The sequence below is a fragment of the Passer domesticus genome, chromosome 9, assembly GCF_036417665.1.
Source record: "Passer domesticus isolate bPasDom1 chromosome 9, bPasDom1.hap1, whole genome shotgun sequence".
NCBI lineage: Eukaryota > Metazoa > Chordata > Aves > Passeriformes > Passeridae > Passer > Passer domesticus.
The window spans coordinates 27,172,035-27,309,775 of record NC_087482.1 but is presented as its reverse complement, the minus strand read 5'-3'; the positions used below and the strand labels follow the sequence as shown (position 1 = coordinate 27,309,775).

Here is a 137,741-nt window from a genome sequence, read left to right as displayed (position 1 = left end):
TCCACTGTTCTGTTGAAGTGTTGCCTTCCATCCCTATTTGGGAGAATTCCCAGAGCTGCCCCCTCCTGTGGAGGGTGGGTCAGAGATGAGCTGGGATGGACCCCAGCTCCAGCACTGAATTCCTGTCACAGCAGCACCCAGCAAGAACCATCAATCTGAGCCTGCATGTCTTAAACAATCCCCTTTCCCACTGGCTTCCCTCGAAATGGAAGTCCAGAAGTGGCTTCAAAAAAAGGAATTTTAGGGCATGTCCTTACAGAAGTAATATTCAAAATTATTTGAAAATAAGTGGCAGAGATGCTCTGACAGGGAAACTGAGTTCAGTACTTTGTTAAAGCACTGAAAAAAATCCGTGTAACCCAGCAGCATATTAACCAAAGAGCTTCATCCACTCCTGCCAGGGGTAATAATTCTGAAACTGTCCATTCAGCAGTGACAGTGCCTAAGCCACTCAGTCCAAAATCCCTACGTTTCCAGAGTGGTAATGGAATCATAACCCGAAGAGTTTTGCAGGAATGGGTGTTATCCTTTATGAGGATGAAGGCACTGAGTGCCCAAAAGCCTCTACTTTTCTTTCAACTGTATCAGCTGCTCCAATAAAATGTTGTTCTCCCCACACCCTGTCTGCTCTCACATATTGATATTATTCACCATGTTTTCCTCAAGCCATGCGAAGTGTTAATTTTTTATGTGAGTTACTAATCACTGACATGTTCTGATTCTGAGTGGTTACATCATGGTTAAGAAGTTTTGCCTGAAATACTTTTCTACAAGAATAGGTCTTAAGGGAAAAATGTTCATTTAATGGACAATTGCTATGTACTAATTTAGAACAAATGACTGTTATGAGGATATGAAAACATCTTCTCAAAAAATAGCATTTTCTCTTGTGAATTATATTCAGAATTTTGATCTAATTGTAAATACTTTCTGTTTCTATGGGACTTTATTTATTAAAAACACAAACTTGCTAATGGGAGTTCATCAGTAGGTTGTAATACTTTCAGACTCTCGAGAGTTTTGGGTAGAATGGGCTATGCCATAAATGAACAACTTGGGTTTTGATCTTCGGTGCTACTAAAAACATTTAACAGCTCAAAAATAGAAGCAGTCAGCTGGTACATGCCTGCCTTTGAAGAACTTGATTTTGCTGGTGTTGTGCTGCCCCTCAGTCATCTGTGCACTACATCATGATATCCTCAGGGATGGTGTGGGATCCTGGACATTCCCACAGGCTTTGGAGCTTCTGGGCTGTCATTCTGCCTTGTATTTCACACTGATCTGCTTTTTCTGTGGAAAACCTGCAGGAAAATTGAGGCAGGGAAAGTCATTTGGTGTCCCTGCACACGTCCAGCCCGTTCCCCTCGCCCTGTCAGGGACAGAACATTCCTTGCAGGAGCTCAAAGGTCCCTGATCAGCAGGGAAAGTTTCCTTCTTCAGGCTACATTGCTGACCATTCTTCCAGCAAATGTTGCTGTGAGGGCCTGGAATGGAAACTGAGAGGAGAAGAAGCACGTCCAACATCCCCATTGCTGCAGCCCAGACCATTTTAGCCACAGTTCCCATAAAAGCATGGAAAACCCTTGTGTACCCCTGGTGCAGGTGTTTCACCTCCCTTCGGCCCTCCCTAGCAGAACCTTCCCCCAGCACAGCCAGCCCTCAGCACCCCAAAGCATGGGAAATGGGAAATGGGCTTGCCAAGAGCTGCTGAGCCCCTTCCCTCAGCTAACACACCACAGGTCCAGCCTCTGTGGGCACTCACAAGCCCTGAGGGATCAGCGTTTAATATTTGATTTGTGGCTGCAGACTCTGTCTTGAGGCTGAGTACGTTTCAATAGGACTATTCCCCCTTTAAAAAAGATCTAATATCCCTTAAATGGATGTAACCCCAACTTTGCAAACACAAGAAATACAAAGCTGCAGCTAGAAATTTACAGAAGAAGGAAAACAAATCTGAAGGGGAGCAACCCCAGCAAACCCCTCCTGGATCAGCAGCTCTGTCACACACCTGTCAAACAGCTCAGGTTCTCATTCCAGCACTGGAAAAAATTATGGGTCTCATAATAAATCCCATTCCAAGTGCCTGGTCTGAGAACCAGTGGTTAAAAATCAGCTGCACAGGGCTGCATCCAACCCCATGGATACAAGGAATGTACCTCCACTCTTCCCAGCCCTGGCAATGATGGGTGTAGGAAAAACAATTCCTGAACTTCTGGATTTTCGTTTGGACACGCAGGGGATGCAGAGGAAATTAGGCAGCACATCTTCACTGGCCTGAAGTAAACACTCAGAAGGCAAAGTCTGACCCAGCAAAGGAAGAAAGGAGGAAATTATTCCATAGCTTTGGATGCAGTGTAGCAGGGTTTGATGTGTGCGTGTGCAGGGCCTCACAGGATTTTACCTTTCTTTTTTCCCAAGAGCCACTGCCACATGCACTTGGTGTTTGCAAGAACTTTCAGTGCACCAAAGCCAGTAAACAGCACCTCTCAATTGATATGCTCCCAAAATGGGAAAGGTTTGTTCAATGCACAGTCTCTTTCACTGCATCTCTTTATTGCTTCATGTGGTGAACAGTGAAGCATTGCAAGTCTGTAGCTTGGCTGGATCCTGCAGCAGGAATTCTCTGGGCAAGTCTTGCTCTGGGCAAGCATTAGTCAAGGCAGCAGCTCTCAGATTTTTGGGGTTAAATGCTTCAGGACTCCTTTGAAATGTGAAATTAATTTGCTTTGAGAGATTGTTGTGAGTGGCTGAGATCAGCTCCCAGCTCTCAAACGGGACGAGTTTCCAGTTGGGATTTTGCAAACTGGGCTCTCAGCCCTGCTTCAGAAAAGGGTAAAGCCAAAAAAGAGCTTTAGCTGCTAGTGAAAATAGCCCTTTTATTGGGACACAAACTGGTTAAAGGCTTTCTTTTTAATTATTAAGCTTCCTCGTTGTGCTGGAAATGGGGAGCATTTTCATAACAGCGTTGGCCAAGAGGAATATCCATTGCTCATTATGTTATATGCTGTTACCCAAGGAGGCTTTTTTAGCTCAGTGGAGACAGCAAGGGAGAGCTGGAGTCTCCAGAGGCAGGGGAGGGAAGGAGGAGCACGCAGCACCATTGGTTCTCACACTGGGAAGAGCTGGCAGTGCAGGAGAGGATCTCGTCCTGCTGCTGCAATGGTGATTAAAGCATTCTGTTGTGTCAGCATATCCTCGGTCTGTTAGTGCTAACTCTCAGCTGGCCATATCCTGCCAGATTTGCAAGCAAAGCCTGCCAAGCCATCTCAACAAAAATGTAGCTTTAAATATTATAAATGATGCTGCATTTTGCTGTGGAAATGTTTCCTGAAAAGGCTGTTCCAAAACATCCTTTATTGTTGGGGGAGGGGAGTAAAAGGGGCCTGGGAGAGGGAGGAGGGAGGAAAAAGAGCTACTTTTAATAGACTTTTTTTTCCTTTTGAGGCCACAGACTCATTTCACATCATTCTGTAAGACCAAATGGATATTTTTTTTTTCCCAATGACTATAAAACATTACAGTAATAATTTTGTATGTAAGTTTTGGCAACTAAGCTGGAGTGGGAGGAAGGACAGAGGGCATCTGATTTTCTAAAGGATTGCAGTGAGGGATTTTGCAATTGATCAGTTAGTAAAACCTTTTTGGTGAACATCTGCTTGCTGGCAAGGGAGACCTGTCTTCTGCTTGCTGCAATAAATGAAAAATGTCAGCAGGGTGGAGGAGGTGGCTCCTGTAACAAGGGCAAGCTCTGGGTTCTAGACCTTAAAAAATGGATTTGGGTCTCCATTGGTAACAGGATGACATCAGGGACTGATCAATGAGATCCCTTTGAATCAGCTGCTCCTGGTGGACTTTGGTTGCTGGGTTTCCTTCCATGGCACAGAACCCAAACACGAGCACTGAGCCACCAGCAGAACCCCGAATGCTTGTGCAGAGACACAAACCCAAAGCTGCTCACGTTCACAGCTCCAGCTGGGCTCCTTGTACACAGGGAGGTCCTTTTGGGAAGAACGCAGACTCCCAAAATTCCTTCCCAGCTCAGCCTCAAAGCAGAGTAAATGAAAGGAGAGGAATGATCAGAGTCCTGCAGTCAGAAGTAAATTAAGATGCACAGTCCAAAGGAATGGGTTTCTGCTTTGTGTTGGAATCCAGATTATGTTAAACTTGCTGTCTCTTAGCTGAACTTTAATCAAAAGATCCAGGAGCTCTTTAGCTGAATATTTCCCCAGCTGAACATTTCTTCTTTTATACTCCTTTTCTCTTCAGTTTTCACGTTTGAATGTGGATTAATATGATTAATTCTAGACTGGAAGGAAAGGCACAGGGATGTGCAGGTTCCTCTGCATCTGGACTCTGCCTGAGCAGCTTGAGTAAAATATTTGATATTTTTAGTCTGTGCATTTTTACAGTAAAATATAAACAGGGGTAATGAAGCCAGATCCAAAGAAGATGGGACTTCCACGGTGCTTTGACTTTTCAAGATCAATTTATGGCATAAAATTCCCTGAGTTCTCCTATTAAGCTTGCACTTGCACTTCTGTGGAAAAGGACAATGAAAAATTACTGTCAGAGACAGGTTTGTTCTAAATATTAAAAGTAAAACTTATTAAATTCTTAGTAAATTAATAGGCTTTTTTATTTTTCAGTTGTTATTGACAAAGAATAAAAATAAATGAAGGTGGTGGAAATTTAACTGGGAGCTCTTCACCTTCTTTTCTGGGTGGACTCTACACTAAGGACTCTGCATTTGCCACTGCAATTCCAAGGTGCAGAGTCTGCTTGCAAGTGTAATTCCAATGCTAAAATGGCCTTGGAGGCAATGGCATCACACCCACATGAAGTCACAGGGGATGAAGCCCTGCTAAGAAATGGATTTTGAAAGCATGACAGGGTTGCAAAGGTGGCTCGTAGGAGTTACCTGGAGAGCCTGGGTGCTGAGGAGGGCACTTGTGGCACCCAGCAGTGCAAGTTCTGTGTCACAGAGAGGGGATTTTCAGATGTCAGCTATTTTTGGTTCCCAAAGGCATCACTTTTCATTTGCTCCTTGGATTGTGAGGTGTTCATCTGCCAGGCCCAACAAGAAATTGTCAGTAGTGGAAATGATACAACTCAACCCAAATATTGTCACAGAAAGGGCTGGGTTGGAAGGGACCTTCAGGAACATCTAATTGCAGTTGGGATATATTGGGAGGGAGGAACCAGTGGGCTGTAAATAACCCAGTTATGAATTTTATACATAATGTCTCCTCCCTGTTTGCTCTGCACTTCCTTTGGTACACAATAAAGCTGTGCTTACCCAGCACCAAGCCTGGCACACAATTAACCCAGAGTTTCACTGGAAACTGCCCAGTGCAAGGGCAGAGCCTCAAATCTGGGATCAAGCCTAGAGTGGGGAAGCTGCTCACGTTTGGAGAAAAATCCCATTTGTGTTCCAAGTGGCATCATCAGGGGCTCATGGCCTGGGTTCTGTCCACTCTCCATCAGACAAGGTTTCCAGGAGAAGTCCTTGAGCCAGGATTTGTAGGGTTGGCCTCCATGGAACGATGTACAAATGAGGGATTGCCATGAGCATGGTGTGAATCCTGCACTGATCCTGGGCTGGGCTCACGCCTCACTGAATTCCAGTGGCTGAGAAATTCCTTTCTGTACAGCCAGAATCCTCAAAGTTCCACTTGCAGGAACACTATTCATTCAGCTGTGGGCATTACTAAAACCAGAGGGAGAGAGGAGCTGTGGTGGTCCCAAGGTGTCTGCCTGCTTTGCTGGCTCAGATCCCTCCACAAGCACCAGGAGCAGTGCCAGGGCAAGGCAGGGGCCAGCCTGTGGCTCCTGCTGCACCCCAGGTTCTTCCCATTGTCCCCAGTTCCTGTCCCCTGCATCCTGTGTCCCTTGCTGGCCGTGAGTGCCTGTCCTGCTCGGAGCTCTGGCCCTTTGGTGTGCAGCCAAGGGGCTGGGGACACAAATGAGAGCAGCATTTCCTTCCCCAGCCCATTGTGCCAGGGCAGCCCCAGCTGCCTCTGCCCTCCCCGGCCATCCTGGGGTCAGGGCAGCCCTGAGGCTCCTCGGGAGGAGCATCCTGGCAGCTCCAGGAGGAGCAGAACCTTCTCCCAGCAGCTCTGGGTGGGAGGGAGCTGAGAGCTCACAGACTCTGTCCCTGCTGAGTGGGGAACAGGAGAACCCTCCTGCAAAGGCTGGAACAGGAGAACCCTCCTGCAAAGGCAGATCCCAACACAACCCACAACGTGAGGCTTCAGCCTGCGCTGGGGCAGAAAGGAGGCAGCTCCAAACTTCCATGACTGCAGCAAGAAAAGCCCTTGTGAAGCTCAGCCAGGCTCCTATTTGGAGCCCCAATACTGGAATTTAACCTGTTTCAGTCATTGCAGGCACTTTCCCTGCCCCTGTCTCTCCTGATGGAGCTCTGGCTCTTGGCACAGACCCAGAGGTGCCAGGGCTCACCAGGAGGGCAGGGCAGGGATGGAGCCCTGTCCCTGGCACTGCAGCCCTCACTCACTGGCCTCTCCGTGTCATTCCCGAGCTCTGGGCTCCAGAAGGGCTCAGCAGCTGGGCCGTGCAGGCTGAAATCCACATTTCAGAGCCTGATGTTGGGTTGGTGTTGAAACCCTTGTGCAATGCACAGAGCCGGGCAGCGAGGGACAGCGGCGTGTCCAGGAGACACAACAAACATTCTCCTTCTTCACATCCAAATCAGCCTTCCAGGAGGAGGAGATGGGGCTCTTACCCAATCTGTCATGCTGTTTGTTGCTTGGTTTTGGTTTTTTTTAAATTTTTTTAAAGACATTCCAAAGTGCCCTCCAGAATTTTGGAGAAACATCTTGTGCGCATTTTATTTTTTTCATCCTTTTCAGTAAAAAATGACAACAACAAAACGAACGAGTCCCATGCTGCAGATCAGACAATGTTTCTTAACAGGGATTTAAAGCTTGTTGTTACACAAACGCAATTCCTGCTGCCAGGAGCAAGCTGACACATCCTTGGCATGCCTGGTGAGTCCTAAATCACAGGCAGTGGGTACATCCTGCCCGACAGCACAGGAGCAAAGTCTGCCTTGGACAGGGCAGGGGAAGAGCTTCTTGTTGAAAATCTCCCTTGGACAGGGCAGGGGAAGAGCTTCTTGTTGAAAATCTCCCTTGGACAGGGCAGGGGAAGAGCTTCTTGTTGAAAATCCAGCCTGTCCCACCTGTCAGACACACGAGCTCCTCAGGAGCTCCTTCTGCACGTCAGGACTGCAGGGCACAGGGATGTTGTCACACGATTCCACCTCCTGATTTTCTTAGAAATTGCCCCGGCTGTGCTTTAATGCTGCTGCACCGTTTGAGAGGAGGAATTGCTCAATGGATTAAGGTTTTATTGGGAGCTTTAATCTGGCTCTGGGCTGTGGTTTGCAAAGGTGCCATCTCAGCCTGCCAGCTGCACCTTCACGGCAGGAACCCTTGCTGTGCCCGGTGCTCCTGGGCTTGCAGCAGCTCCGTGCCCCGGCCAGAGCAGAAGGGCAGCCCAGGACTGGGCTCCCAGCACCTTTCTCCAAGGGGTCTGCAGCAATCTGTGCCAGTTTTCTTTGTTTCTCTGGGGCAGTGGGGCTGCAGGTGAGGGATCAGCCTCGGGTCATGCAAAGACTGCACACCAAACCTCATCCTCACTCCCCTCTTACAGGATCTTCTCCAGGACACCAGAAAATGTCCTTTTTACCAAGGAAAAATCCACTATAAAGCACCACTAGAAATAATTTTATTTACAAACAAGAAAGCTAAACTGGGATTTTTCCTTCAAAATTCTACTTCCCCAGCTGTGTGTTCACTTGGAGGTGAGCAACTCTTTGGGGTTTGAGCTTTTTTTTCCCTCCTGGTGGTTTTGAGTGTTAATTTCTCAGGTCCTGAGTGTTATTAAGGGTGCCTAAATACAGATATCTTAAGTCACCTCAAGTCCGCGTAGCTGTTAATAATTAAAATTAATCTCTCTGTAAATTAAATTTAAGTAAATTAAAATTAATCTCTCTGGTGATATGTCCTGTAAGCAATGTCATGCCCCAGTTTCTGGGCTGGGGCATATCACTGAGGCTTTGTTGGGCAGCTTTTTCCACCCTGGCTCTCAAACCAAACATTTCCCTCCTGTTTGTGCAAGCCCAGGGTGGGAAATGTCCAGTGGTGTTCCAAATTAAAGCAGAAAATGACAGCTTGGAGGAGGCCCTAAAGGAGACGAGAAAAGATTCTGTGCTTTAAAACAAAGAAAAAGATAAAAATCCCAGCACTGCCAAGGCAAGAATAGAGATTAATTGTTCAATAATTTCTTTGCTTAAGTCTTCACAGCAAGAGGTTAACTCCCACCAGATGCATAAAATAATTAAAATTAGCAATAAGCTGGAGCGCAGAGAGGAGGAAGAGAATAGGTTAAATGTGTTCAGCTGGGTTAGATACACTCAAGTGAGTGAGCTGCAAGGAAATTTACCCCGGAGTATTTAAGGAAATGGCTAAAACAATCTGAGCCATTAAATGATTATCTTTAAGAGCTCACGGATCACGGAAAAGTGAGGCCTCAGAGGACCCAGGAAGGAAAATTTCTTCTATTTATTTCTTTCTTAAGAAAGGACCACGACAATTACAGGTTATTCCAGCTTCAAATTGCTAATTAATCACTGATTTGTTTAACTGTCCATCTTAGGCTATCCAGCCAATAGCAACATAACAAGTATATCTTGTCAAGACTGAAACTGTGCCAAGTCAATTTAATTTAATTTCCTTTTTTGACAGAATAATTGACCTTGTGAGTGTAGGGGAAGCAGTACATGTGCTGTGCAATGTAACATTCCTATGAACAAGCTGGGGAAGCACTGAAAGCTGAAACTATTGCAGGTGTAAAAATGGATTTAAAATTATTTTGGAATAGGTTTTTCGGAATAGTTTGCTGCCAAACTGAGAGACCATCCCAGCAGGGGTGCACGAGGAGTTTTTTGGGATAACAAAATTCACAGTGCACCTAGAAATTCCAAAAATCCCATCAGAGACCTGAGCACTCTGGAGCCCAGTTTTTCATCCAAGCTGACCCTGAGCTGCTGGGATAAATAAATACCAGGGACCCCCAGAGCAAGGCCCAGCAGCCAGAAATGTGGATTTTTACTGCACGAGGCAGCACTGCCCCGTGCCATCCCAGCCATGGACAGAGGGGTGCAGGGAGCAGATCCCAGGGCTGCTGGGGCTAAAAGGGGGGTGGCTTGGTGGCCAAAAGCTCTGCTTGGTGGCCAAAAGCTCTGCTTGGTGGCCAAAAGCTCTGCTTGGTGGCCAAAACTTCTGCTTGGTGGCCAAAAGCTCTACTTGATGGCCAAAACTTCTGCTTGGTGGCCAAAGCCTCTGCTTAGTGGCCAGCAGCTCTGCTGGCTGCAGCTGGCTGGCAGCAGCTCTCCCAGCCCTGCTTTGTGCTGGGTTTTTCAGGGCTCTGGCAGCCCCAGGTGCTGAGGAGGGGAACTGGGAATTCCCAAAGCCAAGCCCTGCTGTCTCCCACGGGATGGGATTTCCTGAGGGAAGCCACCCACCCTCCAATCCTGCATGAACCAGCACACCCAGCCCGGCTTTCCTGCTGCCCTTTCCCATCCCTGGCTGCCAGGGCCCCCCCAAAATGCAGGCTGTGCCCTGCAGGACCCTTCTGGAGCCCAGGCATGGCACGGATCTGCTGTGCCTCCCTGGACTCAGCCAGGCTCTGCACAGCCCAGTTCCCACGAATTGCTGCAGAGGGAGGACTTGATGTTCCCCAGTTCAAGAAAAAGCCTCAGGAAATTGCAAAAAGTCCTAAAAAGCCACAGTTTGTTTTCGTTACATTCTTTTCCTTTTAGAGAAGTCTTTTTTTTTTTTTTCCTTAATATTGTCTCTGATATTTCAGGAGTTAATGGACATCAGTGATTCAAACACTGCAGAAAAAAGGATGGCACAAGGGACTGGAAAGGTGTCCTGGCTAATTAGCAGGGCTCCATTTATGTAGGGAAAAAGCATGTTTAAGTTACACCAAAGAGTCTCAGATTTTTTTTTTCTGCCATCATCTGGTTCTGAATTAATTTCTAGGTTCCCTCTAGATCCTCTCCTCTAACTCTCTGACTATTTACGAAGCAAAAGCGTGCATTTGTGTCATGGCTTGAGTTCCTAATCCTTAATTTAAGTCTGTCCAAAAGCCAAGCATGCAGTTAGGCTCATTCTGGGGTGGGGGGAGCTCAGCCTGGCATTAATCTCCTGCAGGGATTGATGGCTCAGGCTGGGCTTTGCCTCGTTCTCTGGAGGTGCTGCTCCTTCTGCAGGCTCTGGATGGAAATTTTACATGACTGAACAAAAATGAGACAAACCCCAGTCCCCACAGCCATGTGCCACCCCAAATCTGCTTTCCAGTCATGTGCAGAAGCTTTTCTCTCATTTAATGGATGACATTTTAAAGAAACCTGCTACTATAACTAAATAATATAATTTATGCATGGAACCTAGCAGAGCTCATGTCATTGTTTCATTCTTCTCTCTTTCTTTTCCTTCTCACCTTCACATCAATGAGATTTGCAAAATAACCTTGTGTTGGGAAAAAAAAGATAAAACCCAAGGCACGAGAAATTTGGGGTCTGGCTGAAAAAAAATCTTGAATTTTACTCTATTATACAAAACCTCCACTAAACATGGCTGTGTTTGCTTCTCCCCTACTGGAATGGGGTTTCCAAGGCTGCTCCTGAGCCTTCAGGGTGCCTGGGTGCTGCAAAGATTTGGGGGCACTGCAGACAGCTGTCACTGGCTTTTCCCCTGAGCTGGACAAAGCCTTGCTGGAAGAGCTGGGATTTGCTCAGCCCCACCCAGCAGCAGATCCTTGGAAGGGAATCTTTGCCATCCCCCGGCTCTTTACTCACAAGAAGGAGGCAAAAGCGCTTCCAGAATTTTCAGAAAACAAAATTATCTGGATTTAGAGCTCTCGGTATGGAACCCTCCCATAAAAGAGGATCACAGGGAGTTTGTGGCACAGGTGGGATCTGATGGCAACATTTACCATAATAATCAAGAACAACTGCTCAAATGTGCCATCCCAAAAGCCTGAGCCAGCCTTCCCTGGAGGCCCTGTGCACGTTCCTGGGCCCTCTCCCAAAACCTTGGGTGCTTGGAACTGCCTGTTCCAGGTGACAGTTCCCCTCTCTGTCTGCAGCTGTTGCATTTGTTATCAGAGGACAAGCAACAATACATTAAATTCTTTCTTAATGTTTGTTTCTCTTAGGCAATTGCTCTGCCATGGGGATACCATGCAATCAGGGCTGGAAGGAACAGCAGTGTTTGCAAATCATGGGTGGCTGAGCTGGAAATCTTCACTGGGTGCATCCAAGAGCAGAAGGGGAAGGGTCCACAAGGCGGAATTTTCACCCAAGTGTGGCAGAGTATTCAAATATTCTAAAAAAATTGCTCCTTCTGCAGGAAATACAGGAAGCCATTAACAGGTGGAACTGGGCAACAGATGCCCCACCTTCAGCTGCTGCTGGTCCCTGTGAATAAGCAGGAATTTTATTGCTTTCAAAGAGAGAAATGTTTGTTTTTATATGTTTATGTTATATTATATTATATTATATTATATTATATTATATTATATTATATTATATATTCATTACATATTTTATTACATATTTTATTATGTCTTTTATTACATATTTCATTATTTATTTTATTACATATTTTATTATATCTTTTATTATATATTTTATTATGTCTTTTATTATATATTTTATTATGTCTTTCATTATATATTTATTACATGTTTATATCTATTTATATATCTAAATATTTATATATTATCTTTATATTTATGTAATATATCTTATATTTATTTACATATTTTTGTATATATTTGTATTTCTATATTTTATTCAATATAATGTTTATATATTTATATGTTTGTATTTTATGTGTTTATATATGTATTTCTGTCCATACTGGTCTCACTAGAAAAGGTTCAAGCACAGAAACAAAGTTATTGCATAAATGAGCTCCTTTGATAGCAGGGGCTGCAAGCCAAGGGATTTAACCCATTGTGCCCCTAATTTACCTTAAATGTCTTGGGTTTTTTCCATCTCCTGGTACCCACATTTTCAGCCCCGCAGCTGCAGAGAAAGCCCCACCTTGGAGAGAACAAACAGGCTGGATTCCTGCTGAGCTGTGGGAAGGGGCAGCTCCCAGCTCTGCTCGTGAAAAGCAGGAGATGGTGCAGCAGGACAGGCTCCACCTGCCATGGCCAGGGGTGGCACACAGCCTCGTGCCTCTGCCCTGCAGCCAACCTCCAGGAAAGGAACCTGCTCAGAAAGCTCTGCTCCTGCCTCTGCCCTGCAGCCAACCTCCAGGAAAGGAACCTGCTCAGAAAGCTCTGCTCCTGCCTCTGCCCTCCAACCAACCTCCAGGAAAGGAACCTGCTCAGAAAGCTCTGCTCCTGCCTCTGCCCTGCAGCCAACCTCCAGGAAAGGAACCTGCTCAGAAAGCTCTGCTCCTGCTGCCCCTCCTCAGATCCTCCACCCAACCTCTGCTCGTCCCTCCCAGTCTGCCAGGAGCAGCTCAAGACTCTCAGCTCTTGGAACAGGAGAATGGATCACATCTCTGATCCCCTTCTAAAACTTTTCTCCTAATTCTAAATGTGTTGTTCAGGTCCTAAATGTGGCTTTCATTTCTAAATGTCATACTCAGTTCTAAATGTTAAAATCAGGTCCTTCACCAGCCCCCCACCCTGCTTTTCCTAAATCCATCCCTGGCACCCCAAGTGTTCTCTAACACTTCTGTGAGCTCCTGTCCCTCAGAGCTGAGGACACCTGGATTGTCCATTTGACCTGGAGTAACCGTGGGCACCATGTTAAATTCAGCCTTCAAATCCTGTATTTTACTGAGTTTTCCAAATAATTTGTGTCTTCAAGTAACAGAAAATAAAAACACACACTGGACTAGTTCAGCAGAGGCTGAGGGCTGCAGCCTAATAATCACCACAGATTTAATTTGATTTAGTAATTGATTTCAACAGAAAGAGAGTAGAACCATAAGAAAGAAATCATTCTCCTGACTCAGTGCTCCTGGAAATCTGTTCCTGAAGTGAACCAAGGAAATCAGTGTTTATCTCTTTTTCAGCACAGCTCTTTTCCCTGTAATCAGCTGTCTGAAAAATGTGTGCACGAGCCTATAGCTGAAGGGAGCCTCCAAGCCTCCCCCTCGGGTTCTGCAGAAAATAAAATGTCATTTCATTATTGCTCCCACCCTGCCTGGGCTCTGTTCTGGAGTGCACTGAGCCTAACACAGCGTTGGCCACAGTGTAATAGAGGCCAGCAGGTGGAAAAATAAAATATTATTTTAGTTTCCCTGCCATCCACTGCCTCTTACTACACCCAAAGCAAAGAGGGATTATAGATAAAATAATCTTGCTTTTTGCTTGTCAGTTGATTGATGAAGTGCTTGAGTAATTCTCACTGAATGTATTTAAAGCATATTTTTCCCTGCCATGGCATGTTCTCGGGTTTCTTCTCTTGGAGTTTGTGTTTACAGAGCTCTGCAGGGCCTGAAGTGCTGGAGCTGAGTGAGCAGAATTCCTTGGCTGGGTCGTGTAGGACAGGGCAGATAGACAAAACAGAGGAGAGACAATCTGTGAGCAGAGTGCCACTGCCAGACTGATAGCAGCTCTTCCCTGGCAGTGATAAAGGAGTGGCAGAGCTGCCAGACAGGGAACTTTGAGACTTCAGCTGTGCTGGTGCTGCCAAGCCCAGGGTGGGGAATGTGTGACCACAGCCCAGCAAAGCCCAGCCCCAGAGGGGTGACAGGTTAACTGAGCAGGCAGAGAGGCACAGGCTCTCCCAGGCTGCTCCAGAGCAGCTCTGTGCTTGCTCAGCCCCGGTCCAGCTCGGAGAGAGGCAATGCAGAAAATGGGCACGACCAAAAAAACGAAAGCAAATCAACAGAAAACTCCAACAGAACCCCAAAACACCCTTCGGTCTGGTGGTTGTTGGGTTGTCACACTCCTGTGGCCTGCATGGCAGCCACCCCCTGATCCATCAGAGTTCCTGGGGAGAGCGGGGTGGGCACCCATGTCCCCGCCTGGCTGGCAATCAACCCCGAGGAGATAATCCCCCCCCAAATCCCCCGTGGCACTGCCCAGGCTTTAATTCAGACAGCAAACGTGTAAACTTTCCTCCTTGTTCTGGCCCTGTTTGGCAGCAGGATCTCTGTCCCACCTGCACAGAAAATCTCAATTCCTTTTTCGCTCTGCTCAGAAGTGCAAGGTGCAGGCAGCTTCTCACAGGCACGATATTCCCTCTTCCCAGGCTGGGAAAAAACATAAATTGCGTTGCTTCACTAAGCCAAACCCACGAGGGAGAATTGCTCTTAGGGTCAGAAAAAATGGAGTGAAACAGAAGCACTTTTAATAAAAATAAATGCTGTTTTTATTCCCCGCTAGAAAATTTCCCTCTCCTTGAAGGACAGAGTATTCTGTGACAAATGTTCTCATTCCTCTTTTATTTTTAATCCAAATTCCCAGCTGTGATTGGCCTGGGGTCACATGCCATTTGCTCTGCCTGGACATCCTCAGAGGATGGCAGGGGTGCTGTGAGCCCTGTTCTGCTCTGGAGAGGCTCTGCCCAGCCCAGGCAGCAGCCCCGGAGCTCCTGAGAGGGAATTTGTGCCCATTGTCCCCCCACACCCACCCCCCAGCCAGGACAGCAGCCCTGGCCTTGCCTGGCTGCTCACAGGGCAGCAAAGCTCTCCTGGCACAGAGGGGACAGCAGAGGTGATGTGCCAGCCATCAGGGACGGCCACAGGGAAACCTCTCCTCCTGAGGTGCTGCTCTGTAAACACAGTCACCCTGGGAAGAATTACTGCCATCCTGCCGGGTGAAAGCTCAGCAGGATTTGGACAAACAGCCCGAGAAGTGCTGAGCAGAGGAGAGCTGGGACTGCAGCTCCCGCAGCTCCTCTCCTGACTGTGCATTCCCAGCTGCTGCAGCAGCCAGCTCTGACATCTAAACATCCTAAGTGGCCTAAGCGGCTCTGATCCCTGGATTTCTCCTCTGCTTCCTCGGCCTGAAGGAAGCCTGGGAGTTTTTGGTGGCCGATCACTCAGTGCCACTTTGTTTTATGGACAGGAAAAGCCTCTCCAGACACTGAGAGAAGTGAGCACCGCCGAATTTATGGCTGCATGCCACTGCTCTGCTCGTGAAGATGAGAACTGCACTTACTCCATGAAATATTTACTATTTTTCCTAATTCAGCAAAAAGACAACTCATTTAAACTTCTGGTGCCATCCACATGGCCTCTGAGGCATTTTCCTGCCTTCAGTGCTCTGATGTAGGAGAGCACAGGGTGCCTCATAATAAAGGATTTATTGGGACCATGGGGTGTCCAGCAGGTTTCCGAAAGTGACACAGGAGTTATGGGGAATCTTTTCAGCCTGGTCCTGGCTGTGGTCCACATTGCCACCCCAGCAGGCACACAGAGCTCTCCTGGGGTTTTTGGGACATCTTTGGCAGAAGCATTCTAGATATCCAGTCCTTCAGATTTAATACCTTGACTCTACCCCACAGCCACCCAGGAGCTGGGCAGACTTGGTAGGAAGAATTTTTATTGTATTTTCCCAAGGAGTAGCTCTAAGAAATGCAATCAGTGGGGTCAGCAGATTATTTCAGCTTCTTCTATATCATATATTCTATATTCTATATTTATTCTATATTCTATAGTCTATATATTATATATATTCTATATCCTATATTCTATATTCTATACTATACATTATATATTATATATTAATTATATATCATATAGACTATATCATATTATATTATATTTTATAATTTATAATTCATAATTTAATTTATATACTATATATTATATATTGTATATTGTATATTGTATATTATATATTATATTTGTATATTATATATTATATACTATATATTTTATATATTATATATTATATATTTTATATATATTATATTATATATTTTATATTATATATTATATATTATATGTTATATATTCCTCCAAGGATTTGAGGAGAATGGCTGGATTTATGGAATCCTACTCAGGTTATGCTTAACCCATCTGTTTCCTCCTCTTTTTCTACAGCTGAGATGGATCAAATCCCTGGAGAATGAAGTCTGGTTACCTGCAGAACAGTGGGATTCAGCAGCAAGGCTGGTTGAAAAGTCCCTCTCTGCAGAAACCAGCCTGGAAAGCCACTTTTAGGGTCCAGGTTAATCCAGAATTTGTAACCTTTCCCTCCTAGTCCTGCTGAGCCTACTGACAGCAGTGCTCACTAAATTTCTGGTCCTTTGCTGTAAGAACAGGGCCACAACCAGGCTGTGTTCTGTGAATGTGGCTGTGCCCATATTTCACCCCCTGGGCAATAATCAATAGTTTTGCTGCTGTGGAAGATCTCTTGGTTCATGCCCAATACATGGGGTTTTTTTCATGGAACACTTGCATGAAATTTTTTAATGCAATTTTTCCTTTTTTATTTTTATTTTTGTAGCATTTTTATGAAGCAAGGCCAGCATCAGCCTATTTTCCAGGTTCTGGAATCATTATATTTTAACTCAGTGCAGTTTCTGAAATCTTCTTGCACTGAGCCCCTGCTGCATTTCCCAGCTCCCGTGGCAGCCACAGACTCTTGCACTGAATTTGGACCCTGGAGTTTTCTGTACCAGAAGCTGCAGATGACAGCAGAGCTGAGCTGCTGCTGATTAGAGATAATTATAGATTGGCCTGCTGATTCCAGAGCCGTTTTTAAGCTTTCACAGAAGAAGGAATGGAATACTCTCTTGTCTCAGCAAATGACAGCTGTTTGTATGCAACGGTGTTAAGGACAGCTTGGCATCCAAATTGGTGACTGGAGCAGGGCCAGAACTCAGAGGCAATCAGTGGGGATGGCAGGAGGGGACAGGTGACAAATCTCTCCTCTTTCCATTTCACCCAGCAGTTTAAATACAGAGAATTCAAGATGCCTTGCTCTTCCAACCAACACAGGCACAGAAATTGCTGTGCCCTGACTCAGCAGAGGAGGGAAATTGCCTTTTGCAACTGCCCCGCGCCAAGCACTGAGCCTGGATGGCAAAATTAATCTTTTACAGGCACTTCTGGAAGTGAAACCTGTTGACCAAGAGGGTGCAGGGCCCTGTCAGCACAGGGGTGACTCAGCACAGGGGCAAGGAAGTGATGGAGCAGCAGTGACAGCACTGTCAGGTGACCACTTGTGCTGGTCACACGACGCTGATGGCAAAAGGGAACTCCTGGGGTGCTAATTTTAGTGGCCTGGTTTATTCTGGAGCCCCTGTTAATGAAGAATCATCATGGAAGAAGCTGAAGGGCTCACACATGAAAAATGTTAAATTACCCAATATTGCTTTAAAGGATGTCAAAGTTCTAGAAGAGGCTGTGCATGAAATAATAACCAGGTTATACTGTGTCTGCCTATGCCAAAGTGGAAAATAAGTTGTGGCAGGATGGTTCATTCCTTGCTTTTTGTGCTTCTTTGGGAAAAGGGGGCAAACCCTTCCTGTGGGGAGGAGCAGAGGTGAGCAGGGCATCCTCTGCCTCTGCTCCACCCGTTGTAAGACCTGAGAGCCTCAGTTTAGCAAGCTCAGACTTCTGCTTCAGCCTTGAATTGAAATTCTTGGTGAATCCTGAACTCCATAGCCCAGAAAAACCCTCTGGGGATGCTCCTGAAACAATCCTCAGGCTGCAGAAATCTAAGGGATAATTCTTGGCAGGACTGTACTTAATGAGAGCCCTTCCAATACTGCTGCTTTATTAAACAGAGAAATTGCTCTGGATTCTCCTTCCTCCAAATCCCAGCCCTCTCCATCTCCGTGGAGCAGCTCCTTCATTCCCCCAGCGCCCAGGCTGCCCCATAAATCACACTTGTACAGCAAATAGGATTAATTATAGGCCCAGAAATATTCCTGCCCACATTCCCACCCCTGCACAGCCCACAAAGCCCTGTGGCAATTAAAATATGTGGATTATGGGTTGCTTCCCCAGGGTCACTGGAAAGCTAAGGACAGATGCTTGGAATCCTCTGGCTGTCAGGAATGCTGCTGCTCTTTCAAACATTAGTCCCAAATAAATAAATAATCTAAAGCCAAGTTCGTTTTCTATTTTGAAACCTCACATTGATGCAACAGGGCCTTGCAATAGAGCTGCTTGAAAAAGACAGTGAAAGTTCCACCTCAGGAGCAGACAAAGCCCCATCACCTCTGTTAGCAGCAGGGGTTTGGTGCAGCTCCACCCTGGGAAGAGCTGCTCATGGTGCACTGCCCTTGGTGGCCTTCCCAGGTCTTCAGAGTGATGGGAATCATGGAATCCCAGACTGGTTTGGGTTGGAGGGACCTTAAACCTCATCCAGCTCCACCCCTGCCATGGCAGGGACACTTCCACTGTCCCAGGGGCTCCAAGCCCTGTCCAGCCTGGCCTTGGGCACTGCCAGGGATCCAGGGGCAGCCACAGCTGCTCTGGCAATTCCAGCCCAGGCAGGAATTCCTAATTCCCCAAACTCCCCTCCTAGCCTACCTACTGGGAGCCATTCCCTGTGTCCTGTCCCTCCATCCCTTGTCCCCAGTCCCTCTCCAGCTCTCCTGGAGCCCCTTCAGGCCCTGGCAGGGCTCTGAGCTCTCCCTGGAGCTTCTCCTCTCAGGTGAGCACCCCCAGCTCTCCCAGCCTGTGGGTGAAGCTCAGTGACCAAATGTTCCCTGTTGAGAGGTCAGGGGACATTCCCATGGGGAGAGACACGAGGGACTGGGTTTGCAAATACAACTGGAAATAACGGAACACAATTAAGAAAAAAATAACTTGGATCAGAAAATCAGGGAACGCTGCAAGACCATAAATCAGAGAATATTTTTTCCATGAAGTTCTGTTTCTTGGGATCTTAAAAGCAAATGTACCCTGGTTTTTAGGGTGAACCTTAAAGTCACTTCATCTTCCTGAGGTGCCTCTTTTTTACACAGGAGTTTCTCACAACTGGAGAAGGCCCTGAAGAGGAGTCAGGGGTTTGTCCTGCACTCCTGCAGTGGATTGCATGGAATTCCTGACATTTCTCTCCCTCTTTATCCTCCAGGCATTTCTCTTCCCTCAGAATATTCCCTCCTTCCTGGCAGCCATGTGAGGAGCAAATCAAAGTTTCAGAGCCAGGAGGGGTGAAGGGCCCAAGGGCTGGGACTGGGGCTGGCTCTGCCTGTGTCACACTGCTGCAGGGGACAAGGGCACAAACTCCAGAAGCTTCAGAAACAATGAATTTTTCCTTATGGCAAGCAGCTCTTCTAGAATTCATCATTCTATTTATGTTCAGCAATTCAGATTGAAGAAATACACAGTGGCAGATTTTTGAGCCTTGAAAGATCAAAAACATTTCATAAAGACAGAGCAGGAGATGATCCAGATCAGGTTTGCTTTCAAAACCTGCTGTTATTTTCTTAATTTTAGCAGAAGGGAGGAATTCTCTTCAGCAGCATCAGAAAATTTATTTTGAGGATATTGATATTAGCGATCATATTGATATTAATATATTATTGAATTATTATATTATTTATATTATTAGTGATTGTATTGATATTATATTGATATTAATGATCAGTACAGACTTAAAGAGACCCAGAAGTTTTACTGTAGAAAACTGCTCTGCATTGACTAAAAATCCTTTTTATCCCTTTCACCTCTTTTCTGCTTGTAAACATTGCAGCAGTAGTTCTGTAAAATGAACACTCTGGACCCTTGTCTGGAAAAACATCTCCTAGAATTAATGCTATTAACGTTGTTCCTGTGTTTTAAAGCATTCATTGGCCGTGTCTGCTTGGATTTTTCAGAGCAGCTGATGCACCAACGCTTCCCTGAGGACTGGGTTTATTCCAGCTTCCAGAGCTGACTGGAAATTGTGCCAGCAGGTAGGAAATCCCAGCCCCTCAGAGCTCCAGTCCTGTAATGCCCCCAGGAGATGTTGGTGCCCCTGGCAGTGCCCAGCTCAGCACTGGCTGTCTCTGAGGGGAGCTCCTGCTCTGGCACCCCCTCTTTGTTTTGGCTGTGCAGGGATAAGATCCAGCAGACTCCTGGGTCTCTTGTGGCATGACTGGGCACCCACTGCCTGCTTTCTTCGCTGATAATCAGAATTTAACTGTGAAAAAATGGCACCTCACAGAACAGCCTGCACAGCCCACCCCTGAACTCTAGTTCAGCAGCCTGGACCTGGCCATGCTGGGTGCCAACAGAGGTTGTTGCTGTATTTTAAGCAGGAAAGCCCATATATTTCAGTTATTTCTGTGCATTGGCATGGTTTAGCATTGCAGCAACGTGACAGAGACTAAACAGTGGGGTTTGCCTTGAGCTGCTGATATGGGGCAGAACCAGGGCTGAGATTAAGCCGAGCAGTCCCAATTCCAGTGAGGGGCTGCAGGTCTTCCCTGACCCCAAACCTCTTGGCTGAAAAACCAGAGGCAGAGCTGGGTGCCAGGCAGCCTTTCAGTGCTGGGAGGTTCTCCTGCAGCCCTGAGCAGCTCACGGGGGGGAGCAGCAGGGCTGGCACTGCAGAGAGCCCAGGGCACAGCTCCACAATCCAGCTGGGCTTGTGGGGCACAGCTGGAAGGGGAGAGCTTCTCCTGCTGCAGCCATTCAGAGCTGGGGGATTCTCCCCTCTGAAATGCAGTGTAACCTGGCTGCTGTTTGGTGAGAACGAGCTCAAAGCCAGGCAGTTCAGGTCTCTTTGTGAAATTTCACTTTCCTCCCACAGCCACAGTTCCCATTCTAGCAGACAGACATTTCAGCAGAAATGCAACATTTGACATCCATTTTTCACATCTTCCTTTGAAGCAGGTGGAAAGCTCACACTGCAGGTTAGAACTATCTGGGGTCTGGTACAGTTAACAATTCCTAACTTTCCTTTTTCTTTTTTTTTTCTTTTCTTTTTTTTTTTTTTTTTGGCACATTTGGATACTTCAATTTGCCATCCATAAAAATCTGGATTTCCAAGGGAAGGCTTTGATTAAGAGTGTTTTAGAGAGCCTTTTCAAATTCCTGCTGCTCACCTAGGAGAGCAGAGCATTCCTTATGGAGCAGGGAGGTTTATGGGGATTTTAAATGTGCATTATAGATACTTAATAGGCTGAAGGAGTAAATTTGCATTTAGATAGATGCTACTATTGCTGTGAGTACATAATCACTTGGAAATAAATGTTTGTCAACGAGTTGCTTTTAAAGGATTCTTAAAGGGAATTATAACAAGTAATAGGTCTTAAATTTCTACTGTAATTTAGTAATACCTTAAATTTCTACTGAAATTTCTTAAATTTTCTACTGTTCTCTGTCAATATCAAAGTTAGTGGCATGGGAGTGACTTCATTCCTTTGTGCAAATAGAGCAGTGAGTAACTGAGGTGTTCCTCATCCAGTGCCTGTCAGAACGGGCAGCAGGACCCACAATTCAGATTTTCCATCTGCCTAGACCCTGGTGCCTCTAAAAGCCTGCTGGAAAGGTGTCAGAAATGTGGCATTTTTGTGAAAGTCTGTGAGGAAAGTGTATAGACCTTGCACAAGAGCCAGTGGCTGGTTTATTCATTCCAAGAACTGGAGTGCAGCCACGAGCCCTGTTTTAATCAGACCCTGCTCTCCCGGGGGGCTCGGGCACCCATTGCAGGAATTGATGCAATCCTGCTCCACTCTTGCAATGGGCTGTGGTCAGAGTTTGCAAGAGTTTTCCTAAATTCCCATTTCTGCCATCAGGCTGTCACTGGGTAACCCTGCTGGTAACAGAGGTGGGAATCCAGCACTCACATCCCAAGACTTTTGCCTGAATCCAAGGATATTTACTTTGTATGGTTCCTGTAGTGATTGACACACCACTGTGATGGGTGTTGGAGGACAACAATCACATATTTATGTGTACAAGAAATTACACTGACCCAGCACTCACATCCCAAGATTTTTGCCTGAATCCAAGGATATTTACTTTGTATGGTTCCTGTAGTGATTGACACATCACTGTGATGGGTGCTGGAGGACAATAATCACATATTTATGTGTACAAGAAATTACACTGACTACAGACATGGCAGAAACTTTCTGGTAGCCAAAGGCTGGCAAGTTTAGCTTGGGCTCTGGAGCACAGGACCAGAGTTTGCCATGCTCCCTGCATGTGCCCAGAATTAAAAGGTTCCAGAGGGCAGCCTAGGCCCTCAGGTTCCTCCGTGCTGTGCCCCATGTCAGCAGAGCCCCAGTGACCCACCTGAACAGGGACCTTGTGCAGGTGGGGCTGCCTGAAACTCAGCCAGCAGCTCTGCCTGCAGGTTCAGGGGATGAGCTGAAACCAGCAGTTCACTCTCCTGCACTCGTGTTAACTCTACACTGTGAGAAAGAATGGACAAAAATCCACTTTTCGAGCTGAGATGAGCAGAGGACAGAGCTCTCCTGAGGCAGCAGCACTGAGAGCTGTCTCACTTCTGAGGGAGTGTGTTTCATCTGTGTTTCATCTGAACCAAACAGCTCCAGAGTGGCTCTCAGGGGGGCTGGGGAGCCCACTGCGTGTTCCAGCCCTGCTGAGAGCCAGGTGACAGCAGAGAGGACGTTCTGTCCCCTGATGGTGTGACAAACACTCCAGGCTGACCACCCCAGCACTGCCGGCACCATTGGAGTGTTGATTCAACAGGATGGAGCAGGAGGGGAAAGCAGTGGCTCAGCAAACAGCACTGCTGGGCACAAATACCCTCCCCAGCAGAGGAAAACCAGCCACTTCAAAGCTGGATCCCCTGGATTCTCCATTTAAAATATGGCAAAAACATCCTGCTCAGGAAAACTGCACCAACTGCACCTAAAAATCTGCATTTCCCAGCTGGCTCCCAGGCTGTCACCTGGTGGAGGTAAACTTCTGCACACACCCTGTGATATTTCAGCTCTGGAAGGGCAGAGGGGGGGCTGTGCCCACCATCCCCACTTCCACAGGGAATGAGCAGCACCCCGTGGCAGGCAGCTCTGCTGTCAGACCACTGCCAGGCAAGAACATGAAATTCCTGCTCGCTCTGGGTCTCACACCACGAAATTCAAATCCTGGAGCTGCAGGGCTGGGAGATGTTTTCAGCACTCCTGGGATTGAGAAGCTCCAGAGCCTGGGCAGATGGGACTGCAAAGCCCTTTCTGACAGAAAGGAGCTGAGCCACAGGGAGATGGATGAGCTGACACCAGAGTTCAAGTGTGGGGAAGTTTATTTGGCCTGCAAACGTCCTGATTTCCAGCCTGCTGTCTATACCCTTCTTGGGACTAAAAATAAACCTCCAGACACTGTAAAGAAAGCCATTTGCTGGCACTTGGGCCTGATTTAAGAATTATAAAAGAAGGAAACATTAGTTGCATTTCTGGAAAAAGCACTTAATCAGCAAACGAGAGTTCCTTTAGAACCTCACCATGGCTAATTCTCCTTCCTTTTACCAAGCAGTCTTCCCCTTCAAGCTTCAATAATTATTTCTTTTCCCAACAAAAGGCAGAAATAGTTTCAGAACAACTTTTACTAATGTTTACCGTGGCATATCCTGCTTATAAAATCTTTTTAATCTGTAACCATTTAACTTTTCTTGGCAAGATAAATCCAGGGCGATACAGATATTTTGTAAATACCACTCCAACTCAGCACCTGAGTCAGAGCAGATTATAAAAGAAAGTGGCATTTCAAACAGCCTGGGGCTTGCAGGGCAGCGGGACACATTGAGAAAGAATTTTGGGATGGAGCAGAGTTGAGAGTTCAGGATGTTCTGGTGGCACAGATGGCAGCTCTGTGCCCTGCGCTTCCGTGGGGGCATTTCTGAGGTCAGCAGCCCTCCCTGGGGGAAGTGAGTCAGCAGCAGCCTCAGTGATTTCAACACCTTTGGTATAAATTCCATGGATCAGTAATAGGAACTTTACAAAACTGCTGCTCGTCCGGGGCCTGCGAGAGTTTCCACTGAGTCACTTTGGCAAATGGCAAGCCCTGCCACAATGTCTGCGTGGCAGCAGCACTGGGGCTCCAGCAGCACCCAGGTTTTACTCTGCTGAGCTTGAAAACAGCCCCTGCCCCACAGAAGGGGAAGGCAAGGACAAGGCCTGGCCCCCTGAGCCTGATGCTCACCTCTGAAATTGTGCTGCCTGTGCCAGAAATTTGCTGCGTGGCTCAGGGAAATTGCAGAAGCATCACCTGGGCCTGCACCTCAAAAGGCACAAAACACTCAAAAACCACCTTTAAACTGCACATCTCACACACTCACACCAGCCCTATAAAGGCTGGCAGACTTTTCACATATTGATTATTGCCTCTCTTGCTTTTTCTGGTGTTTTTCAAATTATTACGTGCTTTGTACTGACTTGTAGGAACAAATAGGAAAACCTTTCCAGACTTTTAGTGGGTTTTTTAATCTTTAAAAATCCTCCCCAGCTGACATCTAGGGATGTGAGATGGTCCCAAAACCCACAAGAAGCCCCACAGCAGTGCCCATTCTTTCCTGCCTGCCTGTCCTTTACACAGCTTGATAGATGGAAACAAGATTTCCCTGCTGTTTGCACTTCCTTTTATGAGTTATTTACTTTTTCCTTTTTTTTTTTTTAACCTGGAGCCTGGCTTTGAGACACTCCTGTGCCCACAGTTGTGCTCCTGGGGAATCCAGTCAGTGGCTGTTTGTGGTTTAGTCATTGTTTAAACAGACCCACAGCACACAGAGCTGTGTGAAGAGAACTGGCCTGCTTTATTCCGTTTATAGGTCTGCCCTACAGAAATAAAACTGCCTCTTTTTTTGGCATGATTAGGCCCAATTTTGCCATAGTTACTGCATTTGCCACAATAAAACAGGCAAGGCCAAAATAAGTTCAAACACTTCTGTGGGAAACTTTAAAGTGATTTGAAAGTTTTTGTCATTATTTCTTCCAGAGTCCACTCCCAGAGTCATGTAATTAAAAGTCACCCCTTCAGTTCCAGGTTTGTGACAATATTCAGAATATTGTCAGAATATTCTGAGCTGGAAAGGGCCCACAGGGATCACCAATTGTGGATCCAGCAGCAGATGGGTGATAAACTCCAACCCAACATTCCCACACCAAAAGCAGCAGAGCCCAGCAGGAGATGGGAAAATGGAAAGAGGGATTTAAGGGAAAAGGGGATTTAACCTGCCCTGAAATTCAGAAGGTGCAGGGGGAGGTGAGGAGCAGAGCACAGGAAGGGCAGAGACACAGGAGCCAAAGGAACTGCACAAAGAAGTGCAAATGAGACAAGCAAGGCATCAGGAGCTGCTCCCTGGTTTATGGCAGCAATTGTTTGCCTTCGTGTGCTCATAAAGGCATTTCAAATAAACAGAACATTTCCTAGTATAGGCCATGGCACTGTTTTCTTCCTGGTAAAAGTTTCAAGAATACCAGAGGAATATTAAGATGCTGACACGTGAAACTCAACAAAAGAAGCAAGGAGGCTTTTCCTGTTATTAAACAAACGGAAAGTAAATATTGCAGATTGGGATATATTCCATAAGAGGATGTTCTGGGGGGGGGGGGTTTGTATTTAAAAACATATATACCTTTGGCAACAAGTTGGTTTATTTATTTCAGTTCTTAGAATGTGATGATTTAGGGGTTTTCCTTGATTTCTTTGTTATTTTGTCCTTCTGTCAGTCATGATGCATGAACCTCGAGAGCATTTGGGATGAGCTCTGAGACACATTTCAGGTAAAATCTGAGTTCCTGTGCAGAGAAATCTTAAAGCACGTTCCTGGATAAGGCACAGTCCAAATTAGATGGAGTGACACCAGATTTTGGTTTTGTTCTGCAATAAAAGAACCTATTCTGCTTCCTTAGCATTATAAATGAGGTAAAAGTTTTGGAGTCAAACTCAGTTTTAGATGTTACACTCACAACTGTGGGAATTATAAATCACCAGAGCCTTGTTCGCATGTGGTCCTGGAAGCTGCCTTAAAATGCTCTGGCACACAGCATTCCCTAAAATTCTAAAATATTAAATATTCTATCTCTTGCATTTAACAAACTGAAAATGCCTGGGAAACCAGGAGAAAAACAGAAAAGGAGAAGGAGAAGGAGAAGGAGAAGGAGAAGGAGAAGGAGAAGGAGAAGGAGAAGGAGAAGGAGAAGGAGAAGGAGAAGGAGAAGGAGAAGAAAAAGAAAAAGAAAAAGAAGAAGAAGAAGAAAAAGAAAAAGAAAAAGAAAAAGAAAAAGAAAAAGAAAAAGAAAAAGAAAAAGAAAAAGAAAAAGAAAAAGAAAAAGAAAAAGAAAAAGAAAAAGAAAAAGAAAAAGAAAAAGAAAAAGAAAAAGAAAAAGAAAAAGAAAAAGAAAAAGAAAAAGAAAAAGAAAAGACAATCTGCTGGGTTATTCCTGGAAGGGAATCCAGTAATCTTAAATAAGGCTTTCTTTTCAGCTCCTTGGAATTCCCTCATATCTGAATGAAATCACTGCTCTCTGGCCTCTTATTAATGAATGGGGTTGCAAATGGCAAAAACAAGCAGTGAATAACACCTTCCATAAATGAGCACCAAAGGCTGCTACCCACAGTTTGTTTAAAATTGGGAGCAGGAAAAAGTCCCTGTGCTCACTCAGTGCACAAAACTCTGCCTTGCAGCATCCATTAGACAGCCAGGAAAAGTAGGTAAATATTAGGCATCAATATTTGAGGAGAAATGTAATGAGCAAAGCAGTTATTTGACAATTAAGCAGGTGTTTCTAAAATTCTGGGCCACTGCTTTAGGGCTCTGTGCTCACCTGAATGCAAAAAAAGGCTGTGCATAGGAAAAGTGGAAGTCAAATAAAAAAAGGCTTTAAAAAACCACTAAAAAATCTGGGAAGTTTTTTCTGTTTGTTCCTACAAGCCAATACAAAGCATGTAAAAATTTGAAAAACACCAGAAAAAGCAAGAGAGGCAATAATCAATATCTGAAAAGTCTGCCAGCCCTTATAGGGCTGGTTTGAGTGTGTGAGATGTGCAGTCTAAAGGTGGTTTTTGAGTGTTTTGTGCCTTTTGAGGGGCAGGCCCAGGTGCACTCTTGACCAATATGAAAATCTATCTCCCACGTACGTCTGGCAGTGGAGCAGAACAATTGCTCTGCATTTCGCAGAGCGGAGCCCTAAGTGAAAATTGCTGAAACATGGACACCTAGTGGAGACACCCAGCTCTTACTGTGCTCTTTCCAACTGGAATGAACACCAAAAAAATGAACTTTTACTGCTCATCCTGCTGGAATGTGGAGCTCAGTGCCCAGCCCAGTGCTGAGCCACACGAGGTGAAGGTGAGGGAGTCAGGATTTGGCCAGGCAGAAGCTTTGCCTCATTGAGCAGCTCACCCAGGGGACTGATGGAGCAGAAAAACTAATGAGCCATGCAGAAACAAATGGTTCTTCAGCAAAAGGTAAATAAATCTGGCTCTGGAGCCCAGGGCTGGGTGAAAATCAGGGGGTTTAAGTGCCCTCAATTCCCCCTGGAGTGGCCAGCTCAGAGCTTTTGCATTTGTTTCCAGGGGGAGAAGGGAAGCAGTGGCTTTGGGGAGGCTGGATGCAGAGAAAATTGATGCTCACACCATTTTCAGTTAATGTTCTCATCATTTTCAATTAATGTTCACATCATTTTCAATTAATGTTCACGTGTTTTCTAATGCATCTGGAACAAGAACTGAGGGCAGGGAGTGAGAGGGATGCCCTCAGAGAGCCCGGATGGGATGGGATAATGGAATAATGGGATAATGGGATGGGATGGGATGGGATGGGATGGGAAAATGGGATGCGATATGATGGGATATGATGGATCCTGCAAGAATTCCACGTCCAAGTGTGTTTAATCTCCAAGAACACACAATCACTGTCCATGTCTGAAGCAAATACACCCATGCCATACTCATCTCTAAAATCCTCTTTTCTCATGCTGTTCCCTTCACTGCCATCCACCTTGGGATTGCTGCTATTATGGGATTCCTCACTGGGTTGATGCTTGACCAGTATTTGACTTCTCTTTTTTTGTCTCCTGTGAAAGCCATCTGAAACTAAGCAGAAACTAACCTTGATTTATTTCTTTAATAAACAAAATTAAGATGGTGCATGTTAATAAAAATGAAAAGTATTCCCTAGTTGTTTTTTAAGTTTCCAAAAACAGTCCCATATCTCTGTCAAAGTTAATGTAACCAGAATTTCCATGGGAATTTCTGTCAGTCTGGGGAAACTGGAACTGGCTAATGTAAATAACTACAGCCCATCCTCCCACTGCTGTCCGCATCACCTTGTGAGAAAGAAAATCCAGAAAGGAGAGTGTCATCGTGGAGGTTTCGTGGATTACAACTCGGATGGGATAACAAAATTTTACAGGAACGTTCTGTCAAAGCCAGGCAGAAATTATTACAATGACAAATCACGACTTGAATTTCATGGGGCTCCATGCAAAACCCTTTTCTTCTTTGGCACAGATTCCAAAATTACCTAAAAAGACACTGTAAGAACAGATCATTCTTTTATGATTTTATGAGTAGCTTTCTACATGGGCAAATAGTTTTACAGGCTGACATTTCTGTTTCTTTTAATAAGCCTAAGCATGTAAAATATGTATTTAAGGAGTACCTGGCCTGTATGTTTTGGCTGAGGTAGGACTGAGAATTAACTCCCAACTGCCTCTAAAACCCCCAAACACTCAAAAAACCACCTTGGATAACAAAACTCCCCTGTACCTTCCTGCACATGGCAACTCCCTTCCACTGGGGTAGAAACTTCACAGCACAGCAACTCGTTAATATTAGCTGTTAAATTTTAGTTCGTTTAATATAAAACAAGCTCCTATTTTGTAAATGGAATATTTCTTCCAAATGATTCCAGATGGGCTTCACAGTGAAGCAGTGCCTGCGGAAGGACACAAACCACAGGCAGGCTGAGAGCACAGCCTTGCAGATATTGTGCAGATTTTAGGGGAAATCACCACGTGTGTGGTCACAGGAGGAGTCCAGTGAGCCTGGCAGGGAGACCACGTCCTGCCACTGGAACTGGTTCTCAGCTCTGTTCCTCCACCAGGACATGAGAAATCCTGGGACAGCGCAGAGCAGGAGCATCCTCCCCCTGGAAAGACCCTGGGAGCTCAGAGGGGCTCCTGTGGGCACACTGATGCCATGACATTCCCATGTTTATATCCATGTTTCTGGGATTTACATCTGAGTTTCTGGGGCTGGCAGTGCAGACAACGGGGCACTGAGAGCCAGGCAGCAAAGGCTGTCTGTGCCAGGGTGGAAGGGTGACGGGCACGGTGATTTAGGGAAGAGTCTATCAGCCTTGCCAGGAAGCTGGCATTGCCTTGGAGCTCGATTTAATAACGCAATAAATCAGCCGAGTATCAGAACTGGTGAGCGATGGAGTGCTGTGCGTTGGGGCGCTGAATTGAATGGAGGCAGCCGGGAATTCTCTGTTCCCGGGGCCATTCCCAGCGTAGGGAGCGGGCACGGGGGCAGAGCCGGGCTGGGCTCGCAGGAGCCGCGGGGCACAGGGAACTCCTTCTCTGCAGGAGCGCTCCGGGAAGGGAAAACCAGCCCTGAAAGCTCCCAGCTGAGGGATCTCCAGGGCTTTTAGCGCAGCCCTGCGTCTGCAGGCAGGATTAGCTTTATTGTACTGCTCCCGAGGGATGCTCCTGCTCTGAGCATTCCCGGCGATGGACACGGTACAATCCCCAGTGCTTATTTTGCTCCTCCCGCATTCCAGCGGTCCTGCAGGACAGTGCAGGTCTGTTCTGTGCATTTTACCATTTCCAGGCTGGCGGATTTCAGCCTCGTCCCTCTCCCCGTGGCTCCTGACAGCAGTGTGGCATTCCTGACTCCCTGGGATGCACCGTGACCCCTGTCACTGGGGTGCTGCCTCGCCACAAACAGGGACACGCAGACACGCTGGAGAGAGCGTCTGGGCAATTATTGACAGAAGAAATCGATAGATAAAAGAAACGTGGTGTGACTCATCCGGAGCTTGTCCCTCAGACAGCGAGCCCCGGCTGCAGCCTGATCCGGGCTTATCAGGAACGGGAGCAGATAATGGGCTGAGCAAACAGCAGTGGAGTGAGCTAATTGAGGGTCTGGCCGTGGGCTCTCCCCAAGGCTGCACGCTGATAAGGAAACGAGAGTGGCCCGCAGCTCCTCGTGTTTTGTCTGCTTCCCCTGCAGGGAACGTCTCATAGTAAATGTGTCTGCACAAAGAGCAAACCCAGACAGAGCTGGCAGAGATAAACCCACTTTCATTCAAGTGGGACTTGCTTTGAGCAATTTATAAGGAATTTTGATTCAGAGTGACATCTTTGATGCTGGGTCACTTTCATTTTTTTTTTTTTGCCTGGAATATTTTAATTTGGGTATTTTAATGGCAGAGCTCTGAGAATGAACCTGAAGTTACCAGAGCCTCTCTGGTGACAGGAACACTTCAGGCCCCTTTGAGGTTTTCCTTCCACGCTTTTTATGCAAATCAGCATCAAAACAAATTAAAAGTCCTGAGCTGGTGTATCAAGTGAACCTCTGTGGGCAATAACTGCAAGAACACAAGCTGAGTGTTCCCATGTTTTGTGCAATAATTCCTGTCTGGCCCTGTAATCACTACTGCCTGCCCTTTGGCTCACCATAAAAAACAAGGAATGTGAGATAAAATACCTCCTAAGGAGGACATATTACAGCTTTTCATCAGGGAATTCCCTGATCTCTGCTGGGAACCAGAGTTCTCTGTGTCTGTGTCCCTGGACCCTTTGTGTGACAGTGGCACTCCCAGGGAAAGCCTCAAACAGGAGCAGGAGTGTCGTGGGTGAGGCTGTGACCGTGGGTGTGACAGGCAGGGCTCAAGCTGCAGAAACAGAGACGTCAGGTGCTAAACAGTGAAAATGCTTTGTATTTTATTTTATAGCCGCACCAGCCCGTCCTGCCGAGCTGGCTCTGAGCGGCGGGACAGCAGCGCCCTGTCCCGGTGGCCACCGAGCCTGGGGGCTTGTCCCGGAGCCGAAGGAGCGGAGCATTGTCCCTGCGTCCTCTCACCGCTGATTGATCACCCCGAGTGCGCCCTGCCCTGCTCCAGGAGCTCAGCGCTCACTGCAAGAGCTTGGCCAGAGCCGCGGGATTTGTCCCCGGCAGGATCAGCCCCGCATCCCGGCAGGGCCAGCCCCGCATCCCGGCAGGATCAGCCCCGCATCCCGGCAGGGACAGCCCCGCATCCCGGCGGGGACAGCCCCGCATCCCGGCAGGATCAGCCCCGCATCCCGGCAGGGACAGCCCCGCATCCCGGCAGGATCAGCCCCGCATCCCGGCGGGATCAGCCCCGCATCCCGACAGGGACAGCCCCGCATCCCGGCGGGGACAGCCCCGCAGCAGAGCCGGGAGCACATTCCCTGTCCCCCCCCGCCGGGAGCATCCCTCGCTCGGCGCCGGGACCCCACCTCTGCCGGGGCGGGACACCCGAGCGAGACCGGGCCCGCACGGCGGGAATGGAGCGGGACCGGGAATGGAGCGGGACCGGGATCGGTACCCGGAGCGGGGCGGGGCTCGGGGCGGGGCCGTTCCCGCGCGAGCTCAGCGCGCAGGCGCGGTGGCGGCGCGGCGGTGACGGTGGCAGTGACGGTGCGTGGCGCGCGCGGGCGGCGGGAACGGCCCGGCTCGGTGTGCCCGGACCCACCGGGAGCGGACACTGCCCCTCAGAGCACCGGGACACCCCGGGACCGCACACTGCCCCTCAAACCCACCGGGACACCCCGGGAGCGGACACTGCCCCTCAGACCCACCGGGACCCACCGGGAGCGGACACTGCCCCTCAGACCCACCGGGAGCGGACACTGCCCCTCAGAGCCACCGGGACACCCCGGGAGCGGACACTGCCCCTCAGACCCACCGGGAGCGGACACTGTCCCCGAACCCACCGGGATCGCCCCGGTTCAGATGCGGGTCTTGCAGCACCCGGCCGTCCCGGCGGGGCTCCCGCGGCAGCCCTGAGGGGATCCCGGGACAGCCCTGAGGGGATCCCGGGACAGCCCTGAGGGGATCCAGGGTCAGCCCTGAGGGGATCCCGGGCAGTCCTGAGAGGATCCCGGCCAGCCCTGAGGGGATCCCGGGCAGTCCTGAGGGGATCCCGTGACAGCCCTGAGGGGATCCCGGGCAGTCCTGAGGGATCCGGGGCAGCCCTGAGGGGATCCTGGCTCAGTTCTGAGGGGATCCCGGCTCAGTCCTGAGGGATCCCGGGACAGCCCTGAGGGATCCGGGGCAGCCCTGAGGGGATCCCGGGACAGCCCTGAGGGGATCCGGGGCAGCCCTGAGGGGATCCCGGGACAGCCCTGAGGGATCCGGGGCAGCCCTGAGGGTATCCTGGGCCAGCCCTGAGGGATCCCGGGCAGCCTGTGTGCTGTGCAGGGGATGCCCCAGAGGCAGATCGGAGATCTCCAGCACATCCCTGCCTGTGTTTGTTTGGGGGCAGAGTTGCAGAATTAAACCTGTGCTGCCCTGCAGGATCCGCGGAGAATTTGCTGCTGTGGGAGGGGTCCTGCTGAAATACAAAAAAAAACGGGTGAACCTTAATTCCTAAGTGTTAAATCTTTTCTTTCCACTTCTTAGGAGGACAAATTAAGACATGGCAGAAGCAGTTTTTCACCCCCCAAGAAGGAAAAGAAGAGTTTTGGAGTCCTACGAAGCTCCCTTTCCTGTGGACGTGGGCGGGAAGGATTTCAGACTCTGCCAGGCTGAGATCATTAACAACAATGTGATCGTGAGGGACCCCAAGGACATTGAACAGCTCTACAACAAGGTGCTGCACCCTGTTTGCACAACATTTGTAGTGTTTTAGATGCAGCTGAAACATAATACTGGTTCAAACCTGCTGCCTTTATCTTTCCTGCCCCTTCAGCCTCCTGTGATTCTCCGTATTTCCCTTCTCTCCTGAAATCAGTACAAAAAAACATATTCTGCATCACATGGGAAAAGTCTTTCTTATCCAAGCAAATGGATTTTGGAATGAAGTGACATCTTGAGCTAAGAAACAGCTGCAAAAGCCTTCATGTTTGTGTCTCCTTTCAACATTTCATGCAACTTTTCAAAGCATTTTCTTGTTTTTAAAGCTCAGGGGGTTGAAATATTAATGTTTTATAAGTGCTTGTATAATTCTTTTAGCTTCAGAGTGATTTATTGCTGTGTGAAAGAAGCTGTGTTCAGTTTTTTGTGTCTGAGTGCCATTCTAATGCAGTGGCATCTCTTTGGTTTCAGGTGTTGTTTTCAAACTTGTGCTGGGAGGTTTTGGCTGGCAAATATTTAGAATTCAGGGGAAAGACCCAACAGTCTCCAGGTTAAATGGGATTTAAACACTCGGTTAGATCAGGTGTTTGATACTGAACCAGCAGCTGAACAAGCTTTAGGCAGGGCTGAAATGCTGCAGGAGCTCAGCTGTTTGTCCCAGCTGGTCCCACCATTCCACATTTTAGAGCTGAGAGAGAAGTTAATTGTTATGCCACGAGATAATTTGGAGTTTTGCTGTCCTTTGCAGGGCTATTTTGGAAAAGGGATCCTGTCCAGGAGCCGGCCAGTGTTCAGCATTTCAGATCCTCTGCTGGCAGTCAAGTGGAGAGGTAAATGGGGCACTGCTCTGGTAGCTCTTCTCACCTTTCCTCACCTACTGAAGGTATATTTTTATAAAGTGCATGCAGAAGAATAATCTGCTGGATTGGATCAGGTGAAGGATATCTCTCTCCCCATCTCTCCTGCCTAGGAAAAATCCAGGAATGTGAAATCCATGTGGATGATTCCTTAGTGCCTTCTCCCAAACCTTCACTGAATTCTTGCTTGGGAAGACTGAATTAAAGGGGTTGTCCTGGGGCTTCTTTTTCCCTAATTTTCCTTGGGTTTAACCTGCAGATTCTGATGTCCCTGAAATTATTGGGGAAGGATTGGTGAAGTTTTCAGTTTGCTCTTGGCTGTTTATGTAAAAACTCGTTTTTTACTCACCTCTCCCATGACAGTGAAGTCCCAGAGGCCATCACTGGATTTATCCTGTCCCTCCATAATTGTCTGGAGAAAACAAAAGTGTATTTAGTTCTTTGTGCAGGCTGTTGCATTTGTACCTTTCCTGGTTCTGCTGTGTCCCTGCTTGAAAAGTGGGGCCAAAATGGCTTTGGGGACTGAAAATGGGGACAATTCCCAGGCTGCAGATCACCCCAGTGACCAAAATCACACAAAACCATCTTTACATTGATGAAACAGTGTACAATTTTTCTTTGCACAGGTGTTGAGACAAACATGCCCATAATTACATCTCAAAAGTAAGTGAATTTGCTTTTCTTTCTTGGTATTTTTAGGAAACAGATTGCTCTGTTTATGTTTGTCACACTGGGTTTCACGTTGTTGGCTGTATAGATAATGAGGGTGACTTGCTTCTATTTCCTTTTTCATTATTTCATTTATAAATCACTTTAGAAGAAGTAGAAATAGGGCAGTGGTGATACTCAGGGTGGTTTTTCATGTAGACTTGTAGGTGTTGATTGCTGAATAGAAGCCAAGGCTGAGTGCATGCATAGAACAGGTAATCAATAACAATTACAACATAATAAACATTCTTCAGGTGAGGAGCAGGAAAATTAAGTTTCTGGGGCAGGCTGTTTAAAATATCTCTTCCATTTCAATATTGAGTTTTTATGGTGTAGCTGAAGCAGCTCTTCTACAATACTTTGATATTTTACCTTTTTTAAGTCTAAATTAACATTGGTGGTTTGTACACTTAGCAGAACTTGGTGTTGGACCACATTTTCTTATTTTCTGCTTAAATAGTGTATGAACTATTAAGCATGTGCAGGTGAGTTACTCAGTTGGTTTTAATCTTATGATAACTAAAAAATTCACTTGAATTTGAAAATTATGCTCTTGCAGCTCTCAATTTGAGGTAAGAAAAACAGTGCCCATATTATTACTAATGCTGCTGCATTTGCTGCTGCTTGCAGACACTGAGCATCAATAAAAGTGTGATTTTATTGGTGCACAAAATGCTCTGCCTCAGTAGAGACCTGCAAGTGCCAATTAAATGGTAATTAAATAACAGGACAGAGAGGAGTGTCTTTTACATAACAAAGAGCACAGGCCTGAATTATCCAGCTTTATCAGGAGCCTGCAGGGGGACTTGTATTTGTGTTGACACATGGAATTTGCATTTAATGTCCTTGTTACCTGGGCTGAAATTGCTGCCTGAGGATTTTGTTCAGGGAAGTAAAAAATGCTCTACACGATTTTCACCTTCACAGAGTGAACAGTCATGTTTCAACTGATTTATTAATGTTATTAATAATTAATTGGTGTCCTTTTCCAAGAGAAGGAACTGAAAAGGCACTAAAAACTCTGTCTTGATTGAAAACTATTAGAAATAGTAGCTGAAAGTTGTAAATATCTCAGTGATGGGATTGTGGTCATTCCTCAGGGATGTAACTGAGGGGTTGGTCCCAAAAAGTGGTTTCTGCTGGGGAGTTTTCCCCTGGTGTTTCTGCTGTGCCATTGCTGTTTCCAGGGCAGTTAAAGCAGAGTTTTGCAGCTCCTGCTCTCGGTCCTTGGCTGTGCAGAAGCTGAAGTGGGAGGTCTCTTGCTCCATGTTTCAATCCTGCAATTCCAAAATTATGGGGAATTCAGGCTGAAGGCTTTCCTGGGAGAAGGGTTTTTCTGCCTGGTGAAGCTGCTGCTCCTTGAACCTGCCCAGCAGCTGGCAGGGCTCAGCAATGCTGTTTGCTGCCAGGGGAAGGGAAAGGCCAAACAAAGGCCCAGGACAGGAGGCAGCAGAATCCTGGTGTTCATGAGGCTCCCTAAACAGCTGGAGCCCCAGGGCATCGATCACATTTGTGCCCAGCAGCTGCTGGGGGTGTTTGTGAAGTGTGCTGAACCCTGTGGGGATTAAAGTGTTAATGAAAGGATGCAGTCCCTGGAATTCCTCCTTTCTGTGTCCCCAGGTACCAGCGCCGTGTGCAGTGGGCTCAAAGTGTCCTGCAGGAGCAGGGCCTCGACAGCTGCTCCGTCACCAAAATCCTGGAGAGTTACACCAAACCCCTGGGGCTGCCCTTCCGCGGAGGGGATGGGGCTGCACAGACTGGCGCCAGCTGCAGCAGAGGGGGCCCAGGAAATGCAGAACTGTGCGGGAAATCTGCCGGCAGGGAAGGAGCCCAAAGCCCTGAGGGTCAGAAGGGACGCTCCAAGGAGGGAGGAGATGCAGCCCTGGATCGTGGGAGTGGCTCCAGGGACCAGGAACATCCCGGGGAAATGGCTGAAGGGTCCTGCCACAGGGACCCTCCTGGGCTCTGGGGCTGCGAGGGGAAGCAGAGCCCTGAGCAGAGGGCTTGGGAGGGGATGGACTCAAGGGAATGTGCTCCAGAATATGTGCTGGTGCAAGAGGAGGAAGAAGGCAGCTCCTGTCCTGAAGATGACTCCACTCATGCACCAGAGAATGTAAGAAAAAAAGATCTAATCTTTTAGACAAAGCTACTTTCAGAATTCAGTGTTTTTTCCAGTTCAACATTTTAATAAGAGTCAATTTTTCTTGTAGCTTGTCAAGAAGGAAGTATTAGTATGCAGAAAAAACCCATTTAGGATTTTTGAGTACTTGCAACTCAGCTTGGAAGAGGTATGTGTCAAGCACAGTGCAAGTTAGTTTGCCTTTCATGTGAAAAGTAAACCTTAATCTATGTTACACTGTCATTTAAAATATGTTTCTAAAGTACAGGGTCCTGTGTCTCCTAAGCACCTGGATTGTCTTAGTCATTAAACTTAGCTTTAATATGCTGTGATAATTACATGAGCTGGTTAAAAAATAGGGTCCAGTCCTGTTTGCTTTAGGTGAGTAATCCCACTGACACAGAGACCAGTGACAGGACTTAAATATAGACATACAGGAATACAACATTTATATGAATCCTGTTTCAGTTCTGCTGCTTCTCATTATATTTATGTGTCAGTTCTAACACCATGCCTTCAGCAGGGATGACATTGTAAAAAATTAATTAATGAAGTCTTTGTTCTTGGAAGACTGTGTATAAACTACAGGAGGAATGTAGCTCTCAGTTAAACTGCCTCTGTTTCTTTTTTCAGGCTTTTTTCTTGGTGTATGCTCTGGGTTGTTTAAGTATTTATTATGGTGAGGTAAGAGATTGGACTCATTTTGGAATTCTGGGGATGCTTTTTCTCTGGATATCATTTGGTCTGAATCTTCACCTGTATGGCAGTGATTTGTGCTGTTAATTCTGGAGGAGGAAATACCAAATACCAACAGAGGAATTGGGAAGATCTTCTTACAAGTCATGGTATTTCTGTTTAGGAAATACAAGTCTGAAAGCTTTAACTTTACCAAGACAAATATAATTAAGCATTGTCTGTCTGCAGAGAAAGGATTTTTGTTGTAACTTAGGCAGGAAATATAGGAGAAATAATATGACCTGAGATGGCAAAATTCCTTGGAGTTTTAAACATTAATTCTACCAAGCTATTATTCATGTAATGCCACAATAATTCAAACCTGTGCTTTTAGTTGAAGATTTATCAGCCTTTCCTTTAACAGGGGTGTTGTGGGACTGATTGTGAACTGCCTAAAAGAGCCACTAAGTGGAGCAGCAGGTTCCTGCCTTGAATTCAGGGCTTCTGTTCTGCTGCCTGCAGTTCCTGCTCTGTGCAGCAGCCTGTGGTATTTGGTATTTGTCATTCTGTGGTATTTGGCATTTGTGGTGCTGTGCAGCAGAGCATGGCTGGTTCATCTCAGTGCAGTGACCTTGCTGTGTGGTTTGCAGGAGCCCCTGAGCATCGTGAAGCTGTGGGAAGTGTTCAGTGAGGTGAAGCCTGATTTCAAAACCACCTACATGGCCTACCACTACTTCAGGGGCAAGGGCTGGGTGCCCAAGGTGGGGCTGAAGTATGGCACGGATCTCTGTGAGTACCTGCCCAAAAACGGGATAATTTCCTGCTCACCCCTCCTCCAGGCAAGGCAGAACTCCAGAGGGGAATTCAGTGAGGAGCTGCAGGCTGGAGCAGCCTTTGCTGCTTGCAGTTGGCAAAGGACATTTGGGGTTGGCAGTGAAGTTGGGATGTGAGTGGAAAGGAACATCCCATATCCACGAGGTGAAGAGATAACTTGGAAGGTCTGATTCGCTTCATGAGGTTCATAATTCCTACAGGACTGCACTGAAATTCCCTTCCTAATTTTCTCTGTCCTCTTCTAAACACATCTCTTGCAGTGTTAACATAACAGACTCTGGAATAACAGGTTTGAGTCCAGATCCCAACTCACATTGATTTTGGTGCACCTCATTCATCCCATTTAAGAGAAGCTGGACTTCTGCTGAACTCACTGCTAGGACTCTTTTCTTTATGTGGGCTTTTTGGGTGAGCTAGAGAATGGACTTGGCTTTTTTGTATTATTGGCTGGGGTCTAATATTACAGAAGTAATTAGTGGTGTCCTTGCTAAGGAGCTCAAGAGCTCCGTTTAGCTCGTGTCGACGTGAGCAGTGCAGGAATGCTGTTAGTGCAGGAGAAGGGCAATGCAGTCAGGAGGGTTTGGATGTGTGCAGCCCAGCAGGGGTTTTCATGCTGCTGAAGTGATGACACAGTCTGGGGCTGTGCTGAGCAAGTCCTTCAGGTCAGTGTGTAGCTCTGGCTGAATTCATCATCCCTGCCAAAAAATTCCATCCCAAACTCTTTCTTTCCTACCACACCTGCTAATTCCTCTGGTTCTTCTGCATGCCTTTGACCTGCCGCTGCCCTGCCCTGAGTCACTCTGCTGCTCTTCCCTCTCTCCACTTGCTGGGACAACCTAACTCGAGCAGAATTCAGAAGAGTTGAAGTTTTGTCTTGTGTAATTCAAATTTACAGAGCATTTGACAATATTGATGGGCCCTGGTGTTAGACCCAGTGAAACTCTGATCTGACTGAGGTGTTTCTCTTTCGTTTCAGTGCTGTATCGGAAGGGGCCCCCGTTCTACCATGCCAGGTTTGACACTCCTCTTTCTGCCTCATTTCTTTCAGTTAAATTTCACTCACACCAATTTAGCATCTTCACTGGTTCAGCACATTTTCATTACTCAAAATACGTTGTGTTCACACCAGGAATGAGGAAATCCTTTCAGCAGAGGAGCTAAATGACACCATTTCTTTGATTATGAATAACAGGCATTCAAAATTACATGCTGCAGTGGATTTAGTACTCAGATGATGATAGACTCAGGAAAATAATTGGATTTTGTAATATTGACTTAGAAAAATACGTGGTCTGGTAATTTATATAATTTTGGAGAACTTTTAAGGGATGATAATTGTCTTTATTTGTTGGCTAATCAGGTTGAACTCCTAGATAATAAATTGGTTATAAATGTCAGCTTGGCTTTGACAAAGAGAATGCTGCAAACATCAGAAGGGTGGGGAGGGAAGGCACCACTGGGCACATCCAGAACTTCAGTATTTCTCCTTTTTTCCTTATAGAAAAAGACTCAATTTCACGGCTTGCAAGCTGGCAGATTGTTTAATGTCAGTTTTTAGCCCCTAGTTCCTGAGTTGTCTTCAGAAAATGCCAGTTTCCTTTCTGTGACTTGTCCTGCCTGCTGTGTTTTGCAGTTACTCTGTCATTGCTGAGTTGGTGGATGATAATTTTGAAGGTTCCCTTCGCAGACCCCTCAGCTGGATGTCCCTGTCTGGGCTGAACAGAACAAATGTAAATGCTTCCAAGGTACAAGCTCTGGGGTAAAACCAGCTTTGGGGTGATAGTTTGGCTCCAAAGGGCAGGGACTTGGAGTGAGGCTGGGAAGAGAATCCTCCTGCTGATCTGCCAGTGGGAGAGAAGTTTCCTTTGTCAATATCCAGGTGAATCCTAGAAGAATTACTGTTAAATAATAATTACAAAAGTTCTGCCTCTTGTAGGAGTGGTAAAAGTTGTGTGAGGAACAGCAAGACCTGAGGGACCCTTGTTTCCTGATTGCCACCTCTTTTTTTAAAGCCCTTTCCATCTCCCAGGGTTTTCCTTTAAGCAGTGAGACTGGAATTTCCATGAGATTTTCTGTGTGAGCTCCACAGTGCTTCCGTAACCCACTGAAATTCCTGTGTTTCCTGGCTGCCCACAGGAGCTCATGCTGTGCTACTTGATCAGACCTTCTGACATGACTGCAGAGGAGATGTCAACCCCAGAGTGCATGAAGAGAATCAAGGTTCAGGTGAGTGCTTCCTGATTTGTTACAGCTCCTTGGGAGAACTCTGCCTTCTTCTTTGCCTTGATTTGGGTTTTGCACACATGGCTGCAATAAAATTAAATTCCTTCATGCCCCAAGTCATGCAAAGTGCTTTGTAAACTTCACATCTCCTATCTGAATGTGAATGTTGCTGGGACAGTGCATGTAAGCATTTAGGGATTCCTAAAACCCCTGTGGAGATGGCAGGGCTAAGGTAAGGTCAGAAATACAAGGGGAAAAGTGTGTGAGAGTTCAGCTCTCTTCAGGAGCAAACAGTCAGCTACTGAAATATCTCAGTGGCCACATAAGACACATCAGTTTTACAGAGCCAGTCCCCATCCCTCACTGATTTTCTGTAGCTTTTGGGGTTTTTTCTTTAATAATTGCTCGGTTTTATTTCAGGAGCTGATCGTGTCTCGCTGGGTTTCCTCCCGTGAGCGCAGCGAGCAGGATGAATTTTAACTGACTGCACAGGAAAACCTCACTTTTTAAAAACCACTTCTTCTTGTTCTTTACCTGATCTCGTGATGAGCTGTTGGCCCAGAACATTTTCCACCAACATACTCACTTGGTGTGTATAAATGCTGTTTAAAATGAGGTGTATCATGTTTACTGGAGAGAATGTTTTACTGAAAAACGTAAGTGAACAGATGAAAAGATGCATTGCCACTTAAAATATAAAAGAGAAAAAGGTGCATGTTTGAGTGGTGGCTACACTGCAGCCATTAGGAACAGGATTTCTGATATGGCAGCACACAAATATGATTTGGCAGCAGATATGATTCTGACTGCAGAGTGTTGGTGAATCCAGATTTGATATGGGGAGAGGTTTGGTTGTTGCAGTTGGGACTCTGGACCTTACTTCTACAATCACAGCTCAGAACTGAGGAACTCTTCCCAGAGTTTAAATCTATCCTGGGGCCTGGGCACCTGTCCCCATCTGGGTGAGAAGTGTTTCTTCCCTTGGGATTTGCAGCTTCACATTCAGGTATCTGAATTCCACCCTGGCTTTCCTTTACCCTGCAGTTCAGAATGGAAAAAGAAATCTGACGGGCAAAGAGGCTGGATTTATTTGTTGGTACATTTATTAATAATTAAAGAAAAGGAAATTAGCAGTCATACAGGGATGGGATTTAGCAGCACACAAACACAGGTTCCCTTTATTCACTCATCAGTAAACAAATGTGACAGAAAAGGCCATTTTGGTTTGCTGCAGCTGAAGTTCCCACAGCTCATTGGTAAAGCCCTGAATTCCACAGCAGTTCTGATTTCTGGTGTGAAGTGTCTTTGCAGAGCAGAGCAGACAGTGAATGTTAAATCACAAAACATTTTTCCCCAGGAACAGTTCCCGTGTGTGTGTGTGTGTGTAACTTCCCTGAAATGCACAAGCTCAGTACCCTGCTCCTCCCTGAGCTGCGGGGTGAAGTTAATGGTGTTTAACCACATTAAACCTTAACCCCTGAGGTGGAGCCCCAGGCCCTCCTCTCCCATCGCTACTCCAGCAGCAGGCTGTGCTTTCCAGCCCCGCTCTCCTGCTCCTGCTCAGCCACGGGCACGATGCAGACGTCGCTGTGAGCCAGCTGCTGCTGCAGGCCGAGGTAGCGGGAGGCGTCCCTGGCGCGGGCCAGCAGGAAGCGCTCGGTGAACTCGGCTTTGCTGAGCGCGGCCCCGCCCCGGCCCTGCCGCACGCGGTTGATGAAGGCCAGGGCGAAGGTGTAGCAGTTGTGCTGCTGCTCCTCGTACCTGGGGAAACAGCCCCTCAGCCAGCCGGGCACTGCCAGCACCACACAGCCCCTCAGCCAGCCGGGCACTGCCATCAGCAAACCCCCCTGAGCAGGGCACTGCCATCACCCCACTCCTGGGGAGTGTTCACTCCAGGAATGCTCTCCAGTTACTCCCCCTCCCTCCCAGGGGTTCACTATATTCCTCACACGTGCTCCCTCCCAGCCCTGAGCTCTGAGTGTAAAAATGAGAGGGCTGCAAGGCCTGACAAAAATGAGTTCTTACTTTCTGTACTCCTTTGGCTTTTACCTTGTTAACCTTTGCTCTTCCAGCTATTGTCAGCAGCTCTTTCCTGCAGCCCCAGAGTTAATTGTGTGCCACCAGGGGTGAGTGGGAGCTCACTTCAAATCCTAGCAGTGATTTCTCTACCACCCTTCAGTAAGTGAAAAGCTCTCAAGAAAAACAGATCAGGCTTGGCCTGAACCCAAAGGAGTTACAGGATTAGTTCAGTGCAGTTCCTGCCCACTGGAAAAATAAGCAGGGGATTTTAATTGAAGTTGTTTTCAGTTCAGTGGCCACTGGTGTGGCTGTGAAAAAGGTCATTGTGTCAGATGGAAACCAGGGAAAGCCAGGAGAAGGGCTGCACACATCTCTGACTTTCTGCCACTGACTGTTTGATGTCAAGGCACTTTTAATGTTGCTGGGAGCTGTAAAAGTGACACAAGTTCTGTTGGTTTTACCAGCTCCATAAACATCTAAAAATTCTGCTCTAAATCAAATTTTCCATCTCTTTTAGGGGGTAATGTTTGATCCCTGAAATTTTATAGTCAGCACATAGAGAATTGCTAAAAAATGCTTTTTGATTTTTTCTTTCATGGCTGCATTCACCCAGTGGCAGCCAGGCAGGCTGTGTGTTACAGCTGCTCTCCCTGAGGGACAGTCCCATTGGCGCTTTCCATTTCTCACCACTTACAACAAAAACAACAACGGGACAAGAATCCCATTGCTGTGCTCAGCCCTTAAATGCAAACACACCTAAAACTAAATAACTAAATAGTACTAATACTAAAAAATAACTATGGAATTGTGCCTGGACTTTGGTACTCAGCAGCACACAGTTTCACTGAACTGGGGCTTCAATGCAAAACTCCCTAAAGCCACCTCTTGCTTAGAGCTTTTCTATTCCAGCAGCTGAGTTTGATTTCAAATTCAGAGCATTCTGTGCAGCCAGGCCAGGCTGAGGGTGATCCAGGAACGGCGTCCCGAAGGACACCGGGCTCTGACTGAGCCCAAACCCCATCCCAAGCACACCCACACACCTGTGAGGGAGCCAGGCCTCCTCCCGGGAGAACTCCTCCAGGAGCTGGTCCCACTGCTGCAGGAGCTCCCCCATGTCAGGCTGCAGCAGGGGGACACAGATGCACTGCTCCCAGCCGCTGCCGTCCCTGTGCACGCCCTCCTGGTCGTAGCTGTACACCACCCCTGCAGGCACAGCAGTGGGGCCGTGGCCAGCACACACACACACACACAGCCCTTTGGGCCTTCTGACCCAACATCCCACCAGCCGGGTAGGAAATGCAGGCCTGGCTCCCAGCAAAACCTCCTCACAGTGTCCATTCAAAAAGGGTTTGGCTCTTTTAGTAATCAGAGCAACTGCAGGACAATCGGGCTTCATTTGTAACCCCCAGAGGAGACTGGCTTTGTATGAAATACACATCTGAAATGATGTTTTGCAGGGTGGGCCAATCTAGGTAGAGCCCGATAGGATTTTTTATGTGCCCTTTAAATTTTTTTTTAATCGGGGGTGTTTCTAGAATTAGCCAAAACTGTGTTAAACTCAAACTGTAATTCCTTTAGAGCAAGCCTAGCCTTTCACTCCAGGCACCTGTTGATTCCATTCAATGCCTGTTCAGTGCATTCAGGGGAATGGATGTGCTCTGGAGCCCTGCTGCAAGCTGGGATCATTCCCGGTGACCCATGCCGGGATGTTCCGAGCTGGAATGCCCGGGGCAGCGGGAGGGGGCAGGGCCCGCGGGTGCTCCTACCCCGGGAATCCGTGATGCCCACGTGCAGGTCAGAGCGCCCGTCGTAGCCGCTGCGGGAGGAGCGCGGGAATGGCCGGGACAGCCCGGCGGGCTGGGCAGGTGTGAGCCCCTTCCCTTCCCTTCCCTTCCCTTCCCTTCCCTTCCCTTCCCTTCCCTTCCCTTCCCTTCCCTTCCCAATTCATTTCATTTCCTTCTCATTTCCCTTCCCCCGTCCTTCCCTCTTTGTATTCCCATTTCATTTCCTTCCCCCCTTCCTTTATCTTCCATTCCCCTTCCTTCCCCCTTTTTCCCCTTTTCCCTTTACCTGCCCACTCCCTTCCCCTTTCCCCACCCATTCCCTCCCAGTGCCCGCCCCTTTCCCACCCCCATTTCCCTCCCTTTTCCCTCCCATTCCCCATTGTCCTGCCCTTTTCCCTCCCCATTCCCTCGCAGTGCCCGCCCCTTTCCCATCCCTTTTCCCTCCTATTCCCCTCCCATTGTATTTCCCGTTCCCTCAGTGCCCGCCCCTTTCCCTTCCCGTTTCCCTCCCAGTGTCCGCCCTATTCCGATTCCCGTTCCCGTTCCATCCCCCTGTCCTTTTCCCATTCCCATCCCCGTTCCCATTCCCGTTCCCATTCCCATTCCCCTCACGCCCGCCCCGCTCCCGCAGCGCCCCCTGGCGGTTACTCCAGGAAGGTGCCGCGCGTGGGCCTGATGAGGAAGGCGCGGGGCTGCCCGTGGCCGTGCCGGAAGGGGCAGTGCAGGCGGACGGGCGCGGCGGCCAGCCCGGCGGCGCGCAGGTCCCCGCCGCACGCGGGGCAGCGCGGCGGCACGCGCCGGCAGTACAGCAGCGCGCGGCAGTGGCGCACGCGCAGCACCGCCATGGCCCCGGCGCGCCGGCAACAACCGTCCGGCCGGAAACGCGGCCGCGGGGCGGGGCGCGGCCACGCCCCCCCCTCCCCGCGGCGCGGAACCTCCGTGCGCGGCGTGAGGAGCAGGGCGGGCGCGGCGGCACCATGAGCACCAAGCAGGTGACGTGCAGGTGAGCGCGGCCCGGCCCGGCCCGGCCCGGCTCGGCTCGGCTCCCTCAGTGCCCTCAGCCCGGCCCGGCTCGGCTCCCTCAGTGCCCTCAGCCCGGCCCGGCCCGGCCCGGCTCCCTCAGTGCCCTCAGCCCGGCCCTCAGCCCGGCCCGGCTCGGCTCCCTCAGTGCCCTCAGCCCGGCCCGGCCCGGCTCGGCTCGGCTCCCTCAGTGCCCTCAGCCCGGCCCGGCCCGGCCCGGCTCCCTCAGTGCCCTCAGCCCGGCCCCAGCGCCCCCGGCCCGGCCCGCGCCCTCGCAGCGCCTCGTTCCGCTCTCGCGCGGCCGGGCCCGGAGCCCTCGCAGGGCTCAGCCCTTCCCGCCCCCCGTGCCGAGCTGCAGGCCGTGCGTGCCCCCGTGTCCCCCCGTGCCCCCAGCCCTGCTGCTCCCCGGGCTGCCCGGCACGCAGCGGGCTCGGCCCGGCCCCCGCAGGGCTGTGGGGCTCTGCCGGCCCCGCCGGGGCCGTGCGGGCGAGCAGAGCCGAGCCCGCCTGGGCCCCGTCTCTCCGCAGGTACTTCTTGCAGGGCGTGTGCCGGGAGGGCAGCAAGTGCCTCTTCTCCCATGACCTGGCCACCAGCAAGTCCTCCACCGTCTGCAAGTACTACCAGAAGGGGCAGTGTGCCTACGGCTCCCGCTGCAGGTGAGCGCGGCCCGGGGCAAGGGAATCGTCCGTGGAGTGCCGGCTGCCCTGGCAGCTCCGGGCCTGATCCCTGTGCCGGGCGGGCACCGGTGGGCATCAGCTGCTGCTGGGCGTGGGTGTGCTGCTCCTGCCTCAGCGGGCACCCGGGCACACGGCCAGCCCAGGCACGGGGGGGAGCGTTCCCCTGGGAATGCTGTGTGCCCATGGAGCAGCCCCTGCCCGGGCTGCCCTGCTCTGCTGGGCACGGTGTCCCCCCCAGTCTCCCAGCAGTGTGTCCCAGTTTCCCGCGGTGTGTTCCGTGTCCCGGTGCCGGGCCGTGACGCCGCTGTCCCCGCCGCAGGTACGACCACGTGCGGCTGCCTCCGGCGGGCGCAGCCGCGGCCCCGCCGCCCCCCGCGGCCCCGGGCAGCCCCCGGGCCCCGCCCGAGCCCGGCCCCGCCGCCCCGCGCAGCAGGAGGGAGAAGAGGACGCTGGTGCTGCGCGACAGGAGTGAGTGGGGGCTGCTGTGCTCGGCCGGGCAGGCAGGCAGGGAGGGAGGGAGGTGCTGTCCCTGTGATATCGGGGTTTCAAGGCCAGCCTGAGCTCTCCTGGAGCCTCCTTCCTGCAGAATCTCCCTGCCGTCCCGAGCTGCTCCCTGGGGGTGGGAGGGGAGTGCTCTGCTCCCAGACAGACAGACAGCAGGACAGAGGGAACTGTGTGGTCCCTCAAGCCGGGGGAGGTTGGGGCTGGACATCGGGAAGAATGTTTTCATGGAGGGGGTGGTCAGGCACTGGAAGGCAGCCCGGATCCCTGGAGGTGTCCAGGACAGCTGGATGTGGCACTCGGGGCCCTGGGCTGGGTCAGACCTGCTGGTCCCGGCGGTCTTAGTGGAAGTTCTAACGTGTCCCAGGTTTTCCTGTCCCCTGACCAGTTCCAAGCCAGGCTGGAGCACCCTGAGGCAGTGGGAGGTGTCCTTGTCCATGGCAGGGGTGGCACTGGGTGGACTTTGAGGTCCGTCTGTTTGTGAGCCCGGAGCACCTGGACAAACGCTGCCGCTGAGCTCCCCAGCAGCAGCCTGGGGAAATCCCTGCGATTCGCAGCAGGAGGGGCTTAGAGAGGAGCCCGCGGGGAAGGAGCGCTAGGCCCGGGCGGCCGGAGGCTGAGCGCAGTGCCCGCGCTGTCCCCGCAGACCTGTGCGGCTCCAGCGAGGAGCACGGCGCCGGGGCCGTGCCGTGCTGCGGCGAGCCCGGGGACAGCGAGGAGGCCAAGCCGCTCTCGTACCTGGAGGCCATCTGCAGCGGGCTGGAGGAGGCGGGGCCCGCGGGCTGTCCCGCCGCGCCGCAGCTCTGTCCCTACGCCGCCGCCGGCGCCTGCCACTTCGGGGAGCGCTGCCTCTACCTGCACGGGCAGCTCTGCGAGATCTGCGGCCTCCAGGTGCTGCACCCCTTCGACCCGGAGCAGAGGAAGGCCCACGAGATGGTAAAGGGCAGCTGGGGGCAGGGCTGGGGCTGCCTGCTCTGGAGCTTCTGCCGCAGAGCTCCTCTTGTGCTGCTGGTCTGGAGAGCCGTGCTAGGGCAGAGCTGAACTGGCTGCAGCTCGTGGTTTGAAATGGTTTGTGCCATTCCATCCTCATTCACTGGGAGCTCCTCTTGTGCTGCTGGTCTGGAGAGCCGTGCTAGGGCAGAGCTGAACTGGCTGCAGCTCGTGGTTTGAAATGGTTTGTGCCATTCCATCCTCATTCACTGGCCTGCAGCCTTCTCCCACAGCACCCTGGGGGTCTGCCAGCACAATGCCTTTGGGAGGTCTCTGTCTGAGGCACCAGCTCGCCCTGCAGTGCCGTGGCAGTGGGAATGATTGTGGATTGTCACTGCTCCAGTGAGAGGTGCTGGAGGAAAGCCTGGAGTAAGAGACTAATTCCTGACCTGGGTAAAAGTTAGCATCTGGTCAATGAATGTGGCCTTAATTATAATCAGAGGAACACCTTGAGTGTGGCACCTATTCAATGAGATGTTTTTTGGGGGTGTTTGAAGCACCAATTCAATACCTGTTGTGTGACAGAGATGCAGAAAGGGCTGAAAGGAGCACCCTGGCATCTTTCTGTCTGACAGCTGGGGGAGCACTGAAGGCTGAAATCCATGAATGAATGTAATGTCCTTTAAGTGCTCCAGGCTTTCCCTGCAGTAGATCCACCCGGGGGCACGGGGTGTGCCAGGCTGGCACCCTCAGTGCCCCCTCCCCTGGCAGATGTGCATGGCAACCTTCGAGCACGACATGGAGAGGGCCTTTGCCATCCAGGCCAGCCAGGACAAGGTGTGCAGCATCTGCATGGAGGTGGTGTATGAGAAGCCCTCGGCCTCAGAGAGGAGGTTTGGGATCCTGTCCAACTGCACCCACACCTACTGCCTGTCCTGCATCCGCCAGTGGAGGTGTGCCAAGCAGTTTGAGAACCCCATCATCAAGTGAGTGCTGCCCCTGCCCTGGGGGGCTGCAGCTGGCAGCAGGGCTCAGCACAGCACGGTGCACGGGGGGTCCTTTGGTGCAGTTCCCTCAATCCCACAGCCCTGCACAGGAACTCTGGCCACCTGTATAGGAATTCTGGCCACTCAGCCCTCTCTGGTTGCGTGGGCAGTGGGCACAGTGAACTCTGGAGCAGCTGGGACCTGCAAAGCTCTGTCCCTTGTGGAAATGCATCATTTCCTGGGCTCTCAGAACTGAGATTGAAGTGCTCTCATGTGGCAGTGTCCTGGTGTTCCCAGTGCTGACCAGCAGACACAGAACCCTTAGGATTACCTGTGGCATGAGCTGATGGAGCAGCTGTTAGCACTGCAGTGCCCACTTCAGTGAGGGGGCTTCAGTAAGAACTCCCACTTTTTCCTGTGTATGTGCTTAGTTATGGAATTTCTTCCTAAATTATAGTTCACTCCAGGTCTTTGTCCCACTAACCACACTTTTATCTGTCTCAGTAAATGCCTTTATCTTCTAGCTCCACAAAAAAATGTGTTCCAAACATGTTCCCCATCAGAGAGAATTTAAAACATCCAATTAGGGAAGTTTCCTTCTTTGAGCATCTCTCAAGTTACAAACATGCTGAGCAAAAGGTGGGAAATATTTTCAGTCTTCTAGAAAAACAGACTTTTCTGCACAACTTTTATTCCAAATGTCATTGAAGTGACCATCAGCTCCTTGCATCTCAAAAGGCTGAGCCATCTTAATCTGTGTTTTTGGCTTCCTGCTGCACTCCCAGAACACAGTTTGTTTGTGCACATGGGAGGAATGTGCAGACTTTTGCTCAAGTCCAGAAACAAACACAAGCCCTGGGTGCCCTGAACTGGTTATTCCAACTGGAACTCCCAAAAATGCACACAAAGTGCTGTGCTGGCGTGGGAGGAGGTGGCTGCTGCCTGAGGTGGCAGAGATCCCCTTTCTCTGGGGAGGATGCTCACTGCTGTGGCAGCTCTGGAGGGTTTCAGTGTGGGGAGGTTCCAGAGCATCTCTGTCTGTGTTTTCCTCCAGGTCCTGCCCCGAGTGCCGCGTGATCTCCGAGTTTGTCATCCCCAGCGTGTACTGGGTGGAAGAGCAGGAGAAGAAAAATGAGCTGATTGAAGCATTTAAGCAGGGAGTGGGGTAAGTTCAGCAGCCACCCACACTCCTCACGTTGTTCTTCAGCTGCTCCAAGAGTCAATTGCTGAGCCTTTATTTTTAAACTTAATGTAATTACAGACCCGTGCAGAGAGCTCCTCACCTCTACTCACACTTCTGTGAGCTGTGTGTGGCTATGTAGTTGTAGTTCAGCCCCTCAGCTCCAACATTTCTGTACTCAGAAATGCTGGAGCTGTTTCAGCTCCCTTGCCAGAACTGGCTTTGTGTGGATCCCTCGGCCATATCTGCCTGGAAGGTTGTTGGTGGCTGAGGAGAGCAAACAGGGAAGGAAAATGGAAGAGTGTCACTGCCCTCAGCTCAGGAATGAGGCCCAAGCTCTGGCTGTGCTGTGGGGACTGAAGTGCACCTCCTTCCCTTCCAGCTGAAGGCAGTAACCCCCTCTCTTGTAATAACTCAGGAAAAAGCCCTGCAAGTACTTTGAGCAAGGCAAAGGAACATGTCCCTTTGGAGGGAAGTGTCTGTACCTCCACGCCTACCCCGACGGGACGCGAGCGGAGCCCGAGAAGCCGCGGAAGCAGCTCAGCTCCGAGGGCACCGTGCGGGTAAGGAGAGCCCTGCTGCCCTGCTGCCCCCCTCCCTGCAGGCCCACCGTGTGCTGCCAGCCCTTCCTGCCACGCAGGACCAGCGGGAAAAGCCCCTCCCACTGTTCCTTGGGCAAGGGGTTGTTCTTGGAGACAGAAAGTGTCTACACCTTCAACTACAAAATAGCATTGCTTTGTTTTTTCCACCAGTCCAGACCTTTCCTCACGGGAATTCTGGCTTTTTCCACCAGTCCAGACCTTTCCTCACGGGAATTCTGCCCTTAAAGCTTTCACCCACAGTGCTCACAGCTCCTCTCCTGTGCTGGCATAAGGGCAGCTGAAAAGGGTGAAAGCTCAGCAAGTGGTGCTGGCTGTGCCCCAGCTGTGTCCCCTCAGTGCCTGATCCGGGACACGAGAGCCTGGCTGTGAGCAGAGCTCAGAGCCAGCTTTGGGGCTGGTTTGAAGGGGAGCTGCCTGCCCAGGGCAGGGTGCTGCCTGGGGGGCTCAGGCTGCTCTCTCTCTGTTGCAGTTCTTCAACTCCGTGCGCCTGTGGGACTTCATCGAGGACAGGGAGAGCCGGAGCGCGCCCGGCGCCGACGCCGAGGTGACGGAGCTGGGGGAGCTCTTCATGCACCTCTCGGGGGCTGAGGAGGAGCCTGCTGCTGCCAGGGAGCACCCCCAGCCCCTCTGAGCCCCCAGGGCAGCTGGCTTCAGCCATGCTTTTATCTCTGCAGCACAGGTAGAACAAAATGTGCCCCGGTGGTTGCTTGTGCAGTCCTGGTAAAGTTTTCAGATAGTTTTTATATGGCAACAACAGAAGAAGACTCAAATATATTTAAAAGAAAAAAAAAAAAATTGGCTGCATGGAAAAAAATCCCTTAATCCCAGGAGGGTTTTCTCCCTCTCTGGCCTAACATTTGCTGTCTTGTGAGCTGAGTGGTAGTGTAAATACAGGTCCAGTGAAAGCTTAAGCTGGTAAAAACTGTTGCTAATTAGAGTTTGGGTGCTTTTGGGTATTTTTCTCCACTAAGTCAGCTAAATGTATTACTACAAAACCCACTGGGAATAATGGTCAGTGTAGGGTTTTCTCCTTAAGAAGGAGCTGGTACATTACACCTCAGCTCATAGCTGAGTTCAGAGTAAGCTTGCTGGGTTCTCTGGGCAGGCCTGGCTCCCCAGGTGCTGCCAGTGGAGCTCCCAGCCCAGTTTCACCCTAACTCCAGTGCTCAGAGGCAGCAGAGGCTCCTGCTGGACAGCAAATGCAGCTGCACTCATTCCTGAACTTGGGAGCTCAGCACAATGGGAGCTCTCCCAGATCCTGGCCAGGCCTGCCCAGGCCCTGCAGCAGCTCAGCCTCCATTCCCCTGTGCCCCAGGAGGGCTGAGGGATTCATGCACAGCTCTGAATTGTTACTGAATTCTGGCTTTGTTCAAAATGTGATTTCTGTTGGTGTGGCAAAGGCAGTTGGGTTGTGAAATCTGGAACCAGAAGTTAATTCTGCCAAGTCAACTGTTTTAACTTGGAATTTAAACCAAGACTTCAGTGTGGACTGCAGTGGCTGCTCAGTTAACATTAGCATGGACAGGAGCTGTCACTGACCCAGCTCCTTGTAAATCACTGAGCAGTGCTTGTAAATACAAACGGAGATGTGGGGTTTATTTTAGAACAGTTTGGCTGCAGTGGAAGGCAGGTGTGTAACTGGTTTGGTTATTATCTGTAGCAGTATAAAAGCATAAAAAATAATACTTCAAAATGTGTAAGAAAGAAAGGCCAAGAGCAGAAAGGTTTCTAATCAGCACCTGTGGATCAGTGATGGTCACAGCTTTGATCCACCAGGGTGGGAAATTGTGCAGCAAAATGTGTTCAGGGAGAGCTGGGCAGGAGGCTGTGCCAGCTGGGCACACAGGGCCAGCCCTGGCTGCTGACAGCAGGGAGGGAGCAGCAGGAGCCTGAACCTGGCATTCCAACAGCTCAGCTGGCTCCAGGATTATCCCCTGAGCTGCTCTTGGCACTCCTGGGTCAGCAGCTCCTGCCCTCTGTTCTCACAGGAAATTGAACTTTCCCATCATTTCCCCTGCAGTGAATTTCTAGCAGTGCTCCCTGCACAGCCAGGCCTGGCCTTGGCACTGGCTGCAGGCACATCATTCCCAGTTTCCTGGTAAAACTGGCCCAGCAAAGGTCAGAAGTCCAACCAGTGCAATTGGTCAGCACTAATTACAAAGCAGAAGGTAAACTACCCCTGAGAGGGATGTCACACACCAAGGTAGATGAATGTGTCAAGGACACCCAAGCACCCTTTCTACCCCAGAACATTTCCCAGCCCTCACCCTCCCACTGAAGCTCATTTCCATCTGCTCCTACACATCATTTTTTTTTTTTCTAGAAAGAAATATTGTCAGGGATACACTAAAAAAAAAAAAAAAAAAACATCAATGGAGAGGATGTTCTTTACCCTAAACAGGACATTCCTGATTTCCTTTGCCCCAAGAAGCCATGAGGGATGGTCTGAAATTAAAAAGATAACTTGTTTTTCAAAGCTACCAGGTACTTAAAATGTCTAAGTTCTTCACTCAGCACCTTTCATTTAACTGGACATCAGGTGCTGGTTAAAACAAACCTACTTCTCAAAAATACTTCATTTTTCCAAGAGACACATGATCTGGTTTAAAAATCACAGGTTAATGTTTTTTTTTTTCAGAAATCAGAGTTAAAGTAAAAGCAACTTACCTCTTCTGGGTTTTTTTTCTTCCATGTTTTAAGCTTTTTATAATGAAGTGACAATTAGAGATAAATAATGTTTAGAGAGTTGCAGTCCAATACCAACAATATTGTTAAAAACCATGCAGGACTATATGGACTATATGTGCCCTAATAACCACATTTACCAACTGCTATTTGAAAAAATCCATTTTTAGATCCATCCACCTATTCCTGTCCCCCATGGAGTTCAGCCAACACAAAAACCTCACTTGCACCTCAGTAAACAACAGAAAATTGAGCCCAAGTGGTGCAGGGCAAGAGCCTGAGAGCACATCAGGGGGTGTCCAAAGCAGCTGCTGCTCAAAGATCACTACAGTACAAAAACTGTCTTGTCATGTGACTGGAAATGTAGAGGTTGTTTTATCAAGTGTGTTTTTACTTGCACTGCTATTATTTATCAGTTACTTTTTAAAAACTATTCAGAATGTCATTTCTTGAGTTTTCCAAATGCAGATGTCCCACTTGGAACTGTGGATAACTACATTAAAATGATGACGTTGAATCTTAAACCTAAAATTTAATTTATTTTATTAAAATAAGATAATCAGAGGAACCTTGGCTTACAATAAATGCATTTTCTCAGGAGCAATAAAAACAAAATTAAAACCCAAATCAACAAGAAAAACTGTATATGCTCAGTTTCCTCTTGCTAGTGCATCTCTTGGACGACAGCTTGTGCTGGGATGCAGCCTCTGCAGGAGGTGGGAACATCCTCAGCCTCTGCCAGCCCAGCCCAGCACTCCTCACCCCTGCCTGGGCTGCAGCAGCAGGTCCATAGTACCAAAGGCAGCTGGGAGGCTTCTCAAGATCACCAGAGCAGGACTGGCTCACCTCCTTCTCTGAGCAGGACAATTCATAACAGATTCCATCCTTTTGCAAGAGTTTTTCTTCTATGTGCAAAACTATTGCAAAACTATTTTGTGTTGGATTAGCATTTGAACTTATTTCATTGGCTTGGTGAAGCTCTTAGGCAGGAGCTGATTTCCAGAGTTATTTCCTCTTCCCACTCCAGGCACAACTCCCCAGGGTGAGGTGACACTTGGCATGGGGCAGTCAGAGCACCAGAACATCACCTGTCCTCAGAGCCCCCTCACTGAGCACAGAGCACACCCAGCCAGAGCCACTGCCAAAGAAACAGCCATCGCTTCTGGGAAGGGGAAAATAAGGCTCAAGTGCATCTATTAAAAAAATAGTAATAGATCTCTTGATTTGTAGTCTGTTACCTCTCCCAGAACAAGAGATGGTAGCAAAGGCAATGAGGAGCTGTGTCCCTGCAGGCTGAGAACTGCACAAATCCGTAGCAGCTTCTTCGGAGGGTGGGACGCGGAGGCTCCTGCTGGAGGAGCCCGGACACCGAGGCTGGAGGCACAGCTGGAGTTCTGCTGCTGCTCCAGCCAGGAGCAGGGCAGGAGCAGCTCAGAACACGGGCAGCCTGGTGGAGGTCAGCGTGCACGAGTTGATGTCCTCGGTGTGGGCGGCGCGGTGCAGGGACGGCTCCGAGGCGCTGCGGTTGATTTTGGGCAGAGAGTGCTGCAGCAGCTCGATGGACGACAGGATCTGGGGGAAACAGCAGCTCTGAGAGGCTTGTGGGGCCTGCAGCGCCCTCTGCTCCCGTTTCAGCCTTCATTCAGCCATCAACTCGTTCATTCACTCACTCATTCAGTTCTGATCCAGTTCAGGTTTTGCATTAATGCTCCGTGGGGCACTGAAAACAGCTGGAGGAACCCAACTGTGCCCATACTGTCAGTGCTGAGAGGCCTCAGGGGCTCCAGAGGCTTGAGGGTGCTTTTCATCAGTGCACAGACATTGGGGGCAATTAATGAGCCTCTGAACCACCCCCCAGCAGAGTAACAGGGAAGGAACTGCATCGTCTGCCAGATATTTAAAAACAACTTTCTAAACAATGCTTGACTGCAACAGCAAGAAGTTATTTTTTCCAAAATTGCTGATGTTTAATTAATTAATTACTCATAATCAATGAGTCTTAAGAAAGTACCTTCCCAATCCCCATAGTGACAGGAAAAGATAAAGCACCCCTTGCAGAAATACCAAAAATTGCTCCATGAATTTACATCCCCCAGTGGATTTTGTTTCCTTGTTCAGAGTTGTGGGGAAGAAAAGGAGCAGTGGCCTCTCATTTCCCTCAAGCCTACTCTAAAATAAAATGGATATCAGAGATAGATTTCACTTTTATGGAGTGAGGGGGGTTTGGTTTGTCTCTGGGCAGGTCGGGTGTTGAAAGCCTGCCCAGCACAGCCTCAGCCCACACAACTGCAGGTTGTGTTCCATGGACTCAGAAAGTGCCAGTCCAACCAAAACACAAACTGCATTATCAGTAAAGACAGAAACAGGGCACAGGCTGCACCTCCCTTAACCAGAATTTCCATCTGAGCAGACCTGTGTGTGCCAATGGCTCCTCACAAAGCCCCAGGCCCTGTCAGGGCTCACCTGTGGGAACAGGGGTCGCTCTTCCCGCACTTTCTTCAAACAATCTGCTACCAGCCTCTTCATGGCCTTGGGGCAGTTCTTGTACAGCTTGCTGAGGTCTGGGGAAGCATAGCCCCTGCCAACCATGAAAATGATCTGCAAAGCAACCAGGCAGAGCACAAAAAGCAGGTTACACAGGGGCCTCACTGCTGGGCAGCTGCAGTGCCCCCAGGCTGAGGAAACCCACAGGGCACCAGCACAGCCCTGCAGCTCTGGCTAACAGCACAGCTCAGGAAAGACCAAACACAAAGAGTCAATATTCCAAGGTTGCACAATAGTTACTGGGGTTTTTCCCTTAGTAAAAAGCACCAAATCCCATCTTCCTGACGTAGCAGCAGGATATTTAACACCAAAATGGGGTTTTCCCATAACTGCAAATGTAAAAACCAATATTTTACTGTGCAGCAAAAGCTGCAACCTGGGAAAAAATTAACAGGGCACTTCAAATGTTTATGAACAAGGCTTTTTTTTCCCTTTGAGTAGCTGCACTGTCAATACTGAGGTGAACACTCAGTTACACATTTACTGCTGAAACCAAGCAGGTTGTCAACACCACTGCAGCTGGTTTGCACTTGTGTTTACCCTGCACTTCTGGAGGCCAAGGGGATGTGCCATGGGCAGGAATCAGCTGGAGTGCTTCCTCACCTGATCTCTGTTGTTGATGTGGGAGTAGGGCAGCTCCCCTGTCATCAGCTCATAGAGCACTATTCCATAGGAGTAGACGTCTGACTGGAAGCTGAAGGGGTTGCTGTCCTGCATGCGGATCACCTCAGGGGCCTGCCAGGGGAAGAGACCATGAACAAAGCAGCACAGGAGGAGGGAAAGGATTTGGGAGGCAGAGACAGTGAGCTCAGCTGCAGTGAGTGAGCAAAGGGCACCCCCAAAGCTCTGAGTTTACCTAAGGCTCTGGAGGAGTTCAGGCAGGGCTACTCCACATCTTATCAAAAATATCAACACAGTTCAGAGCACACAAAAATATCAATGCTTTACTGAGCAAGAAAATACTAGTATTTGGATTTGCAACATTTACTGACTCCTGTTTACCTCACACAGAACTGAGCCTGAGTTTCACCATCAGTTCTTAAACTGGGATCAAGGTTAAAAGGGAAAAATACAAAATTCTAATCTCTTGTAAATTGATACCAAAACATGGTCAGGAAATGTGAAAGCCAAACACAAAACAGCACATATTGAACAGATCAGGGAAGAAATGCAGGAACATTTTAATACATTTGCAAATTATGAAGCTTCTTAAAATAAACACTGTCAGATGAGTGAAAAAACAAGGTGTGAACCACCAGAGGAACTTTCCCAATGGCTAAGATCTTTTCTCCCTCCTAAAGAATTCCCTCAGAATTATTAAGCAAAGCACTAAAGTACAACAGCACAAAAACCATGATAAGGGATCACAGGAGCTTCCAAGGAAACAGAAACAACCTCCCCACATGACAGCTCAGCAAAGATGGGCTATAAATGAATAAATACTTTCTTTTTTTTTAAGCCTGCAATGAGCAAATATGCAGAGGTTTTTTTTTCCCCAAGGTCTGTTTCATGTACACAAACACACTGCATGCCATTGGGTAAATTAGCTTTAAATCCTTTTATGGAAAGTTTTTAAAAACTTGGCTTTTTGTATAATTTTTTTTTTTTTACAGAAAAGAACACTTCTGCTTCTGGAACTTTGTTTCAGGTGATGTGTGTATTTTACAGAGCACAAAACAGTCTTAGCCAAGCATCCTGATATTTTTAACACACATTCCCAGATATACTGGCAGCCCTAAATATTTAAAACAACTCACAAGCCCCAGGGCAGAGTCCATGGGTGCCTGGTGCCTACTTTGCACAATTAATGCCTCCAGCACTTCCATTTTAACTTGTTCTACACAGGAACAAAAATCCACACAGGACTGACGGAGCTGAGTGCTCAGGACAGTGCCGAGGGGAATATCTCAGAGCAGGGAATGTTGTGCTCACCATCCACAGGATGGAGCCCGTGGGCTGCTCCACCTGCTGGGATCCACTCCACCTGGATTTTACAGTTGCCAGACCAAAGTCTCCTATTTTCACTGTGAGGCCTTCATGAAGAAATATATCTGTAGGTTTGTTAAAGAAACTGCACACAAAATTGAGTCAACAGTTCTGTGGTTTCTGACCTGAGCAGCAAGTGCTGCTTGTTTTATTGAAACCTGCTGTGAGCTGTGTGTGAAACAAAGGAAAAGGGTTTCAAACCAACATTTAACACTAAACCAGAGCAGATGTTCCAGCAGCATTTGTAGATTTATCTTTATGGTGAGCTAGGACAGAAGTCAGCAGTTCATTACCATCCATGGCTGCAGCTCCTTAAATAACCGGTGTTCACAAGTCAGAAAAGCAAGAAAAAAACAATTACAAGGAGAAGTAAGTATCAAAAGTATCAAGTAGGTACAAGTACAAAAGTACCTGTAAGTATCAAAATAAAATCTACTTCCATAAAGATCTCTGGCAGATCTCCTGAGGTTTAACTATGATTTTAACTGGAAATGCAGCCACACTATTTATAATTATCTCCTTCATGCATCTGTCTGTTACTGATCCCAGCACCTTCTTTGCTGGAGTTATTTTAAGAAGTTATCATTCAATGATTTCACTTAGGAATGCTGCAAGTTCAAAAAGATAATTCAGAAATATAAACATGACTGACTCTTCCTCATTTGTAGGCAGGCCAGGAGCAGAGCTAACTTATTTCACAAAAATGATCATCATTACTAGGAATCACAAATTTCTGGCCTCCTATGCAGTAAAATAATTGGGGTGGTTTTTGTTTAACTGAAAATGGAATCCACTGACATTCTGGAACTACTGAACTTGGCAGATTTTTTGGATGATGACATTTGCCAAAACATCCTGGTCACATTTGATGGAAGGAAGTTCCAATTCCCATCTCCAAGGATGTTCTGGTAATTTCAACAGCAGGCATTTCAAAGGTGAAAGAAATCAGCTCACATTTTCCCTCCAGATGTGTTACTGAATATATATTTTTGCATGAAATATAATGGTAAAAGGTTGCTTTTCCTTGAGTTTAAAGTAAGATTTTTGGCTTCATTACTGCCAGCTATATGAGGAGCTCTAAATATATTAAGAATACACAAGAGACAAAAACAAACCCATGTGTGCACACAGAAGAACAGGCACACACACCTCCCACCAATGAGGGCAGCAGCATGTGGGTACCAGAGGACTGAATAAACCCCACTTCAATAAAATAAGAGACTCCTGGAGCACGACTGTTGCACATCTTTACCCCCAGAGTGGTAAACAAGCCAGATGTTCTGTGGAAGTCCTTGCTAGCTCATCAACAGGGATTGCCCATCAGTAGTTATATACATAAATATATTTTAAATAGCTGTTGCAGCCCCCACAGAAAGCAAGCTCCACATTACCAAGAAACCCCTCCCTGCCTGCAGAGAATGAAGACTCAGGAAGGATACTATTGGATTTCATGTCTCTGTGGATGATGTTCTTTGCATGTAAATAGCTGTGAAGGGAAAAGCACAAGAGCCATTAGCAGGGCTGCTCACAACCAGCATTTTCATCCCCCCCAGACAGTTTATTCAGTTTATTACATACCCAACCCCTTCTGGCTTTCCATGAGGCTACTTTGGGAGCAAAGAAATGGAGCTGTGCTCAGTGCAGTGAAGAGATGCCAGGAAGGAGATGCACAAGTTCCATGAACCTTGGATAAGTAGGGCTGTCCTCACAGCCATGAGCTCTGTACCCTGTGCTGGAGCTGACTGTTCCAAAGTGCCCCATTCAAACGTGCCCAGCTCCTCAGTCTGACTGCAAACCTGGGCTTGAGCTACAATGAATGAGCTGTGGCAGCAGCAGCTGCTCCTGTGCTCCCAGCATCAGAACCAGGCTGAAAGCAGAGAGCTTGAAATGCTTCCAAAAACATCTGGGTGAGTCCTGGGGAACAGAGCAGCCAGCCCCCATCCCACAGGCCATCAATCAGCGTGTGTCAAACACTGCAGTGTTACACTAACACAGGGGAGGAAAAGCCCCTTCATTCTGAATTTACAGCAGCATTTCATCTGCTGCACTACAGCAAGAACTCAGGATGGACAAGCAGATAACATAGAGAAAATGTAAGTGGGGGGGAGGGAGGAAAGGGGAAAGGAGGGGCACTCACTCCATGCCCTGCGCGGTCTGGCGCGCGATGTCGATGAGCTGGAACATCTGGAACTTGGTCTCCTGCACGTGCAGGTGTTTGTAGAGGCTGCTGCCCTCACACCACTGGGTGACAATGGCCAGGTTGTCCTTGGTCATGTAGCCCATGAAGAGCAGGATGTTCACGTGCCGGGTCTTCCTAACAGAGGAGCACCAAGAGAAATCAGTGGCTGCACCAAAAATGCTTCCCAGGGCTGCTCAAAATGCACTCCTGGCTGAAGGCATTTCATCTCTGCAATCCCAGGTCAATGTGGGAGAGAAGTTTGAGTTTACAAATAATTTAAATGTTCCACAGTTGCCATTTTCTGTTTTTCAGCTGGTCTTTTGCTTTTTAGTTACAATATTTCCTTTCGGTTATTAACCTTTTAGTTACAATACTTCCTTTTAGTAAGCAACAACTAAGAAAAGGATGTCTGAAAATTCAAATGGTTTGACATCAACAAGCAACAGTCACACTTGTGGTGGTGTTAGAAGTTACTGGAATGACAAAAAATCACCCTGGAAGCTGGGAAAAAGTGCTAGCTTTAGGTGGAAGACTGAATTCCAAGAGAAACCAAAGGATAGCTATAAACCCTAAAAGAGTTATCAGATTAGGAGATGGTTTTTTATGTATCTACTTGGTTCATTTTCAGGAGTAACATCACAGACACTAAAAAAACCTCAGGATCTGAAAGCAGAGAACAGTTACACTGATCATGTCTTTAAGGAAAAAAAATATGCTGCAATTTGAAGAGGACCTTCAAAATTCAAGACTTGAAGAGTTCAGGTGTTGTCTGGTGGTGAGGATTAGGGCAGAATTTATTAATCCCCACCTGCACTGCCCAGTGTGGTCTGAACAATGTGGGTGTTAAGAGACCACAAAAATTCTCTGAACTTGGACTGTCTTTTTTGTTCTTCTCTGGAAATCTGCTTTTTGTTTCTGTCACACACAGAATGTTGGCCAGAAGGCTCCAGGAGGGCTGGAAGGCAAATGCAGCACCTGGAATGTCTGAATTCAGCAGTGGAACACCAGCTCACCTCAGGACAGCCACTTCATTCCTGAAAGCCTGGAACTGTTCTGGGGTTGGGTCAACAACCTTTAGGATCTTCACTGCTACATCCCCTGGAAATACAATTACCACAAAAGTTACTAAAAATGAAACTTTCCTTTCCTCTTCAAAGTAACATTAAAAAACAATGTCATTAAAATTCCTCATCTGGGCACAGCAAACCTCTACTAAAGGGTCAAGATCTTCTGGCAGACAAATTTCTGTGTTATTAAGAAATTAATTGAGCTGAATTTCAGTCTAATGGAAGAAGACATTAATTAATTATTCCCACACCTCCCTTCTATTTTTAAGGGCTATGTTGGGCTAGAATCCTTTTTGCAGGACATATGTCCACACACCTTTGTGGTTTTATTATCAAATTTAAATATTGAAGTGTTTAAGACATAAACTTCATTTGAGCACATGAGAAATCCCAACAGCTCTCTTTCATGCAGAATCTCATTAACTATTTAATTCTTAAAGAGGTGTCAATGCTCTATTAAAATAAACCATAATATTAATTTAGTTTTTATTACAAAATCTTACTGAACTAATTTTTCCTCTCGATTTCTGTGTCCCATTTAATTTCCATAATGAAAATCAGAACCTGCTCATTACTTTTAGTGTAACAATAGTGCTTCCCTTGCTGCTGACATAATTTGGGCTTTAATACATGCAAGTATTTACTCATTAAAAATAGAAGGCAGCAGGTAAGTTTCCAGGTTTGTTTTGTCAGTTGTTTTTTTTCTGACAATACTGCCATTTAAATTAGAGCCTGGAGGGGTTTCTGTGTGTTTCTCTTCAAAATCACAAGTCATGAATTTGGAAACAAATTCTGCAGCTTTGCAGTGTGCCTGTTTTCAAAATATTCCCACTACCTACAGACCAAGCTCTCACATTCATCTTTTTTCCATTGAAAAAACTCCCCAGTTTATGCTGATTTCCTTTCCATCCCACCTTGAAATGAAGCATGCTAATTAAACCACAAAGGTTATAATTGAACAGCAGGCTGTGGAATTTCCCAGCTCACAGAAAATAAACCCTTTTCAGAAAGCAAGCTGGGGTGGAACATGGGAGTGAAGAGATCAGTGGGGTGAAAATGGAGATGCAGTAGTGAGATTCAGGTTTTGGTGTCTGGGCTTTGCTTTAACCCCAGTGCTGCTCCTACACAGCAGTTCCTGTTTCTGCCTGTGCCTTTGGTGAAGGATGAGCCCCCAACACCCCTAAATCCATTCTCCCTGTTCCCCTGGTAAAGGATGAGCCCCCAGCACCCCTAAATCCATTCTCCCTGGTGCCTTTGGTGGCAGATGAGCGCCCAGCAGCAATAAATCCATTCTCCCTTTGGAGGCAGATGAGCACCCAGCACCCCAAGATCCATTTCCCCTGGGTTGCTGTCCCCTCAGACCAAGACTCACCGTGCCACTTGCCCTTGTAAACTGTCCCAAAAGAGCCTGAGCCTATCCTGGTGGAGAGCATCACTTCACTGGCTTCTATTTCCCAGTAATAACTGGAGTCTCTCTGTCCACGAGGCCTCTGGAACAACAATTCACAGGGATTTCATTTTTAATCACCTGTATTATACACACAAAAAAAAGTAAATAACTTCCTTTACACAAGTTCAAGTTGACTTGAAACCTTGAGGGGTTTGTCCTGCAGTTTGGATTTTTGTTTTTCTCCTCAGTTTGGGAGGGCGGTGGTGGTTTTTAGCAAAAAACCCAAACAAAAAAAATCACCCCATTTTCTTGGATGTCTTGAACTGTTTATCGTGAAGGTCTGCACTAGAAGATTAAACCCTAATCTGAGATCCTAAAAGGAACATATATTTTATGATCAATTATTTAAAAACATCTGAAACATTTAAGAAAGTCATTTCCTCAAAAGCACAATGCTAAAATTCTGGAACTCTTGCATATTTAAATGGAATAAGCCAAACAGATGAGAGCAAAAGTCTCAAATGTCTAAGTGAGCAAAAACTGAATGCCACTGAGCAACTGTGGTTTCCTTGTGAAAGCTTAGAAGCCTTCCAAAATTTCAAGATATTATCAATTATTATTCTAACTTTTCATTCTTTCCTCCCACCCCTAAGTTTAAAAGCAAACCTTTGAGGGAAAGTTGCATTTTGTAAAATCTGTTTTTCCCTGAGACATTTGACTGTCCAATGGAAATGAAGGCATTGTCAATATCCACTTTGTATGGAAACAACACAGTTCAAACAGAGCTAACAAAGCCAATTTTAAATATATTAAAACTGGATCAAAAGGATGCAACCTCTAAAGATTTAAAAGGTAATCCTTGGACCTGCACTGACAATGTCACACCGCTGCCTGAAATTAATTTAACACTCAGAACACTTTGTTCTGAGTATTTATAACCCAAGGCAACAGTGCCATCACTCCCAAATTAATTACAATAAATTGCTCCTGTATACACAATGCAGAGCAACCCAAGATTAGCTGCACCTTTCAGTGCAGAAATTCACCCCAACACACCACTCCTCCCAGCACAGTGTAACTCATTATTAAATTAAAACAAACATCACCATACTTACAATTTTGTTTTTTTCTTGTGTGTTAGATCCAGGGGCTCTCTCTCTTTGGGCTGGGACTGGGGTTTTAGGCTGAGACCAGCCAGTTGGGCTCATATTGTTAGGACTTCCAGACAGAGCAGAGGGTGAGGCTTTAAGACAGAAATACAAGAAAACAATTGATGAGCAAGGAAACAACCAAATCAAACCATATTAGGAAATATTTAATTTTTGAACTCATACCTGATTCACTATGGCTTCGAATTGCATCCTGGAACAGAGAAAATGGATAATAAAGTTAATAAAGGAACAAGGAACACACCAAGGAACAAGCAGGGCTGGTGTGGCAATTGCTGGGCCAGTTTTAGTGCAATACAGTTCTGGCCAGCAGCTCCAGGATTGGAGATCTGTCATCACACCAATCCTGCAGGAAACCCATGCAATTGTGAGTTCTGACAACGGGGAAGAGAGTCACAGCATATTGAAAGGACTGCTACCAAAAAGGAAAGAGAAAAAAGGGCACAAAACAAGAAGAACCAGCAGCAATAGTGTCTGCATTCCCCCTGCACTTCATGCTCATGATCCAGGTGTGGACAGAGCTCCTGGGATGGCCCCTGCCCCCGGGGACACCTCCCAAACAGCTTCTGAGTTAAAGCAGGACTTTTAAACCCCCCAAATATTCCACCTCAACATCCAGTGTGAAATAACTGCACATACTGCTTCAACCCCAAAAAAGGCTACACAAGTGCCACTACACAAACCCCTCTTCTTTTCCAAGCACATTCCCACAGGGAATTTGGCATTTGAGCAGTGTTTTCCCACAGGTCACCAGGACAGTGCCACAAGTGTCACCTCATGCCACGGGCACAACACAACTCTACAGCCATGCACAAGAGAGAACTAAGCTCTGACAAACAGCACTGCACAGCTTCTCACCTGCCTTTTGCATTATCCCAAAGTACAAACAGGAAAGGGAAAATATCCAGGGACTGTGTGAGTACAAAGCAAGAACATGCACTACAGAGAGGTTAAACACTGTCAAAGTTAACAGAAGTCAATGCAAATTCTCTAGCTAATTAGTAGAATAATAAATGTAAGATTTCATAGGAGGACAGAACAAGCCCACATTGCACTGCACAGTTTCAAATTATTATCCTTAGGAAAGATTCAGTTATGAAATACATTGTTTTAGCTAATTAGTTGCATTCATCCAGGCTGGACCAAGTACAGCATTCTTGCAGATTGCCACTGCTCCACACCTGAGTGGATTAAAATCTGCATGAACAACCAATGAAGAACTCCTCAATTTCCTAATTCTGTTCAATTTAAGGATAAGAAAAACCTTTCAGAACCTGGATAACAAGTGACTGGTTTGGTACATCAGCCTGAGAATGTAACTGCTTTCAAGGAAGCTGGCAAAGGATGACTAAAGAATTCAAATTGTTTCTCATACTTATCCATGTGGAGTTCTTACTTTGAAAAAGTATTTTTGAGCTTCAATCTTGATGAGAATATTTGTTTATTTGCTTCTGAATTCAACAGCAAACAAACCAAACCCCCTGTTCTTACAACACAAGTAACACCATCCCCAGTGCTGTAGTCTGTCAACTTTACTTTGATGGGAAATAAAAACAACTTGTTCTTAATCTCAGGGCTTTGGATGGGTACAGTCAATAAAAACCATTTCCAGAGGGAAAAAGCCATAAATGGATGTGTTTTGAGAAGGTTTTGCTTTAAAGGCTGTGAGATCCCATGCATTCTAACCCAAGCCTATTCACATTCAGAGGAGGATGAATTCAGCCAGATAAACTGAACATGAAGCTCTTTATCAATTTGCCTCTTCCAATTAACAGCCTCAAGATTTGAGTAGAAACATGCTGGAAAGATGCTCATCAGATCAGGTCCAGATTAAACACTTCAGGTGGACACTGCCATGGCTTACAAGTTACAGCAATCCTGTTAATCACAAGAAAACAAAAGGCACCAAGGAAATACCTACTCTTCCCCTCAAACAAAAGCGTCTGCACCAGGAGCTGGGAGAAGCATTCAGGCTGTTATTCTAGGCCAACACAGTAAGAGATAAAAGAAAAGAACAGAGGAAGTATAAAAAAATATTTCTAAAAATTAAATGTTAGGCTAAATGAAAGAAAAAGTAACCTATTTGCTTGATAAATTATTATTAAGTGCAGTAAAATCTTTAAGTATTCCTGCTCAAACCCAGAGTTCTCTAGGATCTATCCTTGGGTAAATAATTTTTTTATGATGGTTTTTCTTCTGGTGTACTAGGAAGTCTCTGCTACTTTCTTTCTGCACTGCTTGGGCCCTTTTAAAAGCCCTTAGGACATAAAAACTATTTTTATGGTAATGTGAAGATCCAGAATAGAAAAGTGTTTCTGGCTTTACTGCTCTGCATAAAAAATAAAGAAAGTAATGTCTCCTTAAAGACTCATCACTCTACCAGGTCAATAATTCAGATTTTCTTGAGTGCTTCATTGTGGTTTGTGCCATCAGAGATGGACAGACCGGCCTCTGAACCAGCAGAAAGGGCTGGGAGCCAAAGAACCCAAAGAGACAGGGAGGACACCTTCCCCCATGAACCCAGCTGACACAAAGCTCTGACCAAAAATGCTTCCTGGGGCTGCAGGGCACTCTTGTTCTGCTGCCAAGGTCCAGAGGAACTCTCTGGATCTTCACGTTTCACACAAGTCCATAAATCAGCAGCTGAAGATGCAGGTGAGCTCAGCAGTGAAAGGCTTTTGCTTGGCCTCCAGTTTTTGAACTATTCCAGAGGCAAAAGCAACAAACAGAGCTTCCCCTCTGTCCCAAGCCCTGCAGTTCAGCACCTTCCTCTGCCAGCCTTTCCTGCATACCAGTTTGTTAAGGTTATCACAAAACAAAATTAAAGAAACCCAACCACTTTAGGCCTGATTTCCAAGAGTTGTCCCTCACTGACAGCCTAAGGTAGGAAAATACAAGAAAATGGTGCTTGGAGGCAAGAACAGCAGAAATAGTCTCAGAGCTGGCTTCAGCCCACAGGCCCAAAACTGTCATTAATTCCATACAGGTGTAACACAAAACAGATCCCCAGGAAGCTTCGACCTGAGCATTGCAAGTCCAAGAACTACACCCAGACTTAGGGCACCTTTAGTCTGATTTAAAATTAACACCAGCCTCCCCACAAACCCAGACTTTTAAATTTGGAAGAACATTTTTACACATGTCGAAAAAGCATTTCTTCACAAAACTGAGCTTAACTGTTAAGCATCTTTACACACCCCTAGAATTCACCAATTACTCCAGCGAAGTTGATAGACTGCAATAATTAATTATGAACTAACTATGCAAATGTGTCTCCTGAACTCCTCACCATCAGCCAGCTGAGGCAGAGAGTGAGCAGAGGAGAGAAGGCAGCAGGAGAAGCAGGCAGTGCCTGTGGCTGGCAGTGCAGCCCAGCGAGCCCTGCTGTGAGCCCACCTTACCTCGATGATGCGGCTGTCCACAGGCATGGTGGTGCTGACCATGTGCACGTTGGGGGTGGACGTGGAGCGCTGCCTTTGGGACAGAGAGCCCTCAGAGGAAGGGTTGGAGGGGTTGAAAGTGAAGGCATGAGGTGTAGAATACCTGTGCTGGGAGCTGAGAAGGAAACAGAGACAAAGGGAGAGTTGTGGTTATTTTTTTTCCCCCCCTCTGGCAAGTGAAAAACACTGTTCAGTGTAACCTGTCCAAAAGCAATACACACACAATTCCAAGCAGAGGAAAAGCTGGGATTTACACATCAACTAAACTACTTGGTCAGCTGAATCAGTCCCAGTTTAATTTAAGAAATAAATTTGAAAAACTTGAAGATCTTGTCAGCTCACATATTTTATTAGTGTGTTTAGCTGTTTTCGCTGTTAGGAATTTTGCCACAGTTCACCTCAATCCCCATCAAATCACATTTAATACACTGCCGAAATACTGGCTCTGAGAGATGAATTCAGGACTGTGAAACTAAACAAACTGCTCATTTCAAGCCTGTTAAATGCACAGCTTAAGAGCTAAGCCCTGAATTTGTAAAGCTTTGCAAGACTGTTCAATGGTTTGCACAGAACAGCCAGCAAGGAAGTCATGAAACCCAACACCAGTTAAAAGGAGGCCAAGACTAAAATCCAGCTCAACAAAGAGTTATAAATCACAGCTAAGGCCACTCAGACCATAAGGATCCCAAAACACAAATGTATCTTAACTGAAATGGGCCAGCCTTCACAAAACCCTTCAAAAGATCTATAACGTTAATAAGTCATTGCTCAACAACACTGGAAACAAGAGTAAGATGGCAAAGATCAATTCCTGATGCAGTTCCCATTAAAATAAAGAAATAAAGAGATAGAACCATTTACAAGTCAGCTACGTGCTCTGTGCCTCATTCCTGACCAGACTGTTCAAATGGGTGCAGAAAAAACAAAAGCTGGCCTGCTCTCTTCAGCCTCTAGAATTTCAAGGGAAAGAATACAGGCACGTGTTAGGGTCAGGGGACAGGCCCCTTGGATAGGGACACAAGTTTCATTTCAGCACTTAAAACTATAGGAATGTTCTCTTTAGGTATCAGAATTTTCTTTAAGAGGAGTATATTTTCAGTTCCCACTGTTCTCTCCTTACACTCCCATCTCTCATCATAATATCAGACCATTATTTTAGTTATGGATGTGAATCATCCACCACGAGACACAAACTCTCGATGCACACTAATTGATCAGATAAAATTAATTCACAAAAACACCGAAAGGGAGCCTTGCATTTTCTTAGGCAGAAAAACAAAGGTCTCCAAAAAGCCTTTAATACTCTACCATAAAATTTGAAAGCTAAAAAAGTGAAACTATGAAATCTGAAATCAACGCTTTGGTGGATCTAAGAACAAGAAAGAGTTGTCAGTGATGAAGTGGTGTTGCTGCCTTGCACATTCATCCCAACCTTCTATCAGATTGCTCTGCTTTGGAGGAGCTGGGGGTCTCTGACTGCTTTGGATTGATTGTTTTGACAGAAGTGTATTTCCCAAAAGAGAAATGACAGGAAATACAAGCTTACCTAACAGGTATCCGGGAGACAGACTCCCGCATCCGTCTCATTGTCAAGGGAGGTAGTGCAGGGACACCACTGTCACTGACATTTGAATTTGGGAACAATCTGAAATATCAACAAAAACAATTACAACTTCAACTGCTACACTACCTCCTGTACAATGCTTTTGAAAGCTGAAATTTTAAAGGGCTGTTTCTTTGCAGCATGATTAACTTCATGAACACATTCCTATCTTTACATCGTGTTTTTCCTGTGTACAACTAAAACCTCTGCCTTCAGACTCCCAAGGAAAAATTTCATGTGTTCTTTCCAAACTTGAGACAAAATCTTTTTATATCAGACTTCAGATTTTCCTGAAAGGGTACCTGACACAATTAAGCTCTATTAAAGCCAGGTAGCACCGAGTGGCACAAGTCATCCTGCACTCTCTTAGTATGAGAAAATGCAGAACCATGTGACCAAGTTTTGTTATAAAAAATTACAACCACTAAGACAAATAAAAACAATTACAGGCTTTAACACTTTTGCATAAAAGGAATTCTAACACAATAAATTTCAACTTTTTGTTACTGGTATTAGGAATGTATTATCCTCCATCTGTTTTCTCACCATTCACCATCCTCACCGGTGCCAGAAGCTGAGGTGTAGAACAGGTGAACACTAAAGTTTCCAGCAGCTAAAATCCAACTGAATCATGGCCTGGTTGATTCCTAACGTGTTGTGTGAGAGGAATTGCTGTCCCCCTGCTCAAACAGAGAGCACTGGAGCAACTGCCTGGTCATTCAAGGTGTTTGTTTGCTTGTTCCAGAATATTCCAGTCCAGAGCAAGAACAAACTGCAGTTGATGTGCACGGCCTTTTCCCCTGGGAACAGACACTCATTGCTGGCTGTTTCATGAGCTCGATCCACAATTCTGCACACTGATCACAGGGACTGCCTTCCCAACAACCCAAAAGGATCTCAGTGATCAGAGACACAAAACCAGCTGTCAGCCAGAATTGCTGCTGCCATTAGAAAGGAGCAGTCCTTACAAGAGCTGCCTGATGTTGCTCCAGTCCACACACATGGTTGGCACCTTGGTGCTGCAGTGCTCGTGGAATTTGTAGCCACACGTCTGACAGCGAAAGCCATTGAGCAGGAACTTCTGGCAGATGTCACAGAAGGCAAGCTTCAGAAATGTCTTCCGAGCCTGGAAAACACAGCCAGTGATTAATCCCAGCTAATTAACTCTTCATGAACTGACATTTGGATCTTCAGAGCCTGACAGAAATAAGTAAGCATGCTAAAATGCTGTCAGAGCCCCCAGGTTGCTCCTGAGCTTAAAGCCACACTCAAATATTCTATCACGGATTTCCAGTTTGGTTGGAAACCTGGAAAGTTTAGAAACACTGAAGGCTTTATTTATAAAACCAACAAACAAGGAAAAAAAGGACAAGTGTTCTGTTAAATGCAAAAGCAATTTTTTTGCTCAGCAAGGTGACAGAGCTGTGTGAGCCAAGAGCTGGGAGTTTTGTTTTCAGTAGCACTAAAGAGATGAAAGAGGATCAGACTGGAAGGCCCACCTCATTTTTTTATTAGCCAAAACTCTTGGTGTTTATGACTAACCAATATCCCTTGCATGAGAAATATATTTCTTAGTAATCAAAATAATAGAAGGAATTTGTACTTCTTTAAATGGCAGCCTACTTTGTTTTTTTTAAAAGCTTCTGAAGTATGAAAAAATATTAAAATGAACCAAGGGGGTTCTTCCTCCAGAACCTACTGGAGAGAAAGGCTCCAAATTTCAGCTTCTTCCAGACCTGGAGAAAAACATTCATTTTCTGCTGACCAACTGCAGATGACCTTTTCTGTAGATTTTTTCAAATGTAATGTAGAAGCAAAGTGACTTTCAGGTTTTATAAATCAATCCTAACCTTTCTAATGGATGTAAATGACAATCCTTTAGGATTTAGGATTATCACAATGTATTTCTAGAACAAAACAAGAAAAAAGCTGAAGTATGGGAAGAGAGTTCCTTCACAGGGAGAAGACAATAATGCAAGGTAAAACTGTTACAGTTGGACATTATCTCTTTGTAAAAAAAAGAATTTAAAAAAATTTTAAACTTAAAACACCCACCAAGTGCAAAACCACCTTCTATTTATTTGTTTTGTGTAGAATAAATAATCCATTTTTGAGAAGGAACTACAAAGTAAAGCCTTTCATTCGCCCATAGAATATTCTTGTCAAATAACAAGGCAGCATTAGCTCACAAAATAATGTCATGACCTGCAGAATTAACAGCACCCCTGAATATCCAGTAGAAATAATAAATATTGGACCATCAGTCCAATAAAGCTGCTGAACTTATCCAGCCTCTTTTGACTGATGAGCTAGAGACTGCAAATATAAATCTTCTCCCTTTTCTGGGCTTTAAAGACATGGTTATCTTACCACAAGTTAGAGCCACAGGTATTTATGTAAAATAAAAATGGCACTCATCAGACCTGTAAAGAACATGCACAATGTGAGCTTTTGCCAGTCTGTGACACCTGGGGATCACCAGGGTAATAAACACAGTTCTGGCATTTCACTGCAAATTGATATTTAGGGAATGCAGTTTGTGGGGAACAGGGGTGAAGGAATCAACCACAACTTCTGCAAATCCCTGTGTCCAGAAAGCCAGAAGCTGTCTAATGCCCAAAACACACTTTGGCCAAATCTGTGGTTCAACAGATAGAATTCCCAGCAGAATACAGAGCAGGAAAAGCTTACAAAATTGTGTGTGGTGAGTGGGACATGGTCGAGGAAGTCCACTCGCAGCTCCTCTCCAATCAGGGAGGCAGCATCTGTGTTCCAATCCAAGCGCACTTTCTTTCTGGAACAGAAAATGGGGACAACAAACTCACTTTGGGGGTGTCTGGCCTCATCAACACTTATGTCTGGTGAGTTTTCTTGAGTAAACTGAAAACAAATACACAAAACAGTATGGCTAACCTCTTACAGTGAGCTAGATAGTGTCTTTCAAAAAATCAGAAGCAACTTGGAATATATTGCAAGTCACCTCTTCTTCTGCTCATTTTCAACATTTCTTTATAAAATATTTGACATAAAGCTGACCCGGAAGCTTTAATGGAGTCACAGAAATACCCTTATAAATGTAACAGAAATTATGAGTGTCACCCTCAGTGACACAAAAGCCACTATTAGGTGCTTGGGCAGGGACTGGTGACCCCAGAATGGCCTCAGTTGCTGAGAGATGTAACCCCACAACTGCCTGAGGCTGCAGGGAGCTTTAAGGCCAAGCCTGAGGAGGTGTGAAGTTATGAGATACCTTCACTCGCTCAGCTTGTAAAACAATCAACTGGTATTTAACAGCAGCATCCCCAGTCCCACAAATAAATAAGGAATATCTGAAGTGAGACTGAAATCCAAACATTGGGAAGCTGTAGAGGAATGCAGAGCCTTAAAACTGAGCACATAGAACTGTTCAGGGAAGTGGGCTAAGAACCACTGACACTGAATTTACCAACTACAAAGGCAGCACAGAAATGCACCTCAAAGATGAAGGAAGGCATGGCAAAACCCTCAGTAAGGGGCTGCAAGCACTCGAGTGAACCCTCCCATTTTAATTATTTTCAACATTTAGCTTTAAAACAAAAATGAAATTGCCAGTACACAGGAAGCTGACAGTTACCCTAGAAGACAGTAAAGAAAGCAACACAAAGTGTTCACAACCAAACTGCTTTAAAACAAATTAGCCAGAAGGGAAGAAAACATTACTGCTGCTATTCCAAAGCCAAGATTTTACATTCTCTGGGAGGAAGTTTCACTCTTACCCTTTCGGTTCAGCAAGAAGTCGAAAAACAGCGCAGCACTCTGGCTGCAGCCCCCTGACCTTCAGTGCCTTCATCAGACAGTCATGCAAGGTCATCCCATTCCGCACGTTCACCTGCGACCAAAGGGAAAACCAGCACAACATTCACACACTGCTGCACAATTTCTTCCAGCTTTCCAAGAGAGGAAGACCCTTTTCTCATTTTAAGAAATTCCATGAGAACTGCACAAAGTGCACTCTTGCAAAGGACATTCTGAAGCTATTTTATAACTTCTCCATTTCTTACAATGACTGAGTTTCTATGAAACAGGATTTTACACAAGTAGGCAGCCTACAGAAGGAATAGAAATGCAGTCAAATGGAGCTACCTCAAGTACAGAAAAAGGCTTAATTTAGATTTCAGGAAACTTTGGGTAAGACTATTATTAGGTACACTAAGCTCCAAGAACCTGAACAGAAGTGTTCCCTCAACAAGTTTCACTTCGGCTTTAACCCCCACACTTCACTGTGGGCATCCAGGCAAGGAAAATTACAGGAGTGTCACACAGGCATCATTGTTTAGGTCAGCCAACAACGCCTTTTCATGTGGAATATGCTCATGTTCTTTAGAAAATTCACAGCATTGAGGCAGAGCAATAGAGCTTCTCAAAATACAGATACAGCACATGTTTAAAACAAAACACATCCTCTAAAACCAACCAACTGCTGACCATCACTCAATCCCAGTAAGATCCTTTTGAAGGAGAGCATTTCTGGTGCCAGATCCACACGCCAGTGGCAGCAGTGGGAGCAGGGCAGCATTTGTGAGCTGCAGGCAGCACAGACTCACCACAGTGCGCTGCTTGTTGGGCAGGAAGACGCGGATGGTGTTGCTGGTTTTGGACGTATCCGAGATTTTGCCGTCATCGGATGCCCGGCGCTGGTACCCAAACTGCTGCACGATGGTGGGGGAGATGCAGTTGGGGCCATCAAAGACAGAATCCTTCAGCCCAAACCCATTGCTGATGGTCTTCCAAGCTCCCTGGATGTGCTCCATTGGTGCGGCCTAGGGAAGATTGGGAGAGTCAGGGAAATGGCCAGGGCCCTCCCTCTGTAGAGCTGCTGTCTCCTCCTCACACAGCAAACCTCAGCCTTTTCTGGAAGCATCTGAAGCTGCCCTGCCTTGTGAGGTGATCAAGCTACACGTGCAGGGTTAGCAGCTCAGCCACAGCTGCACAATCAGCACGGCTCCTGAAAGCATTTCACTTTGCACACACAGTCAGAGCAGGAATGGATGTGTAACTCCTCCCTCTGCGCCCCAGGGGCACAGAGCACTTCCCCAGCAGGGTAATCCACACCATCAGTGCCCGAGGGAAGGTGGTCAGACTGCAGAACCAGAGAATAGCCTGGACTGGAAGGGACCCACACAATCACCCAGCCCAGCCCCGGCCCTGCCCAGACACCCCAACAATCCCACCCTGGGCGTGTTCCTGGAGCTCTGGCAGCCTCGGGGCCGTGCCCATTCCCTGGGCAGCCTGGGCAGTGTCCAGCACCCTCTGGGGTAGAACCTTTCCCTGAGCTCCAGCCTGACCCTCCCTGGTCACCAGAATAAAGAGCTCTGTAGGAGGCCAGCACAGCAGTCCTGAAAACCAGATATGCCACACAAGCAGTAGCCCAGACTGTTAACAAAAGAGACTCAACAGGAATTACAATAAAAAGAATTAATTAAGGAATCGATTTTTATCACTGATTTTGAGGCTTTGGTTATTTGTGGGTTTTTTTTATACTAATACAGTTTACATAGTGTGAAACAGCAAAAAAATTTTCTCAACCCTCACACCCACTATGCTCAGTTATATTTCAGCACAAATAAACCTGGGACAACTGGGATTGTTCAGCCTGGCAAAGCGAAGGCTCCAGGGTGACCCAGCTGAAACCCTCCAGTACCTGAAGGGAGCCAACAAGAAAATGGAGAGGGATTATTTACAATTAACAGGATACAGAGAATGGCTTCAAACTTTAGATGGGATATTGGGAAATATCCCTCTCCTGTGAGGGTGGGCAGGCCCTGGCACAGGTGCCCAGAGCAGCTGGGGCTGCCCCTGGATCCCTGGCAGTGTCCCAGGCCAGGCTGGATACTGGGGCTTGGAGCAGCCTGGGACAGTGGAAGGTGTCCCTGGATGAGATTTGAGGTCCCTTCCAACCCAAATCATTTTATGATTTTACAAACATCTTCCACTGCAAGGACACCAACAACCCCCTCCCCTGCACACTTCCAAACCAGCACACATTTCTGCACATGCAGGAACAAACATAAAGGTATCACTTTTTTCCACAGCTATCACTCCAAATTATACTCAAACATCTTACTCAAAATTAGGCAAAACCAAAGTCAGTACTGAAATCAAACCTGATTCAGAACACCCAACACTGACTGAACTCCTGTCAGCAGCTGCTCAAGTCTCATTTCATGTGTGGTCCTGCACCTCCTTTGTTGCAAATTATTTGAACCCTCCAATACATTTCCTCATGTTTATGTCAGAGAAAAGCCAACAGTGTTTGTTTCAGTTGAAGAGTTAAAACAATGGAATTCTTGGATAAAAAAGACCTCTACCAACGTTAATTGTCCATTTTGGGGTGCCCAGAAGGATAAGCTGAATTTCAGAGTGTTTTCCTTCACAGCTCTGAAAAGCTACAGCAGATTTGCAAGTACCTTTGGTCCAGACCTCAAGCCAGGTCTGACCAGCAGCCAGAAAGGAAATGTAACAACAAAGTTCCAGAGAAAGGTTTGGTTTAGGTGAAGTCATTACCACCACATGCAAAGCCCAGAGAGCAGAACCCTCAGCCTCAAAGGGAACTTTGAGTTCCTGAATATATCTCCTTCACTGACAAGGCACACACTGCAACACAGCCTCACCTTCCCTCCTGCCAACACCTGGCACTCCTCAGTCCATCAGCTCTGCAGGTCCAGTTGTCCAAAGGTTCAAAATGTTTAAATGTCAGTAAGATTTAAGCTCCACGCCAAATCATCTAACAGAATTGAGATACTTGGATTTATTTATTTTTTTTAATCCATGGCACATAAATGAAAAGTTTTATATTTGATGTAAAAAGGGAATAAGGAAGAGAAAGACACTGAGACATTCTGAGAAATGAGAGATAAATACTACCAAGTTCACCACACATCAGCATCTACACCACCTCACAATTCCTAGGCACCAGAAAGGTGAAAAACAAGTTATGTTCAGTTACAACACCCACATAATGCACATGGCAGCTGAAAGAGTAACTACTGAGACAGCAGCAATAAAAACTGAGATAAACTCTTAGATAAGAGGGGAACGATGAAACCCAGAGAGCTTCTCCTAACTTATCCCCCATGGGAAACTCCTTTGTTCACCCTTCCAGGTAACAGATGAGACTAAACAAAACGAGGAGCTCAACTTGATTTTTCTGCTGAGCTGAGCTAAGGAATAGCAGGACAGCCACCAAAACCTCCTTGTCCCTGCTGACAGAAGTTGACAACACCTCAGCATTACATCCACTATATTTCATATTTTGATATGCTGCCAACCTTTCCTGAAAAATTCCAGAGAAAGCAGGAAGTGACAAAGAATTCAAACTTGCATTTTGACAAAAGATAAGCTTCATACCCAAAAAGTGACTTCCCTGCTCTCAGGGTGTTCTCTCCCCCAAACCCTGCACGCTGAGGCTCAGCCTACCAGGGAAGATCACAGCAATGTATTTTAAGGTTGTTGCACACACAGGAAAACACAGACAGCAACTGTTCTCAGCCTTCTGTAGATCCAAATGTCAGTTCTATCTTTAATTAGGCATTTGCATCCTTCTCTCCCAGGATCTTTGCCTCAGGAAGTGCTGGACAGTCTCAGAAGTGGCCATGTCAGGCACAGTCCTCCCTCCAAGCAGTGCCCTGCTCTCCCTTGCCATCCCTGGGGTTTTGCCATCCCTTTTGGCTGAGGATTCAGTCCCTGGCAGGCTGGATTTGCTCACAGGTGTTGAGTTCTTTCCCTAGGAAATGGATGTACCACACACACCACCCTCAGCTCTCCTCCTGAACCTCAGGGCTCTGGGTGCTGCTCGGGCACTCAGGGAGGAGCCAGCACCAAGGGAGAAGATGGGAACAGAGGTCAGACCTGGCCTGGAGCTGGCCAAAGCCTGCCAAGTGGCCTGAGGGTGGAGGGGCAGGGGAGAAGAAAGGGAGGTTTAACAGATCTCCACAGTCTCCTGGGGACAGACAGGGAATCCCTGCTGGAAAGTTGCTAAACCTGCTCTGGCATCCACTGTGCAAGGGCTGGCAGCTGGAAAGGTGGAGCTTGTTGAAGAAACCCAAACTGTCCTGCTGCTGACTCCTGCAGCTATTCAGAGCCAGCCCTCTGAGGGTGCCAGAGGTTCCAGGGCCCCAAAACACCTCCTGACCCGGGCCATGAACAGTCTGGTTGAAAACACTCAAATTCTGGCAGAGCACAGGCAGCCAGGTTCACTTCTCAAGCCTTATTCCAGATTTTTATCATGGAAGAACAAACAGTCAGAAAAGCTGCTGCTTAGGAGGTGACTTCTAAATGACTTACACTTTTCTCCTGCCCTCCAGTGCAAAGAAACCTGGCTTCAAATATCAATTTTGTATAAATCTATAAATGTTTGTATAAATCTAGAAATAATAATTATTTTGTATAAGTCTATACAAAATCATCCTCTTGGAACTGCAGCAGCTCTCTGCATGCACAGGTAGGACAGAAGAGCATTAACATGGCATCTAAGTGCCCAGCTTAGGGCTGAAAAAAGTAACATTTAATGACACAGCCTAACACTGCCCATCCACACACCATGTCTGCCTCACTCAGAGCCCTGCACGGGCACAACAGCAGAACACAAAGCAGGGAGAACACCTCTGGCCACAGGTCTGAGGTCACCTGAACAGGTAATTCATGCACAGAGCACAGCCCACCCTGCAGGGTCCTGTAACCTGGGTCCTGGCAGCAGTTTGATTCCCTTTGGGTATTTTGCTCCAAGCACTAATCCATTAAAGGCATTTTTACTCACTACACTCAGCATCCCCAATATCCACACCAATTCACTACAGTGAAAAGATGTATGAAACTGTTCTAAAGATAAATTGAATTTAAAATAAAGGAGGAAAGATTTTACAATGATGCCTTCATAACTATATTCTTCTTAGGCTTGTCTCTTCCAGAAAAAAATTGCTTTTCTATCTTTAATTTAATTACAAGCATATTTCTGAAACATAATCGTTACCAGATACTGGATTTATGTTTATACCATGCTCACATAATCCACTGCCAGCTGGATGTTTTCATGTATATTTCTAAAAATTTTCTTTAAATCTTTTCTTCCTGCAGCTCATCACTTTCATGAAAATGACTTCAAACAGCCTTTCTCCAACTGACAAACTGCAACAGCAGCATCCGAAGAATATTTTAAGATATTAAAGTACATCAGTCCCCTTCTAGATCCAGGACTGCTGGGAAACTGATACTGATTGGTTTCATATTAAACGTTCAGCCTAAGCAGAAAAATAATGTCATTTACTGCTGCAAGTCCCCCAGGAGTTCTGCACACTGGGACCAAGACTGCACTTTTCATTAGTCCTTTCTGCACACATTACAGATTCTGCTAATGAATCACTGGAACAAGCATTAAGCCAAAAGCAGGGAACAGCTCTGGAATGTGCACATCTGACAGGAACAAATTCCTGGAGATCAGTCACTCATATACAATCAATACATTCATGTCATTCATTCCAGCTCAAAAGGTATGGGAAGCTACTCTGACTTTCCCCATGAGCAGGACAAACTGCTGGTCTGAACTGTTAGAAGTTTCAGTCTCCCTCCCTAAGAAATGCCAAAACTGGCACTGAATGAGGCTGGAAGTTCACCTGTTACAAAGCTGAACACTCACTCCAAAGTTTAGGTACTTTGTCCTTGCTTTCTTCTGGAACAAACACCCAAAGCTTTTAAAAACATGTCAAAACAGTTCCCTCCCAGCACACAGGCACTGCCATTTTTATCCACACTAATTCATGGAATTTCATGTTTCATGGAATACACCTACAAACACAGAACAGCACAGAACAAAGTCCAGAATCCACTACAAACTGCACACTTTTGTCAGTAAATAGAAGGTTGAAAAGCTGTTCAGAAGCAAAGTTTTCATCTCTGACACAAAAGATCAATGATCCATTTAACTGTGGCCTTTTCTTCTCCCACACAGCAATTAATTGATCTAATATTGCTTGGGTGATCAACTATCTGCAGGGGAAAAACAGAAATTCAAACCAGACAAATCTCTGTTGTGATCTACAGCAGCATTTTTTAAAAGCAGCTTTTCAGAGCAGTAGAGGATAAATATGGACCCATTCCTATTTTAATAAATAAAGCTGTGATCTATGGAAATATGAATGCAGGGCATGAGTTGGGATCAACATAACCCAGGCAGATCCCTCTCACATCTACAAGGCTGGTGCTTTTCCTTCACGTGTCCTTCATTTTAAGAGATCAATGCCAAAAAACAAATTCCTCCATTAAACAACTGACAAAAATTAAAAATTAACAGAAGGAAATGTCAGTGTTCAGGGGAAAAAAAAAAAAAAACAAACAGAACAAAAACCAACAGAAACACATACAATTTCTGCCTCTGCTGTTCTGATCTTGGAAGAATCTTCTCTGCTCTTTTTCTTTATTTATCAGAAGTAATCTGGTTTTAGTCACTACTTCAGCCTTCAGGGAAAAAATAACATTGGTTTTCTAACAAGTGGGCCCTACAGTAAGGAGGACATAAACGACACAACTCTCAACCTGCTTTCAGACTTATTCATTTTAGACTTATTAATTTATTATTCATTCAAGATTAGTATCTTTTTGCATTTAAAAGCTGCTGTCAGATAAAAACTCTGGCTAGTAAGCACAAACCAAGTCAGACTCCCTGGCTGCAGCAGGCTGTACTTTGGGCTCTGCTTAGCAGGAATTTGTCACCAAAACAATCTGCACCTTTGGCCACCCTGTGCCTGCTCCCTGTTGGCTGTAACAGCTTGGGGCTACTTTTCCCAGCCAGATCCCAGGAAGATCTGTTTGATTTGTCCTTTCCACACACAGCATTCCATGTCAGTCACACATTTTTTTCCACATGATATTTCTATGAAATTCAAATATGAGGCTCTGAGTTTCCCTACAAAGCCACAATTCCTACATCAGAGAAACAGCAGCACTGAACACCCTGTATCTAAAAGAGGGATACAGAATCCAAAGCTTTGCCTTTCCCAAAGCAAAAAACCAATCCCAGGTGAAAAGTAAAATGCAGCAGGTGTTTCTAATCAGTCAGTGTTGCTAAACTGGATTTAAGTACAGCTGCAGAGTTTATATAGATTCACAAAGAAGTTTATGGAATTGCTATTGAAACAGTAGGAAAGGAAAAAGCAAGCAAGGAAAGTGCTCATAGATTTTGTACAAGTTTTGCTTAGAAAGCACCAGAACTCTGTCATCAAATAAAATTTCCACTTTTCTTTCTAGTATAATATTTAATAATTTTTAATTTAATGTTCTCTTAATGTGATGAAGACTATTACAGCTGAAGTGATATTTAAGTTGTGCTCCTTTTTTAATTCAGTAAACTCAAAGTCATCACTAGAAACAAAAAGCACTGAACACTTGCTTTTTACAGCTGATTGTATCAGGATCACATTATTTGACAGTCCTGTCACTCACACTTCTTCTTTCTGTGCCATAATGTTCAATTCTGTCAGGAGAATCCTCCAAAGGGAGATTTACAGAGTCATCTCTCTAACGTGGGCCTTGGACTGCAGACAGAAGTGGGACTACAACTGTTTTGTCTTTCTATACATGGTCAAAACACTGGGCACGTCTTTTTTCTCCCCCAAATCTCTCAATCAAGTGCACATACCTTCCCAGCCATGTGCCTATTTGCATTCTGCACTTGCTCATGCCAATTGTTCCCAGTCTGAAAGCCCCAAACTGTGTTTGCAGTTGCCTGGAACTCATCCACTTTACAGCAAGGATGAAAAAAAGTTACTCAAATGTCAGCAATCCACCAAATGCCCTTCCCACACGAGTTCTCAAGGATTAAACAAAAAAGTGACTGAGAACCTCAGCACAAAGAATGCCTGGCTCTGTCCTCCCTCGGCCGCATGTAGGAAACGCAGCAGCACTGAGAACACCCCAGACTGAGAGCCTGGAGAGAAGGAACAGCCTGAGGATTCTTCAAGCAGCTGCTGGGAGCTGTGCTCACATCTCACTGTACAGAGAGCCTGCACTGTGCTGTTAATCAGCACTGCAAAGCACGAGGCAGTGCTGAGTGATCTGTACATCCAGCAGGACGCACTGGCCCAGCCTGCCCAGGTGCTCCCTGCCTTCACCAGGGCAGCCTGCAGCCAATAAATGGATGTGATGAAATGTGGGCTCTGTGCCAGGCCTGCAGTGCCACGTGGAGGTCAATAATGTGATTCCAAGAGCTTGGAAACCTCGTCCAGACGGGCAGAGGGCAGGGCACAGGGACACCAACACCAACAGCCTTGAGAGATCTTCTGGAGCAGATGAACAAAGGATTCTCCCTTGTATTTCATAAAAAGAGGCACCTGGGAATAGCTGGACATATCCTTCCTGGACAGCTGTAACAACTTTGTTTTCATGGTTTGTATGCACCTGTATTTGCCAAGAAACCTGAATAAAATGGCAAATAAAAACAGACTGTATTTAAAAATTTAAGACTGTATACAACAAAAAATACTTAAGACTATGTCAAACACCTACTGTCCCAAGAGCCTCTAAAAGAAATTATGTTCCATTTTAACATTATCTTATTAAATACACCCATGAAATTACAGTTCTGGTTTGGGTGGGTTTTTATTTACTTAACAAAGTGCCATACCAGCCTTTTTGTTTCAGAGATAGAGTTTGAAGATAATGTCACAGACAGATTTACATTAGGTCTGGATTACTCCCAACAGACCTGCAGTTGTGTGGAAAGGCAAATGCTGTTTGGAGAAGACAGGCAAATATCAAGAGCTGAAGGTTTAAACTGAGGAAGGGTTTTTCCCCTGCAAAGTAAATATCCAGGGAGACTGACTCAAGTAAGAGCTTAAGTTAAATACACACTTCTGATAAAGCAAATCCTGTAACAACTGTCACTCCAGATTGATTTTGTGGCATTTTGCAAAAAACAAAAAGTGGATTTTAGCAGCAGTGCAAGAATACAGGCAGAGAGGGGCTGAGCAGTTTCCCTTCCTGAAGGGAAGGTCCAGAAATCTCCAAAGAAAGAATGGGGCAGGAGAAGGAGGAAGGGAAAGATAACAAGAGAAAGTTATTTATACCTTTAGTTTTCCTTTCAGCAAATGAAGTCCTATGACAAAAGGATGAAGCGCATCATCTGTGGAAGACAAAAAAACAACATTTTAATAGAAAAACATATACATGCACTATATATCAAATAAGCAACAAAAAAGATTACAGCAGTGATACAATATCATCCTTGTACTTTCAGTCTTCAGGGTCTTCCAGCCTTTCATTATTTCATGCAGCATTTCAGTGTAGGAGACACAGAGTCCACAATAACCAAATGTTACCCAGCTCAAAAGCATTTCATTCTTATTCCAGAACATCAGAAAAAATCTTTTACAGCTAAAAACTCACTGAAGTAAAAATTAAATCGGAGCTGAACAGTCCCTTCTCACATGTCAGTTCCTCACTCAAACACCTTGCTGACTCACAAATGTTGACAAAGCTTGGAGACAAAACAAACAAACAGTAATAAGCAGCCAAGCCTCTGAAGGCTCTCTGTATCTGCATAAAAGCACCAACTGTAAGAAGAATTCCTAGGGAAGCTGAAGAAATCTTGATGGGATCATCCCCCACAAAGCTTTCTCTTTTCCAGACCAAGAAGTCTCAGCTTCCTCATGTCTTTCTAAAAAATGCAAGAAAAAAATCAAGAAGAGATCTTATATTGCCAGCTCTCTTCTGGTTAGAGGTATCCCCTTTTCTGGACAGAGCAGATAGGGAAAAAACTAAAATTGATAAATAAAAAGAAGCTGCAATGATTTTACCAAGACAGCAAACTCTCAAAGATTACCAAGAAACCAGATGAATGCTTTGGGACTTCTACCTTGAGCCATTTTCAGTCATTTTAAAAGTAAAATCTACTGACAGTCTGAACTGTGGATTTACCCTGCTTACACCTAGCACACCTGTCTCCAACAAACATGAAGGAATGTGGCACTGTAAATACTGTAAATATGCCTTCCATCATGGAAAAAGATAAGCAGGGAGACTGGGGAGAAGGAAGGAATTCTGGTTTTCTCACCAGAGGAAAAGGTGAGATCTTTAGTTACAACCAAATAGAAGAGAGAGCAATGAGTCACTAAGATGGATAATGTTACAAAAAAAGGAAAGAAAGGAGAGAAAACTGATGGGGAAATTTCAATTACAGAATGAACACCCAAGGCATTTTTACAGTAAAATCAGCAAGAAGAAAAAGAAATCTCATGCATAAATCAAGAAGAGACAGCACAGCATAAAACAAGTGTGATGGGCTGAAGAAGCAGGTGCAGTATTTCTATCTGCCACCAAAGCAATAGTTCTAAGGCAGAAAAAATTACTTAGTTTTCTTTACAGAGAAAGAGACATGACAAAAAAAATCAGTAAGAACATCTGCTAGCAGAACTGGCAAACATGAGGGTTTAAGGAATAAGAGTTGCCAAAAAGCCCAGCTTTACTGCAGATGTGGGATTGAATTAAACCTGACTAGAATTGTTCACATAAGGCAATGGCAGAGCAGAGGGAGAAGCCAATCCCTGCGTCCTGGAGGAAGTTTCCTGCCTGCACAATTTCCACCTGAGGAGCAGGAGAAGGAGCAAGACCAGCAGGGGCCTGTGAGGGAATGCTGAACATACACACACAAATTCATCACTCATCACACCCCAGTGTCAAACCACTGACTTGCAAAGATTCTGCCCCAAACCTACTCCCAAATGCACAAGGAGCCAGCACAAAAGCCTGAGGTTTGGGTTTCAGTGTTGCCAATCACTTCTGAATCATGGATTGATGGTTTTAGAAAATACACCTTGTATTTGAGGTAAGATAATCACAAATGCCAGGCATTTCAGCAGCCACACATCTCTATGTGATACCTGAACCCCCTGTCTCACTGTCAGGGCATTCTTGCTGTTTGCTCCTCTTTCCACCACAAATACTTGGATAGATACAGCATTTTGTAACTGGAAGTGCTGTTTATTTACTCCCAGAAAAAAATATTAATTTCCTATGGTGTACAGGAATCCAAAATAAAATTTAGTCAACATCAACCTTGCCTTTTAGAAATTAAGACACAGACCTCATGCTCCACTGATTCCTGGGCTAGACTGTTAATCCCCATCTTTAAAACTCACACTGCCTATTTAAAGTGTGAGAAATTGAGAAAGACAAAATAATCAATATGCGAAGGAACCCAAAATTTAAAAATAATTAATCTGCCAGACATAAAATATGCAAATAAAACTGAAAGACTCTCTTGTAGTCACAGCTACAGTATTACTTGTGCTGACAAAAGAAAAAAAATATTTTTCAGTGTAAGACAGTCTCTGTGTCAATCTGCCCAATTTTATTGAACATTTTCTTCAGCACATACAGCACTTTGTAACAGAAAATTATTCCAGGTACTGTCCTGTAATTCAACATCACAAGGGCAGATCTTACTGGAATAGGTAAAAATAGCAGCAGGGAGCATGCCAAAGGACAGTCTTTCCACTACAGGGGCAGTGCTTACATTGCAACATCAGCTGGCTCTCTTTTTATAACCTCACCATTGCCAGTGAGCGAGTTACACAGGCAACTTAAAAGGCTGGAGAAATCCAAGAGTAAGCTCTGCCCTGTTTCTGAGCTGAAATCAATCCCCTGCATCACTGGGAGCCCAGGGCTCTGCTGCAGCACTGTTACTGCCTGGGTCAGCTTTCTACCTGCTCCAAAGCCTCCAGCACACAGGGATGATGTCACTCAGAATTCGGTTTATTTCTTGTCAAATGTCAGCATAAAACCAGAGCCTTGCACACTTTGTTGCTCCTTTTGGCTGCAGCACACTGGAAGCTCCTCAGTTTGCTCCATTCTCTGGCAGCCACATGGCCCATCCCCTAGAGAACTGCTTTTATCCCATTTCTGCAGGCCAAGCAGCCTGGAACAGCCCCTCCCCAGCACTGAACTCCCCGTGGGTTTTTGCCACGTTTCCACACAGAGATAACACCCACCCCAAGCTGAGCATTCCAGCTGAGAGCCCAGTGATCAAACAGAGGCAGCAATGCTGTTTTACCAGAAGAGACTCTGCTCCACAGCCAGCAGCTTGACTTGCAGGTGACCAGAAGTGCTCAGCTTTCCAAAGAGGCAGCAGGGAAAGCTGCACCTCCCATCCCAGCACCACAAACAGGTTCCTGCTGCTCCTCCCCTGGGGACTGATTGGACACAGCTTCCCGAAGGTGTTGGAGGCAGAGGGAGAAGAAAGCCTGGGAAAAGCAGGGACTCACTGAGCTGGCAAAGGTGCTCTCACTGTTCTGCCTCAATTGGAGAAAAACTGACTGATCATCAACAAATTTACCTCTCCTTAGACCTGCAAGCCCTGGAATAATCAGAGATGTTTGTTATTTGCACACAGTGGCACCAGCACTGTGTGTTTGTTTTAAAAACTAAGCATCAACCAAAGCAAAATCAAGAGTAAAGAGAGTTTAGACACTTCTGCCATACTTTTAATGGATGAATTTTATAATGCAAGTGTCACCAAAAAAAAAAAAACCCAAAAAACAACCAAACACATCAAATTACAACACAAATACACAAGAACTGAAAAAAATATTTTTTCAGTTATGCAATAGATTATACATGAAAGAATTCAACTGCTATCAGAAATCATCAAAATAACAAAATAACAGCAGTCTTGGAATTAACAATTACTAGGTAAGTTCTGAACTTCAGGAATTGAAAAAAATAAGGTATTTTTTGCCTGTGAAGGTGGAGTCACATCCTGTGCCACAAATATGAGCAACTTTCAGAGAAACTTTAGAACAAAGTTTCTAAAGTAAAGTTTAAACAACCGCAAGTTACCATGTATCAAAATACACCTTTCCCAGTGAAAGCTGCATCAGTAATTACAGGCACTCTTACTTCCACATTAAGTGGAATTAAAATCCACTTTACTTTCTCTTTTACAAGAACCTTTTAATAGTGCACTTTCTACAGTAATGATTTGGAAACAATATAAATAGCATTTCTGGGGTAGCAATAAATTAGGAATTTAAAAAATTAAAGCATAATTAACCAATGTTTTTTCATCCCAGCAACACTTCCAGTCTAATGGTCCTCCCTGCAACTGCTCTGCTTTCCAGGATTCTGTGTTGTTCCTACATTTCTGCAACAATTCCATGCAAACAAAAGGGAGAACGTGCATCTTCACCCCCCCACCAAAAACTCTTATGTAAAATCTCATGTTTTATATATACAAAGAAAATCTGAATAAAGAAAAAAGAATGATAATTTAGTCATTTCTGCCATAGGTAGCGAGTAAAGAGAGCAGTGCCTTTTGTGGTGTGCTAACAGACTGAAAAACCACTACAAAATACTGAAAGTATGACCAAACTTTGAGGAAGCACTCTTAAATGGCTGAGAACAAGAAAGAGGAATATGCAAAAACTAGCAGAAATTACCGGTAGGGCTGACAGGGACATACACTGGAAGCAGACTAAAAGACATTACAGAAAAAGGAAAATTGGCCATAGGTTAAAATATTTCAATACAATACCTTAAATGTTTTCCCCTACAAAAGCATTAAAGACATCTTTTTTCTAGTTCTGCCTAGAACTAGATGGTAATGTCAGCTCGGCATTCCAAAAACCCCCGTTTTCAGAACTCCAGCTCGTTCTACGGTGAAAAAATTTACAATACAGAAAACTATAATGGGGGCCCAGAGCCATTTCTTAGCGCCTGAACCTCTGAGGCAGCTTTAATGAACGCAGTTACCCCCACGCCACACCCAGCTGCGAGTCCGTGAACTAAAAATACGCCGGTGGCTCAGCGATGCCACGCGTGCCCGTGGCAGTGCCCGGCTGGCAGCTGCCCACGGCAGGCACGGGACCGCAGCCGAGCGGGGACAGGACAGGCACAAGGCAGAGGGACGGCTCGGAGGGCAGGGCCGGACACCGGGGGCCACCCGCACATCTCCAGCGGGCAAACACGGCAGCGCTGCCCCCGGGGATGGCAGGGCAATGCTCCTGATTCAATCAATTTAATCCTATTTAATCAATAGCTCTGATTTAAGAGCGCTGCTGCAGCCAGGATGCGGCCGGGGCAGCACAGGAGAGAGGGCAGAGCTGGCACACCTGCACACAAACCCTGCTGTGCCACACAAACCCCCAGCTCGGCTAAAATCCCTCATTTCAATCATGGACTACATCACTTCAAAGCCTGACAATAGGATAGTTATAAACATGCTATTTATTAATGATCAGTTCTGATTCCTAGCTCTTGAAAATGCTTTTCTCATGTACAAATGACTCCAGAGAAGCACTTTGTTTATCCTCATCTGCTGGGTGCACTGCAGCATTTCGGTACACAAATAACCATATTCTATTAAACTGCAAAAGGTCAGTACACACTGCTGCAATAAAATCAACTTTGTGTAAAACAGATGACATTTATAGTACAAACACAATATTCAAGTCACTAAAGGAATAAACGTGCGCCAGCTGCTTTTCAAAGCAAAAGCGTTGTTTACAAAAAAACAGCGCATGCAGCGAGCCAGCAGAGCTCAGAGAATTTTTCACAGAACTTGGGCCAAAAGAGACTTTCTTGTCAGAAAAAATAAGAACATCACTAAACATGGGTTACCCATACAGAATAAATTGTATCTACTTCATGCTGTCTCAAAAGCCATGAGCTAATGCATGCTCATTGCTAAAATACCTTGTTAATTTGTCATAAATTCAGAATTTTTAGCCAAGTCCCTACTGCTACATCAACTCCTCTTTCAATTAATTTGTAAAGCTGACCAAATGTTTCCACAACCTTATTCAATACACAGTGGATATATTTCATACTAGAAAACACCAAAGAGTTTTGCATCAGCAATTACACAAAGTCAATCAAAATCGGCAAAATGTAGATGTAAACATGTCTGTTTAAAAATTTATGTGAAACATACTGGAATCATGCTTCAATCCCAGGGCTTGGTAAATCACAAGTTTTCACTTTGTTTTGATGACTTTTGTTCCTTCCCCAAATCAAGATCAATAACTTATGCAATTTAATGGTTTTATTATAAATAGAACTCTAAATACTATTTTTGTTTGCATACTCTTTAGATTTCTGTGATTGTAATTTAGAAGATGGTCCAGGAACTTACTTCTTACAACACAATCATCCTGTTCAACCATTCATTTGCACACAGTGGCCAAACACTCGTTTGTTTCCTGAGCTGCCATGAAAGTTTTGGAGATGCAGCTGCACAAATCCCATTATCCTCGTGCCCTGGGCAACCGGTGGCACCGACTGTCCCGCCTCTCCTGCAGCAACTCCTGGGTATTTCTCACTTTTAAAGTCAGGCACAAAGAACGGGACATTCCCGCAGGATACAGAAATAGGAAGCCCGGGCACGGGGGAATTCCCTGCTCTCCATCGGGCAGGCCATCCCAGGAGGAGCCCAAAGCGCCGGCAATCCCTCCCCGGGCCGGAGGCTGACCCGGCGGGAGGGAGGAGCGAACGCCGGGGCTGTCGGAGGAGGCAGCAGCAGCAGAGGGGTGCGAGGTGTGACCGAGGTGCCGCAAAGGCAGCACAGCGGAGGACAGGCGGTGTGCACACAGACCCGACACAACCTGCACCCTGCTGCCCGGCTTCGTTTGCTCCACTAGCTCAATCAGCAAAATAAAAACCATTCAAACATCCTGGATCCACAGCATCGACTCAACTCCTGCACTGAATCCTGACTGAAGGCTCCTTAATATAAAATAATTCCACCTAACAGCTCTTGGTTCCCATCTCCTACAGGAGCCTGGAACCAACAGCTCTGAATTTAACGTTTTCGTGGTTTTCTTCTCGACTCCTGGTTTTCCAACAGCACAAAGAGCCACATAAATAATCTGGAGGGAGGAGGGGAGGAGATGTCCCAGAAGAAATTACTGCTGATGTAGCGTACCAAGAAGTGCTGACCAATGATTTCCATGGGTCATGTTTGTGGCTTAGAAAATGAGTTCTTTTAATAAGATATAGTAAATTCAGGCCCTGAGACAGCAGTGACTTCATACGTAATTTGAACAGAATGCACAGTTGGTTGAGAATAAAAAATGGAAAAGGAATTAAACTGAAAAAAAAAAAAAAAAAAATTTTTTCTTTGAGAAAAAAAATAGGCTTTTTTTTCCTGCCACTTCCAGCTTTTCCTTCAAAGCAGGTTAATCAGCAATGTTGCACAATAAGTTCTCCAGTCCTGAAAATATTAATAGCAACAAACCATACGAAAAACATATTCCAGGGCTCTGAAAGCATCACTGCCCCAACCCAACGATGCTACTTCACTTCTGATTTAATAATCTAAGATTAAATTGCTTACTACATTAATCAGTCACCATATTCATTTCATGAGCACACACAGAGATCCCTACATCTTTCATGATTAATTGCAGCCTCAGGGTTTGCCTGCAGAAAATTCTCATTAAGACAAACCAAACTAAAGCCACTTCCATTCTGAGTGGGTGTCCCCAGAAGAGATTTAAGAGAATTGCCTGGAATTAACTCTCACATTCATCAGCTCAGTCTCTCCTTCTGCACCAGCACTGCAGACACCTCCTGAAGAATAAGCATGCCCATTCCACTTTGCCACAATGCAGTGATCCTTCAGGCAATAGCTGCAGCTGAGTTTTTCATTTTAATGCTTCAGAAAAACATCTTCAGATGTTTTAAGCAGGCTTCAGTTTTGGAAAGACTCTGAGTTTTACACCACTGCAGATGCTTCTGGTTCTGCACACCTACAAGCTGCAGCTGGAACACAAACTGTGCTGCAGCAATCCCACTGCAACTGGTTCTGCAGTCTCACTGGCCCAGCTACAGACCCTGCATTTCTGGATGTCACTCCAAGGCTAAGAAGGAAAACAATTCTGCACGAGTCATCTGGCCTGTCACAGGTGAGGGGACACCAGTGGGACAGGCAGGTCACTGGTGTGTGGGTCAGGCTGGAGACAAAGAGAGGCAGGAACAGGACAGGGCTGGAGCTGCTCCTGCAGAGCACCACTGCTACAGGCAGGGCTGAACAGCTGGCAAGGACCGGGGACACGGAGCAATCTTCCTCCCGTCTGCAAATTTCTAATGCATTTTAACTTGCAAAAATAACCAAGCAAGCAACTCACACCAAAGAATGCCCGAGCAGAAAGAATTCAGTTGTGCTGACACACCTAAAGGCGTTTTCCACTCCCAGTTCAGCAAACTACAGGCGACACTAACAGGAGGGTCAGGCAGCCCCGCTGGAAGCACAGGAGGGACAAAGCCCCAGCATCACGGCAGGGACCCGGGGAGAGCGGGATGGCTGTGGGCAGGGCACGGCTCCAGCTGTGCGGGATGCTCATCGCAGGGCTCATCCTCCCTGCACGGGGCACAGCAGCCATGGGGACGCTCATCCTCCCTGCACAGGGCACAGCAACTATGGGGATGCTCATCCTCCCTGCACAGGGCACGGCCCCGGCAGTGCGGGATGCCCGCTGTGCCCCTCCCCGCACAGGGCACGGCCCCGGCAGTGCGGGATGCCCGCTGCTCCCCTCCCCGCACAGGGCACGGCCCCGGCAGTGCGGGATGCCCGCTGCTCCCCTCCCCTGGGCAGGGCACGGCCCCGGCAGTGCGGGATGCCCGCTGCTCCCCTCCCCGCACAGGGCACGGCCCCGGCAGTGCGGGATGCCTGCTGTTCCCTCCCCTGGGCAGGGCACGGCCCCGGCAGTGCGGGATGCCCGCTGTTCCCTCCCCGCACAGGGCACGGCCCCGGCAGTGCGGGATGCCCGCTGTTCCCTCCCCGCACAGGGCACGGCCCCGGCAGTGCGGGATGCCCGCTGTTCCCCGCCCCGCACAGGGCACGGCCCCGGCAGTGCGGGATGCCCGCTGTTCCCCTCCCCTGGGCAGGGCACGGCCCCGGCAGTGCGGGATGCCCGCTGTTCCCCGCCCCGCACAGGGCACGGCCCCGGCAGTGCGGGATGCCCGCTGTGCCCCTCCCCGCACAGGGCACGGCCCCGGCAGTGCGGGATGCCCGCTGTGCCCCTCCCCGCACAGGGCACGGCCCCGGCAGTGCGGGATGCCCGCTGTTCCCCGCCCCGCACAGGGCGCTCCCCCGGGCGCTCCGGGCCCACCCGCGCGGCTCCGCGCTGGCGCTGACAGGCGGCCGCCACGACCCGGCCCCGCTCCCGCCGACCCTCCGGCACCCTCGCCCCGGCCCTCTCGGCAGCGATCCCCCCGGCCCGCGAAGCCGCCCGGTTCTCCTCCTCCTTCCCCAGTGTCTCCGCCGGGGCCGAGCGGCCGAGGCGGCGGCCGGGTCAGCGCGCCCGGGGCCGAGCCCGGAGCGGCGCCAGCGCGGAACGGAGCGCCGCAAAGAGAGGAAACACGGGGAGCGGCCCCCCCGCTCGCCCCCCGGCCTCCCGTACCTGTGTCCCGGGCCCCCGGCGGGTCCCCCGCGCCCCGGTGCCGCCCGGCGCCGCTCGCTCCGCGCCTCACAGAAAATGGCGGCCCCGCGCCCAGGCAGACATTTATCCCCGCCCATCGCCCGCTCGGCGCTCGACGCCGTCCCTGCGCCCGCCCGCCCGCCCGGCCGCCGCCGCCTCCCCGCCTGGCGCGGGAGCGCCGAGCTGCGGATCGGCCGCTCCGCCCCGCCGCCATTTGGGAGCGGCTGCGGCGCCGGGGCCCGGCGGCGGGAGGAGGGAGGGAAAGAGGGAAAGAGGGAGGCGATCCCGAGGGGATCCCGCCGCCGCAGCGCCTCCAGCCCTGCCGCGACCCGGCCGGGAGCGCGGCGTGAGCGCTGCCGCCGCGCCGCAGGGGCGGCAGAGCCGGCTGCCCTCAGAGCAGCGCAGCGCCGCCGCCTCACGGCACCCCCGCCCTCAGCTCCGCGCCGGCCCCGCCGCGGCCGAGCCTCGGTAGTGTGGCCATTAATCAGTCGGTGAAGCAGCCCCGGTGTGTGCACGGCGGCTCCGGCGAGCCCCGCTGTGCCCGGGCAGCGCTGCCCTCCCCACCTGGGCTGAGGCAGCCCGCTCCTACCTGCGCACCCGGCTCCGCCGCCCCGGGCAGCGGCTCCCAAGGGGCGGTACGCGCTCGGGGGTGGGGTGTGAGCTGCTGGGAAGGTATCTGGGGAGGAATAAAAAAATAATAAATAAAAAGAAATAGCGTGCAGGCTCTTTTCCCGGAGGAGACAGGCACCAGCTGTCAGGCTGATGGCTGTGTGACTCCGCACAGCCTCTCCGTGGAAAAGCAGGGATACCAAAGGGCTCTGCTCGCTCCCAACTCGCTTATTTTAGCTTTGGAACGTGCAGAACGGCACATCAAAATAGTAAACAAATTACCACCCCAAAATGCAGCTTCTCAGGGTAGCCCTCGCGAAGGAAAACATTTCTCCTAGAACTGTTTTTAAAGAGCATTACATGTTTGCATTTACAGTCATGTAAGTTACATTGTTAAGTAAATAAGCGTTACTCTAAGAAAGAGCCTCCAGCAAAATTCTCAGCCTTATTTTGGATTTCTCTACGGAAGAAAGTTCTGATATAAACCAAAACCTGAGTTCAGCTAAAGTCAATTAATCTCAGAGAGGCATAGCAAGGACAAGGAAAAAGCACTGTCGGGTTTGCCTCTTCTGGGCACCAAATAAGAAAAAAAATCCCAAAACAGAAGAGAGTCCTTCGGTGCTGGTGTCCCCCAGGAAGAGCTGTGGTTGCCAGATCACAGGGGGTTGGAATGGAGATGGCAACCAGGAGGGCTGAAACAGAAGTTTCCATGTCCCTAAGATGCTGTGATTCCCATCTGTTCTGAAGGTTACCACTGATTCCAGTGTAACAACGCCTTCAATTTAGAGGATATTGCTAAAAGAAATATTTGAGCTTTTATACAAGACAAACCACACTGAGATTCCAGCTATTAAGAAAAGACCTTACTCTAATTTTCCTCTTCCCCATTGCCATGGCCTCAGACCTACCAGAAAACCAAATCCAGACCGAGGTGATATCCACTGAGGGCAAAATTTAAAATCTAAATCATTCCTTTCAAATTCTTACAGAGTAACTTCTCAATGTCTCATTTCAATTGAAGAAGTCCCATGATGAACTGATCCAGTTTACTTATACAACATGAACAGGAGTTCCATGTATCTGACTGCAAAACTTAGCCCAGGAGGAAAAAAATACAAAGATACACTCAGAGCATTGTGTACAATAAATATTCACATGGCTTTAGACTCAGCACAACCATGTAATATGGTAGAGTAGTACAGATTTCAGCAAAATATGCAAAAAGATCTTTAAATTCTGTCATATAAAATATAAACATCATGAGGAGCTTGAAAAGAAAATGGGAAAGGAGGAAAAACCACCTCAAGAAGAGGAGGCTTTGCCAAAGACCTTTCATAAAGTTTTAAGCTCCTTTTAAAAGAGCAGACCAGTGAAGGAGTGTAGTCATGGAGCAAATAAACACAGCTCTGGAGGAAAGCAAGCCAGATTTCAGAGTTAAACAATGCAGCACATGCAAAGGAAGACAATAATTGCGAGAAAGAAACAGAAAAGCAAACAGGGAAACTGAAACATTACAGCGCTGAAGTAGAAGGGAAACAAAAGCTGAACAGACTTTCCAAAATAAACTGAAGATTATCAGCATTCTTCCCGAGGTTGATCTGGTTTGTGTTGTGGTGAGATGTTTAAAGTGTGAATGTCCAGGCATTTAGGTTTTCATTGTGCAGGCGTTTAGGTTTTCATTGTGCAGGCCCAGCATCAGCTCTGGCACTGTCACCATCCGGAGGGTTTCCTACCTGTACAACGAGCAGCCTGGGGAGTGATCAGAGGAGAATGAAAACCCCTGGGCACCCTTATCCTGCCTGGGGATCAATTCCCTTTCTCCTGTGGGTTTGTCACACGGGCAAAGCCTCCCTCATGGCAGGGATGGTCCCTCCCCATCTTTGAGAAGAGTTTTCACCCTGCCTGCAGGAAAGGAGCACGGAAAAGTGGAACCTTTCCTTATTTGTGGTGATTCCATTTGCTGTGTGCAATATTCCTGTGCTCCCAGTCTTTACTTGGGGACCCTCCAAAAATGTCAAATGTTTGAAGTGCCACCACATCACCTTAGTGTGTCCTTAATACCTCTAAGCCTCAGAAGAATGAGCAGCAAGAATTAGGAGGGGAATGCTGGCTGGGAAAAAGAAGAAATGCATATACACACTTTATTGTGGAATTTTGTGTATCAAATCTTCCTCCCTTCCTCCTCAAGCCAAGGATTGCTCTAGACAAACTTTGCCATTTTATCCAGCCACAGTCCAAGCATTGTCCTTCTGCAAGGTTTGATTATGCTTCAAATTATCCTCTTAATCCTCCATAAGTTTGTTGTTGTTGTTGTGATTTTTTCTTTCTTTTTTTTTTTTTAAGAGAACATTGCTTAGGAAAAAATTTAGGTCAAGTTAAATACAAAAGAAGTCCAGCATACAGAGACCATGAAGAAAGTGGCCTTGAACAAATCAAGCATTAGCAACCTAAAAGAAAGCCAAATAAGGCATCTCTTTTTTGTATGATGATGCATAAACTATTTATATTTTATCATCCAGCTGAAAGGCTTTATTATTTCCCTGTGTCACTAAAGTGTTCAAAGGAGTGGAAATATGATTTTTAGTTTGGGTTTTTCATGCATTGAGAATTTAAATTACATAAATTACCTTACAACAACAGGACACCTTATCTATGAAGATGTCAACATTGCAGTTACCTTGTTATGCTGAAATGAAAACCATCATTTTTGTTGCTTTGTCCTGAACAAACCATCAGTTTTTTACTATATTCATATCCAGCCAAAGGTGGTAGCTGTTGGGCTGGTTACAGTGCCTGCCTTTCTCACCCTATCCGGCAGCTTTTCAGCCAAATCTTGGGAGCCAAATCTCTCTCTTCCATATGAAAATCTCATTACTATAATCTATTAGGTGTTCATGCTTATATGGTTCTTGGGCGTCTTTCTATAAAATTAAGGATAAATGTGTTGCATGAAAATATCAGTTATGTAGATTTTCAATACCAGTTTGTGTGGGAGAACTTCAGAGTATAAATTGAAACAGCTTTTCATTAAGCCTTGCAGTAATTAAATTATTCTGAGAGTGCAGCTCTATAAACAGTAAACAACAATCTCCTACTGAAAAAATCAAGTTGCATCAACCCTTCCTCACTGATAATTTTACACAGAAGAGTCTTAGCATTCCCAAGGAACTCCGCAGCAGTTTGTTGGCTGCAGAGTGACAATTGCAGGGCAGTTTGTGGCCTGCAGCTGTGCAGTGTCCCTGGCCTGGTTCCGTGCAGGGCAGCACTGCTGCCTCTCCCATTTCAGTGCCATGCAATTTGCTGCTAGGAAAATTCCAGGCTCTGCACTCCCCCAGCCAGTCCTCTCAGACTCTCCTCCAGACAGGCTGAGCTCTGTGCCTTTCCTGGATTTTAGATTCTCATTTGCAGCACTTCTGCCCAAGATTTAACTTTCTCCTGGCATGACAAGGAGCTGTGACGTGCAAGAGCTCTGCTCAGAGCTTTGAAGCCTGAGCTGCCAAGCACAGGTCCTGCTCACAGATGATTGTCCCCACACCCAGCCAGTCCTCTGGGTCCTGTGCTGCTCCACACCTCAGTGCCCACTTGTTCGCACAGATAACTGAGAAAAAAGCAAACAGAAAATCTCCTACAGGCACGTGGCTTCAAAGTGCTCTCTGTTGTGTCTGACAGGTACAAATTTATTTTATCAGGTGGCTATAACTGGTTTTTCCCCATAGCTGGAAGAATAGCAGTTAAATTCCAGATAATTTTGGGAAGGACTGAGAGCCTGGGTAAATCTCCTTTCAGAACATAGGCAGTTTCAAAGAGCACAAGACAAATGCACCAGGTCAGTTGGAATAGCACTGGATACTGAGAATATCCAAGTATTAAAATAATTTTAGAACAATATTTTATAAATTTATTGTGGAAATGCTGAACTGATGTGTGCCACCTGCACAGGGAATAAAAACTCAGTCTGAATAAGCACTATTTGAGCTCCAAAAAGAGGACACATTTTTTAAAAACTAAAAAACTAGGCTATAATTTGTGTCTATTTGAACAGTCATTCCTACTGCAGAGACAATAAATACAGCACTTTGATTTACACGTGTATTCTATTTTTGAAACCTAACCAAACTGGTTTATTTGGTTTATTTTGACTTTCTGAAAAAGTCTAACCACAACAAAATCTCTTCAGAGCTAGGTATTACAGTTTAAAAATAACAAAGCATAAATAGCTCTTTCCTGACAAACATTTTTAGAAGGCAGCCTGAACATATAATGAAAACTCTTCTTCAGCAGAGCAATTGCACCTGATAGAGAGCTACATAAAGGATTTATCACCCGATTTAGTGTGACATTAAGCTGTGCATTGACAATTTCTCATGGTCACTAACTCCACTCAATACTTAGTTTCTCCCCAAGCAGAAGGATTACAGATGTTCATTGTAATAACACAGAGGGTGACAGCAACATTTCATTTTCTGCAAGGAATCCTGAGTAAGGAATGAGTAGTGATGGGGTAGGATAGGAGGCTGCTATCAGGCTCTAGCTGAAAAATACACAAACCTTCCTTTATCTCTTCACAGATCGTTTTTGTTCTGTTTCTTCATCCAAAAGCCCAAGTGGTTTTTTGATAGTTGTGGTGAGAAGGCTGCTCTCGCTGTGGTGTGTTTGTACAGAAAGCCTCGCTCCTGCCCTGCTCACGTCACTCATCAAAGGCAGATTCCGGAGACAAGGAACCCCGAGCAGGCACTGAATCCATCCTACTGCTCTGCAGCTCTGCTATTCCCAGATAACACAGCTAATTAACATGTGCCTACAAGGTCATAAATACCTGCATCACTCAAAGGTTCATGCAGGCAGCACAGAGCAAAAGTCCAATTTAGCCGTGTGCCTGCATTCCTACACTAAGAGAAATGCAACTCTCATTAACTGGATCCTGGTACAAAAAGCAAAATAAGAAAAAAAGCTGTCTGGCTTTCAGCTCCAGCCTATTTATCCATTGTCTTTCAAGTTCATCTCAAGCATTGGGATAAACAGAGATAGGTGATCAAAGAGCTATGTTACTTTTGGCAACACGCCCCTGTTGTAGCCAGCCTTTGATTCCTGTCCTCCACGTCCCACAGAGCAATTTGTGCTTCCAGGGCCAGGACAATTAAAAATGGTGTTGCAAGCACCCACCTTCAGCAGCAGGGCACTCAGGAAGATGTGCCAGCAGGGCAGGATTTTGGGCATGCAGCTGCTGGGCTGTACAAGGGGAAGCTCTTACCAGCCCTGTCCAGAGCACGGAGCACTCCAGAGCTGCACAGGGGGCAAATTCACTCTGGGCTGATGGACACATCCTGCACAGGGCTCAGCACTGCTCTGGCACAGCACAAGGATCAGGAGATTCCCCTGGGAAGCTCCAACATGACACACCAGTGTAGCTGTGCAATTTTTACAAACTTCCATACGTGTATGGCTCATTTGGTGTCTGATGATAAAGGTGGGGGATGTTTTTGTCAGATGCTTCATTTGTTAAGGACTTTCTTGCTGTTGCACATTCATTTCTCAGACTGACCAGTGGTAATCAGGTTGATGACATGTATCAGTTTATAATTCTGCTTCAACAGAAAAGTCAACTCTGATTAAATGAACAATGATGTTCACTTTGGTCTTATTTTTGAACAAACGTCTCTTTAAATTTCTTTTTGCAAGATAATAAAAACCCAAAACAATGCTATGAGCAAAACAAGTAAATTACTTGAGCAGTAATTAGCAAAGACATCAGGCCAAAGGAATGCAAACATACAAGTCTCCTGCTGGAGCTCAGAGCAGAGCCCAGTGTGCTGCGTTAGGAGATTTGTTCCATCTCTCAGCAACTGCACAGAAATGAGTGTGGACATGCCTGCTTGTACCTGAGTATTTTTAATACTTTGGAGATACACATCAAATACTCACAGGTATTCACATTCATTTATTCAGACATTCCTCACCTCCAAACCTATTTCTGGTGGAGACAGAAGCTTTGCATTAGCAGCAAATTATGCAAAGCTTTCTTCTGCCCTCCACAGAAATGGGACAGGGACACAAGGGCTTGAGTAACTGCTGGAACATCATTGCTGAGACATCCATTTGATTCGACAGTGAGGCTAAAGAAATACCAAAAGAGCAAAATCTAAAGCAAGTTAAAGCCTTTGCTTTTCACACAGCAAGTATTTGTAACTTGGAACAACTGATTCTAGGTTCACACACTAAATTCTAGACAGGAAATTTTTTTAAAAAAAGGTTATTTTTTCCCATTTATCACATACAAAGTGGAATGGATGGAAAGGAATAGCAATGTTTTGTTGCTAGTATGTAATAATGTATTTATTAATCATTCCAGCTTGGGGTTTGATGACTTCAGCATGCCCCCATGTCAGTCCTTGCAGGGATTCTGTACTATCACCTGGATTCTGAGCAGTGCTGCTGCAGCTCACACACATGGGGCTCCCTGCTGGCTCTGGAACTGCAGGAGAGCCAAAGCTGTCCTGAGGCAGGGAGGGTGAAACTCGAGGCATTATTTCCATCTGGGAGGTTCTGTGCTGAGACATCTCCCCAGGACACACCTGACAGATTCCTCTCTTTCAAGGCTGTCTTTTGAAAATAAACCAAGGTGGATTCTCTCCTCCTCTTGTGAAAACCTTATCCTTGTAAATAAGGAGCAGCAGAACCAAAAATATCTTATGTTGGGGCAATCTTCAGATACTTTGCCCCAGCACTCTCTGGGTAAATTATCTAATTTCTTGTAGCTTTCAGACTTCAAAATTACCTATTCAAGCTAAATTTTTGGGTGAAACATTCAGTAAGCAATAAATTATTTCCTCAAGAAATGGATTTTGATGTATCAAGTTTTCAAGTAGGATCATGCCCTTGGCTGACAAGAATGCAAGCAAAATTATTTGCCTTCTTTTTCCCCCCTCTCCCTCTTCATTTATCTTTTGATAACAGTCAACTGCACTTATTCTTAAAAAAGTATTGATGGTTATAGCCATTGTTTTATTCAAAATAAAAATTGCATAATTTACATGCAATTTTAATAATATTTCATATATAATATACGGTATATGTATTATTATATATTAAATTTATTATTTTTTTATAGTCACCTCTGCTTTGTTTATACAGGAGAGTTCAGGATATTTCCATCACAACCAAATGCCTACATTCAGATTTTTAGTGCTATCAGAGTAGAGTTTATTATTGAGATTGCATAAAACAGACCTACTCAAGAAGCCTTGCCATTTCTGGAGCAATCCTTGGAAGTCTTTGAGTAAGGATAAGAAACATGATCCATTCTCCTGTTTGACACAATAAAATATCATGGATTTATTTAGTCTAATATAATGTCATTCACTGGAGTATTTAACTTTAGCAGGTGGAAAATCCTAGTTTCTCTTAGGGACAGGAAATAGACTCAAGTGATTAAAAGTCTTTGGTTACTTTTCCTGGTAGCTTTTTGTTGCTTGTTTTTGCAGGAAGTTAAAATTCTCTGAGGAAAGCTCCGAGCTGTTTGTGTGGCTTTGTGAGTAATGGAAAGAATTTACACAAAATATGCCACTGCTGTGTAGTGATATGGAACAATAAATAATAAAATAGGCAAGAGGTAGGAATTGCTCCGAGTCCCTTTCTGTAAAATCCCTCTTCCTAGAGGAAAGTGGAACTGCTGTGGAACAACTCACATGAAACAGTTGGGATGATAATTGCCAAGGAAGGCTGCTTTGGAATTTGGCAAGGAGCCACGATGCCCCGAGTACCTTTACTTTGCAGTTTTGGGTCTGGAAGTAGCTGCTATTGTAGAGTTCACTAATCCAGAGTAAATGGGATTGTTCTGCTGCAGCAGAAACCTGGGCAGGCTTTCAAAAAATAAAATATTTTGGAAAAGACAAGGATGTAAAATCCGAGGTAGCCAAAGTTGAGCAGCATTGTAAATAACCCTTTATGCAGGTTATTGAAATTAACAATTTTGTTGTTATGAAAATTGGTAGTTTTCCATTCAATACCATGTTCCTCACTGAAGGAACAGCAGTTCCAAGAAAACTTTCATCGCAGGAGGCAAGAATATGTAATCATCCTTTCACAGCAACTTAATGCAGCAGAAAACTTTCAAAGCAATCAGCCTATAAATACCATTCTTACCACAACTATTCACTACAAGGCATAACAGCCCTGCTCTTCATTAGCATTTTCAAATTAATGACTGTCATTAGGAAAGGCCGTGTGAAGCATAACTCGCTCCACAGCGCAGCAGCTGTTGCTGTGCCACACTTCTACCTTCTGCCAGCCCCAGCTGCTGGATTTTTAAGCCTCCCCTGAGCTGGCTGCAGTGATTTTCTGGCAGGGTAAACAAGCAGCTGTTATCGGGCAGCCCGGAGCAGTGTGTGCCAGGGCTCTGCCTCACCTGCCCCAGGAGCTGCTCCCACCAGGAGCCAGCTGGGCTTCCCTGCTGAGCACTCACAGGATTAAGCTAAAAAGCTTTGGTGAGTAATTCTTACTAGACTCACACGATCAGACAGATTAACTGAGTCAGGCTTCAAGTTTCCTTAAAAAACTTTGAATTTTTTGGCTTAATTTCCAGGTACAAGCACCAGCAGTATGGGTGGAAGCTCCTCCCAGGTGATGTGCTCACAGCAGGCACAGGGCTGGCCAGCAGTTCATGGCTCTGTCAAAGGCTCGAGTTTCAGTGAGAAAACCAAGATTTGGTCAAGAAAAGAGAAAAGCAGGGTTTGGTTAAATTCTCTGGACCTCATCTTTTTCCCCTGTGAATCAAAAGCAGGAGCAGTGCTGTGCTTTAGGGCTGAGGTGCAGATGAACAGTACATGTACCTGTAATTATATCCTGAGTAATTGGATTGTTCTGCTGCAGCAGAAACCTGGGCACTCTTTCAAAAAAACAAGAACACACCAAAGATTGGATTTTACATCCTTGGCAAGTCTTCGTTTACAAAATCCAAAGGGTGCCAAAGGGACAGCCCCTTTCCCCCCTGCAGCCCTCTCTGCCCCTCTCACCCTGCAGCAGCGCTCACACTGAGTCAGATTGTATTTTTTATTTCTTTTTCCTGACCAACACCAGCCCAGCTCTCCTTGAGCAAGGCCAGGGCAGGCTGAGGTGTGCAGGGACTGGAATCTCCCCATTTGGCAGCAGCCCACGAGCCGAGTTATTGGCTGGGAACCTGCAGCCTGAGCAGCTGGAAACTGATCCCACAAAGAGCAGCTTTTGCATATGCAAAGTCGATCTCAAAGGGCAGCCCTGCTTACTCAGCTGTTCATCACACTCACATGAGCAGCAATATCATTAGATACAGTCAGAGCTGAAGACGTTAATTATGTTTTAATCTCTTGTTCAAAATTCCATATACATTATAATTCATTTACCTGCCACAGCTATTAGCTGGTTTGAAGAAAACTCACGTACCTTCCTCAAAATGTTATAAAAAATACCAACAGGAGTAAATTGGAAGGCAAGAAAATGTGCTGATAAAATTTTCAAGATACTTGAGACTAAAAGACAGACGTTGAAAAAGTGCAATATCAGATGACAAAATTGTTGATTGCACCTTATGGAAGTGGATGCAAAGCAACAGTCTAGGAAAAGACAACCTAAATTAAACTCTGTGTGTGTGTGTGTGACTAGTCAGGGGTTCTGGCTTAGCTCTTTTCAACCAAAGACAGATGGGATTTACTGGGAAGAGCTCCCTAAAAATGCCAGCTGAGTGCTCAGCAATGCTTCAAACAAGAAACAACACCAGGACTTTAGGATGGGGAGAGATGACAACAAAACAGGAGAGAGTATTTTACTTAAATTGCAGAATTTAAGGATTCACCCACATTCTGAACACAGCATGGTGTGTTCCTGCACTGCCATTGGTATGTAACAAAGTTCAGAGGAACAGAAAAGAGCACCAGGGATTTGGGGAGATCTAAACCAGCATGAGAAGCAGCTGAAGGCATTAGGACTCCAGCTGGGGAGAGAAAAGGATGGGAGAAAAAAAAAAACTTTATTTTCATAGGACCAGCACCTCTGACATCCTCATCCTGCAGGGACTGAGAGGATTTGAGTAAGAAATGGAGAAGCTCAGAGAGCATGGGCTGTGCTGGGTGTTTGGTGATGCTCTCTATCAAGCCATGGCACACAGGGATCAGGCAGGCTGCTGCAGGCAAACACAAAGGGTATTTCTCCAGTGTTGTCACAATCCATGAAAGGTTCTCCTGAACTGGGGGCTGATTTTCTGAACATTTGAAATTTTATGATTTCTCAAAATTGCCATTTGGGATTTGTGTTCAGTTTACTGTGATTTTATATTTGAAATACCAGAGCCAAGAGGTTTAAATTGTCATTTAGAAACAACTTACACTGTGACAAATTGCTTCTTGGCAGCTAATCTTGCACTTTGTTTATCCTTTTTAGATTTGGAGGGAAAGATCCTTTTAGTCATTTTTTTAAAATAAAAATCTCTAGATTATGTTGAGTCTCTGAACAACATGCAAGCATTTTATCCTTTTAGCTGTGACTTCGAAATGCAAAGATTGATAAAATCAATAATCTATTATGGAAAAATAAGTAATGTATTTATTAAGATACATTACTTGTGCATCTCTTAATTTGAGAATTATTTAGGACACAACATTTAGATGCAGATCAGTTCTCCAAATGTTCCAGAGCTGTTGGAATCTGGATCTGCTAAGCCAGAACAGCCTAGGATTTTCAACATAATTATGGCTCAGCTTTAGTGATGCTCTGGTTCCCTCCCAAAATCCTGGAGAGCACGTTTTGCCATGTTTGACCTTTGTTTAATTAAGTAGGATAAACACAGAGTTGTTTCTCCAACACAGAAGAAATACCAGTGTGACATATCAATATTTAGGACTGGTTTTCACAGTAAAGCAGAAAACCCACAGGGTTTAATTGGAAGGGTTAAAATCCCTGTGCTGTGTTTACAAAAATTCTACAAATAACTTGAAAATCCTTGACAGGTAAATCCTAAAGAAACATTTGGGGTGTTAATTCTGGGATAAAGGTGCAGAGAGTATATAAAAAGATGTTGAACACAGAGTTTTTGTTTATATAGAGCTTGGCAACACAAAGCCCCATGAAAGTGTGCAAGATGTTTTTAAAAAGCAAGTTTAAAGGGTTGTCATCCCAGATTTCTCACAGATATATAAAATTAAGAAGAAAAAAAAAAAGGAGAAAGAGGATGGGAGAGGAGAAATAACATTTTCCCTGCAGGTATTCTGGAGAGAACAGCAGACTGAACCCAACAGACAGTTTGCAGAAAGCCAGGCCTAAAAGAGAAGTAAAATAAGGAACTCTGCAGTTAAAAAAAAAAAATACAGAAGTTCCCCAACTAAATAAATGTTCAGTGCTAAAATTTATCAGCCTGATTCTAGGAACTCAGTGATATCACCACAGGCTACAAAAATAACCCCCCAGGCAGTCACATGGGGTGATGTCATGTGAATGTGGAATAAATCCTTGCTTTTTTTAAACCGAAAAATTTCTCTTCAGCCAAACTCTAGGAAAAAGCAGAAATCAACGCAGAGGGCAGTGGGCCAGGTCAGGGGAGTTCAGCTGTGCCCTCCTGATGCTCCAGCTGTGCCCTGTGGCAGAATCAGGGAATCACTGCATGGGAGTGGTGGAACACCTTCATTTCTGGTGAAATGCAGGGTCACAAAGCCTCTGAATTCCTGCTGCTCCTGGAGTGTCCCGCAGCCCCACCCCGAGTCCTGCCCTCAGGAATTCACTCCATGGCTCCTCACATGCAAAGGAGGTTTATTTTTTCTAACCTGGAAACAAAGGTACCCAGGAGATGAGGATGCAGCACAGGGCAGGGGTGGCTTTTCAGCCGGGCCAGCCTGCACCCCCACAGCAGCGTGCTCCAGGATAAGGCTTCCCAAAATCTGAAACATTTCCAAGAGCCCTTATTAAAAATATAATCCTAAACCACTTCTAAGTGAGCCAGAAATTAAATACAATGGCTTTTGAGACTTCCATTGAATACACTGGAAAAGACCAGAGTGCTGAGCTGTGACTGGTTAAAGATAATAAAAATAATAATTTAGAATAGACTGCAAAAGACCAGAGTGCTGAGCTATGACTGGTTAAAGACAATTTTAAAAATACAGCAACTTTTGAGATTTCCATTAGAATACACTGGAAAATGGCACAGTGCTGAGCTGTGACTGGTTAAATATAATTTTTAAAAAATTTAGAATAGTCTGCAAAAGACCAGAGTGCTGAGCTGTGACTGGTCAAAAATAATAAAAAAATACAACAACTTCTGGGATTTCCATTAGAATACACTGGAAAAGACCAGAGTGCTGAGCTGGTTAAAGGTAATTAATGGCTGGATGCAGTGTGTTAATCACTGATGGCAGCAGAGAGCATCATTCCGTAGCCCTGCTGCATGAGATCATTGGCCAAGTGGGTATTTCTAACCACATGAGAGAAGTATTGCTCCTTCCAGCATGGAATATAGCCAGAAAGAGGGGGGAAAAAAAGTTTTAGAACGTCCTTTATGAAAAAACAGACAGCAAAGTGGCTCTGCTGTGAGCTGAACATGACGTGCCAGGTCCATCTTTTAGAACTGATCCTGAATTTAAATCAGCCCCTGCAATGATTCTGCATTTCTCCCCCAGGGAGGAGTTTGGCCACAGCCTGGTGGGGCTGGAGCCTCTCACAGCTCCTGCCTGGTGAAGTGACTCTCATCACCCATCAATTCCAGGTTTCCATCAATTCCAGGTTTCCTTTCTAGACTACCTGAATATTCAATGTGATGCTTTGCGCCACTTAATTCCCTTCACAGAGCTGTGTGTTAAAAAGGAAATATTGTGGTTTTAAGACAGAATGCACAATGAAAATGTACACAACAATATCATGGCAAATTTAAATGATAATGAGCAACAGCTACAAAGGCTTTGGATTTAAGGCAGAGAAGGGCTCAAATTGTGGCTCTACCAGAAACTACTCAGCCAAGTCACTCAAGGGAGTAATTGAAATTAGCAGATCCGAAATGTTTTACTGGCTCTGAGATTAAGTTAAAAGCAATAAAGAGATTTCCTAGAACGGCAAAATGACTTTGTTAGTGATAGTGGGGACCAGCTGGCAAATAGTGTGAAGTAGCAAGGAATGAAAACAGGGATTATCTGGCTTTGTACATCTGGATTGTATTGTACACCTGGAGCTTCCAAAGCATCAAATCACAGCTGTGAGATCACACTAAAACAAAAATAGGTAACCCTGTTTAGTCCTGTTTGTTGTTCTCCCTCTGTGTCCAGAAGATGAGGGGATATCTTAGGTCATGAGCACCATTCTCAGGTCAAATCCAAGAGTTCCTCCAGTGCCCCACGTTTCACTCGGGGTTATTCTGCTCTGTCCCAGCCTTGCTGCTGCTGGCAGCTTTGCTTTTTTTTTTTTTTTTTTTTTTTGTTGGTTGGTTGGTTGGTTGGTTGGTTGGTTGGGGTTTTTTTCTCTTTAAGTCTCTCCTGATGGAGCTGCTTTACTTTGTATAAATCCACAAAATAGGAGCAAAATCCTGGAACTTCTTTATTCAGAGCAATTGGCTTGGACTATGTGATAATTTGGAATGAAGGGGCGGCTCATCTCAACCAGAAACTTTGAATTAGAGCTCTGAGACCTTCCCTTACAAAAGTTTCACCAAAATAAATTGGTTTCCATGCAAAACTTTGAACTTTCCATGCAGAACTGGGTGTGAAGCTTGTTTTCCAATGAAAAAGCATTTTGTCAAAAAGGTCCTTGATGAGTTCTTTTTCTGAAGAAACACTTTTTGAGTAATCACTCTGTAGGCCAAGGAAATATTTGAAAATCATGAGCTCCATCAGTGTCATCCAACAGGCAATTTTATGTAAGTGATTAACTTGACAAACACACAGAATATTCTCCACTGGCTTGCAGCTATTTTCAGGCAGCTGCAATTTATTGATGAGTGGTCTTTGCATATGAATAGATTTTGATCTGTGCATGACTAATTTCTACTTCTGAAAGAGATTTAACATCTTTTGCTTCCTGCTAGAAAGCAATTACAGTTTCTGTGGACAATTCAGCATGGAACACTACCCTGAGATTGGAAGCTGGGTTTCATTCTCCACTTGTTTGCTTGCTTTTGATATTGCCCAATAAATTCCACTGAAGCAGAATCTTAAAGGCCCATCAAGTGGTAATTTATGGGACTCTGAGCACTGAAATTAGAGGAACACAAGAGAAACTGAGTGTTTTGTATTATCTTTGTGCTCACTTCAAACCAGATGCATGAAGAGGCTTTTTGCAGTTGAATGCTCACAATTTCTGCTCCACAGCAAGAGAAGATGTGATCACAAAATGGCCCTGCCAGGCTTTGCACAGGGAAATGGAGTTAAAGGAAGAGTTATCACGAATGTCAGCCCAGAAAGCAGCTTTAGTGTAAATAGTTGTGTCAGGGTGCAAGGTGTGCTGGGGGTGTGTGTTCTATTGCCAGCTCTTAGAACCAGGTGGGGCAGTTCTGTTCATTGGGAAGTTTTCTTTCTCTCTTCCACAACCAATCCTCCCTCTGGGAAATATCTTCTGTTCATGGGCCACTGAGTGTCACTGCATGGCTGATCAAATTCCATCATCCCATTGGGAGAAGCTCCACCCAGGAGGAGGAGCCAAGCATTCCTACCTGGATAGAATCGGGGATTTTGGGACACCACAGCAGCCTTTTTCCAACTGCATTCCCAGAGGGGCAGCTTTCTTCTCCACTACATTCCCAGAGGAAGAGCAGACCTATCTAAACCACCACTGGAGCTTCAGAGGAAAACTGCACCCTTCTGCAGGATCCCTGCTCCAACAGAAGCACAGCTGGCACTGCAGGAGGGCTGAGCCACCATGGGATGGGACTGTGCCACCACCCTGACCCACAGGGGCTCAGCTCCTGCTCTGACTCTGGCTGTGCTGTTTTGTACCACTGCATTTTATTTTGATTTTCCTAGTAAATAACTGTTAGTCCTATTCCCATATCTTTGCCTGAGAGCCCCTTAATTTTGAAATTATAATAATTCAGAGGGAGAGGGTTGACATTTTCCATTTCAAAGGAGGCTCCTGCCTTCCTCAGCAAACATTTGTCTTTTCAAACCAGGACAATAATGCATACATGTTCCCTAAAACACCACATATTCCTGCTCGAGTTGATTCCAGTGAGTTTTCCTGACCTCCAGATGGAACAAGATCAAAGCTGAGGTGGCTCCACACAGGGAGGCTTTGCTGGGAGTGTTGGAACACCCTCCATGTGAAACTCCAGGGCAGCACCTGGAGAGGTTTGATGCTGGTGATGAAGGAACAGTGCAGGAATTACTGCTAATGGAATTTCCTGCTTAGTTCAGTCTCCGAGCACAGCTACTGGCCCTAAGATTTGGGAAATACATTTTTCTTGGATGCTCTCTGGTCACCGTTTGCATAAAAGTGAATGTGGACAAGACAAGCACCATAAATTCCCAGTTTTTCAATAATTTTCTCTGCTGACTTGAACATCCCGTGTCTTATTCCTGGAGAAGAGAAGAGGAACCACCACACCTCTGCTGACATGGCCAAGTTTTCATCTTCCCTTGGGCCTTTTTTAAATCCAGCACAATAGGGGTGTGCAAGCTACAAATATTGAATTAAGAGTTCCACAACCATGTTCAAAAGAGCTGTGAAATGCTGCATTTTGCTTTTTGAATAAGGAAAAACAATTTCAGTCCACTGGTGGTTGGAGACACTTCAGCAATGAGATCATATCTTTTTATAATCTGAGTTTTCAGTGTGTAGCTGAAACCAGGAGAATAAAAAGCTGATGACAGAATGTCTCTGCTGAGTGTGCATCCACTCACACTTGGAGGTGCAGGATGCACAAAGGTGGCATTTGCAGCAGTTTGCCACAGCCAAAGGGGCACAAAGCAATACATCAAGGGACATTTTTCATATAAATTGATAGCTGATAATAGAAAGGTGTGGAAAATAGGAAGAGAGGCAAGCACTGGATAAGAAGTATTAGTGTGAAGGATTCATTTCACACGAGGGATTCATTTCAACTGTGTCAAAGAATGATGGTCCTGCTGACTCCATGGTTCATCCCTGGTATCTTTGTCCATAAATAAGCACTTTAGTCAGTAATCACTTCATTTCCAGTGACCAGATATCAGTGTTTATTCTGTGCCTTGGCATCTATTTAGTCTTAACAAAAGTGGTGTAACAGCCACATCTGAATCAGGACCATTCCTTAAACAACATTGCACAAGTTTCTGATTAAGACCTAAATGTGTAAAACTTTGTGCACCAGTAGTTCTTCATTAGCCTGCACTGAAGAATTCGAGTCATTCTTTGGTGAAATAATAAATTTCCCACGAGCCCTTGTTAGCACATCAGTTTTGAATTGAAGTTGCATCTGCTCATCCATCAGCTCCTGAACCAAATATTAATTGGTGGAATTCTCCTGGTAGAGCTGAGGCTGTCACTGCATTCTTTCAGCTCTGTGGTAGAATTGGGTCAAAGAGGGAACCAGGAAAAGGTAAGCAAAGCATCTTCTGGAACTTTGAGGATTTGAGGAAAGAACCGTGGAATTTTGGCAATGGGTGAAGGAACCCAAACGCAAAGCCTGTGACAGAAACCAGATCCACAAAGGTGCTGGAAGACAGTGGGAGGCAGGATGGGAGAGTGATTAAGCCCAGGAAGCAGGCAGGGAGGCTGAGGGGGCAGCTGGGGGGAATTCAGTCAGGTTTGGGGCTGCTTCTCACAGCTCCACACCAAGCTGGCTCTTCCAGCTGTGTTCTGGCAGGTGGGCAGGGCAGTGACCAATCAGGCAGGACACTCTAGACTGGATTTGGAAACTGAGGGCTGCCTCTCTGCAGAGGTAGCTGTCACCAGGCTGGCTTTTTAGCCAGGGGAAACACTTCCTTCAGACTGCAGCCACTCTCCCCAGCAGGTGCTCAAGTCACAGCTGGTTCAGCTCACTCCTGCATCCCTTGGCTGCAGCTGCTGATGCACAGGAGAAGGAAGCAGTCTTGAGGAAATAACACAGGAGCAGGACACCCTTAACTTCCCTATGGGATCTCAGAGCCCTGGGGATTGGAGTGTCCTCAGAGAAAGGTTTGTGAGGATAGAGGAGAGAAATGGTTTTCTTTCATTCACTCACAAAACACTGCACTGATCTGGTTCTGAACTCCTCTGAGAGAATTGAATCCTGTGAAAACCTAAGAATAATAAATTATTAATAAAGTAGCATATGATGAATTTGATCATTTTTAGGAACCTTTCAGACTTCTTCAGGTGAATTAGGAGAAAGGAATGATTATCAAATCTATTGGGTTTTTTTAATCTCAGGACACAGAACGTTGACTCCTGTAATGCAATCTGGTATTTTCTCAGGAATAAAACTGCTGCAAGAATCCCCTCTCCCATGTGCCCATACCCTCCCTCAGCATCACCCACCCCTCAGTGTGGGGTGGAAAATTAGATGGAAGGAGTTAATTTGGGCAGAGGAAGAGCTGAAATAGCCAGTGAGGCTGCACATCCCTGGTGTGTGAATTAATGCAGGGGCTGGGTCAATTCCACACTCCTGCCTGCTCAACATAGGCTCCAATATTTATTTATTAAGCACTATTTATTTATTCTGTGAGATGAATGCCTTCAAAAGGGACACAAAACTGTCCCAAGGGTCTCTTGCCTACCTGTGTTTCCACACAAAGAACTAGAGCTGTCTCCAGTCCATGTGCAAAATTAACTGTGGTATTTAAATGCTTTTCACAACTAACACAGCCCCATTTATCATGCATTAAATGGCTTTCTCAGGACAGCAACCATATATTTTTGTACTGACCAATATATTATATAATGCAAGTAAAAGTAAAGCCATGTCCATGTGTTAAAACAACAAGATTTAGAAGTGTACATCCAACTTTAATATATAATCTGAAGAACAGAGTTCCTCCTGCACCTTGAAAATTTCACCTTTGATTAAACAACGATTACAATCTTCCCTCAGATAAAATACATATCTGTGTGTATATATTTATGTGTACAATTTCAAAATCAAAGCCTTGCACTTCTTCTGGGTGTCACTGCTGGCACTGGCAGCTGGTCCCAGCAGCCCAGAATGCAGCCTGGCATGAATTCACCTTCTGCTTGTCAAGGCTCCCTAATTGCCCTGGGTTTTTTCCCTGTTGAACTGCCTCACTAAGCTGTGATTCCTCTGCCCTCTGCCCAGAGGTAAATTAAGTGTCTGGCACAGCCAAGGAATCCCTCACCTGCTGCAGGTGACCCCAGAGGGGAGGGTCCATCCCCAAGGAGGAATGGATTTCCAGGTGGCAGGTTTCAGTAACACCCCGGGCAGGAGAGCTGCTCCTGCTGCCATCCCTGCCCTGCTTGTGAGCTCTGGGGAGAGGAACAGCCTCCTGGAGCCTCCTCCTCTGAGCTGCAGCACGAGATGGAAACTGGGAGAGATCCTGATCATTGAGCAAGTATTGACTTGATTTAGTAAGGCAAGAAGAGCCTCAGAGAGCAATTGCTGCTGCTGAGCAATTCTGCACCTTCAGCCTGACACACTTTTTGTTCCCCCTTTTGCAAAACCAGGGCTATTCTTGCTGTTGGCACTTTGCACCTGGGCAAAGGCATTCCCATGGATCCTCCTCTGCCTCCGTTTGGGAAGATTTGCTGCTCAAAGCAACTGGCCAAGGCCAATGCCATGGAAAAGTGGGAGGAGGCTGCAGGATGAAATGCAGATCAGCACAGAGTGACAATGGGTCTGTGGCAACCAAAGAAGGGGCTTGGACTGCAATATGAAAATATCAACTCCTCTTCTTTCCCTCACTTTGAGAAACTCTTCTCCCTGCTGGCATCCTGGTGTCAAGCCCCTCTTTCATGGTGGCCTCTGCCTTGTTCCCCGTGTGACACCAGAAATGTCACCAATGCCAGCACCTGGAGCTTGGCTTTTGGAATGCACAGGAAGGACAGGACTTGTAACAAAGTCTGGGCTAACCTTTATCCAAACAGCAGCACTGCTTTTTCTGCCTCAACAGCCCAGCTTCTGTACCCAAAACTCCCCTCTGGCTTTCAGTGCTCAAAACTACAAAGTTCATTTCAAATCCACTACAGATTAAATTTAAAAAAAAAAAAAAAAAAAAAGGTGAAATAATTTTCTATGTGAAAGTTCTGGGAGGATACTCAGGTTTTAGCCAGCTGGTTAGGTACTGGTGAATTGTGGACAAATAAATTATAAATTCAAGTGAAACCAGTGAAATTATTCCCATGTATGTGCTAAGGAGTCAAAGTGAGAAAAAACAAGCCAGTCTGTGTGTATGTGGTGCTTCCATCAGCACTGGAGACAGTGGGTGGAAAGGCTGGAGGGGGTGTGGAGACATTTTACAAAAGCAAAAACAACTTACAGGTGCAGCTAAAAATACTCTGCTTCTAATTCAGTCACCAGGTTAAAAATGCCAGTGAAGTCCCAGAGTGTGAACCTGGCATCATTCATTAAAAATGTTTATTCTCTTTTTCCTTTAATACAGTTCCTTCAGTAATTGTTTCAGTAATTACATACTGAAAGAGTTGGAGAGCTTGGCTCCTGTGGAGTGGTTCAGCTTTTAGATTCTCTTTTTCTTCTCCACCTCTGTGTACACAAATTTATTTGTATGCAAACAATATTTGTGCAGGTGCCTCCCTGGCGTTTGGGGCACGCAAAGCCAGGGCTTGCAAAAACTTTGCATTTTTTGTTTTTCCTTTTGTTAAGCAAACAATCGTTTCACATACCAGAGGCTTTGGGCACCAGAGGGATGTGTTCTGTATAAAAGCCCACATTCTTTATGGAACTATCATGCTTCCTTCTTGCTAAGGGGGCAAGAGGAATAGAATAGAATAGAATAGAATAGAATAGAATAGAATAGAATAGAATAGAATAGAATAGAATAGAATAGAATAGAATAGAACCTTCTGACAGAATTCTGGACTCTTTCTCTGTGGCCTCCAAAGTAAAAAGGTTTCTCTCTTGACCCCCAAATCACTTCCTGCTGCCAGGGTAACAAATTATTTGAGGCAAGGAGAAAGAGTGGTGATTCCTGGCTGGAAATACTCAGAGGAGGGGACAAGCTTGGGACCCTCAGACATGAGGTTCTTCCAGCAGGGACTCCTGCACACCTTGTGGGATCAAAATGAGCAAGGCTTAAACCTGAGTGTCAAACTGAATCTGCTGGTATCCAACTGACTGCAAAAGTAAGAACAAGGATTTAATCAAACTTCCACTCTGATGAAAAATGACATAAGGCCAAACATATATTTTATGGGAGGGCTGTGTAACTAAAGCAGGGTTTTGTGCAAGGATCAGTGCAGTGAATTTTGGAGTGGATGCTGCTCCATCCTTGGGCTTCGCTGGCAGCTCTGCTCCTCTTGGGGCTCTCTCTGCCCCACCAGGAGGGATGTGGCAGCTCAGGGCTCAGGAGGAGAAGCACAGCAATATTCTCATGTTCCCCCAGAGTGAGGAAGGAGCACAGAGCACACCCCAGCACAATGGAAACCAGAGGGAGGTGGGTAAAAAGTGAAAAATGTCATATTTGGGCTTCAGAGGTGAGGGAGGCAGCGAGTACATCAATGACCAGAGAGCCCAGGAGCAGGAGCTGAGGGAGTGCTGCCTTCACCACCGTGTGCAGGGCAGGGAGCCTACATTAATTAACTACAGTGATTAACCACAGTAATCCAGTCTACAATGCCCGAAACACTCATCCCAACCTTCTTCCTTCAGATTGTGAGGAAATATGGGATACCTGTCAGTGAAGGGAAATGCAGTGTGGCCTTGGAGCTTACAGGAGACAATACAGCAACGGAATATTTGGGGAAATAAACTTAATGCACTCCCATTTTGTTATTCTTTCTCCCCCAGCCTGATGAATGGGAGCTTATTAGGGATTTGGATTGGGAATGTAACTTGACATTAGGTTTGACTTGTAAACTCCTCTTTGAAAACCGAGGACAAAATGTGCTCCATTGTCCAGCACAAGCAGGTATCTCTGCCAAGAAAAAGGACACTGGCCAGGGGGTTCTGATGGCTGTTGTTTGGCACAGGTCTGTGTTTGTAAAAAAGCTCCATTTCCAGTCATTTGGGTGGGGAGTTTTTATGGAAAAAGCTTGATTAGGCTGCTTTCCTAAGGAGAGGAAGCTTATGTAATGGCTCGGTCTATCTGCTGCTCCAAATTTCATACATATTTGACACATGAGTCAAGGCCTCAAGAAAAATTAATTTTCTAAACTTTCTTGGAAGTCAGCAACTGAAGACAGAAAAAGGAACCATGTTCATGCCTCAGCTGAAGGAAAGAAAGAACTCAGGCACCAAATATTCCTGTTCATGCAGCAGGCTGGTCAGTGCCCACATACCTGAGGCTGAGTGAGCCCCAGCACGTGAGGGGTTTGCCCTCTGAAATGAGAACCACAGTTAAGATAGCCTTATTTTTATATTTTATATATATCCCTTTATATATTTATTAATCCTTATATATACACATTTATCCTTTATTTATTTATTTATCCTTACATATAAATATAAGTAGTTATCCTTATAGCAGAGGTGCTTTAGGGATGAGATCACATAAATCAGTGGTGAAACTGCTTTAGTCTTGCTGTTTGTGGAGCAATGGGTTTTAGGGATTTTTTTTTCCCCTTGAAATGTGCTCTGACATTCAGAACACACCAAGCTCAGTCTCCTTGTTCTTAAAAAAACCATGGAATACTCGACAAACTGTGCCAAAGAGGAGGCACAAAGTAATTAAAGCACTGGGAAATATCCACAACATGTTGGTCCTTGGCCATTTCACTCTGGAATGAGTGGACAAGGGTGGGGAATCACCTCTGATCCACCTCTCTCAGCTCACTTGGATTTCCCCAGGTTGCCAAGAATGACTGGAGCTGCTCAAGTGCAATCTGCTGTCTCTGATTTTGCTGAGGAATAACAGAAACGCAGTGATATAACTGCAGGAAGCTGTCCAAAAGCATAAAATACTTCACTTTTTTTTCCCCCTTCCCTCTGATATGTATGTCATTCCCTTTCCATTTGTTGTCCACAGCCTGAATTCCTCAGATAACTTTGCTGCAGACTTGAGTTTTACTGCAGATATGGAAAACTGCCTGGAAGTTTTGCTCCTTGGTTGTTCTGGCTGCTTGCCAGCCTCAGTAATACTCAAGATGCAACACATCCAACTTGCTCCAGCAATCATTCTATAAAACACAGCCAAAAATAAAGGATCCCATACAAAATTAGCTGCTACCTTAATTAATGACTGCAGGAAGCAGTAAAAGCGAGCCTGGCCCAGCTCTTTGGAGGGCTAATTCTAATTCTGCTGGAGAGGTGAGGTGAGGCTGAAATACATCAGTACAGGGCTAACCTTGAGGTCAGTGAGCATTGCAGATTTTCAGTGAATAGTGGGATAATTTCCTGTCCAAAAACCAGAGGATGTTGGTGGCTCTGACTGCACCCTGAGCACAGCTTCAAGGTGAAGTTGTTCCCAGCACCTGCTGCTAGAAAATGAATGTGGGGACACCTGAGTTGTACCAGGCAACTCTTTCAACAAAATCTGAGCTGATTTCTGGGAAGCAGAGCTCTGACAAGGAGGAAAAGTCCTGAACAAGGAGTGGAGCTGCACGAGGCACAGAGGGACAGGTTTGGAGCTGCCTGAGAAGGTGACACATATCACACACTGCACATCCAGGGCTGGGATAGCCCTGCCCAAGGAATGCACAGGGCACCTGGGCTGTCTGTGCAGGGCCAGGGGGTGGGCTGGATGATCTGTGGGTCCCTCCTGGCTCAGATATTCCACGATCCCATTAAAAACACCCAAATAATGTTGGCAGAAGTCACCTCCAGCTTCTCTCAGAAGGAGCTGCTGTTCTTAAGGTGAAGAACTGTGGGGGGCCCGGTTGTGGGTTTCTCTGGGTGTGGATTGAAGGCTCTCCAGACAGTAGTTCATGTTGGGATCAGGTGCTTATTATTTCTGATCAGTAGAACAGTCTCACTGCTGTGAGTTCTGCAGCTTTTCATTAGAAGGCACAAAATGGCCAACAATCTCTTGGTACAAGGACTTTTAAGACTAAACTATCCAATTAAGAATGACACCTTGATTATTTTCCCTTTTAACCCAATAACTGATCCCAAAGAAACCCAGTGTGGGCTGTTCTGCCCAATTACAAAATGCCACCCAAAGCCATGAAGAAGAAGCATGAAGAAGAAACAGGATGATACCCTGTGCCCTCCATCCTGCTCCCATCCACAACGTACTAAAAATCCCAAAACCTCAATTTCTCACCAAGTGACACACCCACACCACTCTCTATAATCCATTTCACACTTTTGTGGATTCCGGTCTATCCTGAAGTCTTGGAAACTTTCTCCATGAAAATGAGGGTCACAGTCAGTGCTGCCCTGGGGGTGAGGGCAGACAGAGAAATATTCCCAGTGCCCTGGGCTTCCCCAAAGACCCAAAGCGAGCCCCAGAGCGGGAGCCTCTGGAGCAGCCCGGGCTCTGCAGCCCCGGAGCCAGGCCCAGCTCCTGCAGTGCCGCAGCACCACCAGCTCATCCCAAAGATCTCCAACCCATTCATCCTGTGCTCCTGCGACTCCCAAAACCCCACCGAGAGGCAGGGTTAGACTGTGGCACACTTGGAAAAGCCAAGCTTTTGCTCTCGTCAGCCTCAGCCGTCCTTTGGAAACTCCCGGCCCACACGCGGGGAGCTCCGGGATGGCCTCTGGGAGCGCCGGGACTGTGTGGATGTAACCCATTGTTATGCAAACACACGGCTGCTTTTAAACCTCTCTTTCACACTCCTGGCGGGTTCAGTTTCAAAGCACCCAAAAAGGAGGCAGAGATAAAGCTCCTGCTTTAAAAGAGGCTTCGAGTAAATCTGGAAAGGGTTTTTGCAGTCGGGTCAAAGGCAAGCGGTCTGCCAGCCCGAAATGGAACCGTGCTGCTCCAGGAAAGGGCAGCCACACTCCAAAATACAACTCTGTACCTGGTAAACATTAATCCCTGCATCTATTTAATATTTAAATAGAAAACGACAATTTCAAAGATTATTAGATTATGATTTGTGCTCAGAAAATGTGGAAATTTCCACCAAATCCTTCATGAAGAATTCATAAACTGCCCCTTAGAAATAGCACTGGGGCTTTTCCATCTCATTGCAGACTAATTAATTTAACCTTTGGAAGCAGGTTTGGTAAGTATTTAATCCTGACCCTTTAGCCTGGATTCACAGATCCATTGTTAACCTTCCAGACAATTAAAGCCGTGAAAAGCCCATTCCCCCCACCAGACCCCTCAGGACTCACCAGAACCGTGATCCCACACCCAGCACCATCCAGGGGCTTGGATCCCAGGGGAATCCCAAGGCCAAGCCAGCTGTGCCTGGGCTTGGGAGGTCTCAGGGCCAGCAGGGCAGATGGTTCTGCCTCCCAAAAGGCTCCAAAGCCTTCTTTGTTGAGCGCAGTCACCTGGAGCCGCAGGCTGAGCCCTGAGGGTCACAGGGCTAAAAACAGGCGAACCCCGAGGCTCAATTTAAACCGCCCAAAATGCTGGTGCTTTCCCCCCGGGGCTGCTCCAGCTTTTCCTCCAGCTTTCCTGGAATTTTAATATCCCGCTCTCTTCGGGGTTTGTGCTTTGGATGCTTTTATTTTTAGCCGCAGCGCTCTGCGGAGCCCGCCTGACGCCAGCAGGCGTAACCGGAGCCGAGGCCCTGCGAGCCAGGGATCGCAGCCACCAGCACAGAGCCCTGCTTCTATCTCTGCCTGGCACAGCAGCCTCCGATGAGGTCCCCTCACCTCATCAGAACACAGGGCAGAGCCGGGCAGGGTGAGGGGCGAGCAAGTAAAAATCAAAGATGCAAAGAGGTCTGTCCCAGAACAGATCAGTGTGAGCCGAGTGCCAGAAGCAGGAGGTCACAAAGAAAGCCAAGTGAAATAAATGGGCAGATCTTTCTCCTTTTTAATGCCTTTATTAAAAAGAATCCGCTCAGGATCAACAGGTCACGCCCACGCTGCCGGTGCTCCCAGGAGTGACACGGAGGAGGAGGATGATGCAGCTGTGTCCGCTGGTCTGCAGGCAGAGCTGGGGATTCCGTCCTCACCAGAGATTAGGAGATTCCGCCTTTTCGGTCCAACACCTCGGGTCCTCTCTCTAGTCAACATCCTTTCAGGTTAGGGTGAGAAGCAAAAAGGATCCAAGCAGGCACTGGACTACGCTCCCATCCTTAGACATCACCTAGGTCCCCTAGTTCTATGTTGGCTCCTTGTTTTTAGGGGTTTTCCTGGAAAACTGCAAAATTTGGTGCAATGTATTGCTCATCTGCATACCAGCTCTGATGCCACTCCCATTCTCCTGGTACCTGCAGGGTCCCTGTGTCACTCCCTGGCAAGCATCAAGGGGGACAATGGTTAATCACCAACCATTAACAAGTAATTGAAGAAGAACTCTTAATAATGAAGCTAACTTAATAGCACTGGTCTAACTTGTTTTTAACTCTGCAACCTTAAAAAAAAAACAGATAACTTTTTATTCATAACAGCAAGGTATTTCCCTGCACTAACCCAGACACAGGGCAGGCTGCCTTGGAAAGGGCTGCTGGCAGCAAGGTTGCCTTGGGTGGGTAAATCGGGACAGGGCACTGCTGACAGCACCTCCCTCCCGGGGCACATGTCCCAGGTCATGGTTGTCACCCTGTTCTTCTAAGTTCTTCTAAGCCTCCTGATGTTTACATTCTTGTAATGAAGGTTATCCCACACTTTTATGCAAATAATTATTGCTTTTACATTATTTGGAGGAGGAGAAATTTGATGGACTGTTGGTTTGTCCAGTGTCATTGGAGAGGTGGCACTTTTATCTTCCAATCCACTGTCACTTTTGAAAGTCTATAGATATCACAGGAAATAAATTTTTCTTCTTCTCCTTCTTCTCCTTCTTCTCCTTCTTCTCCTTCTTCTCCTTCTTCTCCTTCTTTCTTCTCATTCTTTCTTCTCCTTCTTCTTCTTCTTCTTCTTTCTTCTTCTTTCTTCTTCTTCTCCTTCTCCTTCTTCTTCTTCTCCTTCTTCTCACCTTGGAGTTCCAGTGTCCATTCCAGATAAATCAGGGCCCCATCTCCTACCCAGCTCTCAGGTTTTTACCTTTCCCTTCCACACTGTACAGCTGGAATAAATCTGGCTGGATCACCTCACCTGAACTTATCTGTTCTGGAGCAGAGAAGCAAGTGAAGGATTGCCAATTCATCTGGTTGAGAAATTGTTCCTCCTGACTATTCCAGGACCTGTAACCACAGCAACGTGTCTACAACAGAGTGTGATTGTCCCAGGAAGGAAAACACGAGTGTAGGGAGGCATTTCACTCCCCAGAGGTGTCAGGCTGCAGAGCCTGGGCTGCGGTGGAGGGTTCAGTCACTGCTCCTGCTGCAGCCTGCAGGGAACAGACTTCCAGAAGCTGGGAATGCTCCCTGCTCCCTCCTGTCTTCTGTTGCACTGTGCTGTGTGGCTGTGTTCTGGCAGGGCTCGGGTTTGTTGCCAGGAAAGAGGAGAAATCAAGGCAAACAGAAAGCACTGGGCTTGCCATGGAATGGGGACAGCATGGCGCTCCACGTGGGGAGGCAGGAATGCTGGGCTGCCAGGATGGGTTTCCTGGAGATCCAGAGGGTGTGTGACACTGGCATTGCCTGAAAATCAGCTTTTTACAAGGCAGCTTCTCTGTCCTTTCACGAGTAACAAATGCAGAGCAAAACAAGTTGCAAGCAGAGATCTCCCCAGAGCAGCTGAGACTTGTCAGTTTTCTCCACCTCATGAAGCTTACAGATTAGTGGGTTTTTTATTCCTGGCATATTTAAAACTGGTTTGGGCAAATTAAGTAACCCGAGCCTGTTTCCTTGGCAAAGTGGCATTATTTCACATTTGCTCACTTGACTGGAGCAGCTCTGCCAGCTGTCCCTGGTGCCACCTGACACAGGGCAGGAGGAGTTCTGCCTGCACTGCTCTGCTGGGGCACTGACTGGAAGGGGCTGGAAAAACACACCTCAGGCACCCTCCTGTGTCCTCATCCTCTTGCTTTTCAGATGCTCTTTGGATCACATCTCCTCCTGGTTCTCCTGGTCCTGCTCATTCTTCTTTGTCCAAGTCAAGGCTCCTAAAAGGAACCACAAGAAAAGTGACATTATTGCCCGCCAGTTCTGCATATCAGAGTTCAGGAGCTGCTGTTGCCGCTGTGATGCTGCAGTGTCTCAAGCACAGCTGAAGTGAAAAACTTGCTGGCCTTTCATGTTGATGCAAATTTTCCGCAGAATTGTTCTTCCCGTCCAGATTTTTCCTGAAGTGACCCCAAGCCTCACTTTCTCTCCCTGCTGCTGGCTGGCAGCCTGAGACACCTCCTTGAAAGTGCTTCAGATTCAGGCTCAATGATGAGCCAAAAATTGGCAACTTGCCTATGTCCCGTTGCCTTGCTCTTTTTTTTTTTTTTTTTTTTTTTTTAAGGGGTAGAAGAGCAGTGGTGATTTGTTAAGGGGATTTCTGATCTGCTGTTTAATTTTTCTGGTTTCTGACATTCTGGATGCACAGACTCTGCCAGGGAGTGTGAGCTGACCCGGCAGCTGGCAGAGAGCTCTGGAATGTTACAACTGCCTCAGAAATCTCCCAGCTTGGTCCACAGGGCTTGGAGGAGGGGTCAAGGCAGAAAATGCAGGGAGTGCTGAGACTGGGCTGGTCCCTGGGCAAGTGGGAGCAGCTCTGGACTATCCAGGACCAGGGAGCTCCCTGAGGTGAGCACAGCCCCATCCAGCCTGGCCTGGGACACTGCCAGGGATCCAGGGGCAGCCACCGCTGCTCTGGGCACCTGTGCCAGGGCCTGCCCACCCTCACAGGGAAGTTTTTTTTCCCTAATATCCCATCTCGACCTGCTCCCTTTCCATCTGAACCATTGCCCTTGGTCCTGTCCCTGCTGGCCCTGGTAAATAATCCTGCCCATCCTCCCTTCAGGCACTGGGACACCACAGTGGGGTCACCCCAAAGCTGAGCAACCCCAACCCCCTCAGCCTGTCCTCAGAGCAGAGCTGCTCCAGCTCTCTGATCAGCCTGGTGGCCTCCTCTGGACTGGCCCCACAGCACATCTGAGCAGCAGAACAGGAAAAATGGGACAGCACACTGTCTTGCTTGGGAAAAAATTCCATCAGAATATTCCATGAGAAATTCCATGGATGGCCACAATACAATCCCTTTAAACACTATATTGGTTTGAAAAGACAGGTGCTTGCTAAGGAAGGCAGGAGCCTCCCTTGGAATGGAAAATGTAAACCCTCTCCCTCTGAATTATTATAGTTTTGAAATTAAAAGCCTCTCAGGCAGAGATACGGGAATAGGAATAACAGTACTTTATTGGGGAAGAAAATAAAAATAAAATTTAAAATGCAGTGGTACAAAACAGCACAGCCAGAGTCAGAGCAGGAGCTGACCCCCTGTGGGTCAGGGTGGTGGCACAGTCCCATTCCATGGGGGCTCAGCCCTCCTGCAGTGCCAGCTGTGGTTCTGTTGGAGCAGGGATCCTGCAGAAGGGGGGAGTTTTCCTCTGAAGGTCCAGGGGTGGTTTAGATGGGTCTGGTCTTCCTCTGGGAATGCAGTGGAGAAGAAAGCTGCTCCTCTGGGAATGCAGTTGGAAAAAGGCTGCTGTGGTGTCCCAAAATCTCTGATTCTATCCAGGTAGGAATGCTTGGCTCCTCCTCCTGGGTGGAGCTTCTCCCAATGGGAGGATGGAATTTTATCAGCCATGCAGTGACACTCCCTGGCCCATGAACAGAAGACATTTCTTGGAGGGAGGATTGGTTGTGGAAGAGAGAAAGAAAAACTGCCCAGTGAACAGAACTGCCCCACCTCTAACAGATGGTAATAGAATACACACTTATCTTACAACACAGGGCAAATGCTGAGACCCAAAGCATGATGGGGGATATATAACAAATTCTTTAATAAATTTCCTTGCTAGAAGTGATGTTAAGCGTGCTCTGTGCTTACGCAGAGCTCTGCATGTGCAGGGCAGTGCTTTGGGGTGATGGATGGTGCAGAAGTGTCTGTGCTGGGCAGGGGAAGCAGGCAGAGGTTCCAGGATGTGCATTCAGCAGGCTGAGGCAGGGGTGGAGAGAAAAGGGGGTGCTGGGGTGGAACACAGAGTTACCACTTCTGTCTTGCTTCACCCAGCCACTTTTTTGCCTTCCTGTCAGCAAGAAACATGGAGGAGGGAGTCCCTGAGTGCAGGACACACAAGAAGCCTTAAGCTGCTGCCGTGTAAATATTTGTAAAGCAGACAGTGAGTCCTGTGCCTCAGGGGAAACAGAAATTCTGCTCTGTTCTCTACACAAGGGTATTTTATTCAAACCCTAATCTGTGTAGCTGCCACCAAAACCCAGCTTATTTACAACCAATCTCTACAAAGAGATTGTTTCCTACCTGCCCTGACATGGCCTTGCAGGCACCTTGCTCTTTGCTCTGTTGATTTATTATTTCTTTTTTTGGACACGGTAAAAACCATTAATCTGGGAGTCTGTACTGGGCAGAAGGCAGGGCTGAAACCCAAATACACTGAGATAGTTGTGGAAGGCGTGGATAATTCAAGTTCAAACCCAAAGGTTTTTATTCAGTGCTGTAACTTCAGAGAGAGCAATTTTGGCTGTGTTTTTCAGCAGGAATGAGAGTATCCACACAGTCTGATCTGCAGGATCTGCACTTGGGGTCTCTCAGGGAAGAAGTGGACTCTCTCCTTTAATTTGGGTTACTTTATGGAAAGTCTTGTCTCTCTTTTTTGTTGAGTACAGAGTGTGCCAGGACAAGCAGAGCCAAACCATTGTACATTAATTCCTCCAACAGGAGGATTTTCCTTCAGACTGGGGAGGCTGTGATCTCCTCTCTCTTGTTCCACTGGGAGAGGAAAACTGCTCCTCTATCAAATGCTGGCCAGATGCAGCTCTTGGAGCTGCTTTGTCAGTCCAGGCTTTTCACTGACACATTTTTCACGTGCAGCTCCAGACCTCAGCTGACAATGTGCCTGTCACTTGTGCCATCAGCCAAAATGCTCCAATATCTGCTTTCCTATGTGTTTCCTCAAACAGGGCAAGAAGTGCACCCCTCATTTGTTATGTCTGGACACGTCCATAATATCATATATATATCCATAATATCATTAATAATATGAACTTTGTACTACCTTTGACCTAATGTTTTTTTTGTGTCCAGGAAAATCACCTGAATTAGTTCACTGATGAAGAAGCATTCTTTATACAGAGAATATTTTCAAGGACTCAGGTTCCTACCAATACCACTCTCTTGCTGACTTGGACTTGCTTCTTGAGTGTTGTTCCAGTGTTTTTGCCTGGTTTCTTTCTGGTTTGGGTCTGATTTCTGGTTGTTTGTGCAGCTCAGAGGAAGGCCAGTGCTTTCAGAAGTGCAGGTACCCACCTGGATGCCTGCAGCAAGCCAGAATACTGACTGCAGTTAAGGATGTCACTGATAAAATAAGCAAAAAAATTCATTTTAGATGGTTTAATACAGTGCTCAAAGAAATATTTATTTTTCAGAATCAAAGCAGGCCACCCTACCTGGTCTCTTTTTACATCTCTTACTTTCTGATAGATTTAACTGCAAACCCTGTTGGTTAAAATATGCCCTATGCACTCATTCTTGTGGCTTAATACTCAACAAAATTAAAAGGAAAATAACCAAATCCTGGATTTCTCTCAGCAATTGCTGTACCTGGTCATTTGGACATTCGAGGATGATGCAAGAGTTCATTTTCTGTTTGCCTCTCTCGTGCAGCTCCCTCGCCCCTGGAGTCTCCTTGTAACATAAATTGCTTTATAGAGGAGACACTGGAAAGCAGGAGCCAAATGTGAGCAGGGAGTGAGCTCCCCTGTGACCATTACATCACTGAGGAGCAGCACCAGCCTCTCTCTTTTCCAGAGGAGAGCAATCACACCACATTGCTAAAGAGAAAACTGGATATTTCTGTACATCTGGGACAGGGCTGAGCCTGAAAATGATGCAGAAGTAATATCATTTTGGAGAAAAAAGAACTCTCTTTTTTTTTTTTTCCTTACCTCATAAAACGGATGACTGGAATGATTCTGAAGGTTGGGGGTGAGCTGGGGTGTCGGGAGTTCAGGAGTGCAGCAGGAAGCACTGAACTGTTGGATTTGCTGCAGTGCAGTAGTTCAGGAGAGGCAAAACCAAGAGAGGATACCAGAGTCCTCCCAGTCAATAACTACACCTGGGCTAAAATGAGGATTCGTGGGGAAGAAATCTGGGCTTTGGTCTCTCTGCCATCCCATGCCCATGGATGAATTCCCCGTGCTGCCCTGATTTATCCCATGACAGAGAACTGGGTGTCACCCTGGTCAGCGTGCAAGCAGGGCACCCCAAGGGCATGGGGCAGCAGCAAAGACACACAAAACGGGGATTTTGAGACACTTCTGCTGGAGCCAGGACCTCAGACTCGCCCGGCTGTTGGTTCATGCCCCAGACGCAGGAAAGGCAGCTCTGCAGGTGTTTGCCTTCCTGATGCAGGCCAGGAGCCAGCAGCAGAACAAAGGCACTCCTTGGGGCTGATAAGGACCCGGTGCTTTGTGGCTGAAACTGGATCCGTGGCGCTGGGAGCTGGTTCCATGTGCAGGGAGGGAGGAGTGCCCGGCTCCATCCCTGTTTTCAGCCGGGGAGGGCAGCCAGGGCTCCATCCCCTGTTTTCAGCTGGGCAGGGCAGCCAGGGCTCCATCCCCTGTTTTCAGCTGGGCAGGGCATCCAGGGCTCCTTCCCTGTTTTCAGCCGGGCAGGGCATCCAGGGCTCCATCCCTGTTTTCAGCCGGGGAGGGCAGCCAGGGCTCCATCCCTGTTTTCAGCTGAGCAGGGCATCCAGGGCTCCTTCCCTGTTTTCAGCCGGGCAGGGCATCCAGGGCTCCATCCCTGTTTTCAGCTGGCTCAGGCAGCCAGGGCTCCATCCCTGTTTTCAGCTGGGCAGGGCAGCCAGGGCTCCATCCCTGTTTTCAGCTGGCTCAGGCAGCCAGGGCTCCATCCCTGTTTTCAGCTGGCTCAGGCAGCCAGGGCTCCATCCCTGTTTTCAGCCGGGGAGGGCAGCCAGGGCTCCATCCCCTGCTACCTGAGCCAGCTCCTGATGGGGCTCGCTCCAATCTGTGCACAAGCTGGGGATCTTTGCTTTCTGCAGGACTTTGAGGCTCCAGCCAAAATTGAAATAGCAGTTAAGTTCCAGATCTAAGAATTTAACAACTCAGTAGCAATAAGAACTTTATTTTCTGCAATCAGATGTTCTAACAGTGCCATCCCCTCGGAGCCACCCCTGACATCTCAGGGGTGACTGGCACAGTTTATGCAGGTGTAAGGCGTTTTCCACCCAGGAATTGATTGTTATGTTAATTAACTGCTCACTCCAGGCTTGCTTTCACACGGGAACTTGCAAAAGTGCTGGCTTTCCTTAGAAGAAATGACAGGTTAGCTACCGATACAGCAGAGCAGGCTGGATTTTATGAGCCCTTTTTCTCATAATTTTTCCACTTTACTCCCATGCTGAGCATCCCTGGGCGGGCAGAGCTGAGCTCTGCTCGTTGCCATCTGCCATGGAAGGGAATGCCAGCTCCTCTGAAGGCACTGTGGGGACACAGGGCTTGCTCAGAGCCACCAGTGACTCATTTATTGCCCAGGCGTTCGGGCTGTCTCACGCAGGGTCTAAATTCCACATGGCACCCACCCCTGAGGCTCCTTTCCCAGAGGGAGCTCGCAGGAATGGCGCGGTGCTGATCTGCTGGCACATTTCCTGCTCTCCAGCCAGGCTGGCTCAGGCCCAGCGCTCTGGGGCAGCTCTGTGCCTCCAGGGGCCAGAGGAGATGCTGGGCCACTCCTTGCTGAAGCACTGGGGGCAGCTGCCACACTGTCACTGCCACTGCCAGTGGCTGGTGCCACTTGACTGTTTTCAAGCTGAGAACGATTTGTGGCTCAGACCAACATCAGTCTCAGGGGCTGTGAGATTTCAGAGGAGCAAGCACTCAGCCATAGCTCAGGAGCAGTCACAAGTTCTTTGTTACAAGGCAATGCAGAACTTTCTAACCCAATGCACAGCTGGTTGATTTTGCTTTTCTAACCCATCACCTTTACTCACTTCTGCTGCACTGTGGATACTTGTGTCCAATGGCTTCTGTCTCACTTGCACACAAATGCTTCTGTTAGAACTTCTGAACTCTCAGCTCACTCCACACAACCCCACCCCTACACTACAAACCCTTCACCATCTTACCAGTGCAGTTTCTAACTTATTTAAGGCATATTCTTACTTATAACTATAGAACCATAAGTTTATGATTTTCTGCCTAATTTCTGTGTATTTTTGCATCAATCCAAGCTTCTTCCACTGCTGCAGATCAATCTCTTCAGTGTCTGTGGAAGTTTCTGTTTTTCCAATTCCCACACCACACCAGAGTGAAGCTTTCACCTTTGTGCAGTATTAAATCAGAAAAGTCCTTCAGAGAGAGGCGTTCCTGCATCTCTGCGTGCTGCAATTTCATATCCTGGATACTTTATGGTGTATGCAAAGAGCAAATAGAGCAGGAGCGAGGTTTACCTTGCAGAGGGAAATGCCCAGAGCCAAGGTGACCTTCACAAAGTCACTGATTTCTGCACGCTCAGCCCGTGGGGTTTGGGGTCATTCCTGTTTCTCCCATCCTGCAGAGACCCTGAGAGGGGAGAGCTCCTGCAGCACCTGCAGGGAGGAGAGATTTGCTTTGTAGGGGCAGGGGCTGCTCTGTGCAGGAGCAGGGCAGGAGGGCTGGCCCTGGGAAATTGTGACATCCAGCCCCCAGGGCTTTGTGCCACCCTGGCACTGACCCCAGTCAGGCTGGGACAGTGTCTGCCAGAGCAAAGCCCAGCCAGTGCTGGTGAGCCCAGAGCCACCAACAGCTGCTCCCCCTCAGCACAAGCAGAATTCTGAAAACACACCTGAAAGGTGGTCAGAAATGGCAAAGTTTCAGATCTGAGCTCAAACAGGGCACCAGGGAGGGTAAATCCTGCAGAGCCAACTTCCCAAGTGTTCTCACAGGGAGATCCAGAATGCCAAGGGCCTTGCTTGGTGCTCTAGAGGGTTTGGCTGTCAGAGCTCCTGAACTGACATCCTGGTATGAATCCAAGATTTCTGGCTTGTTTCCAGATTCCAGCCTGGCCTGGGAGGAGTTAACAATAATCTCCCTGCTGCCCTGCAGGGAATTGTCCTGCAGAATATCTGCAGGCAGCTAGAAACAAATACCTGCAGAGGTAGAGGAGCATGGGGGCATCTGAGAGGCTCTGTGCAGCTGCAGACAGGAGCAGCAAATTCCTCTGCTGGCCCTGTGTGAAGCCAGGAGTGGCTGTAGCAGGCTCTCCAGCAGGTGGGCTGGAGAGGTGAGGGCTCCAGGATCTGAAATCACTCCTTCAGTCACTCTGTCAGTGGCAGAATTTATTTCTCTTTCTCTACTTTATTCAAATCCTTTTCTACTCATTAGAAAAGTTTCCACTCTTAGTAAAGTTTCTACTTTAAAGAGTAGAAAAGTTTTCTGCTCTTTAGAAAAGGATTTGAATGAAGTAGAGAAAGAGAAATAAAGTTCTGTCACTTTCTCTACTTTATTCAAATCCTGCATCACAAAGGCTCGTTAATGCTTGAGCAAACAAAAGCAAAGCGAAAACTCAAAGTGCTGAGTTCACTGGTGGTAGGAGAGCGCTGGAGCTGGCATGTCTTGGCTCTAGACTGAAAAATTCCAGCTGCAAGGACGTAAAGAACATGTGGGAGCTCCTTGCCATCCCTACACCAGAGTGTGCATCTGGGCTCGGAGGGGTGAGGTTAGGGAGCACAGCTACACGTGGAAGGGGCACTGCACGTTTTGGGGTGGGTTTGGAGCCTGTGGGACTGAGCCAGTGTGGTGGCACACGTGGCTGTGCTCTTTCAGGGACACAGATTCTGTTCAAGGGCAGTTGTGCACCTTGAGCAGGTCTGGGAAACAACACAAACATTTACACCTCTCACCTAAACCTCAGCCACTAAAGAAGTAAAAAACCCCAAAAGTCACTGTGCCAAATCGAGCTGCATTTCACATTTTGCTTCCCAGCCCCGGGGAGCCAAAGCTGACCCAGCAGAGAGCTCCAAAAATGAAACCAAATAAATACCTGCTCAAACCAAAAGTACCAGCAGCAAGCAGTTAACATCACTTCTGAGCTGGAGTCCCATTTCTTGGAAGTCATGCGGAGCTGTCCCCTGCCCAGGAGGTTACAGGGCCTGGCTGTGCTGTCATTGCCCTGGCACTGAGAGCCTGCTGCGAGCCAGCTCTGCTGGGATCACTGCCCTCACCACAACTCAGGCTCAGCTCACCTCCAGGGCTGCCCACATCAGGGCATGGAACTGGGAAGAAATTCCTTGAAACTCGGGCTCAGTGCTCCCCCTGTCCCAGGAAAACTGCTCATTATCAGCTGGGTGAGGACGTGCCACCTCCAGTACCTTGAGTTTTGAATCCTGCCTGCCTCCCTGGGGAAGGCTGAAGAATAATTTAGGATTAGTTGTATGAACAAGGCCACCTCCATTTTCACTGTCGTGAACAAACAAAATTTGGTTGTTCATGAATATATTACCCAACTGAAAATAGAAAGCTTTGACTAAGTATTTTCCTTTCTAGGCTGTTTTCTTTAATATTCAGATGGAAATATGTTCACTCAGCTGGTGATGTGTAAAACAGAAGGGCAAGGCCAAGCTGTGGTGACTTGACTTTGCCTTGCACAAGTAGAGGTGAGTATTTGAAAACAAAATTTTAAGTTATTTTTGTAATGGGAGCCTGAATTATACACTGAATGGAATAATTCTAATGCTTAAATCTCCAAGTTTTGTCAATTTACATTTTCTGCCATTTGCTCTGTTCCAATGGGTCACAGCAGGATCATATTTAGAATGATAATGATAATAAATATAATAATAAACTCCAAAAGGCAGCAATTGTGAGCATTTGGTATTCATGGAATGGAGAAATGATAACTAGTACTTTCAATGTAACAATTTCAGATGCTGCAACTTTTCCAGACAGGACAGAATCACAGAATATTCTGAGTTTTCCATCAGAAAATGTTGGTTCAGTGGAAACTTATTGGACTGTTTCTGGTGGATCCTTGATCATATCAAGTCTCTCCAGGCTGATGTGAAATGAATCCTGTTTAACTGATGCTGTGGGTGGCTCCTTCCTGCTCATTTTCTCCTGCAGCTCAGGGAAACAGCAGGTTCACCTTTGGCTCTCGAGGGCTGTGCTGGTCAACATGAAGGTTCAGCTTACTTTTAACTGGAGTTTTAAGGACTGGAGCTCTTTCTTCACTCAGAAGAAACTCCCAGATGTGAGCACAGGGTTGTCAGTGCTCAGTGTGGGTTATTTCCCTGCATTCCCTCTCAGCTGACAGGGCCAAGGGTGTATAAATTGGATTATTGCCATTTACATCACCAGAGCCTTCCTCTGGCAAGTGGCTCCTGTGCATCCTGGGAACCCAAACGTGCATCCTGGGAATATCCCAGTGTGCATCCTGGGAACCCCAGTGTGCATCCTGGTAATACCCAATGTGCATCCTGGGAATATCCCAGTGTGCATCCTGGGAATATCCCAATGGGCATCCAGGGAATATCCCAATGTGCATCCTGGGAATACCCAATGTGCATCCTGGGAATATCCCAGTGTGCATCCTGGGGACATGCCAATGTGCATCCTGGGAATATCTCACTGTGCATCCTGGGAATATCCCAGTGTGCATCCTGGGAACCCCAGTGTGCATCCTGGTAATACCCAATGTGCATCCTGGGAATATCCCAGTGTGCATCCTGGGAATATCTCACTGTGCATCCAGGGAATATCCCAATGGGCATCCAGGGAATATCCCAATGTGCATCCTGGGAACACCCAATGTGCATCCTGGGAATATCCCAGTGTGCATCCTGGGGACATCCCAATGTGCATCCTGAAAACCCCACTGTGCATCCTGGGGACATCCCAGTATGCATCCTGGGAATATCTCACTGTGCATCCTGGGAACACAAATGTGCATCCTGGGAATATCCCACTGTGCATCCTGGGAATACCCCAGTGTGCATCCTGGGGACATCCCAATGTGCATCCTGGGAATATCTCACTGTGCATCCTGGGAACCCAAATGTGCATCCTGGGAATATCCCAATGCGCATCCTGGGAATATCCCAGTGTGCATCCTGAAAACCCCACTGTGCATCCTAGGATTATCTCAATGTGCATCCTGGGAACCCAAATGTGCATCCTGGGGACATCCCACTGTGCATCCTGGGAATATCTCACTGTGCCTCCTGGGAACCCCATTGTGCATTTTGGGAACCCCACGTGCATCCTCCTGCTCCCAGGGCATCCTCCCCCTGTGTTCTCCCTGCTCCCAGGAGCTCCTGACCCCCTGGATGCTGCTGCCAGCCTTGGCAGCTCAGCACAGCCACATCACTCCTGTCTCCAGACTTTGCTCCTTTCTGTGTCTGTTTAATACTGCAGCCAAACCTCCCTTCTCATTTCCAAACTTAGTGATTTTTGCCCCGGCTGGGGTGCCTGAGGTTCTCCCTGGCCCCTCTGCAGGGCTGGCTGCTCTTGTCCCTGCCTGGGTTCCCTGTGCGGGACAGCAGAGCTGCTGAGCAGCTTCCCTGGGCCTCATTAACTCCTGCTGCAGGCTCATATTTCAGATGCCACTTACAGGCTTTGGTCATAAGCTTCAAAGTGGTTAATGGATCAAGCCCCAGCTACATTAAAGGCTGGATTTTGATCTGTGAACCGTCGTGACAGCTGCATTTCCTTGGGGCAAGGGAGATTACAGAGCCCAGGAGGAAGTGTGTGAACGGGAGGAACGAGGTGATCTCAACTGAGAGAAGCAAGGGATGGGAAAAATATTGGGAAGATACTGTACAGATGAAGACATTTCAAACCTGAGCCACTGCAAACAGTGATTTCCCCCTGCATCCAAGCAAACAAACCTCAGCACCATCCTCAGAATAAATCCTCAGTGAATTTTTCAGCTACAAATTTTGCTTTAAACACAAAGTTCTCCAGCAGCTAAGTGCTGGGAATGTTTTCTCCCTTGTCCTCAGACATGTGGCTGCATTCACAGAATGCCCCAGTGGTAAGAGATTGTCTGGAAGCAGAACCAACAACAAAAATTAATGCAAAATATTCAAAAAAGAAACAATCAACTACAGATGAGGAGTCTCTTCTTCAAGAAGTTCTTTCTGTGAAGCTGCTGAATGCAGTGCACCGTTTACTTCTGCCGATAAACCAGAGGTTTTCATTCCCATTCTGAGCTAAATTAGTGCATTTCAGGCTCAGTGTTTATCCAAACACAAAGGTCCCACTGCTTCATCTCCCACGGAGGTTTCAACCAGCCCAGCGAAGCTGGTATAAACACTTTGTAAAGGCTCTTCGTTTAGTTTATGTCGGCTCGGGACGTGTTTATGGCAACCCAAAATAAGCTATTCTTACACTCCGCTACAAATGTCAGCCAACATCTTGCAGGGATTTGGGCTGCCCTGGTTTAAAATAGAATTTCCCCGCGAGGATCCGAGCCTGGCACAGGCTCTCCCTCTCGCGGCGGCCCCGGGCATTCCCGAGCCGGGAGAGCCCCAGGACCGACCCATGTCCCTGTCCCCAGCCAGCCTGGCAGCAGGGACACGAATCCCGCTGTTGTTTCTGTGTTCGGACATCTAGAATGACAGCTTTATAAAGACAGAATTGCAAAATCATCGAAGTCGTTAATTTGTAATCATTTTGGAATAATGTAACTGCTGAATTACCAGTAAACACTGCTGAAGTCACTATGTAATTGATCATATACTGGCTGCTGGTATGGAATCACAAAATTCCAGACTGGTTTGGGTGGGAAGGACTCCAAAGCCCATCCAGTGCCACCCCTGCCCTGGCAGGGACACTTCCACCATCCCAGGCTGCTCCAAGCCCTTCCAGCCTGGCCTTGGGCACTGCCAGGATCCAGAGGCAGCCACAGCTGCTCTGGGAATTCCACCCCAGCCCCTCCCCACCCTCCCAAGGAACAATTCCTGCCCAATCTCCCATCCATCCCTGCAGTGGGAGCCGTTCCCTGGGTCCTGTCCCTCCATCCCTCCTTTGTCCCCAGTCCCTCTCCAGCTGTCCTGGCTTCACGTTGCCATAAGGACTTCAGTCCTGCCATCCCAAAGGAATGTAATCGCTGTGATTATTTTACTGGCACTATTAGTGGAGTTTTTAATTTAAAATGCTGTCTGGAAGGGCTTGGTGCCAGGTGACTCCTCTGCTCTCGTGCTCCGCCCTGCCAGGGCAGAGGTGCCTGTCCCATTCAGGGACAGCAGGATGGCCAGAGGGCTGGAGCAGCTCTCCTGGGAGGAAAGGCTGGGAGAACTGGGATTGCTCACCTGGAGAAGAGAAGTTTTGGGGTGACCAAACTGTGTCCTTGCACTGGCTGCAGGAGCTACAGGAAAGATGGAGAGATGGTTTACATGGGATGGAGTGCCAAGGGGAATGGCTTCCCACTGATAAAGAGTTTAGATCCGATGTTAAGGAGAATTTCCTCCCTGTGAGGGTGGGCAGGCCCTGGCACAGGGTTCCCAGAGCAGCTGTGGCTGCCCCTGGATCCCTGGCAGTGCCCAAGGCCAGGCTGGACGGGGCTTGGAGCAGCCTGGGGCAGTGGGAGGTGTCCCTGCCCATGGCAGGGGTGGCACTGGATGGGCTTTGAGGTCCCTTCTTGCCCAGACCATCCTGGGATTCCATGATCTGCCCATCCATGTGCACATTCCCCAGTGCAAATGGAATCTGGCATCCCCAATTCCTTCTCCTCAGGGATGCATCTCGTTAGGATCCAGCTCCTCCCAGGAGAGCAGGGTGCTCCAAACTGGGAATGGCTGAGGAATGGGGCCACACCAGTGGGAGCAGGGCAGGGCTCTCTGGCAGTGCCCTCAAAGAAAAGGCCTAGGGAAGTGTGGGAAATGAATTTGCAGGGAATTTTTCAAGTTTGATAGAAGGTTTACATAGTATGTGTTTGTATGAAAACTTTGAGATAAAGAAGCTGAAAATAGAAGTTTTTTAAACACCTCTCAGTTACCCCACCTCTGAGTCAGAAAAAAGCTTAATCTGACAGGGAAGAATAAAGAATCCACACAGAGAAGAGGATAAAGAGCCCACAGGCTCCTCAAGGAGCCCAGGAAGGCAAAGGTGAACAGCAAAGCCTCCTGCAGGACATTTGGGAGAGGCACAGCCAGGGAAGGCAGAGCTGGTGCCTGCTGGAGGTGCCAGCAGCTGGTCTGGCTGTGACCTGTTCTGAGAACACTGGGCAGGGTCTGCCTCGTCACCCCTGGGGACTCCTGGCCTGACTGAGCCCTGAGAGGAGCAGAGAGGAGCCCTGAATCCCGAGTGATCCCGAGTTCCCTTTGTCACAGTCATCCCCACTGCTTGTGAGACTGCAGTGGAGGGGGGGAAAGCACTCCAGGAGAGCGCTGGCAGAGGACGCAGCATCTCTTCCATCCTGAGGGCAAACAGGGCTTTGATGACCTATTGTATAGTGCCAAGATGGAAACAACTCCTGTGGCTATTCAGCTTTATTCTGGAGTTGTGCACCTGGCTTCAGGGTCGGGCTCCTCCTCTCTGATCCCGGTTTTCCTCCTCCTGTGTGCAGGAGCAGAGAAGTGCCCAGGGTCAGGCAAGGACAGTGACAGTGCAGAGTCATCCCTGCCCATCCCACTGGTGCCAGGTGGGCACTGACAGGACACATGAAAAGGGACAAAGCTGTTGCAAAGTTCATCCTCTCCCCATCTATTCCTTCAACCCACTGACACAGACATTCTGGACATCCCGCTCACGTGGTTTGCATTAAAGCATTATGAAATCCCAAATTCTAGTGCCAGATGGTTTTGGATTGCTCTGCTTCTGTAAAGGGTTTAATTTGGGTGCAGGGAGAATGTAAAATACTCTGGTAATAGCTTTAGCAGGACTACACAGCCTGCCTTTGCTTTATTCATCAGCCCTGCTGGCTGCCTTGTGCACGTTATATTCCCAGCCATGATAAAACTTCAAAACATGAATTCAAATTTACTGACTTCCCAGAACAGACCCTGCTCTGTAAAATGTTTAAAGGGATTGACGTGAAAGGAAATATTCCTGAAGACCTCTCTGCTGAGAAACCACAGGGTGAATAAAAATAGCTCTCTTTTTCCAAATGCACAGCTCCTAGGAATGCCTGAGCCTGGTCCTGAGCGCAGAGAGGGAAAAGGGGGAATGGGGAAAGGTCAAGCTTACAGCTGTTGCTTCTGCCAGGAGCTTTCTGCTCGCTTCACTTGATGAGCTGAATGAGCCTTTTAGCTGCTTTTAACAGGGATCACATTTTTCAGATGATCTTTTCTTGGTGGAACAGATGAGCACCAGGAGTTTAAATATGGAGTTAACCTGAAACGGGATCTGTTGGAATTCACACATCCTGTTCTCTGTGGGACCAGCAGGGTGGAAAGGGCCCTTGCACTCCCTGGGTTTCACCCTGCAGGGACCACTGTCACATCTTGTGCCACGGGGCTCTGCCTGGTCATCATTCAAATACAGAATTGCTCCCCTGATCCAGTCACACTCCCAAGTGCAAAATTAGACCAGTGGCTTTCTAGGATATAACAATGAAAAGAAGCTGGATTGTATTTAAGGAGAACTCTCCTAAAGTTACCCCTCAAACAGAATGGGATTTTTGTTTGAGTTTATTCGAGATGGGGAAGCCAGTGAGTGGCTAAAGAAAGTCTTTATCTCAGGATCCTCTTCTGTTTTAGAAATAAATTGCTTGTTGTCAGAAATGGCCACAAAAAATGAGGGCATGACATATGGACAGTGGTCTTGTTCTCAGAGAAATAACAGGAGGAAGGCTGATTTGTACAGAGGGATTCCCCTGGCTCTGCCTAACACCTTTTAGCAGTTTTCACTCACCCTTTTTCCACAAGTATATCTTCCCTGAGTTTCTGTGTAAAACCCAGAAAGAGAGATGTCCAATAGAAAAACAAATCAGGAGGTTTGGGTTTGCTTTTGACAACTTTAGTATTGCCAAGGACTCTGTGTTTCCACTTGCACTGCAACGCAGAGACAGACTTGAAATTCATCTGATCAGTCTCCAAGTACTCTACAATAATTTTCCTATTGAGCTATCCTTTAAATAACTAAATAATTTAAATTAAAACAGAATTTAAATTAAATTGATTTTAATTTAATTTAAGTAGTAATATTTTTCCATTTTCCTATTGAGTTATTCTTTAAAAAGAAAGGGGAACAAAGCAAGACTTGGGAGTTGTGCAGGCTGTGAGATCCCCACAGCAGAGTGGACAATGAGGGGTTCCCAGAGGTTCCTGGCTGTGAGCACTGAGCTCTGCTGCCCAGCCCTGCTGAGTCTCACCTCGCTGGGGCAGCTGAAGCTGCTGCTGCCAGCTCAGTGTGCCCTGAGCTCCCGGGGAGCTGGAGGTGGGGAGGAGGAGCAGGGACATCCCCAGGGCGTGGGGCTGTGCCCAGGTCACTCGGGGGTGCCAGGGTGGAGCTTGGCACAGCTCCCCTCACCTCTGGGCCCGGCTGGAATCCAGAATGAGCCACCAGGACACTCAGGTGGGGAGCAGAAAGAGAGCTGAGCAGTGCCTGCAGCTGCAGGACACATCTGGAGGGTTCAGGATTCTGCTGGCAGAAATGCACTGGAGCAGCCCCTCTTTCAGAGGAATGATCAGCACAGACACTGGTGTGAGGAGTGTGTCACATTCCCTAAAACCTTCTTGTTTAGTCTGTGCTGTACCAGTGTCCCACTTAAATACGGAGCTAACCTGAAATGGGATCTGTTGGAATTCAAACAGGCCAGGAGTTCCCTGTTTTCCTCAATCCCATCTCTGCCACTGGCTCCCCTGTCTCGGGACAGTCCAAGGCTGACAGAGCACTATGGATTATTTACCCATGTTTTCCTCTGGAAGGCTCTGGGGTGGGTTGCTCAGGACTCTCCCAAATGTTAATACTTTTAATACATTTTTTAAGATGAATGTGTTCCCCCACCTGGTGAGACACACACTCAGTTGGCATTGAGACATCCAAATAAAACAGATTCAGCCATTTCCAAGGGTGACCCTTGGCTCAGAAGAAGTTCCTGTGATTTTTTTCCTGCTAACCCCAGGGGTAACTCCTGTGCTTCAGGGTCAGGAGCTGCTGCCAGTTCTGGTCATTTCTGACTCCTGAGTGTCTCGGAGCCCCTGGAGATGAAGCACATACACACTGCCACCACCTGGGAAAAGGTTCTGTGACCTGTGTGCCATCTCACCTGACATCTGTCACACAGACAAGGACAGAATTCAGTTACCCTGGACAAGCTTTGCTTCTCTGAGCCATGAAATTGTCCTGTAGTATCCTGGTGCATCTCCCAGCTTTTCCAACAAGGTGAATGCTCCATCAACAAGCAGCCCTGGCTGACTCCAGGGAGGTGGGGAGAAGCAGCACTGAACTATTTCACTGAAGGCTGTTGCAATTCTGTCCACAAGGTTCCTAAATTAAGGGTGTAAAACAAACTTAACCCTAGCATGTCCCAGTTTTGATCTGTGTTCTAATGCATTCTAATAACTGCGTTTTCTGGATGAGTTTTTTCTGGGAATTCACACCCTTCACCAACAGTTGTAGCAGTGCTCAGCTATGAGGAAGAACTAACCAATTAATCATTTTATTCACCAGCACTAAGGGACTGGCCCAAAACCCCTTCCATGCCTTTGTAGCAGGAGGTTCCATCTCATTAAGTGAAAATTTAGTGGAGTGGGCTCAGACATTCTCTTTATACCCATACAGGGGAAGAGATCCCTGTGGCCAGCAGGTGAGGAACAAGGAGCTGTTTGATGAGGTTCCTCCTGCAGCTTGGAAAGCTGCCCAGCTCCCTCGGGGAGCACAGTCCCTGAGCTGCAGCACATTCCCTGCAGCCCAGGTCCTGGTCCCACCCCAGGAGCCCGAGCTCTCCTCACTCAGGGCAGCTCCTGCCCACAAACCTGCTCCTCAGGTTGCCTAATGAGTGTGTTTGTTTCTGAATGCTGCAGTGTCAACCTTACTCACTGCATGAACCTGGGAACAGCTCAGGCAGCAGCCAACACCCAAGGTCATTCCCAGCTCCAAACATGAAAACACATTCTTGAGGTGCTTTCCATTTGTTTTTGCTTCTATCACTTCTGCCAGTTTGGAGCTGACTGAGAGCTGCTTCCAGGAAAATAACCAGAGCAGATAATGTGTTTTATCCTAGTATAGACTAAAGACAAAAATAAGTGATAATTTCTAAAAAATAACATCTTTCTTCCATAAAGAAAAAAACCCCAAATAATTCTATTTATTCTTCAGTTTTCAGGGCCAGCTGATTTTTCTCCTAATTTCACACACAGCCTCCTTTGCCCTATCTTTTGCTAGATACCAGTCCTGTGCCATTTTCAGGCTCCCATGGATAAAACATCCTTCTAGATTGCTCCTTTCATAAGTGTGACTTACCTTGGAGACAGATATTGATGATATAATGATGACTAGGCTTCCAGCTGCCTGATTCTTAAAGGAAGAATTTTTAAAAGAAGACTTTAATATGAAGCATGCCTGTTAAAGCTGGTGATAATATTAATAACATGAGTCTCAGATGAGTTATTGGATATTTAACTACTATATTATCAAAATAGGATGGCAGTGAGGAAAAACAATCCATACTTCTGAGCCATGACAGGCTTTATGCCCCATTTTATTGAATGACAAACGCTGGAACCAAATGCCACCCTTCTCTTAGGTGACTCTATCTGCTTTTATAGTGTTGACATGAATTCCAAAACAGTCCTGAATAATAAATGTTGTACCATCCACCGGGAATTAGGGATGTTTGAAAGCCCAGTGGCTGCAGCTCTGAAGTCCATACACACAATTTGATAAACTCTGTAAAGACCAAGCCCTGTTTCTCTTCTTCTGAGGATGTGGCACCTGGGGACACAGGGCAGTGCTGGCTTAGTGGTTGGACTTCATGATCCTGAAGGTCTTTTCCAACCTAAATCATTCTATGATTCTTTGATTCCACACCCAAGGTGGTGGAAAATTGGTCAAATAATCATGAAGCTCTGAGGAAAAAACACCTTTAAGGTGAAGTCTCATTGCTCATGTGTGGGGTAATTCAAACAGCATTTCCACATGTGCCAAAGGACTTGGATTTACTCTGATTCCTCCATCAGCTCTTAAGAGCTCCAAAAATCACTATTTTGTACTAAAAAGCCATCAAGTGTTGGAATAAATCAGCTGAGACTCCATGTTCTTCATGCAGAAAAATGAACCTTTATTGCATAGGTGATATTTTATAGGGTTACCAGAAGGCACTGTGTAATTTTTGATTGGTTTTCAACACATTCACGCCCGGTTTATTGGTCAGTAAACGGTATTTTGCATATCTATCCACCTCCTGTGTTTTTAGTTAGTTTACATATTTTTTTCCTACTGGTTCTCATGGGACAAATCCCTTGTTATTGCAGGTGCACTTATTTTTCACCCTCAGAACAGAGAACTCTCACTCTGAAAACAGCTTCACTCGGGAACTTCTAACATCTCTCAGAAGAAGGGACAGGGCAGCCCTGGCAATTTAGCAGAGCAAGGCCTGGTTTCACAAGGCCTTTCTTTTATAATTCCTCAACCTGTCCATGACATCTCCCCCTTTTCATTAATTTTAAAAAGGCTCATATGTTTGATGTGGAAACAGCTCGCCCTTGTCAGGGTATTATCTCATTAGGGTTATCTGTTAGATATGGGGTAAGGTACATAAAAGACCAAGCACAATCAACAAAACTCATCAAATTCTATCATGTCATTGACACAGGGTTTCACAGCATGAAAAAACAAAATAATGCCCAATGTCTCTTAGGGAAATGGAAATAAATGGCCATTGTTTTAAAGTCCAAATGGTTGAGTTAATTCCCCTTTCTTTTTGTTTCAAAACCAGCATGCATGGTTTTTATTAAGAACACAAAGGGAATAAAAAACCAACATAATATATGTAGTGAAACAAGAACCTGACAACAATCAGGAATAAGTCAGGTACAACAATTAGGAATATTTCAGATAATACTCATAATTAATTACACATGTGAAAATGGTTGATTATTAATCACTGAAATACTGTACCATCACCCCAGAGCCTGCAAAAACTCACAAAGCTCGATTCAGTGAGGGTTTGGATAATTACTTCTGGACAATAATTCCCAAGCTCTCTCTAAAAATAGGTTCAGCTGTCATATATAAAGGGTCAAATTGCCAAGCCAAAGTGACTTGAATCTAATTTTGATGCAGAAAATACTGGGTTTATTGGCAAATTCTCCACCCAGGTAGAGCCAAGGCCTGGCCACCACCCAGGCTCCAGTTGGGAAGGAATTCCCTGAACACATTTTCAAACAAGGCTCCTAAGAATAGCAGTTAGACCTTGGGGTTAAAGAATAATCTAAATATCTAGAAGCTGGATCTCTCCAAAGCTTCCTTCAGGATAGAGATGCTTCAAACACAGCAAACTGCTGGAGTGCTTCTGTAATAATAACTGAGAGAACCACAAGACCAGCAGTTCAGAGGAGGCTTTCAACAAAGCTCAGTGATCTTTCCTTGGAACTCTGAAAAATACTTAAAATTATGAGACATCATTGGGTGAAACCATAGAGCCAGTGCAGGGACCAGCCAGAGAGCTCAGCTGGTCTAAGAG

The 137,741-nt window shown here is 46.6% G+C and overlaps 4 protein-coding genes across 11 annotated transcripts; 2 read left to right on the top strand and 2 right to left on the bottom strand.

Annotated features, from left to right (window-relative positions):
* Positions 1-31,534: 31,534 nt before the first annotated feature.
* On the top strand, positions 31,535-40,872 carry TSEN2 (tRNA splicing endonuclease subunit 2). The gene is made up of 12 exons (XM_064432203.1): positions 31,535-31,583; positions 32,568-32,757; positions 33,490-33,571; positions 34,225-34,261; positions 35,927-36,419; positions 36,517-36,594; positions 37,059-37,109; positions 37,751-37,889; positions 38,911-38,947; positions 39,568-39,679; positions 40,071-40,160; positions 40,578-40,872. Exons 2-12 carry the CDS (start codon positions 32,584-32,586, stop codon positions 40,635-40,637), a joined length of 1,353 nt encoding a protein of 450 aa, XP_064288273.1. The 5' UTR covers positions 31,535-31,583; positions 32,568-32,583; the 3' UTR covers positions 40,638-40,872.
* Positions 40,873-41,238: 366 nt separating this feature from the next.
* On the bottom strand, positions 41,239-44,805 carry MKRN2OS (MKRN2 opposite strand). 2 transcript variants are annotated; one of them, XM_064432206.1, is made up of 4 exons: positions 44,609-44,805; positions 43,943-43,992; positions 43,217-43,379; positions 41,239-41,918 (listed from the first exon to the last, which is right to left on the bottom strand). In XM_064432206.1, exons 1-4 carry the CDS (start codon positions 44,803-44,805, stop codon positions 41,669-41,671), a joined length of 660 nt encoding a protein of 219 aa, XP_064288276.1. In that variant the 3' UTR covers positions 41,239-41,668. The 2 variants fall into 2 exon arrangements, with proteins under 2 accessions (XP_064288276.1, XP_064288277.1); XM_064432207.1 differs by lacking the exon at positions 43,217-43,379.
* A 31-nt stretch (positions 44,806-44,836) lies between these two features.
* Positions 44,837-53,065, top strand: MKRN2 (makorin ring finger protein 2). 2 transcript variants are annotated; one of them, XM_064432204.1, is made up of 8 exons: positions 44,837-44,963; positions 45,508-45,636; positions 45,977-46,125; positions 46,805-47,049; positions 47,860-48,074; positions 49,129-49,239; positions 49,673-49,817; positions 50,326-53,065. In XM_064432204.1, the coding sequence occupies exons 1-8, from the start codon at positions 44,938-44,940 to the stop codon at positions 50,485-50,487; spliced, it is 1,182 nt and encodes a 393-aa protein (XP_064288274.1). In that variant the 5' UTR covers positions 44,837-44,937; the 3' UTR covers positions 50,488-53,065. The 2 variants fall into 2 exon arrangements, with proteins under 2 accessions (XP_064288274.1, XP_064288275.1); XM_064432205.1 differs by having other exon boundaries at positions 46,805-47,094.
* Positions 53,066-53,067: 2 nt separating this feature from the next.
* Positions 53,068-115,398, bottom strand: RAF1 (Raf-1 proto-oncogene, serine/threonine kinase). Of its 6 annotated transcripts, XM_064432201.1 has the most exons (19): positions 90,344-90,474; positions 81,014-81,069; positions 72,503-72,718; positions 71,675-71,787; positions 70,611-70,713; positions 68,888-69,045; positions 67,863-67,961; positions 66,278-66,431; positions 64,798-64,857; positions 63,042-63,069; positions 62,823-62,950; positions 61,690-61,807; positions 60,264-60,348; positions 59,209-59,385; positions 58,511-58,557; positions 57,018-57,136; positions 55,689-55,820; positions 55,005-55,139; positions 53,068-54,113 (listed from the first exon to the last, which is right to left on the bottom strand). In XM_064432201.1, exons 3-19 carry the CDS (start codon positions 72,707-72,709, stop codon positions 53,973-53,975), a joined length of 2,004 nt encoding a protein of 667 aa, XP_064288271.1. In that variant the 5' UTR covers positions 72,710-72,718; positions 81,014-81,069; positions 90,344-90,474; the 3' UTR covers positions 53,068-53,972. The 6 variants fall into 6 exon arrangements, with proteins under 6 accessions (XP_064288271.1, XP_064288270.1, XP_064288268.1 ...); XM_064432200.1 differs by lacking the exons at positions 64,798-64,857; positions 90,344-90,474 and adding an exon at positions 115,284-115,398; XM_064432198.1 differs by lacking the exons at positions 64,798-64,857; positions 90,344-90,474 and adding an exon at positions 90,951-91,039.
* Between the last annotated feature and the right edge of the window lie 22,343 nt (positions 115,399-137,741).

Excerpts from the sequence above, each read along its gene's own strand:
- TSEN2 (XM_064432203.1), top strand. The coding sequence starts at position 32,584 with ATGGCAGAAGCAGTTTTTCACCCCCCAAGAAGGAAAAGAAGAGTTTTG. Across the intron at positions 37,890-38,910 it reads GAAGTATGGCACGGATCTCT|TGCTGTATCGGAAGGGGCCC; the intron begins GTGAGTACCTGC and ends CTTTCGTTTCAG. Across the intron at positions 38,948-39,567 it reads CCCCCGTTCTACCATGCCAG|TTACTCTGTCATTGCTGAGT; the intron begins GTTTGACACTCC and ends TGTGTTTTGCAG.
- MKRN2OS (XM_064432206.1), bottom strand. The coding sequence starts at position 44,805 with ATGGCGGTGCTGCGCGTGCGCCACTGCCGCGCGCTGCTGTACTGCCGG. Across the intron at positions 43,993-44,608 it reads ACGCGCGGCACCTTCCTGGA|CGGCTACGACGGGCGCTCTG; the intron begins GTAACCGCCAGG and ends CTCCTCCCGCAG. Across the intron at positions 43,380-43,942 it reads GGGCATCACGGATTCCCGGG|GGGTGGTGTACAGCTACGAC; the intron begins GTAGGAGCACCC and ends CTGTGCCTGCAG.
- MKRN2 (XM_064432205.1), top strand. The coding sequence starts at position 44,938 with ATGAGCACCAAGCAGGTGACGTGCAG. Across the intron at positions 46,126-46,804 it reads GCTGGTGCTGCGCGACAGGA|ACCTGTGCGGCTCCAGCGAG; the intron begins GTGAGTGGGGGC and ends CTGTCCCCGCAG. Across the intron at positions 48,075-49,128 it reads TTTGAGAACCCCATCATCAA|GTCCTGCCCCGAGTGCCGCG; the intron begins GTGAGTGCTGCC and ends GTTTTCCTCCAG.
- RAF1 (XM_064432201.1), bottom strand. The coding sequence starts at position 72,709 with ATGGAGCACATCCAGGGAGCTTGGAAGACCATCAGCAATGGGTTTGGG. Across the intron at positions 66,432-67,862 it reads GTCTCCCGGATACCTGTTAG|CTCCCAGCACAGGTATTCTA; the intron begins GTAAGCTTGTAT and ends TTTCCTTCTCAG. Across the intron at positions 62,951-63,041 it reads TCGAAGCCATAGTGAATCAG|CCTCACCCTCTGCTCTGTCT; the intron begins GTATGAGTTCAA and ends TCTGTCTTAAAG.